Genomic DNA, 142589 nt, shown 5'->3' with positions numbered 1-142589 from the left:
CAGGCACTGGTTATTGGTGTTTATTTTTAACTTGCATGTGATTAAGATGAATCAGAGCTGTCTCTACCAGCTGCAGATGGTCCTAACTGGGGCACTAGAGTTTTGGGTCTCTATGTCCTCTTTGGGCATCTTCTGTGCTCCTGATCAGTTGAATTGACTGGCCACATTCTAGCATACTATCTTGTTCCCAGGACTGATTGTCCAGGCCACAAGAAATCCTTTGATCTGTCTGAACACCTGGTTCCCCTCTCTCCTGTTTTTCTGTACCTCTGGGAACATCTGTGCTGCTGAAAGCACTTTATTTATCTTCATAAAACAAGAGTTAAAAATAGAAATCAATAACCACCAGATTTTCAGGGGAGGATTAAATAATTTTTTGTAAATGCTAATGAGATCTGGAACCCTAGCCAATGGTTCAGGCACAGATCAGTGCTCTTCTGACTGCTTCTAGGAGAAGAGTTTAATAAGAGCTTTCTTGAGGGATGCCTGCTAGACTCAATTGTCCCTATGACCTCAGCTTCATGGGGCCTGTGCCCCCAGGATTCAGGTTGTTTCTGACCCCTGATGTACCCTATTGGCTCCTTGGCTTAAGGCAGTGCTGGCAGAGTGTGACAAAAATACCACTTTCCTGGGAGCAGAGAAAAGTCTCTTGGGTCAGGACCCAGGAGTCTTTCAGTTTGTGAGGTTGTTTTTGGGTTTGGCTGTCATGATGGGGCTCAAGGAAGCCTGCCAAAGGCTCTCCACCATGAGCACATGCTTGAGTCTACTTTAAGAACCTCTTCTGAACTTGGCTATCAAGAGATGATTGAGACACAGCTAGCTATCCTGGATGTTCTGAGATGTTGCAGTGACAGGGAGCTGTAGGGGCATGGTGGTGGTTGAGCTTTTCTCCCAAATCCTGCCACATTGTTTAGTTTGCATCCACAGAACCCTCCAGATCTTTCCCTCACAAAGGTGTCTTCCTCTGCCAGGCTGCTCTTCAGGAACCAGAGAAGCACAGTCTGTCTTCTTCAAGTCCTTGAATGTCTCCTCCATTTCTAAACCCAGGCTCTTCCCCACACTTCTGACTCCTTTTGCTCCTCTCTGCTTTTCCCCATTGCACTTATCACCTCTTACCATCCCATACCATTAGCTTATATGTTCATGGTGCTCTTGAACTATAGTCCCACAAAGGCAGGGAGTGCTGCCTGCTTTGTTCCACTGTGCATCTCCAGGCATAGAACAGTGGCAGGCACATGTTGGAGGCCCAGACAGTACTTACTGAGTGAAAGAAGATGAAAAGTCAGTGGGTCATTCCTTCTTTCTTTCTCAGTCCACTCTGTGAGAAAGGTACTAAGGGTTTATGAAGTGGACTAGAAGAGCAGGGGAGCACACTGTAGTCCCTCCATTCTGTGGAACACAACTAGACAGAAAGCATGGGCTGCTGGTGCAGGTAACAGCTCTGAGAATATCCAAACCCTTGTGCTGAGTAAGAAAGCCAGTCTCAAAGGCTACATACTGTATGCTTTTGAAGTGCTGGGAAAGACAAAATGATAGTAATGGAAGACAAATCAATGGTTGTGAGGGGTAGGGATGAGGGAATAGGTGAGGGTTGAAGGAGTTTTTTTGGGGGGTGACCAGCTTAGGTGTCCTGGTCATGGTAGTGGTCTCATGAATCTATACATATGTAAAAACTCACAGAATTATACACCAATGGAAAAGGGAGTCAATACTTTTTAAATAAATTAAAATATCTTTAAAAAGGGAAAGAATGGAACTTATCCAGAAGCACAAGTTCTAGGATAATCCACAATTGTAGTATGAACCCTGCATCAGGGACAAGTGTTTCTACTACAGAAATTGCTCTCTCACCCCACCTCAATCAGAACGCCTCAGGCCCTGCATTTATGAATGGGAGCTATGGATATGTTTCTCTATGTACACACAGCAGATACAATGCATGGGTGTCTGTGTGCAATTTTGAAAGGATAGCAGGTTTTTAATACAGAGCAATACCACTTTGGCAGACCATTTACTGTGATAAGAAGGAAATACACCGTGAATAGAATTTTCTTTGCAAATCCCTTTCTTGGCCTCAGACCCAGTTAAGGATTTCCTGCTGTTAATAGATTTGAGTTCTTTTGCTTTTCTCTTCTTGCCTGTTCTGCTGTGGTCACTGTACCTTCTGCCTCCTGACAGCTTTCATTTCACTACAGAGTCTGCTGCTCTCACTCACCACTGGACCCTAGTCTGAAAGCTAGGCAGAGCAGGAGCAAGTGGCAGATCCCACCAACTAGAAATGTTGTCTACAGTGATGCTCAGAATTCTGTCAGCAGTGGGCCCTTCCTGTGTGTTAAGTGCCCTTTTGTGAAACACAGCTGTTCCTAGGAGGGATTGCATAGAAGTTCCAAAAGTGCCAGGCAAGTTGACTGTTCCTTTTCACCACTCTGCCTTTATTCCTCTGCTCATTTGGTCCATAAACGTTACTGGGGCCTTCTATTACTGGTCACTGTGCTAGGGCTAGGGGATGACAGTGAATGAGACAGATCTAGCCCTGCCCTCATGGGGCTCATGTTTTAGCCCATTTTCTTCCAACCAAATCAGAAACCTGAGAGTGATCTTTGGGTGCTCTATGCCCCCATCTGCCCTATTTGGCTGTTCCCCAACCCTAGGTATTCCAACTGAAATCTTGCTTAGATATGCCTCTCTTCTCCATCCTCACAGGGGCTGGCAAATCTTCTTGCAGGACCACTGACCTGGACTGCCAGTCTCTTCCATGTTCTCCTTGATAACGTTTCCCCTCTACTGCACCCTCACTCCATGTTGCTGATACAGCTGAGGGTTCATAGGAGCATTTCCCTGTTTAGTAATATTTAATTTAAGGAATTGCCTTAAGGTCAATTTCTTTCATAATGGGACTACAGGCCCCTCCCCAGCCTCATTTGAGACCACTCTGGGAAGAGCACTGCCACTCACCCTTGACAAAGCTGCTATCTTTGCACACCCCAACTCAGTCTCCAAGGGTCACATGTCACCTCCTGGGAGGAATCTGCTCCTCCTGCACAAGCCCCTAGGCAGAATTAATTTTTTCCTCCTCTGTACTCTTATCAAACTTTATTCATAACAATGACACACCAGTTCTCATGCCACAACCTTGGGTAAGCTTCTAGAGGGCAGGAGGTGACTTTTGTTTCTCTTGGCATTCCCAGCACTGGTGGGGTACCTAGCATGGAGGAGAGAATTAATGGATACAGATTTGTTGAATAGAACTGATTTCAATTTCCTGGATACCACCTTTTCTGGGGGCTGTGTGTGTGAGTACATGTGCATATGCATGTGTGGGTGTGGGTGGGTGTCGGAGCTGGAGTGTAAGAGGGTGAGGGAGAGAAAAGGTTCAGGGGAGCCATACTATCTTTTCATGACCATTTGGCCTTAAGCCATCCTGACCTCTTTTCCTCTCCTGCCTCCCTCCAGGTCTCTGGCTTTAGGCTCAGTATTCTTACAGAAGATATTGGATGTCAGTTAACCTCTCCTCCAGCCTTTCCACCTTAAGTCCATAATGGCTCAATCATGGAGGCCACTGCCCATTACTGACTCCCTGTCCCTTGGGGAGTGGTCACTATGGCTTCAAATCTGTCTGGGGATGGCTTCCAGAAGGCTTCTTCTCAGCACCCAGGGCCTGACCCCAGGCTGGAGTCAGGTATAGCAGGTGCCATGTGGCTTTCTCTCCAGGGAGCTCTTGGTTCCTGTTTCTTAGGTTGTGTGAAAGGAGAGTTACCCCTTTGCCTTTTACAGTGCTCAGCCCACCAATCTATGTTGGATTTCTTGGGGAAGGAGAAGTCTACAGTTTGGTTTAGTTTACAGTTTAGTTTTTGTCAGGAAATTTGTGAATTCTTCTCAATCAGAAAGTTCTAAAATTGAGAAAGTTCTTGCTTCTCCTACCCTGGTTCCCCTTTCCTCACCCCAAATCTGCCTGAAGACCCCAGCTGGTAGTGGTCTTCAGGTGGGTGGGGAGCAGCTGTTCTTGTGGTTGTTTGATTTTCTGAGAAATTAATTTCTGATTTGTTATATTTTCCCTACCCCACTCCTTTCCAAGAAAGCAGCCAGGTCTTTTACATTCTGTTCCCTTGCTTAAACAGATTGTATTGCCAAAAGAGAACATGCTCACAAATTTCCTTCCCAGCTTTTGTCTCCTGAAAGTCTGGGCTCCTTGGAGGAATTCTGCTGGGAATGGAAGAGGTGGGAAGAGAACATCAGAGGGGTGGGGCTGGGACAGGGGTCCTTCTTGTGTCAGCAGTGAGTGAAACATGCCCAACCTTCCTGATAAGTGGGGCCTTTGCACTTGCTGTTTGCTCAGTCCAGAGGGTTCTTCTGCCTAGATACTCATATGACTTGTTTTTTCACGTCATTTAGGTCTCTGCCCAAGCGTTATATTCCCATGGTGACCTTCCCTAACCAGCCTTTCAGGAATGGCAACCTTCAGTGGTTTCTTTCACTATGCCCGATTTATATTCTTTCTTAACATCAGAACTACTTGGCATATATGTATGTGACTATTTGTTTATTTTCCCACCCCTGGAATGTAAAAGCTCCAGCAGGCCAAAGATTTTGTCTGTTTTGGTTTACTACTATAGCCTCATGCCTAGTTCAGTTAATGGCAGCTATGATGTTTAATTTTATGTGTCAGTTTGGCTAGGCCATGGTACCCAGATATTTGGTCAAATACAATCAGGAAGTTGCTATCAAGGTACTTTTTAGATGGGATCAACATTTAAATTGGTAGATTTTAAGTGAAGCAGATAACAGTCCATAAAGTGTGTGGGTCATCCAATCAGTTGAAGGCCTTCTCTTTTTAGGAGAAAAAAAATGAGGTCACCCCAGAAAGAGGGAATTCTGCCAGCAGACTACCTTTGGCTTGAGCTATAAAATCAGCTCTTCCCCAGGTCTCCAATTTGATAGACTGCCTTAGGGATTTTGGATTTTGGAGCTCCAATCATGTGAGCCAGTTCCTTTAAATCTATCTATCTATCTATCTATCTATCATCTATCTACTTACTTACCTATCATCTATCATTTATCTATGTAGCTATTATTTATCTTCTATTATCTATGTGTATCTATTTATCTATCATCTATATGTGTCTACCTATGTATCTATGTATCATCTATTATCTATCTATCTATCTATCCATCCATCCATCTACCTATCTGTATGTAACCCTATATGTGTATCTCTCTATATATTGTATTGATCTTTTTTGTCTGGTGACCCCTAATATAGTACCCAATAAATATTTGTTGAATGAATGACTAAATTAAGTGTAGGACTCCAGAAGAGACTGACTTTATTGTATTTCTAAGAGACTACATTCTGGACATTGAGACTTCCAGGAAAGTCCCTATAGTTATAGAGTAGTATGGCTTTAAGGAGCCAGGGTGTGTGGGCTTTGAAGGCATCAGAAGTGACTATTAATAGACTTGGGGAGTAGAGGCACTTTCCCCATATGGGGTCTTTTCTCAGATTCTTGAATGAATCTGAAGTAGGGGTAGAAAGGGATCTTGGGTAACAATAGTGGCTTTGAGTCAATTTACTTCGAGTTAAAGAAAATGAAGCACTAGGACATTACTTGAGCATGCACATTTATGGGTTAAGTTTTATTATCTTTCCAAGTTTTGAATATTTGTTCTCCTGGTTATGACCACTCCCCCTTTCCCACCAATGGTCACAATGTTTGACATGTAGTTCCTCTGCTAACAGGCTTCATTCATTCATTCATTCATTCAATTATCAAATATTTCCTGAGCACCTGCTGTGTCCTGGGAATTGTGCTAACACTAGGGGTATGTATTGGTTATTTCTGCTGCATAACATATCATCCCCAAACTTTAAAACAATCACACACATTTATTATCTCTCATAGTATCTGTGGATCAGGAATTCAGGAGTGGCTTGGCTAGGTGGTCCTAGCCTGGAGTCTCACATGAGATTATAATCAGGTGTCAGCCTGGGCTGTCATCATCTGAAACCTTGACTGGGGCTGGAGGACCCGTTTCCAAAGTGGCTTACTCACATGTTGCCAAGATGGCTCTGGTTCCTGGTGGGAGTGTTCATTTCCTCTCCATGGCAAGGACTTCCTCCAAGTGAGTAATTCAGGAGACAAAGGCAGAAGCCACAATACCTTTATGATCCAACACTGGAAGTTGCATAACATCACATCCATAGCGCTCTGTTGGAAACACTGGTCAGCCTTAAGGAAGGGAACTGTATAAAAACATGGATACAAGAAGTCCAAGAGCATTGACAGCCATCTTGTAGAGTGCTTACTTGAGGATACAAAGATGAGTAAGATGAACAAATTCCCTGTAGTGCACATGTCTTGTGAATAAATTGGTGTGGGTTGATATTTGCATATGCTTATATTATCTCCAGGTTACCAATTCTCCTGCCTAGGAAATCCTCTTATCTCTGGTATCATCACCACCACTAGCTTCCTTCTTTTCATTCTACCATCATTAATAGCCATTAAGCACAGGACGTTATACCCTATGTCTGGGTGTGTTCTGTGCCCTGGTCATATTGTGGGTGTGCATGTATAAATGGTCTTCATGATATACAAAGACTCCTGAAGAAAGGCACAGGCCTTCAAGGGAAAAGTATAAATCACAGGCATAGGCTTTGACCCCTTGGAGCAGATACTCTTATGACATCTTCATCAGGCTCATTTCAGTGGCACATTCCCTTGGTTCTTTGGTGCCTCATCAGTTGTAATATGTTCATTTGTACTTCTTTTTTACTAGATTATATATTCCTTGATGTCAGGGAGTTAGTCTTCTCCCTTCGGGGTATCTTTCTCTCCTTCTAAGTCAGTGTCCCAGTGAGGACCTGGACCACACCCTTAAATGACTGGTTTGACTGTCTTCAGTAAGTGGTAAAGAACAACAACCTTTCACTGTTGTATCTCTGAGTCCTGTCATGGAAACTATTTTAGAAATAAAGTTCCATGAGGGCAGGATCTCTTTCTTTGCCTCAAAAAAATACTTGTCAAATAAAGGCTGAACATATATTTACTAAATGAATGAATGAATGCTGGCACAAAGTAATGCTAAATCAGTACTTGGATGAGTTAACAAGGCTCAAATTGCCATAGCTCCAGTCTTTTTCTCCTTCTTCTGGACCCAGAAAGCCATCAAAACCATCTTTCATTTCTTCTGGACCTTATTTTGCCTTCAAGACCTTTCCCCAATTAAGGGTAAGAAAGAGGGCTAATTGGTAGTCCAGACTCGTGGGCTCCAAACTCCAGCTTTGGACACTGTTAGCTTGGCACATAGACAAACACACACAAAATTATCCTCCTCTGACTTTACCTGTAAGAAGGGGTGCTAAGCCCAAGGTTGATCCCTGAGGGTGGGATGGGGGTGCAGATTCAGGGAGAGCAGGTGTTGTGCCTTGGGTTTTAGGTAGGATCTAACTGACTGAGGAGAGAAGCAAGGTGAGTATGCATCATTATCCTATGATTAATATATATTAATATATAATAATATAGTAATCACCAAGCAGAGCTATGTTAATACAACATTAGGCTGGAAATAATACCCAAAGGAAACACCATTTGAAGCCTCCCACAGCATCAGTAATTTGGCTTCTCATCATGTTAGCTCAGGTGAGAGTAAGAGGACCCTGAAGACACTGGAGATACAGTCAGATTCCTAACAGGTTTAGGCAGGGAAGTGATGACTGACCTAGGGACTCAGCTTACCTGGGACACCAGGGGAAGCTTCAGGATTCCTCTACCCCATTATACCCTCCCTTATTTCATGTACAAGTGGAAAAAAAAGATTTATTTCCATGGGCCAAGGGAAAGGATGGTTTGGGGCCAAGGTGTTACAAGTATGGTCTCTTTTCCTTAGGACTGTGAAGCTTACGACTTTCTTCCTCTTCTACTGGTGAAGTGTCCTGACTTGTGGATTCCTGGCAGGGGCCTAAAGAAAAATGCTCTGTTTTCATTTTGTGCTTTGCTCTGGAGTCCTCTTTCTTCTCTGGTCAAGAGGGTGTAGACCTAGAGAGAAAAGGAAGAACACCTGCCTTCATTCTTGGCCAAAGGAGACCTCTATGTGTATAGACTGCTCCCCAGGGGTTGTTTTAGGGTTTGCAGCACAAACTTCAAGAGCATGCTTTGGCTTGGCTTTGCCCTCCACATAGGCATCTCTTTCTGCGGGAACACTACAGGGGTGGCATGAAGTTAACAGTGGCTGTGGCAGGGCAAGATGTAGGCAAGCCAGCTCTGGGTCCCTGGCCAAGCATAATCTTCTGTCTTAACATGACTTATACATAGCAATAGGAGAATACCTTACATTCTAGGAGGTGTAAATTTCTAGAGGTAGGGGGTTGAGTGGCTTGGCCTCTCTGTATGACCCCAGATTCACTAAGCCTTACCTTTCTAGTTTTCAGAAATTGCTTAAGAAAATGACTTAAGAAGGAACAGTCTTTGGAGTGGAGCCAATGCTGTGATTGCCACAGAGGAAGCAGCATTGCAGAGGTTGAAGAGGTAAGTGGGTGATGCTGAATGGGGGACATGAGGGATGTGAAAGGTAATAAGGGTAGATTTTAGTGTGAGAGACTGACCAGGGCCCACCATTTGATCCAGGCAGACTATACGCTTGTATGTGCTCTGCTCCCTGGTACTCCCTCCTTCCCACCCCAGGCCCATCATCACCATCTTTCTTAATTCCTTGGAGCCCAAGTCTCATCTTCTTGGCTTAAAGCTCCATTTCTAGAAGTTTATTGCCATATGAGGAATGATCCTATTGCAAAAATGACCCTTTCTCCAATGTTCTGGCTCAATGCTATAAATAAGAGTCAATCTGACTATGGCTCACACAATGCCAGGCTAGTGAGCAGGAAGTCACCAGTTGTCTTGTCTCTTTGGGAAAAGAGTGGGGGCACCCTGCCAGAGACCTGGGGCTGGCAGGGGCCAGGTCAGGTTTCACTGCTCTGGCATTCAACATCTCCAGACAGACATATTCTCTGGGACCTGTTGCTGTCACTTTCTCTTCTTGGCTAGAGGAGTTTCTCCCCTGGGCCAATTCTGTTCTGAGAAGAATCGCCACCTACTCCATTAGGGCAAGAAAAGGCAGAGATGAGAAGGCAGTAATGCTGAAGGTAGAGGAAGAAGATCAGATTAGAAAACACTCTGCAGAATTTCCCAGAGCACTTCTTTTCTTGGTTTGGTGAGTCTGGCTTCCCAAAGAAGTCTGTTGTAGGGGTTGTAGGACAAAAGATTTCTGGCTTAGAGGTGAGAAAAAATCTAATGAACTAAGATTAGAGTTTCACTTGAAGGTAGGTATTGTATGGTCCTTATGTAAGGCTCTGGGGCACAGAATCCTAGGCATCAGGTCATTGTGGCATTGTCCCTCCTTGCCAAAGTGCAAGGATACAGGTCACCCTACAGGCTGCTGGACTGTGTCTCTTCTCTGGGGGAAGGCCAGCTTTGGCCAGCACTGCTTTTTCTCTTTCTGGGCTAATGACTGGTTCAGGCAATACATTCTCTATTTGCTATGTGTGTCTTTACAAGGCTGCCACTGCATTCTGGACACAAAACTTTTCTTGTCCATTCCTGGCTTCTGGATAGAACAACACTGACTCCCAGCTGGGGAGGAAGGAGGCCTCCCTACGGGCTAGTCAAAAAAAGGATGGGCCAGACACTCCATTGTCTCCTGGGAAAAAACTGAGACAGTGTGGCTTTGGAAAGCATTTCAGGCAGAGTGTCATGCTCTCTGCCAAAGCACAGCTCCAGGTACCTTCCACCCACTGTGCCCTTTGGGGGCCCCCAGGTCTGACCACACAGTTTAGAATTCATTGTAACCAAAACAACAGCTCTGTTTGTGGTAAATAATAAAAAAAAACATCCTGCAGCTTTATGTTGCTTAATTAATAAGCTTGCTATTAATCCCTAAACATCTGCAAACATAGCCAATTCATTGTTATGACCATGTTGTTGTCTTGGTGGGAATCTGCTTTGCCCAAGCTCTGGCTCAGCTGATGGGAGGAGGAAGGCAACTTGATTAGGAACCTGCTATCTTTCCCTTGACCCCACCTGCCCAATTCTTATTCTTTAGGATACTGCAATGCATTTGCTATTTTATATCTCTTGCAGTTGGTGTTTTCCTAGATCCCTTTATCGGGATGGAATACCCACCCTAGTTGCTCCGTGAGTGTTGGGCATTATTGGTTTATAACTGTACCCTTCCCTGCAAGAAAATTCTTGGGAGGTTATGCCCCCAACCTGGGACAATGTAGTGTGACCAATACAGATTACAAAGGGCAATCCCTCTTTCCTCAAGGTGGGACAGCTCTGCGGTGCCCATGGAGTTCATGCTGCAGAACTCCAGAACTTTAGCTGAAACTCCACTCTTCCTTGGTTTCTTCTCCTACACATACTGCTTGCCTTGCTTCTCTTAGGTATATTCTGAGAGCCCTCCATAAATAAATCCCTTGCACAAGAATTGACATCTCAAGTCCTACACCTAGGAAACCCGACCTTAGACATAGTTTACTCCAGTGAGGTGTGTGTGTGTGTGAGAGAGAGAGAGAGAGAGAGAGACAGAGAGAGAATATGGAAAGAATGAATCAGATTAATTCAATCTACTGAACACTTTCCATGAACCACATGGAAAGGGTCAGGAGATAGGTTAGCATAGAACAGAGGCATTGAGGGAGGAGATCCAGGAAGACCTCAGGGAGAGGACATCTGTCCTGTATCTTGAAGAATGAATAACAAGCACAAAGCAGAGAAGGAATAGCAAGAGTAAAGCACAGAAACTGAAACTTAGACAGAGTAGGTAACTTGCCCAAGTTCATTCAGTGGTAACCTCCAGAACCAGGATCCAACCTCATCTGTCTGCCTCCAGAGGCTGCCTTTCTTCTTCATGCCTCTCTCCCTTCAGCTTGGCTGCCTGGGTGATACTAAAACTTCTGCTCTCCTATGCCCTTCCTATCCCACCATGTCAGGACCTTGCTTAACTGTGCCTTATGTGTCTCTATGGGTAGAGTGTCAAGATGGTTTGTGCTTATTAAATATTTGTTGAACTGAGCTCTACAACAAAACTGTTTTTAACCCTGCTTCACCTTGTCTGTCAAGATTAAGTGAATGAAAAATTTCCACTCTAGATATTTAAAGCAGAAAGGGGTTTAATACAGAAATGTAGGATCTTACACAATTGTTATAAAGGCAGAAGAAGCAGATACAGTATTGAGCTTATTAAAACGACTCCTACAGCAATGCAAAATTAGGGATGCTGCACCTCTGAGGTGTCACTGGGACTAAGCACATCAAGGTTGAAACTACCATTGGAACTACCATGCTCCAGAAGCCTCTGGAGATCTGGAGATGGGAGAATAGACAGTAGAATCCAGGGATTAAGCAGTCAGATAAAGAAGCTGTTGCTACTGTTTTTGAAACGTGGAAAATGAAGAATGAACACTGAAAACTCCTGTAATACTACTATGGCCTTGATAACCATCAGAAGCTCCACAAAGATCACCTCCATCTCTTGTTTGTCTTTCAAATCTTATGCAACTACATGTAGTGTGTGGGATCTAATTCACATGGTGGGTGATTCTGCATCAGATGACCCTCTACTGGCTTGCAAGTGACAGGTAAATGGCAAGAAATGCTCCTCAGTCCAAGCAGTTAGAGGTAGTGGGGGGGTGTGGAGGCAGCGGGGGCATAACTGATGGTCCTCAGGCCCTTATGGGAGGGGTTGGAAACACTCTCTGTGAGTGAGGAATGGCAATAGATTACACAGAGAATTTTTAAACCATGCACTTGGAGAACACAAATTCAGAGACTTCCTCATGTGGGAAGTTTCTGATTCTAGTGCTGGAGCCAAGGCTTTGGTGTCAATGTACAGGCACACAAAACACTGAAAATGTTCTCAGACCTTAGACACATCATCATCTGTTTTAATCCCATTAATTCATTTTATTTTGGGGAAGGCTGAGCCCAGAGGGTCCCAAGAAAGAATTTCCTTATTGTCACATAGGAAAATTAGTAGATAAAATTAGAAACAAAAGCTCAATTGGGCTTCTTCAATAGGTTGAAAACTATCTTAGGATTTTCAAGGTCTTCTTCTTACGTATGGGAGGTTAAGATCACCTGCACATCCTTCCAAGGGTCAGATAGCATCCGATGTCTGGGTTTTCAACATCTGCACAAAGTCTCATATTGAGGAATGTCAGTAGAAGTATAAGACAGTGTTCCTTCTTGTAAGCAGTTTCAGTAAGACAACCAAACATTTACAATTAATTTCCTTCTTCTTCATGCCAATTGGTGGACATTATGGGAAGGAAGATTGTGACTCTATGTTGAGAGAATTTTATAGTTGTTCAGCCAGAAAACAAGCTGCTTAATAAGAGTCCTCCATTCCCCAAGGTGTCCCAGTGAACATGTTCAGTACGATGGACAGTCACTTGTTGAGAAAGTCATTAAGGAAATTTAGGCATTGAGAGAATGAAGAGACAATGATCTAAAAATCTCTAAGGCCTTTTATACTTCTGATGTTCTGCATTTCTGTGATTTGACCCAGAGGTGGATGTGCCAGTGGCCTGAGTATATGTGTAAGGGAGAGTAGACAAGCTTGACCTCAAGGGCAGGGGGTAGTGTAGTCATGTGCTTGCACTATTTTGAATGTGTGGTACCATTCTGTATTCTCTCTACTCTGTATTTGACATTCTATTTGTGTCCCCATATCTATGGCTGATGGTATTAGGCTGGTGGCTGTCATTCTGCATTGGCTTCTGTAAGGCTTGGCACCTCATTTCCTGTTGTTTGGGGCCTCAGGTGCAGAGGTACTCCAGGCTCCTCTGAGGATGGAGGTGTAGAGAAAGTCCAGCTGAGTTATAATGGGCTCTGTCTGGTATAGAAGTGGCTGGGCATTTCTCCAACACCCCTGAAGAGATTAGCAGGCAGGGCACATCCCAGAGGAGTGGGAGCCAGAGTCCCACACAACTGGCAGAAGAGCTTCTGCTGGAGGTGTGTGTCATAAGCGTGTTGGGCTCATCATACCATGACTCACAGGCAGTGCGTGCTCCTGAGTGTGCAGCTCAGAGGGCAGGTGGAAAGGGGGCTGGCAAGGAGCCAGAATTCTGTTCAACACTTGGCCAAAGGATGCTTTCTGTGGTTCCAAAAGGGCCTTCTCCTAGTCAATGGCATGTGTATGTGCCCCCATGTATGAATATATGTGTGTGTTTGTGTACACATTTGTAGACATTTATGAGAATATCTAGGTATATATGTGTATAGATAAGAATATCTATTCGTGACCCAGTGCATTTCATGCACATACTCATTCATGTGCCTTCTGTGCATACATGTGTGTGTGGCCATGTGTGTGTGTGCATGTATGTGCCAAAGTTTGGGTAGGTAGATCTCTCTGCTGGGTTTTGCCTTGGGCCATTGGTTTCCTAGAGGGTGAGTTTGGATTCATCCTCCTTGTTCTGGGTCGATGGCATTGATCCAGGAGGAGTGAAGAATCAATTGTTATTTGGTTAGAAGGCCTGGAGCCAGAGTGTGTGAAAAGTAATTAGAGGGAAAGGAGCTGATGCCAAGGGCTGGGCCCACTGCCCTTGATGGGGCTGCTGGCCTAGGGGCAGACTGGTAGAGTATGGTGGAGAAGAGACTTATTTAAGTGGATCCAGGGCATTCTCCCTTGTACCTATTATGCCAACTCTACTTTCCTTTCTCTACCAGGCTCAGGACAGGTTCTGAAAGGATCACCCATGGAGTAATGGAGACTGGAGGGAACTTCTCCCTTTTCTGCCCTTGCTTATCTGCAGTGTGGGAACAGTATCTCTTGAAGAATACTATATCTTTCACTCCCATGCATCTCTTGCATAATAAAAACATATGTCTTTTATTTAAGACTTCTAGCTTTTCATCAACCTTTCACTCTTCTTTACTCATTTGAATCTTACAACGCAATTATGAGGTGAAAACCTAAGTATCATGCCCCCATTTTTGATAAGGAAACAGAGGCACATGTGCAGAGTGACTTGCCTAATCTCCCATAAGGATTTAGGTGTAGAGGTGGGATAATAGCTCAGAACCAGCTCTAGGCTGTAATAGGGGCTTTCCCATTTCAGTGATTCTCAAATAAGGCACAGATATGCATGTGTATGACTTTTACTCATCTGGGGTGAAGGTTAATGAGAAAAAAAGTAACCCGGAAGTTTTGGAGGATGGTTTCTACTCTATTAGGGCAGTAGTTCCTCAAATTGTAGTATGCCTGAGCCACAGGAAGCATTGCAGGCTGCAGGTTCTCAGGTCCTACCCCCAGAGGTTCTGATTCAGTGGGTCTGAGGTGGAGCTGAGATGGGGCCCAGAATCTTTTTAAATTATATGCTCTACGTGATCCTAGGGCAGGTAGTCCAGGAGCCATGTTTGGAGAAACACGACTTTAAGGAGTGGGAAGAGGAGGGAGGATGTTAGAAAACAGCTAGTTCCAGCTGAGGTCAAGGAACAGCTAAGAGGAAACATAAATGGTGGGGCATCTTGTCTGCCTGTGGCAGATGGAAGAAGGAAGGGAAGCTGCTGGAGAGAGTGGACTCTCTAAGCCATGAATAAAGAGGGAAGGGTGGAATGACAATTCTTTAAAACCCAGGCTCTTCTGAGGTTTACTGGGACTCCCTCACAGTGTTTCGACTGGACTTAGAGAAGGAGCTAGCATAGCCTTCATAGGCAGTGGTAGGGGGTGGTCCAGCTTTAGTTGTAGAGAAATTATGTTAGGAAATGGAAAGGAAACAAGAATCATATAGAGATCCAGGAGTGCTTGTGTGCCTTCACTGCACTGTTATTGGTGTCAGACTCACAGTCGTTCCTATTAAATGCCTGGGTTCACTTTGCCAGCTTGAGCGTCAAAAGAAAAGAACTCTGCTCTAATGGATTCATCAGCCAGGAGAAGAAGAGAGGAATAACTAGGCTGGAGGATATTCTGTAAAGAACAGGAGAATTGGGGAAAAAGTAAGAGGTGGCATAATGTAAGAGGTTTGAAGGACTCTCCCTCCCTGGTCAGTGACTATTCAGTCTTAAATGTAGCCAGCCAGGATGAGAGATGTGGAACCTCCAAAAAGATGGAGTTTTCCTCATGTACATGGAAGAGTTCTTTTTTGAGAACTAGAGAGTCTTCTCCAGAAAGCAGTAGGTCATATCAGGATGAGCCGGAGGAGGGGGGATCAGGGAGAGTGTCCAGAGGTCTCTCTTTCCTGAAATAAGTTGCTAACAAAGTTCCTGGTCTCCACATCCTCCTCTTTCAGATAGCAGAGAGACATGCTCTGATCCATAGGGGCCACTTGGCTTGACTGCACTTCCCTAGGATGCTCTTGCAATAACAGCAGTTCCCCATAACCACGATCCTCAAATATATCACAGAGTAGGTGACATGTTTTACACTAGGGACTGTGGTCGGGGAGTGGTAATGGAAGGTGTAGAGGGGGAAAGGAGCTGGTGAGACCATGGTTAAAATTAAGAGGAACATTTCAGGATGACTTGAAAATGACCTTCTTAATGTTTTATACTGTAGTTTGACCTCCAGGCTAGTAATGGGTTAAGAGTGAAAAGCCATGCAAAGATACTCATGGCTGCTTGCTCCTTTGGTCTATCCTCTACCCATTTCTCTCTTCTTCATGTGATGCGCCAGTCCCAGATGGCACCCATCCCCATCCTGTTTCCTGTATTCATCTTGCTTCTCACTCCTTGTGCAATTACTCATAGGCCGAGCCTGGCTGAGATGTATAACAGTATACCTTCAGATTTGTATAATGCTTTGCCATCTTCTAACTACTTTTATACCCGTGATGTCATTTGATGCACACCACTCACTGTGAAGGGGGTAATGCAGTGTCATGGTTAAGAACACAGATTCTGGAGGCAGACTATCTGGGTTCCAATCCCGTCTCTGTTTCTACTATTGGTATGATCTTAAGCAAGTGCTTTCATTTCTTCTTCTATAAAATGGGGACAATAACCAATTTTTAATGTCATGAGGATTTAATGATTTACTATTTTTTAAAGTTTATTTATTTTGAGATGGATAGAGAGTGTAGTGGTAGGGGAAGAGAGAGAGGGAGAGAGACAGAATCCCAAGCAGGCTCTGCACCATCTGTGTGGAGCCCGATGCAGGGCTCAATCTCATGAACTGAGAGATCACGACCTGAGCTGAAACCAAGAGTGAGACACTCAACCAATTGAGTCACACAGGTGCCCCATTGATTTAATCTTTGTGAGGTACTTATAACAGGGCCTGGGGTGTGGGGATCAAAATTCGCATTATTTTCATTATTGTTATTATTCCAGGCCAACCGAAGAAGAAACCATGACTTAGATGGGGTAAGCGATATGCCTAGGTTTCAGAGCTAAATTTTGAAAAGGTTGGAGTTGAACCCAAATCGACTGGCTTATGGCTCCACAACACAGCAATGCCATATTACCAAGCCCATCAATACTCTTTGCACAGACTGTTCACTGTCTGGTCTGGAATTCATGGGTATGGACCCTAGAGCAGGTATTATTTCTATAGTTTCCTCTGATGTGTGCCAGGAACAGTGCTGGGGAGTTCCAACTCTAGTCAAAGGAGTTGGAACTTGGATGTGTCTGACTTCAGTTGCCCTTCTGGATGCAGATAAGGGAGCTCCAGTGCCCTGAAGCTCTGAGAACTGCTCTGGGTTGACAGGTTCCTGCTAGCTGAGGCGCTGTCCACAGTGCTGAGGGATCTCTGCAGGACCTGTGGGCCAGGGAGTTACCACTGCTGCTCCTGACTCTGGTAGAGGGGTGTGTAGAGTGGTTGTTTCATGTGTTCCCACAATCCTCAGACAAAGAAGTTGTCAGATTTCATATTTTTCTCTTTAATCCCCATAGGAACAGAAATTAGGATGCTTTACAGACTAGAAGAGTTATCTACTGTCTATTAACCTCTCTCCCCTTTTCCTGTGAGTGGCGTGGAGCACTGAGAGTTTGGACATACAGCGCAGAATGTGCAAGTGTGCAAACATGTGCAAGTGCATGCAGGGTCAATGTGTGCCTCCCATCCTACCCCCAGGAATACACCCTTCTGTGTGCATCTTGGCCACATCTATATGTATCCCTGTGGTTCTGTACAGGGCCTGTATATATGTGTGAAAGTGTGTGGGTGGGCAGGTCTGTACGTGGCGGCATAGCACCTGTCTGTGTGGGTGGTGTAAGAGTGTGTGTGTGTCCCTGGAGTGTGTGTGTGTGGAAAGTGTGTGGGAGGGGGCTAACAACTGTGGTGTGTGTGGTGCTGATGGCACTGTAGTTGTGAGGAGTCTAGTCTGCTCAGCTTCATCTTTTTGTCTCCATGAGCCATACCACACACAGCAGCACCCACAGATGCATACACACACCTGCACTCTCAAGCCTATTCACACCTACTTCTTCTGTATCCACTGACACACAAGTAACCTATCAGCAATATAATACGGCACTCAAATGTGCATGAAAACACACATGTGCACACAAAACAGGAGCACACACATGTCCAAACCTCTGACAAATTGTACAGAAATGCTCTCAGTTCCCTCCTTCTTCCATTCTATCCCTAATCTTTAGCTTCCCATCTTCTCTTGAACTCAGCATCTTTTGCCCTTTCCCCTCTTCCTTGGGAGTGGCTTTCCTTGACCTGGTGCTCTTAGTATATCCATTCACTGGGCTCATCCCTGGACACAGTAAGGAGGGTTACACACTGGCATGACCACTTTTCCTCTCAGAAATGTGGATTTGTTCTCATTAATACAAATCCTGGTTACTTGAGGCTCCTGCTGGTGCCACCTGCTGGTAGCTGCTACCCAGCGTCATAACAAGTTGGGGGTGGGGAGCTGGGCACCCTAGAGACAGAATGTAGGGTGAAGCCTAGGGCAACCTGGACACTGGGCTCAGGATGAGTTTTAGGAAGGTGGGTTTCATGTGGACAAGTCTCCTTGGGACATGAATTGGCCAGTAGGAAGAGAACATTCTAGGGACATCTATGCTGGGAGTTCTGGTATGGGAAAGCAGGAGATCTCACATACATATAAACTATGGGTCAATGTGTGTCAGCCTTGTGATGCGTGAGGATATGGCATCCACTTGCCCTTATGAGCAGCTTAAGAGGATGTGGACTTTGGGGGCGTCTAGGTGGCTCAGTCAGTTGAGCGTCCGACTTCAGCTCAGGTCATGATCTCGCAGTCTGTGAATTTGAGCCCCGTGTTGGGCTCTGTGCTGACAGATCAAAGCCTGTAGCCTGCTTTGGATTCTGTGTCTCCCTCTCTCTCTGCCCCTCCCTCGCTCATGCTCTCTCTCTCTCTCTCTCTCTCTCTCTGTCAAAAATAAATAAACATCAAAAAAAGAGGATGTGGACTTTGTAAATATGTACAGATGTAGATATGACATATGTGTGGTTATATGAAGAGATTCTGCCTTGAATGTGTTCATAAGAGCATCCTGCATTTATGTGTGTGATTTTGCATATGTGTATGTGAGTCCTGACAGTAGGTATGTGTGCAATGGTGTGTGTGTGTGTGTGTGTGTGTGTAGAATGGAGGTTTTAGTTGTCTTAACTTACCATATGGTAAAGTTGAATGAGCCTGGGCATTCTTAAGTCAAATTCTTCAACCTAGACACAGGGCCCTGAGCTTGGGAAGGGTCAACATCTTCTCCTACAGTGTAAACTCCTGATCCCCCCCTTCTCTCTACAAGTACTCCTCAGTTTTCAGTTAATACTCAGTTTTCTCCCCTTCTCTCTCTTTCTGCCCTTCTCTAAATACCCATAGTTCATGGGGTACAGTTAGGATCTGGAATTCCTTATATAGAAGTTTCTCAGCTACCATCATCTCAGCTGACCTAGCTTCTGACCTCTTCTTGTCTTCTAGGTGTACATCATTTGCCTTGATGATGAATGGCAAATCATCCATTCTGCCCCTGCCCAGTGTGTTTTCTCAGGGCTCATGCCTCAAAAGAACAGCAGCCTAGGGCAGAGAAAGGCCCCTTTTCCCCACAGCAAATGCTCTTTTCAAACCAGCCTCCCTCTTGTTGGAATGTTGCAGAGGCTTCTTGGTGCCCCTCCATTAACCTTGGGAAGTTGCCAGGAAAGCAGCCGTCATGGCAGCCTGCCCCTTTATCCCCCTTCTGTCCACATTCCTCCTTCTATCAACTCATTGTCTGGGATTCCCTATGAGACTCTCTTTTCAGTGCCCCAACTGGCCTTCTTCCATAAGATACTCCTGTCATGGGTTTCCCTGGGATCTGTGACTACCCCCAAGTCCACAAGATTTTCCAAGTTGGTTTCCTAGAAAGGGATTGGGGAAGGAGCTTAGCTTTTAAACCCTCAGAAGTCAGGGTTCTGGATGAATTATTCTCCTTTCCCAAATAATTCCTATCACCATTTATATATTTCTCCCATCCTACCCCCAGGAATACACCCTTCTCAAGCACATCCACCAGAATCTCCCACATATCTGAACCTTCCTAGATTGGGCAATCTTGTCTCCTATGCAGATAAATCTTTAGTATCTCACATTGTTCCCTAGTTTCTAACCACCTAGAAACAGACACTGGGATGCAAGCAAGGTTAGAAGTTCAGCAGCATCTTCTAATTTTAAACCAGTGTTGTAGCAGCTGCTACATGTATGTAGCAGCTCATATCATGGGGGATATGAGGCCAGACTGCTCTCCTTACTGGGATTCTGAAATATTTTCTGTGCACAGTGCCTCTTGAATACCTACTATGGACTGGCCATTGTGTTAACCCTTTAGCTCACTCTAGTTTTCTGAACAACCCTACTAGTTATTAACTGTAAGTTATATGAAGGCAAGAACCATGTCTACATTGCTCGTCCTGTACCTAGCAGAGTGCTTGACTCATAACAGGTACTCAATACATACTTGTGAATGCCAGCTATTGATTAAATGGTTGGACATTTGTGGAATTCCCAATGAGGCTTAGGGAAGTTACACAAGTCGCTTCAGGATATGTTGTTGGTGAGGTAAGTCAGGGATGGAACTCGGGTCTTCTAACTCTGAGTCCAGTAATTGCTCCTTCATAGCATATTTACCTTGTGGCCAAGCACCATGGAAACTTGTTGCTGTGGTACCCTCTGCCATGGGTGTTTTTTTCCAAGAATAAATCCAGTTCTGTCTCCAGGCTCTCCACACCACTCTAAAGCCCAACAAAGGGAGGAATAGAGAGGAAAAGAAGGAGAGAGGATTGAGAAGTGAGGTCTTGTGATACAGGGGGCAGTGAAAGAAGGATGGGGACAGGGACAAAAGGGGAAGGGGTAAGGATAGGGTGTCACTGATGGGGAGTTAGAGAGGAGGCAGCAGAGAGTAAGGGGACTGGAGGCAGGGAGGATGGAGCTGACATTTCCAGCCGACCTCTGGCTCACATCTGGTCCCCAGCCCCTCTCTTCCTGTTTCCTGCACCTGGCAGAGCAATACTGGAGCCAAGGCTCTGGGGAAGGGGTGGAGGGGGAGGCAATGGAATAAAGATGCATTTGGCATCTCTTAGCTCTCCCACACAAGGCCCTTTTGTGTGGGGGTTGAGAACTAAATGTGGAGGGGTCCAAGAATGAGAGGTCTGGGGGTCGAATGTGTGCCAGAAATAGACCCCGTAAAGCCTTCCAGCTGTGGCTCCAGAATCTGTTCTCCTCCCCCATCCCCAGCCCATCCATCTGTGGGTCCAAAGCAGAAGCACAGACCCTTCCCACACTATTTATTGGACTACTTGTCACTCCCCATCCCCCCAACTCCTTCCCATTGGTTTTATTTGAGCCAAGAGAGATGCTTTCTCCTCAGCTTTTTCTTGGGCCCAGACTTGTTTCTCACCACCTCCCTCCTTACCTTTCTAATTAACCCTATACGCACTTGTGTTACTCCTATTTGCCTACTCCTCCTTCTCACCTTTCTTAGCTGACCTATTTTCTCATTCCCCCTTAACATAGTCTCTGCTCTAAACATGGAAGCTTCTGCCTTATGCCACAGACATGCCAGCCATGTCATTTTATTACCACTTCTGTACACTCATTTCCCACGAATCTCTATTGAACATCCACTACGTGCTGGTACTAGGATACTAGAGAGCAGTAAACTAGTAAACTCTTTGCCCTCAGGGGGTGACAGACCAGTAGTTACCCTTGACTGCAGTGCCTTGTTTCATCCATCATGTCTCTTGTTCTCCTTTTTCTGAGATTTGGCTCACATCTCACTTCCTCTACTTAGCTCTCACCTGTTTCTACCATCTCCACCTTCTTGAGGTTCTGCAGCAATTCAAGTCTGGGCCACCATCTCTCTCTAGGTTCCATGTTGACAGAGTTTATTAAGTGTTGCTCAGGTGGTCATGTTTATCTTTCCAACTAGATACTAAGCTCCTGAGTGACAGGGATCCTGGTCTGTCACTGTTGTGTTGTCCTCAATACTTAGCACAGTGCTGACTGTGAATTGCTCTTCAGCGGCTACTTGTTAATTGGAGAATTCCTTCTTCTGGTGTTTCTTGACCTAGGTCCTTGATCTCTCCCTTCTTGCATTCTAGCATGACCTGTTTCTTGGCTGATTCCCCACATCTTTCTGATATTCTGCTCATGTCAACATTTTGCCAATTTCAATGATGCCAGCTGCTCTAGTCCATGACTCCATTTACCTCTGTGGAAGCTTCTATACTGTACTAGAATCCCTGAGAATTCAAAAGTCTTGGGGTAAAGCTAGGTCCAAATTTCCTCCTATATAGTATAACAGGAGCGTGGAGTTGGGCTATGGCTTGAGACTGTTTGGGACTGAGACAGAGCAACAGCACATAAGAATCTTTAGATTCTTTTTCTGCAGACCTTCGGTCTACTGTCCTTTCTGCAAATTGGGAAACCATAACTCAGACAAAAGAATGACTCAGAACACCAACTTCCTAAGGCCAGAGCTGGGATGGTTTGGCAGAGTCCTGATTCCTAGCTGTCTTTTAGACTTCTGTGTAAGGGGGGTCACTGCAGTTTCAGCACCTCACGGCTGGGCCTTTAGCTTTGTGTAGGCAAGAGTATACTCAGGTGGGCCAGAGTTGCCTAGGAGTCCTGTAAATAACATTTTATATGATGCAGTCCTTGGCAAGGTGAGAGGTTGCTGAAGACTGATGGCAGCATATTCTTGTGGGGCACCTCATAAGGAGGGCTGTCATGGGGGCACCTGACTTCTGTGGACAAATTTGATATAAAACAGAGAACCTCCTTTCTGCATTCTTAGATTAAGCCAGAGAAACATGAAACATGCCTTCTTTGAGATTGTTCATAGCTGGTCTGGAAAACCAAGAAGAAAGAGGAGAGGAATTTGGTATGGCTGAGGGGGCTATGTATCTGGTTTTCAGATAAACTTATCTTAAGTAGTGGATCTACTTTCTTCCTTGGACAAGAACTTGTTCCTTTGTCAGTAAGACAAGAAATGAATACAGTATGGCTACAGTTCCAGGAACTGGCACCTGTGCACACATATATGATCAGGGCAGGTTGTGGGAGAATGTCATCTCCTTCCCATTCACTGGTGTGCTGTATCTAACATATGCACATGATTGATGACTAGTGTATAGTTAAGCAATGTCCTACTGCCCTTCTATAATAGATAGTTCCTCTTCCCATGCTTGGGGACTCATCTGGGTGAAATATCATAAAATGATCCTATGGTGATCAGAACAAGTGTCTTAAGCCATGAAGGACTGGATCTGTCCCTGGGCCAATCATTACCACCTAACCAAGATGTAGCCTTTAGGGAAAGTGGGAACAGACTAGGGAAAGTTTTGAACCTCTGAAAAGTTTGAATCATAATTCAGTTTGAATTTTATTAAGACATAGTCTTCAGGAATTTATTTTTGGAGAGGGCAAAGTGGATTGTTAGAAGAACTACTTGTGTCCAGAAAAACAATTTATGACCAGGGGCCACCTGCCCAAGAGGGATCTGGGAGAGAAGTAAGCCAAGCAAGGTGCCTACAAAGTTTTGCAAGCATTTTGAGCTGAGATGGAAAATTCTTATGATAAGAAGTTTTGAGAATCCTGTAAAGTTTAATCCACTTCTCCTATATCAGATTTTAAGATTAGATACTTATATTTTCGAAATCTAATTTCCTTTGTTTGTTTTCTTCTCTCCTTCCAAGTTCTTTTAAAACATGCTGACTGGTCCCTGGAGTATTAAGAGAAAACAAGGTGAAAAGATTTGCTTCAAACATGGGCTAGACTTTTATAAGGGTGAAGTTTACATTCCTGTGTGCCTGGGACTAGTGGCAGCAGCTTGAATTGAAGTGAGAAAATTCTAAGATCTAGATAGTGTTTGCAAACCCTTTCTTTGTAGGAATTTTCTCTAAAGTTCATTTTTGTCTTGCAATCCCTATCAAGATAACACGAGCATTCTTCTCAGAGCTAGAACAAGCAATTTTAAAATTTGTATGGAACCAGAAAAGACCCCGAATAGCCAAAGCAATCTTGAAAAAGAAAACCGAAGCTGGAGGCATCACACTCCCAGACTTCAAGACGTATTACAAAGCTGTAATCATCAAGACAGTATGATACTGGCACAAAAACAGACACTGAGATCAATGGAACACAACAGAGAACCCAGAAATAGATCCATAAACATATGGCCAACTAATCTTTGACAATGCAGGAAAGAATATCCAATGGAATAAAGACAGTCTCTTCAGCAAATGGTGCTGGGAAAACTGGACAGTGACATGCAGAAAAATGAACCTGGGTCACTTTCTTACACCATACACAAAAATAAACTTAAAATGGATGAAAATGGGGTGCCTGGGTGGCTCAGTCGGTTAAGCGTCTGACTTGAGCTCAGGTCATAATATCACAGTTTGTGGGTTCAGGCCCCACATTGGGCTCTGTGCTGACAGGTCAGAGCCTGGAGCCTGCTTTGGATCCTGTGGCTCCTTCTCTCTCTGCTCCTCCCCCACTTATGCTCTGTCTCTCTTCCTCTCTCTCAAAAATAAATAAACATTCAAAAAATTTAAAAAATGGATGAAATACCTAAATGTAAGACAGGAAGCCATCAAAATCCTAGAGGAGAAAGCAGGCAAAAACCTCTTGGACCTCTGCTGCAGCAACTTTTTACTCAACATGTCTCCAGAGGCAAGGGGAACAAAAGCAAAAGTGAACTATTGGGACCTTATCAAAATAAAAAGCTTCTGTACAGAGAAGAAAACAATCAGCAAAACTAAATGACAACAGATGGAATGGGAGAAGATATTTGCAAATGATACATCAGATAAAGGGTTAGTATCCAAAATCTATAAAGAACTTATCAAGCTCAACACCCAAAAAACAAATAATCCAGTGAAGAAATGGGCAAAAGACATGAATAGACACTTCTTCAAAGAATACATCCAGATGGTGAACACACACATGAAAAAATGCTCCACATCACTCATCATCAGGGAAATACAAGTCAAAACCACAATGAAATACCACCTACACCTGTCAGAATGGTTAACATTAACAGCTCACACAACAACAGATGTTGGCAAGAATGTGGAGAAAGAGGATCTCTTTTGCACTGTGGTGGGAATGCAAACTGGTGCAGCCACTCCGGCAAACAGTATGGAAAACATCTTCCATTTGATTTTGTTAGATTGGCAGCTCTTGGAACCCAACCTCCACGCTGTGAGGAAGTCCAAGCAGCCTGTAGAAAAGCCCTCATGGAGAAGAACTACAGCTTTGCCTATAGCTTTGGCTAACTAGCCAGCATCAACTTGGCAGCTATGAGAGTGAGCCACCTTGAAACACGGCCTCCATCCTCCAGTTGGTCAGATACCATACAAAGTAGGCAAGAGCTGCCCCCACCAAGCTCTGTCCAAATTGCAGATTTTTTTTTTTTTGTAAATAATCGACTCTTGTTGTTTTAAGTTACTACATTTTGGTATGGTTTTCTATACGACAAGATAACTGATACAGTTCCCTAATTATATAAACACTAAACATGCTTTTTGGTGCTTATTTTGGGTAAATTGCTTTGACTTAGAGCTGCCTCTCTTCCTCACAGGCAGCTGTCCTAACAACTGTTCTAACCTAGATTCTACAGAGATGTCTGCAACTGCTGAGGAAGCTAAGTGATGACAGGTGAGTGGACTATTGTTTTTGAGTCCCACTTGCTCAGTGGATATGAGGAAGGAGTACGGATGGTGTCCTCTTCTCCTAGATATGAAGCTTCTGTCAGCTTCAAGGGCCTATGGATATATATAGGTAGGCAGCTAGATGTATTTTTTCCCATAGAGTAACTGATAACACTAGCATTTTGTATTTCCAAAAAGAAGGGGTGCCATATACTCCTATACCTGATATACATACACTGCATTTATTACTGTCATTGATTGTTAATCATGTACCTAGAAGCTGCTCATGAGAGAGGCTCCATTCTTCCCTAACATCCCTCTTGGACAGCTGGGGTCCATGCTTATCTCAAATACTCTATTGGATGTGTCCATGCCAGAGAGGGTCTGCCATCCTTCCTGGGTCCAGAAATTAGCCATATGCCAAGAGGTGAAGGTTTACTGGGACCTATTCCTCACTGTGACTTGGAACAGTATATCTCTTTTGATCTGAGATGAAACCAAACTGAGACATATCTGATGATGATGATGATGATGATGATGATGATGATGATGATGTTGGTGGTGGTGGTGATGCTATTAACTTTTCCCTTTGTATCTCAATTTTATTTCCTTTGCTCTCTGTCTTCACTCCCTGTTCCACTCCATCTCCAATAGTCTTATTCAGAAGAAATTTAGCCTCTTTTTCAGATAGTTCTTTTGTACACATTCCAAACCCAACTCATGCTATCAAGCTCTTTATGGGTTTTTTTCCCCTCCTGCCAACCTGACAGTTTTAATTCCCTAGCAGAAACCACTACAGTGAGTAGGACAAAGAAGATTGCCAAGCAGATACAATCAAGATGGATGGTGAGAGTGGCTCCATATTTTTCCTTACCCTGCATGCCACTGGAAGAATGTTTACCTGAGCACAGATGCTTTTCACCCCTCTTTCTTCCTTATGGAGCTGGGGCTTGCCCTTGGGAATTCAGCATTTCTCTCTACCCCAGTTAGCTGCTTGGAGGTTTTGGAAAGGGAAGAATTCTCTTATCACTATTTCTGCAAATGGATCCCAGTAAGGCTTTACAGCCCGAGAACCCTGGGAAAGTGTGTGTGTGTGTGTGTGTGTGTGTGTGTGTGTGTGTGTGTGTGTGTATATGCTGAGAGTGAAGTTGTTATTCTTTGGCATACTGGCTGGAATTAGCCCATCAATGGGGGCTCAGAGCTTCCAATTCAATTCATATTCCCAAGAAAGGCATCTAGGCAGAGAAAGAGAAACTAAAGCAAAGGCCCAAGGAGAGATGGCCTCAGTGTTATGCACCTTGAGTGTGTTTACATGACCGGAGTGGGTGGGTAGTGGTAGGATGTTCTGGTTCTCCAGATTATATCCAGATGCTAAACCTTTACCATGGGTTTGGTACTCTGCGGTGGGGAGGGGGGATCCCAATTTTCCACCTCCTGGCTGACTGTGAGCTAAAAGGTCTCAGGTTTCAGAGAAAGCTGTTCCTCTAGCACTCAAGGCCAGTTTTGATGCATGTTGTGTGGATGTGTTTTCCCAGAAGCAAGTATCCTTCTTGCTCTTTTATGAGCTTCATGTCCTTTTAGGAGCTTCATGTCTCAGAGCCAGTGCTTTGTGTCCAATGAATGCTTTGAGAGGGTGAAATTCCTTAACTCCCCTTTGCTGCCCCTATGTCTTCCTTCCTTGGCCCACAGCCCATCCTAGGGAACTGTGCCACTCTCACATTGCTTTCACTCCTTGAAAGAACAAACATCTTCACTGCAGCCTCAGAACACTGGTGTGAGGTGATTGTTTATAGTAGATGTTTCCATGACACTCATTTATTTCTTCTGCAGATACAACTGTGTTGGGGGAGGGGATGAGAGGTTAGAGTAGAGAGACTGAGAAATATGGAGCCTTGCAATTGCCTCATCTGTCTTCCTCTGTAGGAGTAAGAAGTCCATCAGCCCCTTTCCCTGGGTCCCTCCATCCCAAACCCCTAAACTGCTCTACAAATCCATCCTGGCTTCATGATGCTGAGATGGGACTAAATTCTCAGATAGGTGAGCAGGGGAGGAATTTTATGCATGAAGAGGCAGCCTTTTTTAAGACAAGGAAAAAAAAAAAACACTTTTATTGCTCAAAGTAGAGATTTACTAATGATGAGCAACAATGACCTGCACTGGGGGTGGTAGTGTGTGTACGTGTGTGTGGGGGGGGGAGAAGATTCTCTGACACTCCCTCAGCTGAGCCAATGACTCATTCTAAATTGGAGTGACTTTTGGAGGTCATTTTAGTCATCCCCCTGCCTTCAGGCCGGATGGAGCTTAACTTAACAATATCATGTTTGGGTGGAAGGGGGTGCGTTGTTGAGGGAAGAATGTCCGTGTGTGGAAAGGAGTGGCGCGGGGGCGGGGGGTATTGTGTGACCTCTTTGAAAAGATCTCCAAGTGAAGGACGTTCCCTAGCTTTCCCAGGCTGCCCTGCCCGTTCCTGGGTTTCCCCATCATTGAATCAGCATGGTCCTCTAGGGAACTGCTTTTTGCTGGTTGGAAACCGGATGTTGGGTTCCCTGGGTGGGCGGGGGCGACGTCCCTTCGGACATTTCTGGGGTAATTGAGATTCCCAGGGTCCCGTTAGCAAGCCCGAGAAGCTACCATTCCCTTCACCAGGAACTTGCCATGCAGTGTGAGCAGAGAACAGAACAGAGCAGAGACGCTACAACGCCTTCTCCCTGGCAATGCGCATGATTCTGCGGCTCTGTGCTCGCCACACTTCAACGCACCTTGAAATGGGCTCGCCTCTTTCGCGCCACGACGGACAGACTTTCGAGCCAATCGGCCCCCAGGCTTGCGAGCAGTGTCCAATGGGAGGGCGGCGGGGGCGGTCCCGGAGGCCCGGCCCTGGTAGGCTTCACCGTGGAGCTGGCTGCGCTCTGCCTGGGCTAGTAGTGCAGGTGCCGCTGCGCCGGGGGCCGGGGAGGCTGCGCGCCGAGCCGAGCGTAGCCGGGGAGGGATGGAGAGCGGGCCGGCGGGGCTGCAGGAGCACCGGCGTGGGGCGTAGGCGGGCGCGAGCGGGCGTGAGCAGGCGCTCGGGCGCGAGAAGTGTGCGGGCGCAGGAGCACTTTGCGATAGGATGAGGCTCTTGGCTGGCGCGCGGTAGTACTATGATTTGGTATGTGGCCACTTTGATAGCAAGTGTGATCAGCACCCGAGGTCTTGCGGCTCAAGGTGAGTTGAAGTGCAGCGCCCCTCCTCTGGCCCTCCCCGGCGTCAGCCCTTTCTTCTTCGTTTCGGGCTCCCCGTCCCCGCTGAGCGTTGCGCCTTTCCGCGGGCGAGGCTCTGGTTCGGGTGAGGAGCGCTCCGGAGCACTGCGGGGAAGCGCTGTGGGCCGCGGACCGGAGGGGCCGGGTGGGAAGGGGCCCGAATCCAAGGGCTGCCTGGCACTCGGGAAAAGATCTTGGGATCCGGGTCGACTTTGTCCACCTTCGGCCTCAGGGTTTCATACCGGCGTGCCGACCCAGGTGCTCTTTGCCGGAGCAGCCGCCTTCTCTAGCGCTGGGGAGTCGGCGGCTTTCCTAACTCTGGCTGCCGGGTAGTTTGTGGGTGTTTGGGTAGGCTGCAGCACGCACGAGCCCCGCGCAGCGCCACCGCTCCACAGACCAGCCTTGGGACTCTCGGCACCCACGGCTAGCTAGCTAAAGGGACTGGTTTTTCGACCCTGCGGGCGCCCCAACTCCAACTCGCATCCCTTCTGATCACACATCCTGGCAGCTAGGGGTTGGATTCCCCTTGCGGGGCTGGGGGCGCAGGCAGCCCCGAAAAAGAAGAGCAGGTTAAACGAGGGAGTCTCTTGGCCGGCTCAGAGGAGTGTCCGCTTTTGCCTAGCCCTGCCAGGCGCCCGCGCCTGTCTTAGCCTCACCTGGGCCCTGGCCAGGCAAAAGTTCCCTAAGAGCGGGCCCCAGGCGTGCGGACTCCACGTCGCCCTCACCGGCTGTGAGGCAGAGCTGGCTGGGTGTGAGGGTGGCGGGGTAGGGGTCCCCACTGCCTCATCTCGGAGCGGAGGGAGGTTTCTCTTTTTCTGGTTTCTCTATCTGATCTGGGGAAGAGACAAGAGGGAAGCCAGCGACTTGGTTGATGCGTGCGTGAGCGCGCGCGCTTTTGCTTTGGAGACGGGCAAAGCGACCTACAAGCCTCTGGGTGGCACCCCAGGCTCTCGGCCCTTGTATGGAAGTAGGAGCGGAGCCCGGAGGGTGCGAGGACTCTGAGCTCACCGTTTTCACCACGCAGACACGACCCAGCTGCGGGCAAGTTCACACAGCTGGGAGGAGAGGAGAGCGGGGAGAAAGCCCGTCGGTGGGTGGAAGTCAGCAGGGAGGACCCGGCAAAGAGAGAACACGCTCCCAGCCGAGCTAGGGTAGAGGGGGTTCGCTGGAGGCGCCTTTTACAGACAGGGTCCTCTCTTGTCTGAGGGTGTGTAGGGGGAGAAAGGAATGATTTGAGAAAGTTTCTAGAATGGAATGTCTTCCATGCTATTGGAGGAGGGGAGTGAGTCTGAAAACCGAACCAGAGGAAGGTGAAGGGAGGGTAATTTTATTAAATGGTACGTTGCCTTGGATGGTTTAAAAACTCCATTTGTCAGGTGGGAAAACTGAGGCCAGGGGAATTCAGAAGCTTATGAAATGGGGGTAGGTGTGAGATCGGTCGAGTTGTGTGTGAGAAATTGTTCTTAGCTTCAGCCTCCTCCTTTCCCCTATTTCCTTGTAGTCTTCCAATGCCCTCCTCCTCCTCCCCTCCATTTTTTGGTACGTTCCTGCTATGGGACTGTCGCTGAAAGCACCAAAAGGAGCTGCTGGGATCGTTGAATAAAAAAGAGACACTGAAAGGAGGCTCTGAAATAGCTTCTAAACTGGAGAAGTCAGGGTGAGGGAAATGGACTTTGTGCAAGTTTAAGCACAGAATAAAGGCAAATGGCAGCAACACACAGAATGGCTAGACAGAAGGAAGGACTTCCAAACAACATTGAAGGTTATTGGGCATGAAGGTTATACCCTCTTTCTGGGTGTGGAGAGGTCCTTCTGTCTGGGATGGCTTGACATGCACCCTTGAGCCTGCCACCTCTGTTGGTCTTGGAGTCCTTTTAGCTTAAAAAGCCAATATATATGGTAGTTGAGGACCTAGGTATAGAGTCACATGATCTGGTTTCATATCTTGGCTCTGCCACTTGCTGGCCCTGTGACCTTGGATAAGTCGCTCAACCTTTTAAATGTCACTTGCCTCAATGGAAAAATTGGATTAACAGTATGAGCTTGCAGGGTTTTTTGGTGAACATTAATGCTGTAAAGAAATGAATGACTACCTGTTATATAGTAATTGCTCAATAAATGTGAATATTATTATTATTACATTCAGTATCTCTGGAGTTCCAGGCCCCTTCTCAGTTTCTTTCCCTTGGATCATTCAGGGCATTGGGAGCTGGAAGTGTGTTGAGGGAAGTTCAGAAGACTGCCTCTGTAGGAATCAAGTACCCTTTCACAGGCTGACCTTGCCTGGGCAGAACCCCTTTTTCCTCTGAATCCCAGGGAGGTATGCAGAGGGTGTGCAGACCTCAGGACTACTTGGACATTCTTTGAAAGATCTGCAAAACTCAGAGTTTGCCAGTGGCCAGAGAGGCTTGTGGGAAGGATGCAGGGAGCCCAGGAGCCAAGCAGGTCCTAGCATCACAGACTCTGGGGGGAGGGGGAGGGGATCTGTGTGGCAGGGTTTTGGCTCATATGGGAAATACCAGTCACTGTTCAAAAGCTGGCTCTGTGTGACAGCTCAGCTCTTCTCTGACTGGCAGAGGTGACTTCTGGGGAGATTTCTGACAGGGAGGGACTTTCAGATGCCACCTTTAGGGTTTGGCCGAAGTAGGGGCTGCTTTAGCAGAGGGGTAAAAGGGAATGGGCCCCTAAGCCAGTGTCGGGTTGGGACAGTTAGGGATGGGCTTCCCATCTGACTTTGATCATGTGTGTCTGGGAGGTGATTGAGGTCAGTGGAGAGGTTGGGGAGGGTAGGGAGAAGATAGGCATCTGGAATCTGGAAGATGGCGATTGAAGCCTCAACATCCTAGACTGAGGAAACTTGGGGCAGGACCTTGGGCCATGCCTAGATGACTCTGGACCTCCCATAGGGGAGAAGAAGTCTGGACCTTTATTCCCAAGGCTGTCTCCTCCTGTCAACCACAGATTCTGTGGTTGGACTATCCCTGACTACAGCGTCCCCAAATAAAGTGGGGTTCTGACTCAGAACCTGCTGGTAGAGTGCCTGGCCTTAACTCTCCCTTCTTCCCTTTGCTGATGAAGATGAGAGAGAGGAGATTTGGACCAGGAGGCTGCTAGCAAGACCCCATGGGCAGTCCATCAGCAAAGGACTCTGCTCAGCAAGTAGCCAAGTGGTGTGTGTGTGTGTGTGTGTGTGTGTGCGCGCGCGCCTGTGTGTGTGCATCCCCCGCACACTCGCCAGAGACAGGGGTGTGTCTGGCAGCACACACCCTGGGAGAAGCTGAGGAAGGGATGTGTTGGAAAGGGCATGGCAAAGGGGCAGTGGGAAGAATCAGCTTTCAGCTCTTGACCTGAGGCCCAACACGTGCCAGACTTGGAGTAGGCAGGTCCCAGAGCTCAGTGGTTTCATGTTTGTGGCTCTGAGACAGAAAGCTGGGATCTGGTTACCCAAGGAGCAGAGGCTGCCTAGCTGGGGAGATGCTGAAACTCAGCATCTCTCTGCTCCTCCCTCTTTCCTGGCTCCTGGCACTGCTCTTCTGATGCCTGCGTTTTCTCTCCCTTCTGCCCGCCCCAGCCAGGGTGCGGCTCTCAGAGCCTGGCCTGCTGCTCTCTCTTCTCCCTTGGCCCTGTCTTTCTCAGGCCTGCTGGCTGCTTTCTTCTCTCTCCCAGCCTTCCTGTGTGCTGGCAGGGGGAGGGAAGTGAAGGCCAGGAGATATGTCCTATACAGGGCTAGGCCTGAGATTTAATGCACTTTTCTTCCCCTTGAAAGTATCCTCTTTTCCTAGACACATCCTGTGACCTTCTCAGGCTGGGGCCCAGGGTTTCAGGGGGGCAGTTTTCTTCTGTCTGCTCCCTAGCATTGGTTAAGCAGCTTGTGTGAAGAGTGGATCTGAATTATGAAAATAGCTGTAATTGGTGTGAGCTGTCTGGAGATGTGTGCACATGCCTCTATGTGTGTGCATGTTTGCATGTGCGTGTATGTATGTATACATGCCTGTGCTTTTATGTGTGTGCATGTGTGTGCACACACCTGTGTGTGTGTGTGCACTTGAGTGTTTGCATGCACGTGTATAGAATGCAGGATGACAGGGGGACAGTTAGGCTCCAGGCACGAGGTGGGGAGTCACTCCCCTCCAAGTGCTATAGTTGGCAGCCAGACTGTATTCAGAGCAGATGCCTTACTTTCCTTATCCCCCTGCTCTGTACCTGAGTCTAGACAGCCCAGAAGTTTCCAAAGTTGGAGGCTTAGCCCAGGGACTGGATTGAAGGATGCCTGATGTCCCTGAGAGAAAGCCTAAATGGGGGACAAACCCAGACAGAGCTCTAGGGGACAAAAAATGGGCCTGTCTTACTACAGTGGGCTCTGGCATCAGTTGCCTGTTAACCCAGTGCACTCTAGATAGAGTAGAGAAGGGGCTGGGTCCCTGGGGATATGGGAGAGGGTGCTGGGACTGCAGAGGCAGCTTGTAGCCTGGCCCCCTCAGGGGCACTGCCCACGGGTGCCAGCGTGATCTGCCCGAGGCAGTTGACCTATTTTTCTTAGGAATCTTCCTGCTTTTCTGTTCTCTCTTGTGTGAATAAGCAGGAGACTGGTGAGCAGAGACAGGGCCTCTGTAAGGGTTTTGGAGAACAATTCCATGTGAGCCAAAGCTTTGAGGGAAGTGGCAACCAGCTTAACTGTCCTTCTGAGAAGAGAGGGGGCTGGGATAGTCCCCTCTGCCTGTCATTGTATCTCCAGCCCCCCCTCCCCTCCACATTTCCCCTTACCTCCCTCCTGGTCACAGGCACCCACCAGGAAGGTCTGTGGCAGATAGCTTGCACACAGGCCTGCCTTCACAAATTGTATAAGGTGAGCCATTGTCCTCATTTTCTGGCTTCAGAGTAGGGAATGCTGATACCTTACTGTAAGTAAATATGGAGCTTCAATTTCCCCCTTTCTTTCTTATCTTGTCTTCCTTGAGGAGAGGAGGGTGGCCTAGTGGCAGGCAGAGCTCGTGGTGCCCTCACCTGGCTGGGCTGGCCTGTCTGTTTGCTCTGGAACACATGTGTGCACATGGCCACATGTGAGTGTGCAGGGTGCAGGCCTCCGCCCAGGTGGCAGGGGTGGGGTGTGGCTTTACCTTTCTGCTGAGGAGCCATTAAAGGAGCAGAGTGGAGGTTGAATTACTGACTGCTTCCTGTCAGTGGCTCATGGGAAAAAGGCTCTTGGAAATACAATCTAGCTGAGAGCAAATTAAGGTTGCTGATAGCATCACTGCCTCATGGGCTTCGAGGGGAGCCCAGCCAAGAGGGTTAGGAAGGAGTCACCTACAGGAGGAAGGAGGCCTGCAGTTCCTGCCCCTCCCTCCTCCATGCCTTGCTGTTTGGAAGATGGGAGGGTTTGCTGGCTAGGGCTGGTCTGGGCTCACCTGACCTCTGACTTCCCACCCTGAGAGGTTTGATGCGGAGTGGGGGCCAGAAGGGCTGGGAGGACACTGATGGAGACCATGGAAGGTAGGGACATTTCTGAGAACCTGCTTAGGCTGGGTGCGGGGGCTCTTGATGGAGGCAGAATGATGGCCAGATGACTTCTAGCCCACCTGCCTTCTGGAAAGAACAAGGACATGGCCAGATGTTTTGGACACAGGCCTCTTGTCTATCTTATATTTGTAGAGTGTTCTTTGCTTTGGGCAATAGGGATTCTGTTCTCTGCTTTCTTCATGCCATCCCTCTGGGTGTGTACCTCTGTGGGAGGCTCCTTGGGAGCCTGAGTCCCCGGCTTCCTGGAATCTCCTGGAGCCTTCTGGCTTGTTGGGGAGGAGTGATTGGGGGACTATTGGGGGCTGTGCCTTTTTTGGACTAGCAGGGATTATTTTTAGGCTGGCAGATGGAGGTGGCGGTGGCTGTCGCTGGTATTATTAGACAACAGGCCTGTGGTTTGGGAGTCTGGTGCCCAGAGGATGAGGGGGCTGGGGACAAAGAGGCGGGGCGGGGGGGAGGAGGGGGCGGAGGAGCAGGAGGAAGAAGGGGAGGAGGAGAAGGAAGAGAAGGAGGAGGCAGCAGCAGCGGCTCCAGTAAGGATTTGTACTCATGAATGAAGGAGGCTGGTCCTCATCCGGTGGTCTTCCCTTATGGTAGCCACTACCGGACGTAGCCAGAGGTGCTGAGTAGTGCTGAGCCCAGAGCCAGCCAGAGAGCACCAGCTGCGTTCTGAAATAGACCCACCTTGTCATCCTTTTCTGGTCTTGGGCTGCATGGGTCTGGCTGTTGGAACCTAAGCAGAATGTGTAGTGGAGAAGGTCTGCCCTCTGACTCAGGGAGGAAAGTGTCTGGGATGTCTGGGATGCAATGTGGGAGAGGCTGTGGTACCTGGGCCTGTGGTTGGTCAGGATATTGTCAATGAGTGTGGGCAAAGAGGAGGAGGAGACACAGCAGCTGGAGCTTGACTCCCCTACTTGTACCTGAGTGACTTGGCTGAGCCAGGTAGCCTCCCAGTTTGCTCATTTGTGAAAATGAGCTGGTAGTATTTCTAATAGGTGGGCATTGTGAGCATTAAGTGAAATTTGTGTTACACGCCAGGCACAGAGCCTGGTATGTGGTAGGTATTTAGAGGAAGTTTGGTTGCTTGACAGCTGAAGCTCTCCCTGGCCTGGCTCCTAGAACTTCTTAGGCATTTAGTGTTTCTCATTCTCAGGTACCCTTCCTCCCCCAGCCCTGCTCTGGTGGAAGAGCCCCAGGCTGTAAGTGTGGGGCACAAGGGCTGTGCCAGAGCCTGGCTCCTCATGGTTCTATGTCCACAGGGGATCCAATGGCAACCTGGACTTGGCTGCCTGCTGGGCACCACCTGGCCTAGAGAGCAGGAGACCTGTACCCTATGGGCTTCCTGAAAGGTCAGCCAGACTGCAGGGGCTACCTCATCTTCCTTTGTTCTCCTGCTTTCTCTACCCTATCCTGGGAAAACAACTCCAACGTGGGCTGGGCAGAGCCCCAAGATGCAGATTTGCTCGGCTTAGGGTATTGCTGTTTCCTGCCTTCTCTAAAACAGGTATGTGGAATCCAGGGCACCTCATGGGCTCCTACCACCCTCACTCCTGCAGATGCCAGTTTCCCCTCTGAGATTGTTGCCACACCTCTTTGGGCTGCTGTAGGCTTCTTTGGTGGGGAAGGGGCCTGGGGGTGTCTCTTCCTCTTGCAGCCCCTCCTCACTTCAGGTCACTCTCTATCCTTTCCTTCTCCTCCTCTTGCCCCCTGCCCACTGGCAGTTGCTCCAGTCAATCTGCTGGGGAGAAGCCCACTTGCTTCTTGAACGAATAGCCTCTGCTCTGTCTTCCTGATTCTGGGCTCCTATGAAGGCCTATGTCTTTGGGTCCTCTGTGCCCCAGAGTTCTCTTTCTTGCTGTGGGCTGGGCTCTTCCTGTGTCAGGTTTGCACTGTGTCTGTCTCTGTGTCTCTCTCCTTCCTGGTTTCTTGAGTCTCTTTCAAAGTCTTCAATTTGGGTTTGGTGTCCTAGGTGAGAGTTTCTCCTCCATCAAGCACCCCTTCCCTATTTACTGCCACCCTGTTTACTTTTGTTTCTTGCTTTGAGCTTTTCTAGAGAAAGTGTCTTATTAGACATGCTTTGGCTCAGGAAGGATCAGGCTTAGGAAGAAGTGCTTGTAGGTGATGGAGTGAGAGTGCTGTGTGTGTGTGTGTGTGTGTGTATGTATGTGTGTTGAGGAGTTGAGGAAGGTGATAAATACTTCAGGGTTCAGAAAACCAAATGGGTTGAACCAAGTGCAGAGGCTGGGCCAGGAGCTCCCACGCCTCTGCTTTCTTCTTGGGAAACTCCATCTCTTTCTGCCTTGCTTATCATATTTGGGATGCTTATCTCACTGAGTCCTCTCTCCAGCTGCTTGTCCCTGGTTGAAAGGGTCCTTGTGCAGAGATGAGGGATGGGGCTGACTGGCTTGGGGGTGGACCTTGGGTTGGGTGCTCAGTCCTGAGCCCAGGGGCTGGCTGGGGGTGGAAGTGGAAACCTGGAGCCAGCCCCAGTGCTGGGGGAGGTGTGAATGAGGCTGCCTTATTGCCAGGAGGTGAGAATGAGGCAGCACTGAGCAGCAGGCACTGTGGGAACCCATTTTGGAGCCAACCTACCTCCTGGCATTGCTCTCCAGAGCCCTCAACCCCAGTAGCCATGGTGCTACAGAGCCGAGCTTCACTGCTAAAAGTGGGCAACCACCTGCTCAGCAGAGCTGGTCATTTCCTTTGCCTCTCTGCCTCTTGCCTTAGGCTCTAGGGGCCAAAGCCCTGGGAAGGGGTCCCCTTCTGTGGAGAGCCTCTGTCCTGCACACCAGGTAACTAGGCCCTGGAATACCTCCTTCCTCTTCTCCCAGGCTCCTGTATTTCCTCCTTTACCCTCCTGGAAAGTCTGTGCTATACACACACAGTCACAAACGTATACACACTCACACATGCAGCACCCCCCCCCCCCGACTCATCCTTGTCCGTTTGCTAAGAGCTCGTCATCTGCACACAGGCATGTATCCACATATACATCCTTTTGCCAAGAGCAGCCTCATATACACATTCACATATGCACACACACATTGCTCCCCCTGTTCACACATGGTGCCCACTGTTTGCCCATTCTTTCTGGGTCCAGGATCAGCCTTTGTGCTCCTGGAGGCTAGGAGGCAGGCTCTGTCCTTATCCAGGTGCCTCTGGGGCTGGGGGGGGAGGTGCCTGCTGCAGCTGGGCCTTCTTGGAGCTTTCCCTGAGGGGTTGGAATTCAAACCTAGCCTGAAGCAAGGTTGGGGGTGGGGGTATTGGGAAACCTGCTGGGGCCTCTGGCAGGTGAGTGCAACACTCCGCTCTGCTCCAAAAATACTCTGTGATCTTAGCTCTTTCTCTAGAAAACAGTGATGTCACCAGTAGCCAATCAGCTTCTAGAAGGGCTTGCCTCCTCCTCCTTCCGCAACTTAGGGAGGAGAGAGAGAGGGAGAGGGGGATGGGGAGGGAGAGAAGAAGAGACACAGATGAACAGCCAACATGCAGACAGACACAGAAAGACGCAAACACAGAAACATAAGCACATAGAGGTACCTCCACACAGAAAAGCAGGCAGAATCCCTTCTCAGTGCATAGGTGAAAAGAAATCCACATATTTTCCCCAATACACACACACACAGACAAACCAAGAAAGACAAGTAGAAGCATCCACATAGAGGGAGAGCTAAAGAGGAAGAGACAGAGACAGAGAGACTTGAAGATTTGAGATGGAACAGCACAGAGACACATGAAGAAGGAGTAGGAGAGAGACTTCTGTCTCAGAACCAGAAGACAGAGAGAGACAGACACATAGAAAGAGCCAAAGACACAGAGACATGAAGCAAAGAGAGAGATGAGAGAAGGAGACAGGCAGTAGCACACAGGGGTCAGAGATGCAGTAAGAGTCAGATACAGAAGCACCATGACAGATAGGCAGACAGACAGACAAACAGACATGCTGTTCTTCTGGGCATCCTTTCTGTGTTGGGAGGGTCCATCAGCTCTTGGCTTTGCACTGCTAGTAGAGCAGCTGCTGTCCTTGGTGCTGCCTGGAGCGGCCCAGCAGGGACTGGGAGGGGAGGTGAGTTTGGATGGGGAGAGCCAGGGAGGTCTCCTCTTTAATTGTGTTGGGTAGTGTGAGGGAAGCCAGGAAGAAGAGGCCTCTCCAGGCTGTCCCTTTCACTGGGAAGCAAGCTGGACAAGGTGACTTTGTGGGCACGGAAGCTTCATGCGGGAGGGAGCAGTTTCAGGCTGGAGGTGGGGGTGGCATGCCTCCTGTAGGGGCTCATGAACAGGCTGACCAGTGAGAGAAGCAGTGCCTGAGTTAGCCTGTCCTCTGTGTCCTCCAGCTTGTGGGTGGGGATGGGTCTCTCTCCACTTTGCCCTTCTGCTGCCAAGAGGATAGGTGCACCCTATCCAGCCATATGTTTTATCATCTACTAAAGGTGGGGTGATTTCTCCACAGCTGGCTGAATTTAGCAGCCCCAGGATCCCTGCTCTGCCCCCAGCATACTGCTATCCTAATGGTGATGTCTTGGGCTTGGAATTTGGAGGGCTGGAGGACCCTTCTGTTCCCCTCTTTGTAGCAGGTGTGGTGGGGCGTGGGAGGGAGGAGCCTGGAGAGGCTAGTCAGGCCTGTGGGGTTTTCCCTCTGGTGTTGCCATGAGCAGCCTCTGCTCAGCTTGTTAGGGATTCCCCTGCTCCTGTATGGAGTACTCTTGTTTTGTGCTGTGAACATCAGGCTGAGCTGGGGGTGGGGCGTAGGAGGAGGCTGGCTCTGCAGCTCCTACCAGGCTCTGGTGGGAAGCATCCTGCACAGGAAGAGATTCCATGTTTACCCTCCGCTACAGCAGGCTTCTGTAACCCAGGCTGCAGGTCTCCACAGAGAGGCTGAGGCCCCTTTACTTTCTCAGTAGCCAGACTCCTTAGGACTGTTGGGAGTTCAAAGGAGGAGGATATGGTCATGGATCTGCTCTTTGGGACTGGGGAGGGGAGGTTTGGCATGCAGGACTGGAAAGAACTGCTTCTCTCTCCTCTTCTCCCCTTCCTACCTGTCTCAGGTTCATGGATAGCTGGGGCCCCCAGAGCTGTGGGAGGTATGAGCAGAGAGGGGATTAAGGGGGTTAAAAATGTATTGGGGACCTTCTGGGAAGTGACTGGACTACTTTTCAGGAGGAGGGCTGGGGTGGGCCGCTGGCCTTGGGGAGGAAGTGGGAATGCAGAGGTCCCTAGACATGGGCAAGGGGCTGCCTCTTGGGCGGCTGGGGCAGGATCTCCTTGTCATTTCCCTTTGTGCATCCCAACTTTGCTGACCCATTAGCTGCCCACGGCCTTCGAGAGGAGCCTGAGTTTGTTACTGCGAGAGCCGGTGAGGGCGTGGTCCTGCGATGCGACGTGATTCACCCAGTGACGGGACAGCCCCCGCCCTATGTCGTGGAGTGGTTCAAGTTTGGGGTGCCCATCCCTATCTTCATCAAGTTTGGCTACTATCCCCCTCATGTGGACCCTGAGTATGCAGGTAAGTTCTGGGCTGCAGGGGGCTGCTTGTTTCCTCTCCTGGTTTTTGCTCTCAGTGGTTATGGTCATGGCACTCTTCCTCCTGCCTTTCTATTGCTTCTTATCTTTCTGACTGGTCTGTTATCTTTTCTCCATAGTCTCTGCCTCTTTCCTCCCATCATTTGCACTTTGGTAGGTTTTAATTAAGTGGTGGGGAGGAGAGGGAAGAGGAGGTGGCGCAGACACAAAGCATCACTGCACAGCTATGGATGTGTAGGGGCAGAGGCAGGAGTAAGGACAGGGAAGCCTAGAGAGCCCACCATGCAGGGGAGGAGAGCTTGGCAGAAGGGGAGCTCTGTGCAGAAAGAAGCTGAGTCAGAGCCCTGCTGCCCTTGGCCACGTGTGCTGGTGGCACTGTAGACTTTGTTCTGTCTGCCTTTGCCCACTCCCTCCCTCTAGCTCTGAAGTTGGGGCCTCATCCCATCCGTGAGCAGTGGAAGTAAATGTCTGAGGCTGGTCCGGGCAGTGCTGTGGCTGTGGCTTGCACCTGCTGTCTGCTTCCTCTGCTGCTCCAGCCTCTCTCCTCCTGGTCCCCTCGGTGTCTTGCTCTGTGGTTCCACCTGCCAGAAGGGGCCTCACTGTGAGTCACTGCCAGTGCCTGTCTGCCAGCCTGCCAGGGAGGAGAGCATGGGACATGCATGCGCGTAGGAGTGTGTGCACGCGCGTGTGCATATGTGTGCTGGAATTTTAATGAAAGACAGGAAGCTGGCAGGACTTTGAGGTCAGACTTCTGAGGTCTGATTTGCATCTCTCAGAAAGCTTCCATTTATCTCTCTCTCTCACTCTGTTTTTGGCCATTTGATGCTCTGGTTTTTAGGCAGATTGCCAGTGTTGAGACAGGATGAAAACTGAGAAGGTGGTGACATGGCATTGAGGGCTGGGCTGAGGTGGTGGGTGAGGGGAAGGTGGACCCTGAGGGCTGCTTTGTATCCTCATTTTAGACTCCCATTCTGCTTGCTCCTGCCTCAATTCTTACCATCTCATCACCATGAGTGAGACAAAGATGGCCTCCTAATGGGGAGGAGGATGGAGTTAAGGAGGGTAGCTGGGGGGCCTTTGCTCTGCTTGCCAGCCCTGTCCTCATTCTTGGGCTTATGGGCTCTGGCGTCTTAGCTCTTGGGGACACTGGGTTCTGGCTAGATGTGCAGTGCCTCAGGCATGGGCAGCAGCACCTGGAGGGGACCTTTCCACCCTGGTCCCTGGCCTGCCTTTCCTCTGCTTTACCATAGGGAAGACAGGCAGAGAGATGCTGGTGGTGGGGACCCAGGTGGGAGAAGGATGTCACTCAGCCTGAATTGAAGTTTAGGGCCTGCTCTAGAGTCCCATACCTCACCTTCTTCTATTTGCACCTTTGCTTCCCTCCCTCGCTCCCTCCCACTCTCTTTCTTCAGCTCTGCATCCCCCATGCCTTTCCTTTATCCCAAGAGATCTCCAAAAGAATAGGAGTATTCTGAGGGACTGAGGTTCTTCCCAGGGCCAAACCCAGAGTTACAGTTGCAGTGGGGCTGGGCCAGCCGAGACTGGGAGAGTGGCTCCACGGCAAGGCTTGCGTGCCTTTTCCTTTCAGCCTACTGCCTGGGATTGGTGCGAGGTGTTATTTTGGGGTCCTATCATGGGAAATGGCTTGAAGGTTACAATGGGTCCTCTGCCTTTGGCAGGTGTCACACTGCTAGCCTCACCCTGATGGCCTCCTGGGCTTTTGTCCACTTTCTTCCTGCAGGCCGGGCAAGTCTTCATGATAAAGCATCCCTGCGACTGGAGCAGGTTCGCTCTGAGGACCAGGGCTGGTACGAGTGCAAAGTGCTCATGCTGGACCAACAATATGACACCTTTCACAATGGTAGCTGGGTCCACCTTACCATCAATGGTGTGTATGGGCTTATTCCTGGGGCTGGGCGGGTGGGGGGTGACCCAGAAGACTGCTCTCTGAGGACCTGCTTTAGGCGAAGCCACTATTCCTGCCCCAAATCTCTGCCACAAAGAGGAGCCTCATCAGGGCCGGGCCCCATTGCATTAGTAGCTCTCACCTCCTACGCCCCTTCAGTTGTCTTCCTAGAGCCTTGGGTTAACAGAGGTGCATAGGAGGAGCAGCTCCCTGAGCACGAAGTGGGGTTTGCTGTGGGTGGTGGAGTCAGAGTTCCTCAGAGGGAGGTAGGTAGCTGGTTCTTGGAACCAGGAGGTTTAAGGCTTTGTTGAAGCCCAGTTTATAGCCTCTGGCACCATTTCCCAGCCTTGGGAAGACCCTGCTAGTCCAAATAATGGCTTCTTGCTCTAGTGGGATTTCTGGAGCCCCACCATAACCATTTTCCTTTTTAGGTTAATATCTTGGTTCCTTGTTAAATATGTTCATTTGAGTGATATGTAATGAGTGTCTGTTGTGTGCCTAGCCTTGCACTAGGGGAAGAGAAATGATGGTGAGCCAACCCAGACATGGTCCCTTCTTGTGCTGGGTTTACTGTCTAAGAAAATGTAAGAATCCTGTGAAGAGTAACCGTTTTAATGGCTATCAGTTATTATAGTTCAGTTAAGTTAACTGCTATGTGTTGATGCTTTTCAAGTGTTTGGGAAAAGGCAACAAAGCCCTTTGCAGAGGCCCAAGTGACTTAGTTGAGTTCCCAGTGCTGGTGCAGGCTGGGGGCCTGATTCTAAGGCTGTGACCACACCAGGGGTTGGGCCCTCTGCGTGCATTCCACAAGAGAGTCTCTCTTATGTCCCTGGGAGTCCTTACTTGGGAAGAGATACTCTAGAGGAGCCAGGAGAAGCTGGAACTGTGGAGAAAAATCTGGAGAAGTGGCATATATGCTTTGGATGTGCCACACAGAGCTTGGGTCCTTGTGGTTTTGATATCTGTGACTATAGATGCTGTGGTTGGGAGAGAGAAATTGATGTTGTTCCTGGCTTGGAAGTTTCTCATAGTATTGATCTGCTCTGAAGGATGGCTCTCTCTGCCCTACCTTGTGGGGTTGGGTCATTCCTCCCAAGGGGGCCAGACCTTGTTCCTTGGCTTGAGAACCTCTCCAGGGTCCTGAAAGAACAGAGTATTTTAGCCAGGGCACTGTTATCTGAGAAGAGCAGAGTTAACGATGGTGGTCCTAGAACAGTGTTGGTCTAGGCTGCCCAACCCATTAGATATAGTTGGCTCCCCTCAGTCAGTCCAAAGAGACTGATTGGAGGCTTACTTTAAGTCTTGGGTGGGCTGTCCCCACCACATAGCAAGCTTTTGAGTCACCTCCTTTTGATGCCAGCTGTTGTGTGTGCCGAGAATGAAAACTCATCTTAATATTAGCCCAAGCAAAACATAATTAGGAAGGTAAATCTGCTGCTAAAAGCTTCGCTGATTGAACACCGAGCCAAGAGTCCCCACATTGCTTTCTTTCTCTCTTATCCCCTTTCTAAACTGGGCTGTAATCTCCAAGAACCACCTTGTTTTCCCTTCATGTCCTTCTGGCAGTGCCCACTTCAGTGACCTGAGACATCAGGCACTCACGTGACAGGAAGGTAGAATTTAGTTGGAGATTGTGTGTTGTATTACATCTCTATATTAGTTTGCACGAGTGGGAATTGGTTCTGTGAGAATTCACAATGACTTAGAGTGGAATAAGCATGGGAGAAGGCCTTGAAAAGGTTTGGTTTATTTCATGCATTCAGTAGCTGTAAGATCCCAGGCAACTCTCTGGGCATCAACTCCCTCAGTTACCAAAACCAATGCCTGTTTGCAGAGCTGTTGTGAAGAAAGTGTCCTGCACAGTGTCTGTGACATTAATTACATGTGGGTCAGATGCTGGCCATTCTCTTTCTCAAGAGAGAAAAAAGATGAAATCAAATGAAATAGTAGTGGCAGGGAGGTAGTATACAGGAAGGTCCTCAGACTGGAAGATGCAGAGGACTGTAGTAGTTTGAAAGTTCTTGTAAACTCACCAATAATTATCCATTCATAACACATCTTGAGTCTTGGCTTTTAGTATTTACATGAGTAACCTGTATATCCTGGGCCTGGAGATCAGGCTGGAGTGCTTTTTGTAGATTTTGTAAATAAAGGGAAGTAACACACACACACACACACACACACACACACACACACACACACACATCTTGGATATTTGCTCTGTGGCAGGCTCTGGGGACACAGCAATGGGCCCAATCCAGACTCAGCTTTAAGGAAACTTCCAGAGGCAGTAAGTCCAGAGAAAATTGCAATATGGGCTTTGGGAGAACAAAGGAGGGAGAACTTCTTTGAGGGAAGGACTCCTGTGCAGAGACCCAACTAGGGAGGAGGAGTTAGCCGGGTGCAGGGGTATTCCATGCAGAGGGAACAGCATGCCCAGATGCCCAGATGGAGAGTCAGTGCATTCATAGAGGTTGTTTATAGAAAGTGTTGGCCAGAAAAGCTAAGAATGTTCCCTCATCTGCTCCAGGGTTTAAACTGGGGCTTTGCCCTTACCAAGGAGCCTGCCTCCCAAGTGGATAGATTAGAGCAGACACATTTGAAGGTGAGAGAGCTGTCTCCCTTTATTCCCTCCTGCTTTCACCCCCAGTTCTGAGGTTCCTTCCAGCATAAATATTTCCATTATGGAAGGAAAGAGTCTGGAGTGCCAGCATTCCATTGCTTCCAAACTAGAATGTTTAGTGTCAGGCATTTTCTGACAGAGATCACCTTTGGAAAATGAAAGGCCAGTGAAAAATTAGAATTACAAATGGTCTCAATCTCCTTCTGTGTTTTCTTAAAGACCAGTTGGGTGGAAACAGACCCAATTATTCCTTTATCACATAAAATACCCAAAAAGCCCAAGCCAAGTCTTGCTTTACATTGGTGAATTACTTGGAGGAGAGGCCAGTCTATTTCTAACCTGCACTATTAATTATAGAGCACTTGTAAAAAAGAATTAAGCCTAGAAATGCAGCTGGCAAGCTAACACCTAATTCTGTAAATAATTGAGAGTCAAACCATTGTTTTCCTGAAAACTCGAGATTGTTCAAAGCACTTTCCTGATTAGCACCTAAATAATAAAGTAATTATGTAATTAGTAATTAATTTGTCACTTCAGGACATAATTTAATTTATTATCTTTTCTTTTAAGCTTGACACCAGAGGTAATGAGGCTGTGGCTATATTTCCAGGGACAGGCTTGGCAAGAGGGGCTCTGTTGGAGATGAGCACACATTCCAGGGCAGCACGAGAGGCCTGGAAGCTAGGATTCCAGAATCCCTTTATAAGGATTTGGGATGGTTTTTGCCATCATTTTTATTATATTAGATGCTGGATGAGTATTGATGTGCTTGAAGGTGTCCATTGTGTGTGTTTTGTGTGTGATGAACTATGCTTCTTAATTCACTCAGTATTCACTCTCCAAGTGCCCTCTGTGTGCCCACACTGAGTTAAGGGCTTTGGAAATGATGGAAGAAAGTGGTGTTGCCATGGTCTTGTTACTAGGAAGTTTTATGTGTTTGAATTTGTGTTGGTCTGTAGGTGTGTGTATTTATGTACATTTAATTCATTCATCCATTCAGCAGACATTTGTTGAGTGCTCTGTTACAAGCTAGGAACTGTGCTAAAAGCCAGGCATGCAGTGTGATTTACTGAAAAGATCTTTGTTCTCAGGGAGAGTCAGTGATCAGTACTTTAAAGAAAATAAAATAGTCTAAGGGGGTAGAGAATGTTAGAAGTGCTATCTTAGATGGGCTGACCACTTAAGGCAGAGATAGCATTTTAGCGAAGATTTGCATGAACCAAAGGAGTGAGGTCTGGGTACAGAGAGGGCAGCAAATGCAAAGGCCCTGAGGTCGGACATTCTTAGCACATTTGAGAAAGACAAAGATGGCCAGGTTGGCTAGAGCACAGTGAAGGGGTATATGGTAGCAGACGAGGTTGGCAGAGCAGGGGGCAGACAGTACCAAACCTCAAAGCACTCTGACTGGTTTTCGGGGCAACGCTGTCTGGAGAGGTGACACCTATCTCAAAGCTTCTCTCTTTAAAATGTTTAAAAAAACATTTTAAAATGTTTAAAATGTTTATTTTAGTTTTGAGAGAGTGTGAGCCAGGGAGGAGCAGGGAGAGAGGGGGACAGAGGATCTGAAGCAGACTCCAGGCTGACAGCAGTGAGCCCAACGTAGGGCTTGAACTCACAAACTGTGAGATCATGACCTGAGCTGAAGTTGGACACTCAACTGTGTGAGCCACCCAGGCGCCCCTCAAAGCTTCTCACTGATGCCTCAGATGTTTCTGGGGAGATGACAATGATGATGGTCATGGCAAAATAACCAACATTTCACACGTATCTACATTCACAAGATCCCTTTCACAAACCGTATCTCACTTATTCCTCACCTCAATACTGGAGGGGGCCAGATTTGGGTAAAGCCCAGAGAGGCTGAGTAACTTGTCCAGGGTTACCCAACTAGTGGCAGGCTGCACTGTAACTTGGTCTTGACCTTTGGGTACCTTGAGATGAGCTAAAAATGTCCTGCCTCAGCCAGGCATCGTGAACCCTAGGACTCAAGGTTAAAAGTGGGGCCCCTTCTTGTCACTTCAAAAGCAATGAAAGTCCAAGAGGTTAAGATTGATCTGATTGCCTCTACAAGCAGCTCAGACTGATGAGACTGAGTCTCTGAACAGTTGATTATCCAAACAGGATGGATATTGGTCAAAACTACAACAATGCAGGTGGTAGTGTGGGGATAACCTGGCATAATCAGAAGAAAATTAAAAAAGGAGTAATCTGCAGAGTGGGCTGTCTTTCTGTCTGGATGCCAGAAAAGGAAGAAGGTGGAAAATTTTCTCTGCCTAATCTGGAAGAGTGAGATTCCTTGTCACCATGGCCTGTGGTCTGTAGTAGGCCTAGATGGAGCTCAGGTGGGAGACATCCTGGAAATATGGGGCCTGACTGGGCTGGGGTTAAGGAAGTTGGAGTATCAGGGATGATCTTTAGGTGAAAGACCGGAGTGGGGGGTGATGGAACAGTCTGGAGCTAGTAGCAAGTGTGTGCTCTGCAAGTCATGGGAGCTGTGCTGTTTATCGCTTTGTCCTTAGTGCTGAGCATGGTGGCCTCCTTGTAGGTGCTCAGCAAATATTTGTTTATTGGGAATTAGCCAAGAACAATGGGAGAATATTAGAATTTGCACCCAGTCAGACTGACTTTGAATTTCAGGTCTCCTCTTCTCCTGTAAAACTCAGGCACAGAGGATTTTACTTTGTCCCCCTTCCTTCCTTTATCCTAGCACCTCGCGGAAGGTTAAGTATGAACACAATGGCCATGGTGCCTAGCATGGGTGGGCACTGCATGCAGGGCGGTAGCCTGGCTAATCCCACCCTGCATCTCTCTGCAGCTCCTCCCACCTTTACGGAAACACCCCCCCAGTACATCGAGGCCAAGGAGGGCGGCAGTGTTACCATGACCTGCACAGCTTTTGGGAACCCCAAGCCCATTGTCACATGGCTGAAGGAGGGGACACTCCTAGGTGCTAGTGGGAAATACCAGGTAAGTGTGGTTCTCCATTGGGGCTGCTGCACTTCTCCTTGCTTGCCCTTCCTTTGCCTCCTCCCTCTCCACGGTGGTCCCCTGCTTCATGTGACCAGTAACATTGCACAGCAGGCAGCCTTGTTGGTGTCTGTGGTTGAAGGGAGATGAACGGAGTGCCTGGCTCCATATCCCCCTAGTGCATGAGCCCTGAGGCTATCTCTGCCTGAGGAGATAGCCCCTGGTGGGGCCCCAGTGTGGGTGCTGAGCTCCATCTCTCTTTGGCCCCAGGTGAGTGATGGCAGCCTGACAGTGACATCGGTCAGTAGGGAGGACAGAGGTGCCTACACCTGTCGCGCATACAGTATCCAGGGGGAGGCTGTTCATACCACCCACCTGCTTGTCCAAGGTAAGAGAGATTTCTCTGGCTTCTTCATGCCTCAGACCTTTTACAGGGACTTCCATCCCATCTGAGCTGCAGAGGGGTTTGCCCAGGGCACAACTGGCACAGCTGAGGTAGGTGGAGAGATGGGCAGCTCATGAGGAGTGGGGTTGGGCTCCCCCTGAGCATTGTGTAGTTCATAGCCCGAGTGCCCATGGTGGCCTGTTGTGGCCATCACACGAGATGACAGGAGGCACCATGTTGATGGTTACTGTCTGAGTAGTGTCCTGCTGTACCTCCATCTTCCCCAGGGGAGAAGACCTCCCTTAGGTTTCCACCCTGTTAGTGACGGCTTCAATAAATAAAGATAGGAATTCAATCCAAGCCTCAGACATTTAAAATAACACTGAGGGCATTTGGCAAAGCTGGGGTCTGCATGGTCAGCACTGGGAAATGCCAGTCTTCCCTGCCTGGGGCCCCAGTATGCCTCAGAAGGACTAGCGTCAGGATGGCAGAATCTCTTTGTACTGAGCCCATCCACCCTCTTTGCCTCCCACCTGCTGCCTGCTGAAGGAGCGGGTGAGAGCTAGTGGTGGCTGTCTGGGCTGCCAGGCCTGCTGAGATACATGTTCTTTCTGCCTCCTTCTGACTTGGAGTGTTGAGTGGCAGCATGGACCAGAGGTCCCTTTGTAGATTGGAGAAGAGTTGCCCACTCTCAGGAGAGAGCCAAGTGGCAGCTGTGGCCTATCTGGAAAGCTAGCACCAGGGAGTTCTGGGATTTCACTCTCTGTTTACTCTGCTATTCCCCTGCCTCCTCTCCCCAAATCTGCCCTCTTGACCTCTGGCTGATAAGCAGCACAAGCCTTTTAACTCCTTTAGAAGCAAGATTATTCCTTGCTCTGGATTGAAAAGAGTGGCCTTTGTCCCTCATACATGTCCCCTGCTCAGGTTCTGCTGGAGAGAAGGATGAGCAGGAAGGGGTATGTATGTCTATGTGTCTAGGGGTGAGATGGCTGGTTTGGGGAGCTTGTGCATGGAGGCAGGGTGCAGGTATACACCAACAAGAGTGTCCTGCAGCTGGCTCAGGGGGCTGGGGCTCACTGTGGTCACACCCCAGGACTTTTTGCATCTCTGGGACCTGTAAGGAGAGTAAGAACGTGAGTGCTAGCAGTAGCTGGAAGCATCTCTGTGGCGACTGCCCAGGGTTGTGCTGTTGCCTCTTGAACCAGCTCCTCCTTCAAGCTGGAGGGAGCCCTCCAGCTCCCTCCTGGAGTTTAGGCACTGCTTGCTGAGACCTCTCAGAGCTTCCTGGGAGGTCCCAGCACTGCTGTGCTCCCCTCCCATACCAGGTAAGGTTATGTTTATTTCCTATTCCCTAGGGCCTCCCTTCATCGTTTCCCCTCCTGAGAACATCACTGTCAACATATCCCAGGATGCTCTGCTCACCTGCCGGGCAGAGGCGTATCCCGGCAACCTTACCTACACCTGGTATTGGCAGGACGAGAACGTCTACTTCCAGAAGTGAGCATGCTGCCCTGCCCTCTCAGTGGGGTCCCCAGACACCAGGCCTCCCAGGGGCAAGGCCTCTAAGCAGGGCCTGCTGCAGGCTGCTCTTGGGCTCTAGGAGCTTGCAGAGGGGAGGTCTAATCTGTCCCTCATGCAAGGCCAGTGTCTGCACAGAGTGGCCTTGAGATGGGCCAGGAATATGAGGAGGCTCTGGCTCTCCTTGCCTCGTTCACAGAGAGGGGACTCCTCGCTGCCTTGCTCCACTGTCTCATGGAAGACCCTCTTCCCCCACCCCTCCTTGTCTCTTTGTGTGTTTGTAGTGACCTGAAGTTGAGAGTGCGGATCCTGATCGATGGGACCCTGATCATCTTCCGGGTGAAACCTGAGGATGCAGGGAAATACACCTGTGTTCCTAGCAACAGCCTGGGGCGCTCCCCTTCTGCCTCAGCATACTTAACTGTGCAGTGTGAGTAGGGATAGGGAGAGCAACACGTGGTGGGGGTTCCAGAAGATCCAAGCCACATTAGCCAGACTGGAGGCTGGAGGATAGTAAGAGACCAAGTGTCATTTGAGGGAATGTGGGCAGAGGAATGACAGGAAGCAGGGATAGCCCAACATGAGGCCAAGACTTGGGCTGGTCAATTGAGGTGAAACAGTGCTTGCTGGGTGTCCTCTATGGGCCAGGCATCACTACAAGTGTTAACTGATTCATTCCATCAGTCAACAAACTTAGGTTGGATTCAAGGATCGGTAGACCTTTTGAGCAGTTGTCTTTGTATTGAATGCTAGCCAACTCCTCTCTCTGGATGTTGAATGAGATGGTCTCTGGTCCTTTTTTTTCTCAGGTATATGAGGGAGTGTACGTGAAGCTGAAGTAGAGTTATATTTCCTGCCAGCTCTATGCCTTCCCCCACTGTGGACAGCTGTTTGGAGTGAAGGGAACAGAACCCTCTTCTGGGGTGACTTGATCTAGTTCTGCCAGCATCTGGCTCCCTCTTGGCTTTCTTCTAGCTCTTCTCTAGGGTGGTCAGAGATCCAAATGGATGAGCTGCTCCTCATGCCAGAACAATTGAGGGCTTTTGTGCAAGTGCAATAATTCAGTTTGCTAATCTTGAATCCGGCAGTGTAGTCGATGCTTTCCCACCCCCTGGCAAGCTGATCATTGTGAGAAAGAGACAGAAGGATGAGTAATGAGGATTAATTTCTTTCTTTTGATTTGTGGTTGGCCCTGTCACTCAGACAACAAAGGCCCTGCCTGGTTACCGTAGGTGACAGGCTTTTCATCACTTGAGGGCTAGTGTGGGAAGACTGCTCACCCGCAAGGGCATGCCGTGGCTGGGTGAGAAGTTCAATAGCCTAGAGATGCCCTGGTCAGCATGTGAGCTGAGAACAAGCAGAAGGACAGTTGATGACCCCAGGAAGTGGGGCTGGTCTCCAAAGCCACTCCACACAGCTGGGTGTTTGCACTTGTCTACTGCTGAGTGGGCGCTGTGGTGGTGGAGCCAAGCTGGACCTTTGAGCCCTGTCCAGCTTCTCACCTCACATGCTTATTGTTTCCTTCTCCATGCAGTGATTTTGCTTGTGGGGACAAAGGCATCATTTTTCCACTTCCATTGTCATCAACTTAAAAAGGGCTTTTAGCATGCTGTATGATGAGTCTAAGTTTTTAAGGGCTATAAGGCCCTAGGAAAGCTATGTGGTGTGACCCAGGACATCAAGCACATCCCACCCTGACCTGCAGTAGGAAAAAGGAAGTCAAGAAGCTATTTAAACATGACTTACCATGTGCCCCAAGCTGTGCTAGATGTGGAGGAGCTAAGGGCAGGGAAGAGTCCACTTGGAGTAGCATCTTGTCTAGCTATGTCACTTGGGCTAGAAGGTGGAGGGGGCAGAGAGAGAGAGAACCAGCAGGGGTAGTCTTCAGAAGGATGAGGAATGTAACCAAAAGTAAGGCCCCTATCCATGAAGCCATGGGCCATTCTGTGCTGAGAGGGGTGTGCGGTTTCTGCGTCTTTCCCCAGTGCCATCACCCACTGCAGCTTGTCCCTTTTTACCTCCTTTTTGCCTTCAGAGGGAATCCGGGGGGTGAGATTTTCAGGTGGGTGAGACAAGGATCTTTATTTCTGCTAAAAAGCAGCATTCAGAGTATTTCCCATTCATAAACCCTTTGAAAATCTTGGAGGCAAAAAAAAAAAAAAAAAAAAAAAACCAAAAAAAAAAAAAACTCTACATACAAAAGAAGGAAGCTATGTCTAAATATATAACTCGGCCTGATATTTATGTAATGCTGTTCTCTGAAGAGCTCCAAATGCTTAAAACATACCAGCTCATTCATCCTCACTGCCTCACTGGAAGTTCTGGATCTTTCTCCTGGTCGCCCTCAGGGGAAATTGGGGAGAATGGAAAGGTGATGAGTCACCCACATCACAGGATGTGCTCCTTTTGCTGCTCTCCTGGGAAACTTTCATCCATTCTGTGGCCAAAGCTGATTCCATATTCCAGCTGCACAGAGGGGAAACTGAGGCCAAGAGGGGCTGGACAGCTAGCAGAATGGAGAGGAGAGGAAAGAACGACTGGTGGTCATGTCTCTGAACACAGAATGTAGAACTGACGTTCCACTTTTGGTTTAGGATGTGGAGCGAGAGAGAGCTGCTTGGTGTCCAAGAGACACTTGGGATGAGGAATGGTCGGTGGAGGATAGGGTCAAATGTTGACTTTGAGTTTGGAGTCTAGGGGCTGGGGAACTGGACATCCAGGGTCCTTAGTCTGCAGTTCAGTCCATGTGTAAGGAGCATTTGAGGGGTGCTAGGGATTTAGGCAGGTGAAAACATGCCTTTGGGTGCCTCCAGACATTTGAAACAGAAGTTCTTAAGAATACAGTAGGCTGGGCAGATGAAAAGCCGCCAGCAGCCCACACTGCACTGGGGCAGCCTGATGTGGCCTCCGGGCTTTGTCCGTCTTGTTCCTCATGGTGGTCCAGGCACTGTTGTGAGCACTGAGGACATAGGCAGTGTTTACTGAATGGGTGGATGGGTATGAATGGCAGTTCCTTGGAGTAGGAGTGTCTGTATGAGACCCCGGGGGTTTATGTGGTGGCTTGGCCCCCTGCCCGGATCTCTCACTCCTTGACTGCCCTCCTGCCTTTCTTCTCTCCCACCCCATGCTACCCCTCTACAGATCCAGCCCGTGTCCTCAACATGCCCCCTGTCATCTACGTGCCCGTGGGAATTCACGGCTATATCCGATGCCCTGTGGATGCAGAGCCACCAGCCACCGTGGTCAAGTGGAACAAAGATGGCCGCCCCCTGCAGGTTGAGAAGGTGCTGAAAAGATGCATGTGGGGTCACAGTGAGACTCTCCTGATGCTGAGCTGCTGCCTCTGAGGGTCTGGTTCCCTGTAGGATTCCTCTAGTCCTACCAAAAAACTCTGAGAAAGCAACGAGCTGCTTCCTGTGGCAGGTCTACACTCTAGTAGAGCTTTTGCCATTCTCCCAGGGAACTTAGACAACCCCTTACCCCACACTAGCTGGTGCTGTGTCCAGGTCTGCGAAGTTAGGTCTGGCCTGGTGGGGGCTGGGACCGAGCTTCTGTCCCCTGACCATTGCTCCCTGTTTTGCTGTCTGTGCTCTGACAGAACCTGGGTTGGACCTTGATGGAGGATGGCTCTATTCGGATTGAGGAGGCCACAGAGGAGGCTCTTGGCACTTACACCTGTGTGCCTTACAACACCTTGGGGACCATGGGCCAGTCTGCTCCTGCACGGCTTGTCCTGAAGGTGAGGCCCAGGGCTGAGAGTGGCCTCCATGGGAGTGGGCAAGCTGAAATGATTGACTTCATGGCCTTGCTGTGCTCTCCCTAGGACCCCCCGTATTTTACGGTGCTACCAGGCTGGGAGTATAGGCAGGAGGCTGGCCGGGAGCTGCTTATCCCCTGTGCTGCTGCAGGGGACCCTTTCCCTGTCATCACTTGGAGAAAGGTACCTTCAGGTTCTGGAGCTCTTGGGAAGTGTGCTGGAGGGGCAAGACCTGGTAGTGCTCTGTTGTGACCGGGCCAGGTGCTGAGCAGTGGGGCTGACTTCTAGAGTGATGGGTGCTCTGGAGGAGGGGCAGTGGGGGTGCAGGTTGAATGTTTGGGTACCACTTGCTCCTCCTGTTCTTGAGCCTCTGATGTGTTGGTGGCTTCTCTTCTTCCCTGTTGACCCGGCTCCTCCCCTGCCGACCCGCTCCTGCCTTCCTCTTTGCCCCCTTGTTTGGCCAAGGTAGGGAAGCCCAGCAGAAGCAAGCACAATGCCCTGCCCAGCGGGAGTCTCCAGTTTCGAGCCCTGAGTAAGGAGGACCACGGGGAGTGGGAGTGCATCGCCACCAACGTGGTCACCAGCATCACTGCCAGTACCCACCTGACCGTCATCGGTACGGGGGCTGTGGGCAGGAGGGCTGTGGTCTGGGCACCGGACACTGTCTACCCTTTCTGGGCATCTTTCCTGAGTTGGCCCACCCCTGAATCAGGAGCCTGCCATGTGTAACCCTAGCCCTCTGTGGACTCTATACAAGGGAAGGTGACATGGGGTCTGTCCTGGGGAGATCTTTTTCTGGCAAAATGTACCCAGCAACACCCCCCATAGAAATGAGGCATGTGTGTGGGCAGTAGCGACTGTGTCTAGGCCTAGAAGGGGAGCTGGAAGAATGGAATGAGGGGGATCTGGGAGGGGACCAGTGTGCTGAGCTCCAGCAGCTGGGCCTGGCCTGGAGGTTACTGGCGTTCCCATTTCCTGGGTGCTAGGGGTTATGTTCCCACTTCTTTTGCCTGAGGTGTGTGTCCCTAAGACCTCAGCTTGTAGCCTGCCCCTCTGGGGACTGATAGCTAGTTGTAACAGTGGCCAACACTTCGAGCATTTACCACCAGTTTTAGGCTCTGTCCCAGTTGGTGCCCTATCATTTTTAACCTATGAGGTGAGAGCTGATATTTCCCCAGTGTACATCATTGAAACCAAGGCTGGCATGGATCACACACCTTGCCGAACATCACATCACTAATAACTGCTGGGTCCCGGACTCAAACACAAGTAGAAGTTCTTTTTTTAAAAAAAAATTTTTTTTTTAACGTTTATTTTTGAGACAGAGAGAGACAGAGCATGAACGGGGGAGGGGCAGAGAGAGAGGGAGACACAGAATCGGAAGCAGGCTCCAGGCTCTGAGCCATCGGCCCAGAGCCCGACGCGGGGCTCGAACTCACGGACTGTGAGATCATGACCTGAGCTGAAGTCGGATGCTTAACCGACTGAGCCACCCAGGCGCCCCGGCAAGTAGAAGTTCTTAATAGTTGTGTTGTGCTGCCTCTCACTTTGATGTTCGGGTGGAATATGGCTATCTTTCATGAGGCCAGAGAACTTTATAGGAGAGAGGCTTTTTAGCTTGGACTGTGACCTTGAGGGAGAGTGTTTCTGTATTTGCCAGGTGAGCACAGGATTTTGGCCTGGGATGACGAAGGTTCTGGTTTCCCTTTGGCCATGTTCCTGATGTTCGTGCCATATCTTGCTAGAAGGACTCTATGGCACAGTGGGATGGCTTTTCTTCTGCAGTCCTACTGCTCAGGGCATCAGCTCCTCAGCATCCCTCACCATTCCGCGCTCCACTTGAGGCACTGCATTTTGCTACTACGCAGTGCCACTGTGGGTGCCCAGCTCACTGGGCCCAGTTCATTTCAGTCTGAGAGCACTCCACTTGGTCTCCAGGCACCAGCCCCCATGCCCCGGGCAGTGTCCGGGTCCAGGTCTCCATGACAACTGCCAACGTGTCCTGGGAACCAGGCTATGATGGAGGATTCGAGCAGACATTCTCAGTTTGGTACGGACCTCTGTGAGTCACCCCCGCATGCTTTGCTCTCTGCTTCTCCCTCCCCCAACCCCTGACTTCAGTCAGTCCCTGGGGCGGGTGGACGTTATGAGAAGGATACAGTTCTTTGCCTGCTAGACCTCCAGTCAGTGAGGTGTGTTGACATAGTGACTAGGTCTTGTGGGGAATGGGCACGTCTGTGAGGGATTCGGGGCATTCTGCATTCCCAGCCTGAAAGGTTTGGATGCCAATTTAGGCTGTTGCCTGAATTGACCATCACCCTCTGCTGCTCTCTCTTCAGCTTATCTCACTACCCCTTTTTGTGTCCTTGGTTTATGCTTCTTTTAGGTTCCTCTGTCCTCTGGAGTCTGGAAGAGACTCCCAATCTTCAGTGGCATTGAGAAACAGCCCAGCTGGAAGCGTAGAATCTAATTTTTATTCTCTCGCTTTCCCAGTGGTTCCAGAAACTGATGTGAAGTGGTGCTTGCCTTCTGGCCTTGTCTTCAGCATCTTCATTTTCTCTAGGACCCTGTGTTTCTATTGTGTTTATATCTCTGCTATTAATTTGGCCAGATGTAGTGATTTGAGATCTTTGCTTAAACCTTGGGGTAGGTAAGGGATCTTAAAGATGCATACATAAATCAGGCTGAGGTCAGGAGGCACAGAAAAGGTGGAGAGAGGGGCTGTAGTGGACTTCCTTCCCATCATGCAAGGGTTTTTCTCCCCCACATTCCTATCCTGAGCCAAGAACTGGCCACCTGCAACATGGGACATCCTTGAGTGGGAAGGATGAGCCCTCTCACTTCCTCCTTTTCAGACCTGCCTCATCTGGCTATGTATTCCCAGCCAGGCTCGATCAGGGCCTAGGAAGGAGGAAATATTCCTGTAGAGGGCAACTCATGGAGATTCAGGGAGAGCCCTTGATACACTAGTCAACATCAAGGGGGGTTAAGAGGAAGCTGCCCTCTTTCCCATCATGATGTTTTGGTGGGTACATCCTGAATATTCTGGATGTTTTGAGTTCTGACTAGGCAAACAACCTAGATGATGAGTGTGGGGAACTCTCTGAGTTGCAACCAGAACATCCTCCACCCCTTAATCTCTGTTCCTCCCAAGGCAAGGTGGGGGGCTGGGCGGGGGAGGGCTCCTGACAACCCTGCCAGGTGACTGCTGCAAGAATCATGGTGCTGCTGGGCAGCTGTGTGTCCAGGGAAGGGCCTTTGGCAAGGCCAAGCCATCTTTGGGGATGTCCAAGTGGCAGGTCTGGGTGTAGATTGAGGTTTCCCTCACTGCTTGCGGTCCTGCTCCATGCTGCTGCTCATCTGCACCGCTTTATCACACTTTGCTCACTTGCTTTGGTGCCCGGGGCGGTGGGGTGGGGGCGGGTGGGAAGGGTAGTTGCAAAGTTTGGGGAGGTCTTCTTCCCTCCTGTTGTTCTGATTGCCTCTGACTCTCCACGTATTGACTCAGACATTTGGCACTGGCCTCTTTTTGCTGTGCTTTTTGCTGCCTCAGCTCAAACTCCTAAGCATTCATGGTAGTGAGCATTTAAACCTAGAGGGAACCCCATGAGCGGGCATCCACTAAGTTGTAGCTCAGGGCTGCAGGAAGAAAGCTGCCCAGGGTCTCAGTCCCATAGGATGATGTCTCCTCCCTGTGGTGATCCCAGGGCACTGCACCTGGAAATAGCAGGGATGGAGAGTTAGGTGGGAGGTGTAGAACAAACGCTAACCTTCACCCCTAGTTCCAGGGTCCTCCATGCACAGTGTGACCTTGCCCTTGATTATGAGTTCTAACTGTTAAAGCCTTAAGGATCCTGGTCCTCACTGTGGGGAAATCCCTGCTCATTTTTGTCTTATACCCTAGGCTTCTTCAGGTGACTTAAACCTTGTTGGACTGAGTGAGCCCTCTGGGTTACTTTACTCCCTACTTTTCACTGTCCTTGGGAGGGTGGGCAGCTGAGGTCACCTGGATTTCTTCCCTAGTCCTGCCATTGCTGAATTGCTCATCCTCACTTCCCCACGATGGTACCTGCCTTGTTCCTACTGTCCTTACTCTCCCAAGGCAGATGTACTCTTAGGGCTGTGACCAGGATAAAGATCCCCCGCCCCCCAGTGCAATTGGTAGTTTGACCAGTATCGTAAGCATCACTTATATCTAAGGGTTCCTTTTAGTAGAGGTGATGCCACTGGTGGCTGGCGACCGGCGTTAAAGACTGGCACAGCCAGAGTTGGGAAAGTCATCCCACCTTGGTCATTTCCTCTTTCTATCCTAAAGCCAGGGAAGGCCAGGTCTGCCCAGTGCCACCTCCTTGAGGACCTTGCATGCATTCTCGTGTCTCCAGTGTAACCCACCCCACCTCCTTGTCCCCGATCCTCTCTCTTTCTTTTGGCCAGGATGAAGCGGGCACAGTTTGGGCCCCATGACTGGCTATCTTTGCCAGTGCCACCGGGACCCAGCTGGTTGCTAGTGGATGCCCTGGAGCCTGAGACAGCATACCAGTTCAGCGTCCTGGCCCAGAACAAGCTGGGAACGAGCGCCTTCAGTGAGGTGGTCACTGTGAACACTTTAGGTGAGGACCCCGGGCTGGGATGTCTTGAGGATATTTCCTGGAGGATCTGGGTAAAGACGGTAATGGTGATGATCCTAGCAGATAACATTTACTTCTTACTATGTGCCAGGCACCTTGCTACATGCTTCTGGTAATCATGTCATTTGATCTCCCAAGAAGGACTTCTCATCCCATTCTTTGAGTTTTGCCTGGACCATAGTGCCTTGACCCACATCAGAGCACTTTGGGCCAGGTTCCTTTCAACATTTATCCTTCCTTGGTAATCCACATGTTTGCATCTTCCTGTGGCTTCACAGAGCAGGCTAGGAATCCTTCTTCCTCCTTCTGCACCCTTGCCTATTCTTTCCTCTGGCCCTTGGCCTCATTTGGTGGCTGGTGTGTGGCCAGTTCTCCCTGTCAAATCTTAGTCATGCTGACTCTTCCTTCCTGGACCCAGTGGCTTACTGCATTCCACCTGGAGAGTGGCCATGAACAGGTGGCACCCCTCCAGCCTGTTCCTGGATCCTTTACTGCCACTAGGGGGTGCAGCAGTGATGGGATGCTTACCGCTGCTCTGGAGCTTTCCTCCTTGGCCTTTTTATTCTCCACCTGTGCCAAGAAGGCAATTGAGAGTAGACAATGTGCTATGAGAAGACAATTCTAGCTCCTTGGAAGAGAACATAAAATACATTTTGTAGTATTTTTTTAAAGATACTATCTTATTTAAAAGATTACATTTAATTCTTCCATCTCCTAACTCTCTACACGACCCCCCCCCCCCCCCAACCCTGCCCTGGTGATTTCTGTTTTTTCTTTTCTTTTTTTTTTTTTTTCCATTTGAGACACTTCATTCCCTCATCTATGTTTTTAGAAGTGCTGAGAAAGTAGGTTCTTGTGGCTGTGGGCCACTTCCCTTGGGTGAGGAGGGCTCTTTTGTGTGACACTCTTGTCCCTGAAATGACTCCTGCATGGCAAAGTGACCATTGCCTTGGGGCCACAGTGCCCTAGAGACACATGCTGAGCCAGAAGGCACTTTAGAGAGGTGAGGGTACAATGATCTCGGCATCGCCACATACTTTCCCTCTCTCCCCTCTGTGCCACAGCATTCCCTATCACAACTCCAGAACCCCTGGTGCTGGTTACCCCACCGAGGTGCCTCACAGCCAATCGGACCCAGCAGGGTGTGCTCCTGTCTTGGTTACCCCCTGCCAATCACAGCTTTCCCATTGACCGCTACATCATGGAATTTCGTGTCGGGGAACACTGGGAGACGTTAGATGGTGCCATCCCGGGCACTGATGGAGACTTCTTTGCCAAGGATCTGTCACAGGTGAGGTGTCCAGCCTTTCCTTGCTGCTGTTCCCAAATTCTGGAAGGGTCATGACTCTCTGGAGTCACTGAACGCTTTGAGTGAGGTGTACAAGTCAGGTGTACAAGGTGTACAAGGTGTACAAGGCTGAGCCATGTGCTGCCCCACACCGTGATTCCTTTATTCTCAGATCTGCTACCGAGGTCTGGGATCCATAGATCATGGCAACTGGGGTCCTACAGACTCAGGACCAGTGTTTGGCAGTGGTGACTTTTATTGCCTTGAGGGCTTTTTCCACATACAGACATAAGCTGGAGCCAGGCAGAGCAGGTTAGGAGCCCAGATTGTGTAAATAGACAGTGACCTCAGCTCCCTGCTAGGGGTCTAACTTGGGCTGGGTGAAGGATTTCCCAGAAGGATTGTCTTCTAGCTTTGCCCAGGGAAGGACCCCTGCTTTAACAATTTAGAGTCCTTAGAGGAATATACATACATACATACAAATATATATATATATATATATATATATATATATATATATATATTCCAGCTGACCCCCTGCTTTAAACTTTGATGTCACTCTAGCTGGAGAGAGGAAACAGCTTATTATTACATGGATATAGATAGCCTCATCTATCTTTCTGTCTTCCTTCCCTGGACACTCATTTAATGATAGCATTGGGGCTCCTGAGAGCCTGTGTGAGCATCTCTTTCCAACTCTGCTTTCAGTGCCCTCACTTTTGTAGATTGAAATCTGCCATGGTAGGAGTATTTTTATCATGGAAATTGGCAAGTGCGTTTTTCAAATCAGGACTTTTTTCTTTTAACCTGAGAGCTGGTTGTTCAACACTTGCAGTATGCCACTGCTTTGGGTACCCCATTCCATGAAAGGTCATTGTAGGGTGGGTGTAGTGGTGGGTCAGTGGCTGTCTCAGATTTCTGGGCTGACAGGCTATTATCCCTGGGACTGTAGGACACCTGGTACGAGTTCCGGGTTCTGGCCGTCATGCAGGATCTGATCAGTGAGCCCAGCAACATTGCCGGTGTCTCCAGCACAGGTACTTGGGCTGGGGGGTTCTCTTACAACTGTGGGGGGTAAAAGCCACGTGGGAATCCCCCAGTGAGATAGCTAAAATGAGGAAAGAAGGCTGAATTGGAAATAACGGAGAGCTCTGGTTGAAGCTTGAGTTGTAGTGTTTCTTAAGGCCCTCCAACCCATTCTTCTGCATCCATGATGGACAGGATTTCTCCAACTAAAGAGCTGGATTTATGACACTTTCTAAAAGATAGCTGCAGAAAGAAATGTCGCTAATTTCATTATAGTTGTCAAAAATAACTTGACTTAAGTTCTTTTGCTATAAAATCCCTGTTTCCTCCAGTGTTGTCCTCTATAATGGGCTGGGGCAGTGAACTGGAGAGACAACAGGTCAGCACATATTTATTGAGTGCCTATTATAAGACTGCTTTATAATTATGGTGGTTTTATTTGGAAAATTACTGTTTGGTGTTGTTTCCCTCTACCCCTTCGTCTCCCTAGATTTTTTTCAGGCTAAATACAGCCAACTCCCTAGCATTTTCCCCATTTATCTTTCTTTGTCTTGGCCCTGGTCCCATTTATACACATCTTTCTCCGCTATAGTTCCTGCCTGAACACAGAAGAACCCCTCCCTTGCCCAGTGAAGTGGCTCCCTAGGTCTGGGAAGAGGCTTTTGCTTAGTGATCAAGCAATGGCACCATTTCCATGGGCACTGCTCACACAAAGACCTCTGGGACCAGTTGGCTCAGAGCTTGGCCAAGAAGCTCATGCAGTAGTACTCACCAGAGCTATAGAAGCACCAGAGCAGGCAGACTTGGGGGAGGAGAAGGAAAAGACTGAAGAGGCACCAGAGCCCTGGGGCAGTGGGGTGTGACTTCTGCATCATGCTAGGCACCATGGATCGATCTTTCTTCTTTCTTTCTTTCTTCTTTCTTTCTTTCTTCTTCCTTCCTCCTTCCTTCCTTCCTTCCTTCCTTCCTTCCTCCCTCCCTCCCCTCCCTCCCTCCCTCCCTCCCTCCCTCCCTCTTTCTTTCTTTCTTTTCTTCTTCTTTCTTTCTTTCTTTCTTTCTTTCTTTCTTTCTCTTTCTTCTTTCTTTCTTCTTTCTTTCTTCTTTCTTTCTTCTTTCTTTCTTCTTTCTTTCTTTTCTTTCTTTCTTTCTTTCTTTCTTTCTTTCTTTCTTTCTTTCTTTCTTTCTTTCTTTCTTTCTTTTCTTCTTTCGTACAAAAGTCCTGCTATGGACACATACCTCTGTCGTGGCTTCCCTCTAGAGAAGAGACTCAGAGGAACAGGGAACAGAGTTTGCAGGATAGAAGATGTGAAGGTTTTCATCAGTGAACTATTCTGTGTACAGGGAAGATTCCTCATGAGTGAATGAAGGTGCATCAACCTCAGCCCCCCTCCCCCCATCTTTAAGCCTCCCATTCCCAAAAGCTGTAGCATTCATTTGCCAACTCAACTCATCAGTGTGATTTGGGTTATTTTCATCCATCGTTATATCACCATAACAATGGGTTCCAGCCAAATATATCAGACTGCACAGAACCTAAAAAGTGGCACTTACTGTTATAACTGACTTTGAAGTAGGGTACAGTAGATGGGGTCTAGTCCTGGCTCCACTAACAAGCTGTGTGGATTTGGGCACAAAGTGAAACTCACTTCTTTACCTGTAAAATGAAGTGGGACCTGTGTTGAATGTCTGTGCTAGCTCCAGTATTCTGAACTTGAGATGATCAGTACGTGCTAACCTTCCCTGTAGAAGTTGCTTAGTTGTGCTATAATGACTTAGAAATAGACATATCTGAATTCTGTGGTCACAACTTCTCCCTGCTATAGCATTTTTCCCTCAAGGTACCTTCACATCTACACTCTCATTTTGTTAAGATGACATAGCAGAAGGCAGAAAATACCAACAGGAGGTCAGAGTAGCAGTGTTGTGGTTTGGGCACTGATCTGTAGTATCTATGTAAGCAACTTGCTCAAACTCTGCCATGACAGTTTCTTTACCTTAGAAAATGAGAGCAATAGCATGTGCTCTGTCTCATTTGAGGGTATCAGGTAATATGCATGAGAGCCCTTTGCAAACAGCAGTAGCCAACTATAGATTATTATTGAAATTATTACCCTTATGGGGTAAGGTATAGATGTGATTTCTTCTTTACAAGCTCTGTAGCTATCACTTGACTCCCATAAACTAGTCTTTTCTGTCTCTTCCCCATCTATACAAACCTCTTCAAGTGCTAGAGTTGAACATGGAGCCTGAGCTTTAACATTGTCTGTTCTACAGAGGTAGGGAAAAATACTTGGGAGGTAGTTGTCAGTGTAGGTGGGGGCTGTAATGGGAGGGAGGTAGGGAGTCATGTGTGTTCCTCGCCCCTCCCTGCAGACATCTTCCCACAGCCGGACCTGACCGATGACGGGCTAGCTCGGCCTGTGTTGGCTGGAATCGTAGCTACCATCTGCTTCTTGGCAGCTGCCATCCTGTTCAGCACCCTGGCCGCCTGCTTTGTCAACAAGCAGCGCAAGCGTAAGCTCAAGCGCAAAAAAGGTGGGTGTTTGCCCCCACCACCCTGCTCTACCTGGCTCAGTTTCAAATGCTCCCCATTGGGACAGAAGGTCCACTTTTAGCATGGTCTCCCTCGAAAAAAAGGGAAATTGGAGTCTTATGGGTAGAACTACCAGCAGGACTTGATCTGGAAGAGGGAGTAAGGAAGAAGGATGCTGGGGAGGGTGTGCTGGGGCCAGAATGAGAGAGAAGGCAGGTGTAGTGGTGGGCACAGGACTCTGGACTGGACCCAAAGATGCCTAACATTGGAAGGGCTTGCTGTCCTATGTGGCTTTGCTCCAGCGCCTGAGGACACCTGAGATAAATTTTGTATCCCTGGCCTCAGTAGGGTCTCTTCCCCTTCTTTTTCCTTCCAGATCCTCCACTCTCCATCACTCACTGCAGAAAGAGCTTGGAGTCTCCGTAAGTGCCCCTGCTGTTGTGACGTATGGGCAGAGGGTTGAGGGTGGAGACAGGCAGGTGGTTTGTCTCACTCAGCCCCAAGACAAGTGTTTCCAAATTGTTTGCTGTTAACTGATCTGCACGGTAATTTTAAGTTGTCCACATTAACAGAGGGAGCAGTAGAGTGGACAGTCCAAATTAGCAGATAATCTCCTTAGCTTTGGAACGTGTTTGTTATTTTTTTTCCATCCTAATAGATTTGCGTTCATAGTGTGTTTTGCTTAAGTTAATATTAAGATGGGCTTGCATTGCTTGAACACCCTGGAAATGAAGGTGACTAGACAGAGTGTGGCAGACACTAAGGGCAGGGCAGAATAAAAGTAGAAATGTGGGTGTTCATTCAAAAAATGGCCAGCACACATTTAGACAGTGGAGAGTTGGCCAAGGTATTTCATGCCAAAATATGCAGCCCATCTGCACCCCTTTTCCTTAGTATTATCTTAGGCGTTTGTGGTTGTTTGTTAAGAGAAGAAAAAGAAGTGCAGGAGCAGGTGTGCCCTGCCTCACACTCCGGCTCCTTCACTCACCCCCACAGCCTGTCATCTGGCAAGGTGAGCCCTGAGAGCATCCGCACTCTCCGGGCCCCATCGGAGTCCTCTGATGACCAAGGCCAGCCAGCAGCCAAGAGGATGCTGAGTCCCACCCGGGAGAAAGAGCTGTCATTGTACAAGAAGACCAAGAGGGCCATCAGCAGCAAGAAGTACAGCGTGGCCAAGGCTGAGGCTGAGGCTGAGGCCACGACACCCATTGAGCTCATCAGCAGAGGCCCTGATGGCCGCTTCGTGATGGATCCCTCTGAGATGGAGCCCTCGATGAAGAGCAGGCGCATCGAGGGCTTTCCCTTTGCCGAGGAGACGGACATGTACCCTGAGTTCCGCCAGTCAGATGAGGAGAACGAGGACCCACTGGTGCCCACATCTGTGGCTGCCTTGAAGTCCCAGCTGACCCCTCTGTCATCCAGCCAGGAGTCCTACCTGCCACCACCAGCATACAGCCCTCGGTTCCAGCCCCGTGGGCTGGAGGGCCCCGGCGGCCTGGAAGGTCGGCTCCAGGCCACAGGCCAAGCCAGACCTCCCGCTCCCCGGCCCTTCCACCATGGCCAGTATTATGGGTATCTCAGCAGCAGCAGCCCTGGGGAGGTGGAGCCACCGCCCTTCTACATGCCAGAAGTGGGCAGCCCCTTGAGCTCTGTCATGTCCTCCCCACCCCTGCATACTGAGGGGCCTTTTGGCCACCCCACCATTCCTGAGGAAAACGGAGAGAACGCTTCCAACAGCACGCTGCCCTTGACTCAGACACCCACAGGAGGGCGCTCCCCTGAGCCCTGGGGTCGGCCAGAATTCCCCTTTGGGGGACTGGAAACCCCGGCCATGATGTTTCCCCACCAGCTGCACCCCTGTGACGTAGCCGAGAGTCTGCAGCCCAAGGCTTGCCTCCCTCGAGGACTGCCCCCCACCTCCCTGCAGGTGCCCGCGGCCTACCCGGGCATCCTGTCTCTGGAGGCGCCCAAGGGCTGGGCAGGCAAGTCGCCGGGCAGAGGCCCCGTCCCAGCACCGGCCTCCGCTAAGTGGCAGGACAGACCTATGCAACCTCTGGTGAGCCAAGGGCAGCTAAGACATACCAGCCAAGGTATGGGCATACCCGTGTTGCCTTACCCCGAGCCGGCTGAGCCGGGGGGGCACAGCGGCCCCAGCACATTTGGCCTGGACACCCGGTGGTACGAGCCCCAGCCCCGGCCCCGGCCCAGCCCCCGGCAGGCCAGGCGCGCCGAGCCCAGTTTACATCAAGTGGTGCTACAGCCCTCCCGGCTCTCGCCTCTGACCCAAAGTCCCCTGAGCTCCCGCACCGGCTCCCCTGAGCTTGCCGCCCGGGCCCGGCCCCGCCCGGGCCTCCTGCAGCAGGCAGAAATGTCGGAGATCACCCTGCAGCCACCGGCCGCTGTCAGCTTCTCTCGCAAGTCCACGCCATCCACCGGCTCCCCTTCCCAGAGCAGCCGCAGCGGGAGCCCCAGCTACCGGCCTACCATGGGCTTCACCACTCTGGCCACAGGCTACCCCTCCCCTCCGCCAGGCCCTGCAGGGCCTGCGGACAACCTGGATGTGTTTGGACAGATGCCTTCCCCTCGAAAGATGGGGGAGGAGCTGCTCAGACCAGAGCCCCCCCCACCGCCATTACCTACTTCAGGGTGAGTGTGAGCTGGTTTCTCCTGCCCACCTCCACCTGGTCATCTTCCACCCCCCATTCCTTACCTGCCCTCCACCCCTTCCATCAACCCAAATGACAGGGCTTGTCTGGACATGGTGCAGCATCCCTTCGGGAGAGTTCTGGTCTTGGCATCGACAGGGTGTGGTCATGAGGTTGAAGGTGGGGCTTACCTGCCCAGGTACCCTGCCAGGAGCATGAGGGATCTCCTCTACCCAGCCCAGAGATCTCAGGAGGCCCCCAGGGTGATGCGGAATGGACACACGTGGGCAAGGAGAGGAGGGTGTGGTGTGTCCGAGTGAGGGGTCACCTCAGTTACTCTTAGAGTGGAGAGCTCTCCATATCCCCATGATCCTGGCTTTGGGGGTGGTTCCAGGGTTTACCCAGAGACCTTGTATCCAGCCTCCTTCCCTTCCCTGGGCTGTCCTCCCTGCTAAGCAGGACCCTGAAGCCTCATTTCCCTGGACCACCAGGCCTGGGGCTCCTCTTCCCAATCTCCTGCCCATAGCAGCCTAGAGAGCGCCGGGCCCCTCCCACAGACTCTCCAGGGGGCACATCCTGGAGGCTGGGAGCAAAATCTCAGGCCTGTGAACTGTGTGCCTGGAGCCACATACCCTACCCCAACCTGTGTGCCTCACAGGAAGCGGCAGACAGACAGACAAACAGACAAGCTCCTGCGACCAGCCTGCCTGAGAGGGCACACACTAAACTGTAGCAGCTGGTATTCCAGGTACCAGAGTCAGCCTGGATGCCCGTCTGTGCCTCTCTTTCTCTCATCTTTCTTCCCTGGCCCTCCTCTTCCTCCTCCTCCTCCCCCTCCCCCTTCCTTCCTCCTCAAGTCTGGTTTTCTGTCTGTCTTTCTTCCTTCTCCATCTTCTTTGGGTTGGCCCGACTTGCTCCAAAGGGCTTACCACATCTCTGTAGTGCCCCCGGTCCCTCCTGCCCTCCCTCCCTCTCTCTCTTTCTCTCTGGTTCCGTCCTTTGGTCTCTTTTCTTGATGTGGCCGCCTGTGCAGGGGAGCAGAGTGTTCCAGAGGAGGCTGGTCTGGTGGTAGGCAGGATGGGAGGCGGTTGGAGAGGAGGGAGCCCAGCGCCCTTCCCCTGCCCCATGCACTCCCACCCTCTCTGGTACCTGGAAGTACAGCCTCCCCTCCCACTCCCCCCTGCTCCTGGCAGGTGGAGAAGGTGGAGGAGAGCTCTAGCTAGGACGCCAGGCGTGGCGCGCCCACGGGACCCCGTGCCTCTGTCTGTGCAGGAGATGCTGTGCGCCGCAGCCCTGTCTGTGCTTTGTGCAGCGCCCATCTGCCTCGTCCATCGTGCCGTCTGGTTCTCTGTCTCTCTCCTCTCCTTCCCCTCACCCCATTCTCTGGCCTCGCTTGTGGTTCTCTGGCCCCTGTGCTCCTCCCCTCCTCCCCTCTGGGTGTGCGTGGGTGGTTCCCCCACGGCCCGTGTTGATAACTGCTTTGTTTCTGATTGATCTCAGCTATCTGGGCAGTGTTGTCGAGACAAGCCTCTCCTCAGCTCAATAGGTAAGGGAGCTCCGCGGCTGGGGTGGGGCGGGGGGGTGGACAGGCGGACGGGGCTTCGGCAGGGCCATCGCTTCCTTTACAGGGGAATCCAAACCATGTCCCCTCACCCCCTCTGTGGGCGGCAGCCTCTGCTGCTCTGTTCCCACGGCTTCTGGGTTCCCCACATCATGCTGCTCCAACAGCCTCACCAGGCCACGCTCGGGCACCGCCTAGCTGCAGCTTCTGATTCCCACCCCACATGCCAAGCCTGTCCCAGAGCCTCTCTGCAGTTTTCCTCACTCAGATCCCTGCTGCCAACACACCCAGGGCCTCCCACAGAAGCCCCCTGAGACCCTGCATGTACCCCAAGGGGCCTAGAATGCCTAAATCTGCTTTGCATCTCTGCACCTCTGGAAACGTCAGGGCCACACTCATATCCAGAAACAGACCCCCTTCTGCCCTCAGGCATAGCACCACCCCCTTCCTTCCTAGACCCCGCAGAGACTCAGATCTTCCCCTCGGGTTGCTGGTCCCTCACAGTCTTCTTGGGATCTTACTAATATTCTCAAGGAGCACAGGGTTGGGGTGTGGCCCAGTTCCTTCCCTCAATAGCTGGGTCTTCCTTAGGACCAGGTCACCTGTAGTCCTGTGAGGGCAAGGGCAGGGAAATGTCACCACTTCCCATGTTCCTTGCCCTCTATAGCCCATTCTTGGTTGTTACAGGACTGAGATGTAGACCTCGCCCTCAGGCTTACATAGCTTCCAAGGTCCCTGTAGTAGTCATTCCTGATCTCCCTGGGTCACAGCTCTAGGGTCTTGGGAGGATCTTCCCAGGGAGAGAGGACAGGCTTCCCCTGGGCAGGAAGAAATTGAGCAGTAAAGCACTGCGCTCTGCTCTCCACTGAGGTTGGTCCTCTTCTGGCATTCTCCCAGGTGGAAATCTAGGAACTTGGGCATTTTAGAGGGGTATTGAGTCCCTTACAGAGCCTTAGGGTCACCTGAGACTCACTGTCTCTCATGGTGACTAAGATACTTCTTTTTTCCATGGACGCCATTGGCTGTACTTCTGGGAACAAGCAGTGTGGAGTCAGGAGAGCCTCCTGGTTTCCCTAGGTGAGAAGCATCGGCATCCCTTGCCCACCTAGTGATGTCAAGGGAGGCTGATTATCCGAACTCAGAACTATAAATCTTCAGTCATAAGAGTGGCCTCCCATAAGGAGGACTGGGATGCTGTGCCATTTCTTTATGATCTGTAGCTATAAAATTGTAGCAGCCAAGAGGCCCTGGGATCGCGTCTGCTGCTGGTTGGGTGCCACAGTGCAGCCATTAGTACTGGAGAGAGCAGGGAGGGTGTCAGGAAGTAGTTATGAGCCTTCCTTCATGAGGAGCCTCCTGTGGCCTACTGGGTGGGTGCTCCAGGGGATGGTGACTGGACCATCCTCCACCTTCATTACTCTCTCTCCCTGAACCCTAGTTGTGACCCCTCTGTCACGCCCAGAGAGGTGATAGCACCAAGACCAGTTCTCACTCCTCTCTTGGAAAATGCCTGGACCTCATTCCCCATTGTTACTGCCACTCCCCTCACCCAGCTGTTGATCCCTGTCTCCACAATGTCCCCACTGCACCAGGTCTGAGAGCTGAGCTATCATACTCTCACTGCTGTGGCAAACCCAGAAACCAAGGGCAGCAATGAGGGAGATTTGGTTCCTTGGGGCCTGGCCAGTATCCCCAGCCTAGGAGAATAAAGTGCTCCCCGCAGCCTCGGAGTTAGACCTTGATGGTGCTGGGCAGCAAGAGCCACCGCTCACTCCTGCTTGCTGAGAGCTCCCTGGGTGCGGTAGCTGCTGGGGCCATTGGGAAGTGTCAGGCTCCTCTTCAGACGCTGTCTTCATGCTGCGCCTTTGCATGTGTCTCCACTCGGTCTTGCTTGGAGAAGATGTGACACGTCTTGTCTACGTTCGTTCTCGCTCTGTTCCTGTTTCCTTCAGTCTCTCTCCTGTTCCTTCTCCCCAAACCTGCAGTTGTCTTCCCGCCTCTCCTCCTCCCCTCTCTCTCCCCTTTTTCTCCTCTTCCCAACTCCCACCTCAGAGCGGGGAGTTGTATTGCGTGGACCTGCCCCTTCTGTGGCCGTCTGGGAGGCTGGTGCTTCTCTCGGCTCCCTCTCTCATACCAGTAGCAACCCTCTTCTCACACCACCCTTGAATCCCCTGTCCTGTTAGTGCCGACTTTGGCCTCTAATCAGGTGGGTCTGGGAGGATGGATGGGCCCCCTTTTCCTGGTGAACTGCAGGAAGGAGCTCCCATTTGGAAACAAATCTCTCCTGAGTTCTGAGGCTAAACACTGAGTTCTGACCCCACTAGAAAGTGGGGTGGATGCTGGGTGGACGCTGACCTTCACAATTCTGGCTTTCTGCTTTGCATATGGAGAATGAAGTGACCTTTTTCCTGGCTATGCCTCATATGTGAGTGGATTTCCTCAGCCTCTGCTCTAGTCTAAGGTCAGACAAGCAGAGTCTGCTGTCAGGCAATCATGAAGAGGATGAAAACGCTCCTTAAATCACTGCCTCTGCTGACTGGGACAGGCAGCTGCAAACTGTGTTGGAATGGTCAGCCCTCAGTGCAGTAAGAGTGGGAAATGTCCCATGGATTTTAACTTTTCTGTCCTGTGGCTTTGCCTGCTTTTTGAACCTTTTTGACTGTGTCTTTTCTTCACTATTCTGGGTAAGCACAGAGCTAAGCAGCCAAGGCCCCTGGGCTAAATGATTGTGATTTGGGTTTCTTATGGATTTTATGAAAAAAGAGAGAGAGAGAGAAAGTGAGAAAGTAAATTCCAGGCATTCTTTGGTGGTTCTGAACTGCAGAGAAACATCACTGGGACAGAGCACTGGAGATTAGGGGAAACCCCATATGACAAGGAAGATCCAGAAAATCCCTTAGGCTTTTAGGCCTCATATTTTTACTTCCTGGGAGGAGGAGAGCCCCAGAGTTTGCTGGATTTTAGAAGAATTGAGTTTGGGAAGAGAACTGTGACCTCCATTTCTTGGAGAGCCCAGGGTTGGATGCTGTTCTAATAGGGTAACCTACTGGTCAACCTCAAATTCACGTACCAACTTTATTCCAGGGATAGGATGAAGTTGCTTAACCCAAGCTTCCCACTGTCTTGAGAGACACCATCACCCAAATGTCATTATCTGATAGTTCCTGCTGTGAGCTTGACTGGGGATAAGGTCACCCTTCCTAGAAAAGAGAGGCAGTTTGATTCCAAAAGGCTTTACATGATGCAGGTAAAGTTTGTTGGACCACATTCCATGTGTCTTTTCTGTATAATTTGCTTAAAATAAAGATCCATTTTACACCCCACCCCTTCCAGACACACTTGCTTTTATTTTATTTTTTTCTCCTGCATCCATAGAGTGTCTTGGTACCTTGAGGAGCCTTCTGTCATGTTTCTGTGTTTGAGCCCTGAGCCCAAAGCAAAAACAGGTGGATAGCAGGTGTCCTGGAAGGGCTGGAGCTTGGCTGTTTCACAAGGGAAATTTGGCTTATCCTTCTCAATGGATCATTACCGTTTGGGAATTTTTGCTTGAAGATATAACATCAGTCAGCTTTTTCCAATCCCTGGTCTGTCTTACCCTGACTGTGCCACTGAAACAGAGATTGTCAATGACTATAACAGCAGGGCACACTGATTTCTCAGGTGAGGTATGGAAGCACTGTTTTTCTTCTAGATAGATTCTGTACCTGTTTTCTTTAGGAAGAAGTTAGAAGAGCAGTTTAGCCTAATGTTAAGAATCTTGGCTCTATCACATAATAACTGGATTATCAGACAAGCTGCTTAACCCTCCACATTCAGTTTCTCCCTATGGAAAAAATAGGATCAGTATAGAATTTACCTTTTAAGGTTGTTGCAAGGATTAAAGAGAACTATTGTAAAAAACATAGATCAGTACTTGCATGGTAAGTGGTAAATAAATGCTATATAAGGGAAATGATAAAAGTAATGATATGTTAATTTTCATATATCTCTGGATGTTTTACCTGGCTTGGAGAATCCCTAGGAATTTTTGGGGGCACCCTGAACCAGTTTCTCTTATGCCCTCATAGGTCACCCTGGATTATGTCATTTAAACACTGCTCTCTGGATCCACTTGCTTGTCATATGCCTCTTCAGACCATGCATCATTCACCTTGTGTGGTCTTTCTGAAAAGGCTGGCCAAGACCAGGGGAGAGGTAAACTGAATGGCGGATTCATACCTTTGATTTTCCTTTTAGGCAGCTGAAGAAGTTCTAGTCAAGGATGAGAAGGGGGTAAGGACATTCTACCAGCAGTGCAAAGTCATGCTCCCTCATACCCTGGCCATCTCTACCCTTTGCCTGCCTTCCAGATTCCCTGGCAGCAGCACCTGCTATATAGGATCTCTGTGGCTAGAGTTTAAAAGAGGAGGGGATGGGGAATTGGTGGGTTGGGGCTTTGGGGATGGAAGACTGACTTCTATTGGTGAGTTGGACTTCTCTACGAGATGAGACCATGTGTTGCCTGTGTGTGCATGTAGGTGGGGCCCCCTAGCCCTGTGCTATCAGGGGGAAATCTACAAGTTGTTTCTGACCTGAAATTTGGAGGAGAGTCTTGATACTTTATTTACTAAAAGACTGTGGACTGATGATATCCATCAAAGAAGATGGAGGTTTCTTCATTGCCAGTTAATTCAGGAAACCCCAGAGACCAGAGGCTTATCAACAATTAGTCTGTAAGTTTTTTCTTCCTTCATCCCCACAAATGTGGCCAATACTGGGGAGATGGGGCTGCAGACCTCCCATCCTGCTGTCATTTGTTGTTCGATCTCAAATTGCTTGTTGCTCACCACTGGGGACTTCTTTTCCCCTCACAGGGTTGGCTGTCCTACTCCCTTTAATCAGAATTTACTCAAAACCAGTTGTGACGGAGATGGAAAAAGGAGATGTGGGGATTGAGGAAGAGTGTGATTCACCTCAGTCCACCATGGTCTTAGAATGTCCCTACTTCCCTGATGGTGTGCTAAAGCCAGCACCGGCGGGAAAGAAAGAGCGACTCCTCTCTCTCTCCCTTTATTCCTCAGGCTCCGAGTTTGGCTTACTTTGAGAAGAAATGACATTTATAACATACAAGTCTTCTAGATTTGCTTTTATGACTTTTTTTTTTTTTCAACTTTTTTTTAATTTACTTTTGGGACAGAGAGAGACAGAGCATGAACGGGGGAGGGGCAGAGAGAGAGGGAGACACAGAATCGGAAACAGGCTCCAGGCTCCGAGCCATCAGCCCAGAGCCTGACGCGGGGCTCGAACTCACAGACCGCGAGATCGTGACCTGGCTGAAGTCGGACGCTTAACCGACTGCGCCACCCAGGCGCCCCTGCTTTTATGACTTTTGAAAAATTCTCTCCAGTATGCACAGATTGTCACAGAAAGTCCATCCTCCCAGCTACCTTTGGTTCCCTTTGTCACATGGGCTGCACAGGCTCCAGTCAAATTGTGGACTTTGTTCTAACCTCGTAATTGATCCATCAGGCAAATGACAGCATCCATTCTGCAGCTGGGGGAGAAGGAGAGACTGATATACATGGTGTCTCTCCCAACCCTGGTTTCTCTACTGAATCTTAAAATGTAGAGATTCACTAGACACTTGCTACTGATGGCAAGGAATTTGGACACTAACCATCATAATCTATTTTTACCTTCTTTTATTTGCTTACATGGCTGATGGCATCTGAGCCTAGATTGCAGAGGGTCAGGGAGACACTCCTGCTGAAATGTTGGTAGATGGCAAGTATCTGTTACTTTTAGCTGCTAGGGCTCCGCCTGCCTTTTATAGATGGAGAGGAAGAAGCCCAAAGAAGCTGGATTTTATGTACCTCCATCTCACTTGATATTGGGTTTCTCATTTAGCCCTGGCCTTTTCTTTTTGGAGGAGGACAATTAATTGGGGTGGGATTACTCACCTACTGCTTTAATCTGCCTTTTTACTTTTCACTTAAAGGTCTTGGTTGTGAGGATTTCTGAGAGCTTTGGACATTGAAGCTGCTTTCTTCTCTGACCTTCCTCCTCCATGTTTGAGTGATATGGGCTGGGGCTCACTATTAAAGTTTCTTTCTCCCTCTCTTAGGTCTTCTGGTTTCCATCTGAGGTAGTCCTCCCACTGCTGGAGCTTTCTACTGGGTTTTCTCCCTTCCAGGAGCAATCAAGAGGCTGATGGATGTCAAGAAAACATTGTGGATACCTGGGACTCCATAGAACTGTACTCTGTCCTCCTGTGGGTCGGCTATGTGGTTTTCTTCCAGCCCCTCTTCAAAAGCTTCCTCTTCTGGGAGCTGACCTGTGCCTCTTTAATTGTCCCTTCCAGAACACATCCACCTGCACCTGGGCATGCTGCTGCACCTGAGAGGCTGGAGGCTCTGAAATACCAACGGATAAAGAAGCCCAAAAAGTCATCCAAGGGCTCTTCGAAGTCAAAGAAACGATCCGGTAAACGGCGGATCCTCTCTTTCCAGTTCTCTCTGCCTTTATTATATGGGATTGTTTGGCTCAGGGTCCCAACCTTGGGTTTTCTCTAGAATTAAAATTTTTTTTTTCAATGTTTATTTTTGAGAGAGAGAGAAAGAGAGAATGACACAGAGTGCAAGCAGGGGAGGGGCAGAGGAGGGAGACACAGAATCCAAAGCAGGCTCCAGGCTCCAAGCTGTCAGCACAGAGCCCGATGTGGGGCTCAAACTCACGAACTATAGATCATGACCTAAATAGCATGTTTTTTTTTTTTTAGCATAAATACTATAAATAGCATATTTTCTTTTCTTTTTTCGTAATATGCCTTTTGGAAATATCCCTATCTCCTTATATATTTCTTCTCTATTATTTCAGACCTTTTAGTTGGACATGGGAATTATGGGATCCTACTCAGTGCTTAAGGGACATTGTGGCATGGACCCAGCCTCTGCTGGATGACCAAACTTTTCTCAGTGAGATAGAATGAAATCTCCTTACCTCATATAAAGGACATTTCCATTGAAATATGTCTGTTTATCCACCAGTGATAGATGGCTTCTAAGATTGTGCAAAAATAATTCAGCCCTTTTTTACACTTAGAAAACTATTTAATATTTATCATGTACTTTTTACCAATAGTTTTAGGAATCTTATGATAGGCTGTCAAAAAAAGACAGCTGCACAGTTTCCTTGCAGATCTTTAATAACCACTGGAGAGTAACTTTCTTTGGAGACTGGGAAAGTGTCCTGCAGAGGCCCCTGGACTCTCTGGAAGACAGTGAGCACTTGTCTCTCAGTTAGCCTTTGGGTGGTGCTATTATCCTATTAGTTTATAGATGGGAGTCCTGAGGCAGAAAAGAGGAAGAAGCTTTTTTTTAGGGTTTGGGTGAGAAATTGAGCCCAAAGCTGAATGTTCAACCTATTTAAGCTCATTGCAGTTGAAGACACATGTACCCACCTACGTACATATCTATTTTTTTTTTAACAAAAAGAGCCACATCAGTTTTTTTCCCTCTTGTTCTGTTACAGTGTCCTGTGCCCCATAATATGTTGATGGCTCCCAAATGTTTTTAGCCCCAGTCTCTTCCATAAGCACAAGTCTCATATTTCCAGTTGTCTGTTGAACGTGTGCTTAGATGTTTTATAAGCCTTTGAAATGTCCAAAATAAAGTTATTGATTATCCTCTCCAAATCTGCATCTCTTCACTTCTCCCCCAACCTCACAAATGGCACTGCTGCCTACCTCACTGCTTGGGCTCCTTCAGTCTTGCTTTTCTTGCTCTCACGTGTCCTGTGCAATCTACTTGGTAAGGTCTGTGGGCCCAACTTTTACAGTATATCCTAAATCCACCTCAACTGCTAAAACTAAATTCTGAGTTACTCTCATCCCCACCCTGATTATTGCAGTGACTGCCTCACTGGTTATCCTGCTCCATCCTCGCTCCTTCTATAATATATTCTACCCAGAAACTGAAGTGATCTTTAGAAAATGTAATAGCATCCTCTTTCAGCCATGGCAGTGTGCACACACACATGCACACACATGAACACATGAACACACACCTGATTAAAACCTTCCAGAAATTTCCTGCTGCAACCAGAGCAGATTTCAAACTGATTATGATACTTTTCTCTGTCTTTCCTGTCTCTGTCCTCTGTTCATTCTGCTTCATCTGCAATAGCCTTCTGTCTTTGAAATGTGGCACATTGGCTCTTAACCCAGGGGTTTCACATTTTCCCTTCCTTCTGTTGGTAACACTTCTCCCTCAGAGCTTCAGAAGGCTCCATTTAAGACTCAGGCATGACTCCTTCCAAGAGTAGAAGTGTGCATCAGTCATTGACTCTCACATGGCCCTGTTTTCAGCTTTCTTTGTGCTGCTATCAGTATCTGAAAATTTCATTTCTGTATTTTTTAAGTCTGTAATGTTTGTTTCTTCCTCCTCACCCCACATTTAAGTATAATCTTCTAGAAACCCAGCGCTTTACTGCCCTTTCCGCAGAAGGCCCATGAGGAACAGGAGTGGCCCTAGAAGTCTTGGAAGCGCCAGGCCTGGTTCTATTGCAGGGATTGAAATCTTGGGCAAAGTCCATCATTTCTGGGGGGGCCAGGGGAGGGGTGAAAAAATGAGTTCCAACCCATTCTTAGATACCTTGATCCCCAACACCTAGAATGATGCTTGGTACCCAAGTGGCACTAAAAAAGAAATACTGATATTACTGTAATAAAAAATAAAAGTATTTCTAGTAACTACTAGATAACAGATTTAAACAAATATACTAAATATTAAATAAAAGATTAAAAAATGCCAATTGACTAGACCTATGCTACTATCCTACTTTCTCAGCTCAGTACAAGCAGGGAGCAAGTGTATGTGGTTGGTTACCCATATAACCAACATGGGGATCTCTGCTGTAGTGGCCTCCAGGCCCTGCTACACCTAGCGATTCTCGCTGTCATACTAGAAAGCCAGGATAGATGTCCCAGCAGATGAAAAAGGTGAGTGTGTGAGGTGACAATCTTCCTTTTCACCCACTTTATTTTCTTCCCATTTGTTTGGTGCACCTGTTCCCTTCTCTCTAGACGGTTCTGCCTCCCAGGCTCAGCAGCTTCCAGACTCCCAGGTTCTGTGGCCCGATGAAGCCGTCTGCCTCCGAAAGAAGAAGAGACACTCTCGGCCTGACCCTTTTGCCCGCCTCTCAGACCTGTGCCACCGCCAGCTTCCGGAAGACCAGACGGCGATTCTCAACAGCGTGGATCATGATGACCCCGGCCATGCCACCCTGCTGTGACACGACACAACTCTAAGTGTTCCCTGAGTGGCAGTGCTGGGCTGAGGGGCAAGGGAGGATGAGGGTGTGCCAGCAGGCGGGCAGTTTCTGGGGCTGCTCTGACCTTTGTTCTGTTCATTCTGCCTCTGGCCAGAGTGGAACCTCTGAATCCTGGCCATCCGGTCTCACTTTCAGGACAGAAGGCCAGGGGCAGACCTGTAGGTAGAGATCAGAAAGTGAACCAGGGACAGGGAGAGATCTGCCTCCTTCCCACCTCTCCCCTCTTCCCTGGCTTGATTTTTCTCACCTCTTCAAATATCTTTGGAAGTGAAGAAGGGGAAAGCAATGGCTTTTACTGCTCTCTGCTTGTGTTTCAGTTTATCAAATCCTGGAAGAGGGCTGGACTTCCATCCCATCTTCCAAATCTACATATATATAGATATAGATACAAATGCATATGTATGTAGTTTGTGGGCTTCTCTATGTATATATATGTACATTGAAGCAAAGTGCTGTTTATTTCTGTGGTCAGTGAAGGAAGGAGGTAGAGGGCAGCAGACTGCTGGGGTTTGTGAGTAGGACTGGCTGAGAGCCAGCTGGGCATCTGATATCCGTCCTGGGTATTCTTCCTTCTGAAACAGGATTCATGGCTTCTCAGCTGAACTCTACCTTCTCCTGTCCAGAGCAGAAATGGGTCTTCCAATGCTTCCTAGCTGCCTGCTTTGGGGGTTCAGCAATGAGTACCACAGAACTAAACACAAGCCTTTATTTCTTGGTTCCTGGGTGAAGAAAGGGTAGCCAGCAAAGGGCCAGACTGGCATCTTTCTTCCTTCCACAGTTTGTCCCATGCTGCGGAAGTAGAAGCTGCTTAGCAGTGGGGCCAAGAAGCAGGTCCTGATGCACAAACTCGAGCTGATTCGTCAGTCCCCTTTGGTCCAGCCAGGGCCAGAAGCCCTGTGGCCAAAGGGCTTCCCGTTCCGGAGCCATCTGTTCTGAACACCAAGCTGCCGCGGCTCTATTTATATCCTGCCTCTGGCTCGGCACCCTCTGGAGCGCTGCTCCAAAGGCACTGATTGGATTCCTCCTTTCCTTTTGTGGGAGCTAATTCCCCAGATTGATTAATTGCCACTTGTGGGGAGCCTGCCTGCGTCTCCTTTCCATCTCTCCACGTGCTGCCTGCAGACTCTTCTTTGCCCTGGGCCCTCCTGCATTCCGTGGACCCAAGCTCCAACAGGATGGGATCACATGAAGCTAGGGTGCCTCAGATTTCCAGATTCTGGGGCAACTCTGGATCCCCTCTCTTTCCTCAGTTTTATTTCTGTGGAACTGGCTGAGGCAAAGGGATGAAGGTAGAAGGGTGATAGGTAGGGGCCTGGGCTCTGGTCCTTTTTCTGCCAAAATCTTGTCCTAGTTCAAACTATTAGCACCCAGAAGCTTCTGTGCAGTCATCTTACAGTGACTAAAGATGCATCTCCAGTAAGATAATGGTGCTGCCCAAGAGCAGGACAGAAGGTCCTGAAGATGGATAGGGGTGCATCTGCTCTTTCCCTTCTTCTTATGCAGGAGCCTGTGTTCTGACTACCTGGGAATAAAGGTGGCTGTCAGGTTCCTTGAAGTATTTCCTTCTTGGTGCTGTTGTCTTGGTGGGTTTGGGGACATCTACCTCTCCCCAGTTACCTGCTTGGATGTTGGCCAGGTCAAAGCTCTAGAGGCTTCTGCTGGTCCCACTGCAGTTGCTACTGGTTTAGCCCACATGACCTCAGCAAGGGGGGCTCTGAGCGCTAGGGAGCTTCTCCCTGCTGGGAACTTCCATCTTAGGGAATGGATTCTTCTCTGCCACACAAGCCCTGGTGCTTCCTTTCTCTTGCCTAGAGAGTGGGGACCGACTCCACTTTTGGGGTCTGGCTACATGCCACATAACCATGGTTCCTTTCTAAGGGCAGTGAGTCATGGTGACAGAGGTGGGAGAGGGCAGTCTCTGGCCCTCATCTTGTTGACTGCCCCACTGCTCTGGACTGGGCCTTGCACCCTTGGGGTGGAGCCTCGACCTTCTGGCCAATGCACTTCTCCTGGCATCCAAGACCACTTTACCACCAGGTGGCAGTTCCAGCAAAACAGAAAAGCGGAGGTCGGGTGACTGCTTTTCAGAGGCAGCACTACCTCTGCCACTGTGCCCGATAAGTGACTCACTGAGTACCTCTCCTAGGGCGTGCAGGGAATGGACATGGGTCTCATACCAAGTCAGTTTGAACCCTCTCTGGGCATGTTGTTTGCCAACCAGGGTGGATCGTGGCTGAAATGTGAATGTGGGATGCCAGGGCTGAAGGACTTCAGGGTGAATTGGGCCAATCTTTCTGAGCCCTGCGCTTGGAATTCTAGGTCCTGAGCTTACAGAAGAGGAGAAGATGGGGTGGAAGGCTTTGCCATTTTAGGGTGTCCTACAAGACTGAGAGCCTATCTCTGGGCTGAGGTGCTTCAGACTACAGCTGTGCTTTCCCAAGTGAGCCATCTCCAGGGACCCCCAGTGAGCCATATCCAGGGCTAACAAAGGTGCTGACTCCTGTCTTCTCTTCTTCCTCTGGCAGTGCACCTTACCTCAGCGCATCAGACCAAATGGTTGGAGCTGTGCTTTTTTGCTGGCCACTGAGTGGCAACTATGCTGGGACATCCCTAAGGCTAGGGAAAGGACACCTAGCCAACTTAACCTTTTGATGGCCTCACACTCATTTCTCCTCCCAAGAGGGCTTCCTTCTTGTGATGGTGTCCTTGAAGGCCAGCAGCCTCCCTGCAGCCCTGGGAGCTATTTCAGTCCTTCCTTTAAGGCTGTGGTGGAAATTGGCAGAATACAGTCCCCTTTGTCCCTCTGATGGAGGGTAAAGATGTCACAGGCACAGGCTTCCGTGCTGGGTGTGTGCGCATGCGTGTGAGGGCGTGGTTGTGAACATGTGCATGATGGGGGTATAGCCTTTTCTTGGGACCAAATGTCCTTTGTACTCTGCACTTGAACAATGGCGATGTGCACTTTTGAGCTTCCTAGGACTTTTGTGCTCCACTCTGTGGGTGATCAAACGTCCTCCAGACTTCCTCTTTTATGGTCTGGTAGCTTTGCAGAAGAAGCAACTCAGATAAAAACCTATTCTTGTGTCTCAGACTTTTGCCTATCCATTCATTCCACACCTTGAGTGGAAACTGATTGTTTCAGGGTTAGGTGATTCTCAGACCAGGGAAAGGATTAAATGATTCTCAGAGGAGCCTGAGGCTGAAAGCACTTAGGGGGATCTGAGACTACAATTGTTTGAAGGAGAATAAATGAGCAATAAGGAGAAGGTGAATCCTGTTTCTTGCTTGCTGGCTGACCACACTGAGTGGGTTTCATGGCTTGTGTGGGGCCATGTGTGTGTATCATTGTTTGTGGCCCAGCTCAGCACATGCTGGTGAGCCCTGCCGCCATATCTCCCTTGTGACTTTCCTTGAGAGATGGGGGGTATGAGAGGCCTTGGGAGATTCCACTTTCTCTATAGGCAGTCTGCTTCATCCCACAGGGCTGGTGAGGTCTGTGCCCCATTTAGAAGAGGGGCCTATGTCCCATGATCATGCTCTAGGGGGCATCTCAAGCAGGGGTAGACTGGGGTGAGTAATTATTAATATTTTTCAGTGCTCTCTGTCTTTATTTTGATTTGGGATCTAAAATATTTAGGATTAAACTGATTCCAGTTGTTTCCCTGTGTCCTTTTTATGCAGAAGACACTGGGTAGGGTTCAGATGTGGAGTTTCCTGATGAGTTTGGTTTTTGTTTTAGCTCATTTGAGTTTTTGCTGAGTTGACAAAACAGTAGCTTCAAGGGAGAAACAGACTTCACCAAGTCAGGGTGACTTTGCCACTCCCCAGGATTAGAATCCAGGGCTGAGGTGTGCGTGGCTGGAGCTGTTTCTTCCAGTTTTGTTAGAAAAGCCTTCTGTGGGGTTGGGGTGGGCTGGGGCGGGGGAGAATTGTACATAAAGTACATTTTATTACTGCATAGAAACATAAGGAAAGAGAAGCTAATGGTTAATCTTGAGCTTGCTTTGCTTGCATGTAAAGGAGCTTTGGGCACCATCACACGGATTTCTGGGGAGCAGCAGGAAAGAGTCAAAGGGTAGAGATGGGTGGGAGTGAGGGGCAGCTCCCCTGAGTGCATCCCTACTGCTTCCCTGGGGAAGAGTGCACATTTTCACCAGCCATTCTAGGCCAGCTCTGCCTTCTTACCTTCTCCAAAATAAAAAGGAGGCAGGCTCGAGCAGGCTATAGGCATGGAGCCCCATGGGGCTATGCTTATTGCTTTGGGGAGAGGGTCTAGATCTAAACTGAATGAGGGAATTGATCAGGTGGGGTGTTTTCAGGAAGGGGATTTAGAGAGTTGGAGCATAGAAAGGAGGTTGAATTCTTTAGCCAAGTGTCTATAAGGCTGGAAGGGGAATAGAGAGCTAGGTTGATCATGGAGTAGAAGGTGGGGATCCTGGGATAGGACAGTAAGGCCAGAGCCAGGGGACATCAAATCTTACCTTTCTCTGTGGAGCATGTGATAACTTAGTTACTCCTAAGGGTGCAGTATACAAGTCAGGGGTCATCCCAAGAAAAGAAAGAGGAGCAATTTCCTGGGATGGGGCAGGCTGGGGAGTGGTAGCTTTGAAGATCATTTGGGGAATAGGTGTGGAAGACTGTTATAGTCATTGAAAAAAGACTGTGGAGTAGGACCTTAGCGCATAGGCCCAGACTGGATCTTGGAAAAGATCTTCCTTCATGGCTGGACTTCCTTACTTCTTCTAGAATTAGCCTATAACACTAAGTGCCCAAACCAAACATGGACATATTCTCTGTGATGTATTTCAACTTCATCTGTTTGTTTTCAGGGGTTCCTCAGGCCCAAAGCTGGGAGACTTGTCTTGAGATCCCCATCATATTGCTAGCTCTGTGTCAGTAGAGAAAGAGGAAGACTCATTCCCATGAGCTTCATGTGTTTGTGTTCATAAGCAGCAGTGGCAGGTGGCCTTTTCCTTCTCTCCCATGATCTTAAATTGCTTATAAGACATTGTTGCTAGTGGTGGAGAGGAGGGATTAGGGTTGCTTTTGCATTTGTCATCTTTTCTTCTTGGGGCACAGAGACTGCCTTCAGACCATGAAGCCACCCAGTGGCTTCATACCTAGAGGTTTTGTCCTCCTCACTTTCTCGTCCTTTGACAAGGTGAGGCCACCAGTCTGATTGCCATAGAAGGATGAGAGAGTTTCATCCTGAAGTGAGACCAGCTATTCCTTTGTTCTCTTTGATGTCTTCCTCCTTTCAGATCAAGAGGCAGAATTAAAAATCTCTTCTTTAGAAGAAGTCAATAGGGACCAAAGCTCAGGTTGGACTTCAGCCCTCTTAGCACCTTGATGTTTGGTTAGGGAGGGGTATCCATTGCCATCCCTCCCTCAGACTAGTTGTGAAACTACACTGGTCCAATCCTTTATTTCTGGCTCCCCCCACCATCTGTACTTTCAAATAAGTCTTTCATGAACAAATATAACATCCCCACCAGATGTTCTGTGTTTGGGGGTGCTGAGAGGGTAGAAGTGTTTTCTAACCTCATTTTAAGCTGATCAAATAATTCCCAATAGATTAAGTCTGATCCAAAAAGACAGACCTAAACCTAAGGGTTTCTGGGTAAGATAAGGAAAAAATAAGCATTAGTGCACATATCATTAATGGCTCACCACACCTTATAGAAGGAAGAGTCAGAGTATCTTGATTAATAAATACTTGGGTCGGACCACAGCCAGCAGTTGAAATCATGTAGGTATTCCCTTCTGTGGTGGTTATGTAATAGCAGTTAGGGCTCCTGTATAGGGCTGATAGAATAATTGCCAGTTTTGGAGCACTGGCTGGGAGAGCTAGATTGGGGAGTTAGAGTGGTACAAATTCTCTGTTCCTATCCCTGGTCCCTTGGCTGTTTGCCTTTCCACTAGATGGGGACGTGAATGGCTGTCTGGGCCTAATGTTCTTTTTGGTCTTGAAGAAGTGTGCTCTGCCATTCCCACCTCTTCCTGGATTTCCTGGATTCATTTTAGGAACTAGGGCAAGCTTTCCACCTCCACCCCATATACATACCAGTTAGGTCTTTCCTTCCCCACTTCTTTATGGCTCCAGGGATCCTGACCTTGTGCATGGTTTATGATGGGGAGGTGGTTGGGTAGGGAAGGGAATCTGGGAGGGGAGACAGTTTGGGCTGGGAGGCGTGGTTACATTTTCAGCCTTAGAAATACTGAAAGCATGCTTTTGGGCGATGTGTGAGGTTTTCACGTAGTAGATGAAAGGGGCAAACGTTGACCCTCCTCAGGGGTGATGAGGGCTTAGGGGCTTTTTGCTTCCTTTGGTCCTAGGACACCTACAAAAACTTCATTTCTGATGGAAGGGAGTAAACCCCCTCATGGTTATCTACAATCCTTCGAAGGCAATTGTCAATCATTCTATCAATGAATATTTATATTGCCTACTATGAACAATGAGAGGTCTGTCATGAGTAGACAGTGTCCTGGCTGGGTCAGAGAAATGGGGCTGTCTCACCTGTCCCTCTGCAGTTGCCAGACCATCTCCTTGGTTGCCAGCCCCAGCCAGCTATCTAGTCTGTGTTCCTTTCCTGGGCTTAGGAAGTAAGGGTATGTGTGGGTGTGAGAGCGTGTGTGCTGTATGTGTGTGGGTGTGAATGGGTGTGGTGTGTTTTGGTGGTGTGTGGGTGTGTGGTGTGTATTTGTGATGCGATATGGATGTTTTTGTTAGGTGTGTTTGTGGTGTGTGTGTGTGTGTGTGTGTGTGTGTGGTATGTGGTGTGTGTGGTGTGGGATGTGTTGGTGGTTTGGGGTACATGTGTGTGGTGTGTGGTATGTGTGTGTGTATGTATAGGTTTGTAAGGACACACTAATTTGCCTGAGTAGCATCAGGCCTAGATGACCCTCTTTTTGGTTGACTCTTTGATAGGCAACTTCTGTTTAGGTAGGAGGGCGAAATTAGTAATATACCATCTTTAGTGTATTTTTTATGGAGATTGTATATAAAATTATATAAGTACATAAAATTTGTTCTATTTTAAGGAGAGGGAAACTTATGTAAGGGGAGGGTGGGTACAAGGATCAGATGTAATAGTTGAGTGTGGGAAGCTTCAGGCAAGTGGGGCATCTGGGGAGTGGGAAGTGGTAGGACAGGAGACTCAAGCTGGGCAGGAGGAGTGGGGCTCATGCCCTCGGCACACATATATAAATATACAGAAAACCTATATAAAGTCTATCGAGCTAGCTTATCTATATATCTATATATCTATATGAAGTCATAGTTTGCTTTATTTTTGTACCTGTGCTTAGAGATGTTTTGAGCAGGACCGCCTTCCCCAGGTGGTCTGGAATACTAGCTCATGCCTTGATGCCCCCACCTTCCCTATCCTTCCTCTATGCTTCTTTTCCTTTGAAACACTGTTCAGAGTAGCTTGGGTCTTTCTGATGGAAATGTGTGTATATGAAAATTTTTTAAAATAACAAAACAAATAATCCACTTGCAGAAAGGACAAGTGAACTGAAGGTTGTCAGGAAGCTGTTGGATCTGATAGCCCCAAAGAATCAGGACCCAGTGTCTCTTGTCACTGGGAAAGGACACTGAGGCTTGAACGCTTTGGCACAGGTGCTTAATGCAGTGAAGATGGGGAGCTGAAGACTGTGAATCTCTCCTCTTACTGCTGGGGTTGGTACTCAGTTCCTCTGAAGGAATCTGGCTCAGCAGCCTTAGAAAGGAGAAGGTTGTGATTACCTGCAGGCTTACAGCAGTACTTGTTCTGGTTGTAGCACCTTGATTCAAGCACTCCTGGAAGATGTGGCAGTGAGAGGGAGGCATCTTGAGAGAGCTTTGCCAGGCTGACTGTATGGGCTCAGTTGTGGAGAACAATACCCTGGTCATTCTTGCTGCAGATTCTTGGAACTAGTGTGAATGTGATATCTAGTATAAATACATCATATATGCTTTTTCAGTTATTATTTTAATTGGAAAATAAGGTGTCATTGAAAATGGAATGGTCCAATCCTGTGACACTGAGGGGAGGATAAGGTGTGAGAGAAGAACTCTGGGCATGATGGGGAGGATGGGGCTGGGTGGAACCTCCTCCACCTGGCCTGGGACTTACAGAGCTGAACAGTATATTAGAAGAATTTCGCTCACAATTGGAGATTTTGGAGAGTGGGAGCTCGCTTGCATTGGAGCAGGACACTTTGTGTGGCCTGAAGTATACCTCTTTGAGAATTCAAGACCTCACATATGCTGCAAGGGCTCTGCACCTTGCAGCCTCAACAATTGTCTCTTGGGTGCTAGCTTTTTCTTCTGACTTGCCAAGAGCTCAGAGTGTTGTGTTTGAAGCTGGTAAAGGGCCAGATGGTACAGGCAGCCAGGAGAGACTTGTGGCTGAAATCTCTCTGCTCTCATCCTGCTCATCAACTAAAAAAAGGCAATACTAACCCCTCCTCCCCAACCAAAGTGTCGTGTTATCTAAGAGCTTTTGTCATTAGAGGGACTCAGATGCCTCAGCCTCTGGAATGGCTCTCTTACATTTTTGGGGTATTGTGGGAAGAGTAGGTTGGGATGGAGTTTGAGTCTGACTCCTGGCCCTATAATGTGAACCTTATAGGGCTCTGCCATTCACTGAGGCACCATAGAATCCCTGGGATTACTTGTTCAAAACACTTCTCATGTTCCAAGGACACTGAAGGAAAATGGGCTCTGTCTGCGGAACTGGAAGTGCTCCAATACCGAGTCCAATTGGTAATGTGTCCACCCTTGACTAACTTTTTCTGCAGTCTTCCAGGGAGGCCAAGGATACAGCCGGATGTTTCTTAGTAAGATTTTTCAGGGAGGTTGAGCAAGAGACAAAGCAGCACATTCTCTGTCCTTTCCCACTCACACCCTCCACCTTCTAACCTACCCAAGCCTTCACACAGAGTGCTTTCCATTGTTGGCATTGTTGGTTTTTTCTTTCTTTCTTTTTTTCTTTTTTTCTTTTTCTTTCTTTCTTTTTTTTTTTTGGCTCTTAAATCAGTCATCCTTTCTTTCTACGTAGATCCTGTCTCATTTCTGGTACTCATGCAACCAGCAGAATATGTCACTTTAACATCCCAGGCCCTTCAGAGGGTTAGTACCATCGCTAGATCTGCAGTTACTCTAAAACTCTACTTCTTCTCACATTATACTCAAGTCTTGATCCTTAGAATCCTCAGCAGCATCAAAGTACACAAGGTCAAAAGTCACCTGCACATTCCCATTTCATTCTTTAACCTCCAGTTGGACTCTTCATTTATGGAAGGAAAAGTGACGACAAGGGACATAGCCCCTACCTTGAAATTTTAGAGCTTGGGAGAGGATGTAATGCTTACCTCTACCTTTTCCACAATCCTGGCCATAAGCCCTCAGAAAGATGGTGAAAAGGTAGGTAGACCTTAGAGGGGGAAAGGATAGATAGCCCAGTGTAGATCTCCAATTTCTCTGAAGAACGAGCCTTTCACAAAGGCACATGGAGCAAAATGGGTTGAGATCTGATTATATATGGAATAAAAATTTCCTGTCTTTGAACCTCTCAGTTCATGGGACAAGTTGGTGGGATGGGTGCTCTGATTAGGCCTGTGAAGCTTATAGCCCCTGCTGGGAACTTGAGCTGTTCCATATGCTTATGCCATTATCCTTGGTTCCCATATGGTGGAAGGGATATTGAATTTTGGCTTTTCCCTTTCGGTAGCTGGTGGCGGAACCTGTGGAGTTTTCTTCTGCTACCTCTGTCTGCTACATGGAACAAGAGCTTGGAGTAGACCAAGTCATTGAGAATTGCTCACCCACAGATTGGGGTGGGTCATATCCTTTCCCCCTTTATTATCAACCAGTAGCTTGGGGAAGAGGAATTTGTCTGTTGCTCTTTGGCTTTTTGTTAGGCCCTTCTTCTCCTCTTTGCTGTAGGTGACCATGCTGCGCCACTTCTTACAATATAAAAAGTGGGAGGCGGGGGAACAGGAGAACTACACAGTACTCTTCCTGTCCATAAGGTAAGGGATTATCCACAATGCCAGACTGTGGGGGTCTCTGCTATTGTTTAGTAAACCACAGTGCAGTGTCCAGGAACTGGAAGGGGACACTTCATAGAATGATCTTGATTGCTGGAACTTTAGATGAAATCATTGGTTTAGGGAAGAATAGCAGTTCAAAGCTCCATTTACCAAGTCGTATGCATCAATCGCAAAAGGTCTTAATGTCTCATTCATATTTAATTTCCACACTACCATCTGTGGGGCCAGAAACTGAGGGCACAGATGGCATGTGCTTTCCCCAGTTGCTCCTTTTCCACAGCCATTGACTTGAAGGAACCATCCTGCTTCCTGTCAGGGATGCTTGGTTCCCTTCACCTTCAACTTTTTCTCTTCCATCAGGAGAGATTCTGTCATCCTGGATATACTTCTTCCATCGCACACCTGGAGGCCATTTTGTATGAGTTTCTTTTCCCTGTTTCACCCAGTGGTCTGTGGACACACAGAGGGTGGGGGTGGCTAGGCAGTGGGAGGGGAGGGGTCCCAATGCAGGCCCCCCAAGACCTCTTAAAAACTCCATACCTCCAGATGCCCAGTAGCCTCTTGTATAGTTATTTTCTGATGAATCTGGATGTGACTATCAGTTTCGTCATGGGAGTTCTTGCTCTCATTTCAAACTCTTTTTTTTTTTCCTTCTTCAGCTTTCTTTGGGAGTTACTCCCCACCCATGCCAGGTCTTCTTGTGAAGACCATTCAAACCTCGTTTCCATTTCTTGAATGTCAAGTATTACAACATAACTGCGCTAGGGTGCTTTATGGTGCTGTTCTTGAAGAGGCCAGCTGGACTGAACCTCCTTCGTCCCACTGGTTCCTTAAATCTTGCTGTATTTTGTCTTCTATTTTATTTTTTTTCCCTAGGGGTTTGGGGTGGGAGACATGGGGTAGCTTTTGTGTTCTCTCCCTCTCTTTTCTTTATGTATGGACTGGTTAAAGTCAGTTATCATGGGCAGCTGACTTCATGGTATTGGTTGGCTGACTTTGGTTAATTATTAAAGACAAACCAACAAATTGTACAGCTGCACACAGAACACCTTTAAGTGTGAAATTGAATGGCAACTAGAGGCTTACTTTTTGAACTTCAGGTATGTAACTCAAAAGTAAATAAAAACACTATTTTTTCAGTAAGCTTTTTTTTTTCTTCTAAGAGACAACTTAGAAATCAGACTATAAGAACATTAAATCGGTGCTGTACCAAAGCCTTATATGAACATATTTACACTCTGTATATCCTGTCTCTGGTGAACTTCCTGCTCTCTCACCCTCTTCTCAAAAGCCTGGGAATGCCAGCGTGTGCCAAGCCTGGGGCTGGGTCTTGGGGACCTGTGAGCCAAGGGGACACCTTGGAGCAGAGGATAATGATGAAGATGGGACACCGTTCTGCTTCCTGAGTAGACTCTGAGGGGAAACCAGGCGTGTGTGTGTGTGTGTGTGTGTGTGTGTGTGTGCATGTGTGTGTGTATGTGTGTGTGTGTGTGTGTGCATGTGAGTTTGTATGTGTGTGTGGGAGTGCTTATGGGTGCACAATGCCAAAGTGAATGCACTAACTGGGGGTCTGAAAGGGAGACCCAGGTTGGCTCTGGGAGTGGGCTGGTTGTAATGAATGAGAGGGGGAGTGTGTCTTCTCCCTTATTTCCTGTCTCCTTCCCTTTCCTCTCTGTCAGGGAATGGAGGTGTATGGAAACAGCTACACTCTTAACCAGGTGCTTTTCCCTCAAAATCTCCAGACACTAAGCATCTATAAAAAGCCCATCCAAGGGGCAGGTACCTCTAACTACAAAATCACAGACTGCCAAGATGGGGAGGAGCTTTTCTTCTCTCTAGCTCTTGTTTGCTTTCTTGGGGAAGGGGGGTCCTCCTTGTCCTCCATTCCTAGACCTGGGCCTGTTCTAGCTGCCACCCTCCAGGTGGGCTCCAATTGGCTGTCCTACTCCTTCTTCCCAATCCATAAGGAAGACCTGCTTGAGAGGACCCCTAAGCCACGCCCACTCTGTGGCCCTAAGCAATAATGCCCACCCTGGCTACCAAGGACCCTTTGGCCTTAGACTCTTGCCAGTTAAAAAACCGAGTGACACCCCAAACTCGATTAGGGAGAAGGTCTGCAGCCTGTGTTGGCTCAGGCTGCCATGCCAGGCTCCACTCGCTGGTATTTTCAGGCTTGCTGGATACTAACCAACTCATCGCCAGTAACACTGCATGTTCATATAGTGAGTTAAAATCGAAACAAGCAAACACGTACATAAGCAAACAAAAAGAGGAAAAAGTGCACATCGAACGACAAGATGTGTAGCCAGTGAAGGTATCCTGGGAGTGTTGCAAGTTAAAGTAATTAAAAGAAGTTTAGTATTTAATTGCTCCTCATGTAACATTACTCTGCTTCAGAAATGTTTTGTATTTTGATATAAATAAACATTTGCTAAAAAAGTTTATTTTCTAATTTTTATTTATACTTAGGAAGTATTTTCTTATCTTTTCTAATCTCACCTCTGGCTTTAGATCTCCCTAATTAATCCTAAATTTTTAAACTCATGGCTCAACCTGATTTTGGAAGGATTTGAGGCTTGGAGATTAAGGACCAACTTCATTCATTGAGCAAATATGTACTGAGGGTATATTACATGTGAGTCCCTGTTCCATTCAATAGGAATCTGTTAGTGAGCAAAATAGATAAGGTTTCTATTCTTCTAGGGCTTTTATTCTAGTGGTGGGGAGACTGAGAATAAGCAATTATTGCAATAAGAATATTACATAGAATAGGGGCGTCTGGGTGGCTCAGTCAGTTAAGCATGTGACTTCAGCTCAGATCATAATATCACGGTTTGTGAGTTCAAGCCCCACGTCAGGCTCTGTGCTGACAGCTCAGAGCCTGGAGCCTGCTTCAGATTCTGTGTCTCCCTCTCTCTCTGCCCCTCTCCTGCTCACACTCTGTCTCTCTCAAAAATAAATAAACATCAAAAAAATTAAAAACATACTAAAGAATATTGTGCAGAATATAATAAGGTGATAAGTGCTTTGGAAAAAAAAAGGGCAGGATAAGGGGCAGGTGGCGTGCAGAGGGAGGCTGTTGGTTGCAGTTAAAATAGATCATCCCGAGAGGCCTTCTTGGAAAGATAACATTTGAGCAAAAACTAAAAGGGGTAGCTAGTTCAGGGTCTAATAACCTATAAAGTTCTTTAATTTGGTAGATTTTGTTTTTACAATGCCCAAGAGCTGTATAAACTAGGAGAAAATATGTGACTTTTCAGTTATGTGAAGATCATTTTTTTGTTTGTTTCATTCCATCTTTGTCTAACTGAGCCCTCTCTCTGATGGAGGCTGGCCCTGGGCAAAATGTCACATACAGGAGTCGGTGGTGCCATGACTCCTCTGTACTGGAATTATGTCTTTCCTTTCACTTGAAAGGATTAGCAGGCTTCCACATCTCATTTCATCATCCCTAGGGGTGATTTGGTGGATTTGACTGCCTAAATCAGCATGCTTTCCCTGCGTTGACCCACCATCTTTCCTGTTTCTTGGTATCCTTCCGTGTGTTCTATCTCTGCAGTACTCTCTTGTTATCTATCAACTCTTAGCATCTATAACTCTTAGGATGCATATTTTTAATTTCACTGGGTCTTTAGGTTGGAGGCAATACCATGATATCCCTATTTATGCTCAGAGTCCTAAGTGAAGAAAACAAACAACCCACCACCCAAGCAAAAACAAAAACAGGGCCATCTACAAATTTAAACACATTTGCCATGGTGTAAAAAGTCTCCATATAAGATTCCCTGAGCGTCATGAGATGGGACTGTGATGCTAGAGAATCTAGTATCTATGTAACTTGCTTTGGCCTCAGTTACTGGTCACAGTTTTGCATTCCTACCTAGTTTCCATTTGGTTTCCTCTGTCCTCCCTTTTTCTTAGCAGGCCATAATGAAAATCTTTTTGATACTTCTTACAGACTCTGGTCTTAATTTTCAAAAGCAATAGATGAGGGGCACCTTGGTGGCTCAGTCTGTTAAGTGTCTGACTTTGGCTCAGATCATGATCTCACGGTTTGTGAGTTCGAGCCCCATATTGGGCTCTCTGTCTGTGCCGCTCCCCTCTCCCCTCCCAAAATAAATAAATAAGATAAAGAAACTTAAAAAAAAAAGCAATAGATGGTCACTTTTCAGTCTCTTATTTACATGAGAGTGGCAACATTGCCCAAACCCACCCTGGCAAAGTCCAGCTGCTCAATTTCTCCAGGTTAGTCTATAAATCACAGCAGTCCCCTTAATCCTCTCCTAGCCCTATGAATGTGACAGGAGGAGCTTGCAAGCTGAAACAAACATTTCTGTTACATTTGTCAGCTCTGTGGCAAAGCTCAGTTTAAAAAAGAATTAAGTAGTGAGGAAATATTAAATAGCTTAGGTCAGGAGGCCCTTCTTTGTGTTATATTCTGTTATTTTAGGGACTTCAATGTGTTTTTAAAATTAGCCCTAACTTCATGTTGACCCAGTGCTCCATGCTTTAAACAAGTCTTTCACATTTGGTGCTCATGGTAACTTTATGGCTTAAGTAAAATAGGTGTTTCTCTCTATCTTTCAGAGACAGGAATGAGAGGGTGAGGACTAACAAATGAGCCAACCAATCAATGTCCCTTTTTTTCTCTTCCCCTTCCCCTCCATCCCTCCTTCCACCTCCCGAACCCTGCCACTTCCTCCCCTATTCCCTCATTTCCTCCCACCCTTCCATACCACTCCTCATTCCACAAAGACTTTAAGGCAGCAAGATATTGCTTAGAAAATAAGAGGCCTCAGACATTAGTCCTGGTCCCATACTTTTTCCCTTAAGCTCCTTTCAGATGGACATTTCCCAGTCCCTGGATACCTGTATTCTCCCTGTGAGGTTATATAGACCCGAGTCTGGTAGATGAGACTCTGGAACCCTACTGAGCAAAACCAATACATTTGTTAGTGGAGATTCAGCTAAATTACAGTGACAAAGAAAGGTGGGGAAAGACCATGTGGTAAGCAAACTATAAGCTTCATAAACCTGAAGAAACTACTGATTTCTTGGGTCAAGACCCTTTGTGTTTAGGTTTTAGGAAGAAACCAGGCTGTTCCTGGATGGTAAAGGAACCTCTGTCCTCATACTGACAGCATGGTGCATGGTGAGCCCAAGTTAGACTTGTTTTTTTATTAAATTTTTTTAACGTTTATTATTTTTTGAGAGACAGAGCATGAGCAGGGGAGGGGCAGACAGAGGGAGACACAGAATCCCAAGCAGGCTCCAGGCCCCGAGCTGTCAGCACAGAGCCTGATGCAGGGCTTGAACTCACGGACCATGAGATCATGACCTGAGCTGAAGTTGGATGCTTAGCTGACTGAGCCACCCAGGCGCCACCCAAGTTAGACTTGTAAACTAGTGGAAGTTTCCTTTGGTATCCCCAGTGTTCCCTTTTTGGGCCCTTTCCTTGATTTCCATTGAATCCTTTACCTCTACAGACAGGGGCCCTGCACCCTTCTATCTGTGAACATGGTGTTAAGGAAGGATCTCAGGATGCTTTAGTTTCTTCATCGGTCAAGGCAGGTGGGCAAGGTCTTTCCCTAGGACCCTGAAATCTCAGATTGTAGCTCACTCTGCTCTTGAGAAACTTTCCCCTTTATGTCCTCAGTCCCAGTCTATAAACTGTCCACATTTACAATGGTTTACTCCCCATCCCTCGTGGTCCCCCTGCCCCCTTGGAAGAAATCCTGTCTTGGTTCTGCCATTGAGTATCTGATGAATTTGAGAAAATCAGTTGACTTTGCTGAGGGAGCTACTCTTGTCAGCCTCCCTCCTTCAAGAAACACTGGGTGTGACATGTGCATTCTCTGTTGGCGCTTAGTCTCAAACACACTGGTCATTCTCTCCTGGGGAACTCCCTTAGCAACACCAGATTGAGCCACAAGGTTCTGCAGCTCATCCAGATGGCATTCCAAGGAGAGAGGACATTCTCTCCTTGCTGGCAATCCCAATCTCTATGACAGGTTATTTTAGAGCCCTTATTTCATTTGGCTTTGATTGGAAAGCACACCCTTTCTGCCCACATAGGGAGGAGATAGATAAGCCTCTTAGAATCTACAGATGCTCTCCATTAGGCAGTCACTCTGGGCTTGAGTCTTCCCCTTCTCCCCCCTCTCCATGCCTGTATCTCACCAGTGCAGAGGCATGGGTCGGGGGTTGGGGTGCTGCCACTTCCTTTTGGTAGGTTGTGGTGAAGTAACTGATCCTCTTGATGACTGCAACTACCTTGAGAAGGAAAGGTACTTTGCTCCCCTTTATCCTCAGTTTGGGGTCTTAGTTGCCCATTTGAAGACAGCAGGAGTATTGTCTGTTAAGTGCGCCTTAACACTCTGTTACACTAGCTCATTGTGTGTTTGCCTTTCTTATGTGTAAGCTCCTTGGGGATTGGGTCCTATCTGACCTGTTTACTGCTGGAGTCTGAGCGCCTGTCACAAAAGAGAGATTCAATAAATACTTATTGAAAGAATTAATGGCTGGTCAGAAAATGCCTATTTTGTTTGGCAGCATTGAATTTTCTGGTCATTGGTAACCTTGGTAAGAGTAACTTCAGTGTCCTGATGGGAACAGAAACCAGACTGGACGGTTGAGGCATGGGGGATAAGCATGAAAGACAAGTCTATGAGCCATACTTTCAAGAAGCCTAGTGTTTCAAAAAATAGAAAATCTGAGGTATAGTAAGGCCAACAGATCAGCAGACAATTGTCACTGAAAAGATAGTCTGTTAGTTATGCTATTAGGGGCCCCACAGGGATGCACCAGAGTTTGGTCAGGAGGCAGAAGGAGAGGGGAGCTGAGGCAAGAATCTTTACTGTAGTTTCCACAGGAAGGAATGAGCAAAACAGGGGAATCAGGTTTAGGATTGGCTAGTTTGAATAATTTCAGCAGGCTCCAGGGCACTGGGACTGTTCCTAATTGGTCCCTGGCCCTGGGGTCATTAGGGCACGGGGATAATGGCCTAGAGTGTGAGAGCCCGATAAAGGAGCTGGTTGAGGTGTACACACTGGATTGGTTGGTTTGTATTTGAAAACTGCACTTGTGGGTAAATTATCTATTATCTCTAGGTATTGGCTAGCTCTGGAAGGAGTAGTCCCTTCAGGCTTTACAAGGCCCCCAATGTCAATGCATCAGAGTACAGGAAACAAAGACAGAGTTACTACACCTCATAGCAAAGGGTAACAGCAAAATGGGATGATAGTGAGGGCATGATGTCACAAGGGAAAGTTTCATTTTTAAGTCAGGGGATGTTAAAGTGTGTTTTATGCTGCTGGAATGAGCCAGTGGAGGAGAGACTCATGATACCAGAGAGAATGGTGGTAACAAAAGTAACATGGTTCTTGATTAAATAACAGTAAAAGGGGATCCAGACTACACATGAATGAACAGGCCTTTTGAGAAAAGGTGGGATATGTTATCCCTTGGGATGGGAAGGAAGAAGATCCCAGGATGTGATAGGAATGGAAGAGAAAGCTCTTATTTGATGACTTGTGTTTTCTTATGAAGTGAAAAAACCAGGTTATCAGATGAAAGATCAGAGGGGTTGTGGTGGTGGTGGAAAAAATGTGAAGAATAAGTTAACTTCCTTGAAAAATGCCAAGAATTGCTGGGCTATTTTGTGTATGAATTTGAGGTTCATGACAATATATTGTGTTTTATCCAGACTTGTGGATTTTCTAGGAAAGAATGATATGGAGGGAGAGGGACAATATAGTTGAGGGAGATTATAATAGTTATAATAAATCATAGAATCCAAGGTCAATAAGTAAATAAGATAGAACAGGATTGATAAATATTAAGTGATGGGTCCAATGGTTTGGAGTCTTGATTGCTACTTGGTTTTTTGGGGGGAGGGCAGTGTTGAGCCACAGTGCTTGAAGAATAGGAGCTTGTGGTCTGGTCTTGGTAAGAGTGTATTCACAATTTAAAGGAGGAATAATTCTGGTGCTGATCAGGTCTATGGTGTCACTGTAGATGGATGGCTCAGGTAGAGTGAGAGAAAATTCACTAAAGGTGAGGAGCTCAAAGGGACAGGAAGTCAGGGTAATAGATGGCTCACCTGGACGAGTCATCACTGAGAATGATGGTGGAAGTTGGGAGGAGAGGAAAACTGGGGCAGGTACTGAAAGTTTCAGTGAATGGAAGGGTCTTCAGGATGAGAGATGTGAGCAACAACAAGAGGGAAGAAGTGGTAGATTTGCAAGGCACACATCTCAAATGATTAGGTTTAAAGGAGAGAAATGGTCTGGAACCAATAGATAGAGTCTCTGCTTTGCCACAACTTACATTCTGGGGTAGGGAGTCAGCCAATCAGCCAATCACTTAATCCATCAACGTTAAATTGTAGTGGGCATTATGCAAAGAGAATGACTCATTGGCTGCTTTAGATTGGGTGGTTAGGGAAGACCTCTCCAAGGTAACATTTGAGTCTTGTCTCATTGGTGATAAGAAGGGACCAGCCAGAAAAGAGCATTGTGGGTAGAAGATGCAGTTCATGCAAAGACCCTAAGGCAGGAATGAGTTTGGTATGTCTGTGGAACAAAGAGAAATGAGATGTGAGTGTGCAGGAAAGAGTGGCAGAGAGGCAGAAGATAAGGCTGGAGAGATATTCCATGGGTTTGCAAACCTGAATAAGGAATTAGATTTTGTCTTTTGGTGATGGAAACTCATTGGAGAGTTTTAGGCTGGGAAAAGGCATGCTCTGATTTGTGCCTTAAAAAGATCCCTCCACTGCTGGTGGAGAGTGGGTTGTAGAAGGGCAAGGGCAGAAGCAGGGAAAAGTCCACACATGTAGTCCAAAGTTGAGAAGACGGTGTTTTAGATTATGGCAGTCATAGTACAGATGGAAAGAAATAAGGCCAATTTGGGATATGTTTGTAGGGTGGGCTGACAGGCTTGTTGAAAGATCTAATGTGGAAGGTGAGGGAAATAGAAGAGTTGAGGATGACTCCTAATTTTTTTTTTTTTACCTGAGTGAGAATGAGAAGACAGAGGAGGAGGAGATATGAAGAGGAGGGAAATCAAGAGTTTGTAATATCTCATGATTATTAAACATTCAACTGGACATGTCAGTAAGCAACTGGATATATGAGTCTGGAATTCCAGAGGGAGACAAGGACCAGAGATCTGGATTGGGCGATCATTCTCAGACAGATGGTGTTTAAATCCTAGGAAGCAGGGAGATAGAAGAGGTATGTAAGAGATGTACTAAAAGCCACTGAGTGAAGAACAGTAAGGTAAATACAGAGAAGTGACTACAGGTTTGGGCAGCATAGAGACATGTAATTGATGGTGTTAACAAGGGCAGCCTCAGTGGAACGGTGGGGACAGCAGTCCAAGCTGAAGTGGGCTATTGACTAAAATAGGGCTAGGAGGCAGAGGGAAAGTTCTGATAACATGGGATAATTTGCTGACCACTAAGTGGAAGTTTCCCAGGACATTGTTTAAAGGTTCAGGAGCACAGTGGGTGCTATAATGTTCTACCTGGATCCTCTGTACTGGACAGGTGCATCCATCCTCCAGCTTCACTGGTGGTGGCAGCTAATGGCTCAAGTTCCCTGTTGCCAGAGAAGTGCTCTTGACTGACACAAGACTTATTGCCAAGAGGTTATATTCCCTTCCCTGTGAGGTGACTCACAGCCAATGACTAACAGTGACTGACACAGGGATACAGAAGACCACCCACTTTCCTTAAGAGGGGGGACCTCTTTGGTGATCTCCATGGATCGGTGCAAGACTAGAATTCAGCTGAGACTACATTCCTCTTTTGCCAAATCTGTCTAGCTTTTCTTACCCCCTTATGTGTGTGTTTTTTTCCCCTAAGAGTATTTATATCACATATCACATACACCCAATTGCTTGCCTTAGACTCTGAACATAGGGAACCCATTCTAAGACCTGCTGCCTGGAGAATCTAAGGATGACATTCTGGCGTTGGGTCACTTACCATCTTGCTGGCAATAGGACCCCATCATGGTGCTGGATACAGTGCTAAGAGCCCCCTCAACCCCAGGCATGTGCCAATAGTGTAAATTGCTAAGGTATCACCTGTGCTGAACAGAAGCAGGGTTCAGGTGAAGAGGATAAACTGGTTCATAGAATATCTTCTATTTGAGAGATACTGGGAAGCTAATACTTATAAGAATGTGAAATTGAGTGGCTGTTGCAGAATGCTATTGATGCCTTAAAGAGAGAAAATGCAGGATCAGGGCCACCAATCACCAGTTTAAAGCAAAGTGTGAGTCAAAGTGCTTCCTTTGCACCTAGAAAGAGACTTCATCTCCTGCAACAGAAGGGCAAACAAAACTGAAGACAAGACCCAGGACTTAATTGTGAGATGGGAAGAATTTTGGAGAAGGCTGAATTTCAGCTTGATGAGTCTCCTGTGCCAAAGTCACAGATTTGAGCCCCTGAGATCCAGAATGGGAATATATAGATGAATACAATGGAAAACCCTAAACCTCCACTTTCCTCTGAAACAGAAATGGCTATTTCCTCTTGCTAGAAGATAGAAGCCCTCCTTGCTTGAAGAATATGCAGATGTCTCAAATGAGGCAGATGTCTTACAAGTAGAAATTCTTGACTTCCTTAGTAGGTGCCTTATTCTTCCCTTCTTATCATTAGAAAAAGAATGAGAGTCAAACCTCCATGTGACCCCACTGGGCAACTGTTGCATCTGCTGAGAAGATAGGGATTTCACTGGGGCCTGGCTAATGTGCCCTGGGCAGGGGCTGGGAGAGTGTGCCTGCAAGTAGATCCTGTGGGCTAGAACATAAAACTCTTTGCAGGAGAATTTGTTGACATGGGATCACTCTCCTACGACATAGGACTTCACAATCCTGCAAGAGCCCTGAAAAGTGATTCTAGTAGCTTATGGAATAATCTTGAAAACTAGATGAATGTGATGGCCCCATGAAGTGAAATAGATATGTCAGAACTCCCTGTGGAAGAAGGGGTCAAAAGGTTTGGAGAAGTAGGCATGCTACTATGGACCACTGTATAGAACCAGGAAACCCACCAGCTGACTGTGAGGGTTGGAGGACTCTCCCTCCACTTACCTAGGAGAGAAGGATGTGTTGGTGAAAAGCAAAGCAGCATGGGTGAGAGGCTCACCAATGGCTGTCCTCTCCAGGCTGGGGCTGGTGATTGATCATGCATTTTGAGAACAGAATGTTTACCAAAAACCTGTAGAAGGTATTATTATCAATGGTGAAACATTAGAAGCATCCCTTTAAAGCCTAGAATAAGAAAAGAAATAACACATCCATTATATTATGAAATATTGTACTGGAAATCCAGTTATAGTTGAAAAAAGTAAAAAAAGAAGAGATTTAAAAATTAGAAAGTAAAACAGTATTTTCATTGTTTTCAAATAATGTGAATAGCTACATAAAAAAATCTGTGCACATCTATGGACAAACTATTAGAAATAGTAAGAGAACTAAGTGAGATTGCTGGATTTAAGATGAGTGCTGTTTCTTTATACTAGCAACAGAAAATGTAATTTTAAAGTTACTTTTATAAGAGTGATGACAACAACAAAATAATATACACAGGAATAAATCTAACCTTTATAGATGAAATGGTAAAATTTAATTGAAGACATGAGAGAAAGCTTAAATAAATGTGAACCACAGACCGAGACAGACAAGTATCTCTGTCTCCTGGTGTTGGTGGCTGTATTTTTCTGATTGTTCTTTTCACTGAGGATGTGGTCCTACAGGGGTTCTGGCTCTATGTGGTATGTCAGGACCAACACTTTGCCTTATGCAGAATTATGGCTCAGATCTTGCCCCCAGGTGTTAAAACCTCAGCTCTTTACTTACAGGATTGGGCCTTTCCCTCCACATCACCCCCACCCCACCCAGCCCCACTCAGGTCAACCGTAGAATCAGTTTAGGCTTAGGATTCTAGTTTCCAATTCCCTTTAGTTTTTGGCTACTGGCAATTACCAGTACTTTTTCTTATGAATGCAGCTCTGCTTTCAGAAGTATACGTTCTTTATTTCATCCAGCATTCTAGATTTTTTGAGGCAGGAAGCTTTCCAGGTCATCTAGTCAGCCTTTGTACCAACACTGACAGTCTCCAATTCTTCTTAGTTTTTGTTTAAACTATGCTGTTTCTTTTCTTCTAAAGAGCCTATTTATATATATTTTTATTTTCTTTTAATGTTTTTTAAAATTTGTTTTTGAGAAAGAGAGAGAACAAGCAGGTGCCTGTGCAAGCCTGGGAGGGACAGAGAGGGAAAGGGAGAATCCCAAGCAGGCTCCATGCTGTCAGTGCAGAGCCTGATGCATGTTAGAACCCACAAATCATGAGATTGTGACCTGAGCTGAAGTCAAGAGTCTGACATCCAGTAGAATGAGCCACCCAGGCATCCCTATAACTATGTTACTTAACTCAATCTAATGGTGTCTGTTTTTCCAAGGAACATTCAATTCATTCACATTGAATAACAACTGTTACACTTTTTATAGGATTCTATCTTATTTTGTATTTTTTATTAATTTTATTTTGTGGTCTGCTGGGTTTTCTTTTTCTTTTTCTTTATTTTTGCTTGTTTGCTATGTATTTTTCGGTTGCTATTTATTGTTATTTTGCCCTTTTATTAAATTTGGGAGTTTATTATTTTTTTCAGGCTTTTATTTAAATTCTAGTTAGTTAACATATAGTGTAATATTGGTTTCAGGAGTAGAATTTAGTGATTCATCACTTACATATAGCACCCAGTGCTCATCATAACAAGTGCCCTCCTTGATACCCATCAATCATCTAGCCCATCCCCCACCCACCTCCATACATCAACCCTCAGTTTGTTTTCTATCGTTAAGTGTCTCTTATAGTTTGCTTCCCTCTCTCTCTTTTTTCCTTCCCATATGTTCATCTGTTTTGTTTCTTAAATTCCACATATGAGTGAAATAATATGATATTTGTCTTTTGCTGACTGACTTATTTTCTTTAAATTTTTAAAAATGTTTATTTATTTTGAGAGAGAGAGAACATGGGGGAGGGGCAGAAAGAGGGGGAGAGAGAGAATCCCAAGCAGGCTCCATGCTCAGTGCAGAGACTGACATGGGGCTCGATTTCACAACCGTGAGATCATGACCTGAGCTGAAATCAAGAGTTGGATGCTTAACTGATTGAGCCACCAGGCACCCCCTGACTTATTTCACTTAGCATAATGCACTCTAGCTCCATCCACATGATTGCAAATGGCAAGATTTCATTCTTTTTGATGGCTGAGTAATATTCCAGTGTGTGTGTGTGTGTGTGTGTGTGTGTGTGTGTGTGCGCGCGCACGCGCATCACATCTTTTTCTATTAATGATTACGTTCCTTTCCCTAGTACTCAACCGGGTCTATCTTTCCTTCACCACTATTAAATGGTGGTAAATGCCAATTTCCCGCCCCCCCCCCACCAAGATTATTATCTGGCTGTTTCCTACTCCTGCTTAAGATGAGACTTCAGAACATTTTTGCTTCCCTACTTTCCTTTTCCCCAACCTGAAATGATAGCTTCAAATATTTTTACTTCTATTTTCCCATCCTGACACTTAGGTTTTGCTAAGAGAGTTTAATACATTTACTCTAAGCTATTATTAGACTTTATCCTGCAATAGGTCTCTTCTGTTTTAAGAATCCTTATTTCTTAGATTATATATTCTCAGATGCTCATTTTCAATGCACATTTGACTATATGTGCATATTTAGCCAAAATGATATCTTGGAATGCACACATGTACATATATAGGAATTAGTGTGTATTTATTACTCACTACATTATTCTACATTGAAGTCTTTGACTTAAAAAAATTTTTTTTTGACAGTAAAGACTTTCCTCAAGTGTTTTTCTTATATGGGCTCATAGGTGATATAGTGTCTAGACCATGCCTATCTGCAAATCCAATTTTTGACTCCTTTTGACAGCAACATAGCAGCAGGGAGTTTTCAACCCTCTTTCAAGACACCAAATGAAGCCTCTCAGGTCCCTGATCATCTCTTATTCTTCTGGGCTTGGGGAGAGAGAAGACTCAGCTCAATTGTTCAGCTCTTCCTCTGCTCCTTGCAGGACTGAGAGAACAGGCACAGACTCATGGGCTATTATCACTTCCCCTCCCTGGGGCTCAGGTATCTTTGTACACCAAGAGTCCTCCAGGGCCCACCAAGTTCCTCTCCTGCTCCTGGGATTTTCCCAACACTTGTACCTAAGTCAACATTTTGCAGAGGAAGAAATGGAGTCTAATGTTAAATCTTGAAAGTGGTCAAGATTGTTTGTGAGAACGTGGCAAAGGGGATGATCATGGGTCCAAGAATAGAATATTGGGAAACACCAACCTGTAAGGGAAGGCAGAGAAAAGCGGACCTAAAATGACAGATCATAAAGGGGAAGAGAACCAGGGAGTAGAGAGTCTCAAGGAGGAAATGGTCAATAGAGTCAAAATATAATATGTCTTCACAAGATGGGGTGAAATCACATTAACTTCCCACTGAAATCATCCATGTCTCATTTGCCAAATAAGCAGGAAGGAGGCAAACATGAGTGCTGTGGTCCATAGTCTAAAGAGAGCCACATATTGCATACATGGGTGCTAGTTCTTTCTGTTTTAGGAGTTTTTGTTTCCCATGAGGATGCCTAAATTCCTAAAATTTCAAAGTGTAGGGATCAGGGACTCTCCATTTTCTCCCTCTCTGCCTCAATATAAATTATTGGATGTGATTAGATGAGTAGAAGGAGCAGCCTCTTAGTCCTAAATGTAAAAGTATATACTGAGATGGAGAGGGAAGCAATGAATGATGCTACACTGTATCAATTAGAGTTCTAACAAGAAACAGATAATTAGAGGAAGGTTTACTTATACAGGGGTTGTTTTTTTTTTAATGTATGAAATTTATTGTCAAATTGGTTTCCATACAACACCCAGTGCTCATCCCAAAAGGTGCCCTCCTCAATACCCATCACCCACCCTCCCTTCCCTCCCACCCCCCATCAACCTTCAGTTTGTTCTCAGTTTTTAACAGTCTCTTATGCTTTGGCTCTCTCCCACTCTAACCTCTTTTTTTTTTTCCTTCCCCTCCCCCATGGGTTTCTGTTACGTTTCTCAGGATCCACATAAGAGTGAAACCATATGGTATCTGTCTTTCTCTGTAAGGCTTATTTCACTTAGCATCACACTCTCCAGTTCCATCCACGTTGCTACAAAGGGCCATATTTCATTCTTTCTCATTGCCACGTAGTACTCCATTGTGTATATAAACCACAATTTCTTTATCCATTCATCAGTTGATGGACATTTAGGCTCTTTCCATAATTTGGCTATCGTTGAGAGTGCTGCTATAAACATTGGGGTACAAGTGCCCCTATGCATCAGTACTCCTGTATCCCTTGGATAAATTCCTAGCAGTGCTATTGCTGGGTCATAGGGTAGGTCTATTTTTAATTTTCTGAGGAACCTCCACACTGCTTTCCAGAGCGGCTGCACCAATTTGCATTCCCACCAACAGTGCAAGAGGGTTCCCATTTCTCCACATCCTCTCCAGCATCTATAGTCTCCTGATTTGTTCATTTTGGCCACTCTGACTGGCGTGAGGTGATATCTGAGTGTGGTTTTGATTTGTATTTCTACAGGGGTTATTTTTATAAGTGTGGGAGGGATGTAGGAAGACCACAGTGAGGTAGTTCAGGCACAGGGGGCAATTAGTGGCTGACTGACACCATCCTATGCCTGAAGGCAAGAAGAGAAGGAGAGGTCACCATAATTGGGAAGAGAAGGTGTCATATGGAGCAGGCCACCTTGAGAGAGCAATGAAAAGGGAGACAGCAACCTCCAGATGTCCTCACAGGTATGGAACCAAGGGAATAAATACCATGATCTCATTTTCCTTTCTTCCTCCAATATCCTGACAAGGATTTCCACAGGCTGGAGCCAATTAGAAGTCACAGGATACAGGAATCCATATAGTAGAAGAGAGGAGTGAGGAGAGGGGTGAATAATGGATCTTGAGGGCAATCAGAAGATATCTGGTACTAACATGATCTGCCTACAAAATGTAGGACTTAGATTTATGCTCAACTAACAGATTCTGTTATGTAAGATAGGAACCAAAAAATGCACATTGATTTGACAATTTAGAGTCTATTGACAACCTTGTTGAAACAGGTCTAATGGAAAGATTGGAAGAAGAATCCAAATTGCAGTGGACTAGGTTAACTGGGAGATGAGGAAATGGAGAGACTCATAAAGACTTTCAAGAAGCCCAATATGATAAGAGGAGGTCTAGAATGAACTGAATCTAGGAGACTGCAGGATGTAGTAGATGTCCTCCATTCTTTATCCCTTCTTGTGTTCAGACCCTTTGCCATATAGTTTTCTAGTGCCGTCCTTCTTGAACTCTGGAACTGATTGGGTATCTTGCTTTGGCCAATGAGATGGATATCAGCAGATAATGCACAAAAACTCGAATGATCCTGCTTTAGGGCTTCTCTATTGTGTTTCTGCCATTGCCATGAGAACATGCCCTTGGTAGCCTTTATGAGATTATGAGACATAATTGCCCCATTGCTCTAATTGCTCTAGTTGAATCCAGCCGATGTTAGAAGCCAGAGCAGATCAACTCGTCCCCAGCTATTTGGGTGAGTCAGGAGAGGTATGTAGTTGACACCTAACCGATTGCAGATAGATAAGGAAAAAACACTTATTGTTTTATGCACTGACATTCTATGGTTGACTTTTAATGTATTTATTATAATGTATTTATTATTTGTAATGTATTTATAACTTATACACAGGGTAAACTGATAATAAACTCTTAAAAGATTGGAGGCCTAAATGTAAAAAATTTATCCTCACAAGTGCTAGGAAAAATATGGATAAATTCCTACATAATTTGGAGTGTAAGAAAAACTATTTTTACTATGACTCAAAATCCAGATGCACTTAAAAATTAATAAATTTGACTACATAAAAATTACAAAATTTTTACATGGCTAAAAGATCATGTAAAGCAAAATAAAAATGAAATAAAAAGTGCATAAGCAAGACCAAAATGAAAAATGATAAACTGGGAGGAAGTATTTTCCCTCATAGACAGAGAGCTAATATATGTAATGTACAAAGGACTCAAGAATCAAGTAAGAGAAAAAAAAAAGAATCAAGTAAGAGAATTAAACATTCAAAAGGTAAATGGGTAAGGCATGTGAACAGTTCACAAAAATATTAATAGCTCTTGACAAATGAATAGATGCTCTATTTTTCTCATAGTTACAGAAAGGAAAATTAAACTACACAGGGATACTGTTTCTCATTTATCTGATTGGCAAAAGTTCTAAAACTTGATAAAACACTCTGTTGGTAAGACCATGGGGAAATAGGCACGCATATATTCCCAGTGGGAGTAAAAATGGTACAACCTTATAGAGTGAAATCCAGTAACATCTAACAAAACTAGAATACATTACACATTGAAGCTGCAATCTTCTCTATGGATTTACCATGAAGCTATGCCTCTGACAACACAAACATGCACAATGTTATTAATTTTGGTATTATTTCTGATAGCAAAATATTGGGATTTGCACACTCATAAGAGATGGTTCAATAAACTACACAATATAGCACTGTAAGCTGTTAAAAATGAAGAAGATCTTGAAATCATATGGAATAATTTCTAGGATGTATCATTAAATTTTTTAAAAGTGCAAAGAATGTGTATACATACACTTAATATAATTTATCTATTGCCTCATAACAAATTATTCCTAAACTTAGTGGCTTGAAGCAACAATAAATATTTATTGTCTTGGCTCTTTTTTAAAAAAAATTAATGTTTATTAATTTTATGGGGGAGGGGCCGACAATGGGAGAGGGAGACATAGAATCTGAGGCAGGCTTCAGGCTCTGAGCTGTCAGCACAGAGCCCGATGCAGGGCTCAGACCCACGAGCTGTGAGGTCATGACCTGAGCCGAAGTCAAATGTTTAACCAATTGAGCCACCCAGGCACCCCGTCTTGGCTCTTTTTTTAAAACAACCTTATTGAGATATATATATAAAAAAAAACTGCTCGTACTTCATGTGTACAGTTGATGAGTCTGGACATAAGCATAGCCTTGTAACTCCATCACCTCCAAAAACTTCCTTGTGTCCCTTTGTTTCTTGTTTTTGTGGTAAAAACTTAATGTGAGATCTACCCTATTAACACAATTTGTAATGCACAATACAGTATTGTTGACAATAGGCCTTTTGTTGTACAGGAGATCCTATCCTACATAACTAAAACTCCATCCATTGGAACCACAGTTCCCCATTTTCCCCTTCCTCCAGCTCCTGGTAACTACTGTTCTATTCTCTGCTTTTATGTGAGTCAGAAATTTGGGAGAAGCTTAATTGGTTGGTTCTGGCTTAGGGTCTGTCATGGAGTTGCAGCCACAATGTTAACTGGTACTACACTCATGTAGTCTTTTCTGGGGCAGGAAGATCTGCTTTCAACATGGCTGGCAAGTTGATACTGGCTGTTGGTGGAATGCCTGTTACTGTTTATGTATACTTCTCTACAGGACTGCTTGGATGTTCTCCAACTTCCTCAAGATCAAGCAATCTGAAAGACCAAAGCAGAGGCTGTGATGTCTTTTATAAACTAGCATTGTTTTCATACAGTCCAGCCATAGTCAAAGCACAAAGAAACTGTACAAAAACATGAATATCAAGGAGCAGGGGTCTTGTGGGTGGAGGCATTTTTAAGGCTAATGTGTGTGCACGTGTGTGTGTACACTTTTTAAGTAAGAAAAAAGGGGAAATAAGAATAGATTTTTGAATCTACTTCTGGATTAGATGATAGCAGTCCAACTTTAAAAAGTCAGACACATTATAAAAGTGTATTTTAAAATACTTTGGAGATCATGTTAGCAATAAAGAATAAAATAATTTGGATTCCAGAGAGAATGGAGCCCTTCTGAGGAAAATTGGTCGCTGCCAGTGGTTTTCTACTCTGGAGGCATTTATTAATTCTAAGACCAGTCCTATGTTTAATCCTGGCCCCCTCAGATGGGCAATACTGGGAAACAGAAGTCAGGAAGCTTTAGGGATCACACAGAGCTGGTGTGACAGGTTGGAAACTCAAGGAGCCCCAAATAAATGATAAGTTCTTGCCATAGGGTATTTTTCTGAGTTTGGGGCTGTGCACATGAGGCTGGGAAGGTAGGCAGTTACTTGGAAAATATCAAGAGGCAGAGGGAAATACCCCATAATCTTTAAGGAGATTGGGGCCTCCTCAAATACACAACCTTCCTTTTCCTCAAGGCATTTGCCAGATTTTGAAACTATATGGGGCAAGGAGCCTGAAGAGCTAAACTTACAACCTTCAAAGAGCACTACATTTCTAGCAGAAAAATATATTGAAGAGCACACTGGACATGGCAGAAGACAGAGCTAGGGAACCAGAAGCCAGGATAATAAGAAATATCCAAAGCTGAAGTGCAGAATCAAAAAAGAAAGGGGAAAAGAAAGGAATGGAACAAAAGAGACATGTGGAACACAAACAAAAAGGTCTAACAGAACATATAATTGGAGCCCCAAACAGGGCAGAGGCAATGAATGGGCAGAAGCAATATTGGAAGAGATAATGTCAGAGAAATTTTCTAAACTGGTAGAAGATATCCCACAGATTCAAGATGCTCAATGAATTATAAGGAAGATAAATACAAAGGAAAACACACCAGGCACATCATAGTCAATCTGCTAAAAACGAAAGATAAAAAGAAAAATCTTAAAAGGTTCAGAAAAAAAACCCCATTATCTTTAAAGGAGCAACAATAAGATTAATGACAGCCTTTTCAACATAGACAATGGAATATCTTTAAAGTGCTGAAAGGAACAGCCAAACTATAACTCAGTAAACAATATAATAATTTAAAATATTTGGTTTAAAATAAAATAAGGAAAGGATAAAACTAGATGATACACATAAAAATATATTAATCTTAAAGCTATCTAAAATATATTGGTAAATACATTGACTTTAAATGGACTAAGAAATACAATTAGTAAGGCAAACATTGTCAAACTGGATTTAAAAACCACAACCATTGATATTTATAGGAGCATATTATATAAATAAATGGAAAGGTGGGTAGGAAACAATAAAATTTAAAAATATATATCATAGAAGTACTAACAAAAAGAGGGTTATTAAAGCCTTATTAAATCAGACAAAGCCAATTTTTTTTTCTAATAGGAATGAGTTTTATTGGCTTACTATCTAGATTAATCTTTTGCTTTTTTTCTCCCCCTGGAAATTTTCGTTGGCCTAAATCTAATGACTTTATCTTAAAATTTTTTATGAGGGCTTTTTAAATTTGGGGGTTTTCCTTTTGAGAATTTAATTTTACCATCTTCTGCATCATTCTGACTCCATTTAATCAAATAATGCCACAAGACCCCAATGGCCTTGTTTGTTCTAGTAGCACAGATGTAGATAAAGTCTATTTTATTTATTTTATTTTATTTTATTATTTTTTTCTTAAATTTTACTTAGTTAATATACAGTGCAATATTGATTTCAGGGGTAGAATTCAGTGATTCATCAGTTACATACGATTCCAGTGCTCATCACAAGTGCCCTACTTAATACCCATTACCCATGCAGCCCATCTCCCACCACCTCCCTCCATCAGACCTCTATTTGTTCTCTATCATGAAGAGTCTCTTGTGGTTTGTTTCCCTCTCTTCTCTTCCCCCACTCCCACCCATCATTGCGAATGGCAAGGTTTCATTCTTTTTGATGGCTGAGGAATATTCCACTCTGTGTGTGTGTGTGTGTGTGTGTGTGTGTGTGTGTGTATCACATCTTCTTTATCCATTCATCAGTCAATGGACATTTGGGCTTTCTCCATAGTTTGGCTATTGTTGATAATGCTGCTACAAACCTTGGAGTGTATGCACCCCTTTGAATGTGTATTTTTGTATCCTTTGGGTAAATAACTAATAGTGCAATTGTTGGATTGTAGGGTAGTTCTATTTTTAGTTTTTTGAGGAGCCTCCATGCTATTCTCCAGAGTGGCTGCACCAGTTTGCATTTCCAACAGTGCCAGAGGGTTCCCATTTCTTTGCATCCTCACCAACACCTGTTGTTTCTTGTATTGTTAATTTTGGCTATTCAGACAGGTGTGAGGTGATATCTCATTGTGGTTTTGATTTGTATTTCCATAATGATGAATGATGTTGAGCATCTTTTTCATGTGTCTGTTAGCCATTTGGATGTCTTCTTTGGAAAATTGTCTATTCGTGTCTTCTGCCCATTTCATAACTGGGTTCTTTGTTTATTGGGTGTTGAGTTTGATAAGTTTTTTTTATAGATTTTGAATACTAACCCTTTATCAGATATGTCATTTGCAAATATCTTGTCCCATTATGTAGGGTGCCTTTTAGCTCTGTTGAGTGTTTCTTTTGCTGGACAGAAGCTTTTTATGTTGATGAAGTCCCAGTAGTTCATGTTTGTTTTTGTTTCCATTGCCTTCACCAAATAAAGTAAGAATATTTTTGGTCATTAAGGCTGTTTTAATGGTAATAAAGTGGACAATTTAATAGGAAGACAAATAAATGTTAAATTTGTGTCTAATAGCATACTTTCAAAATGTATGAAGTCAAAATTGATGGAACTAAAAGAAACAATAGACAAACAAAATCATAGTTGGAGATTTTAATACATTTTTCTCATGGATTTATAGAACAAGGAAGGAAAAATTAGTAAAGATTTAGAAAATATAACAAATAATCAACTAACTTGAACTAATTGACAAATGTAGACCTCTACACTCAACAACTGTAGTGTACATATTCTTTTTAAGTGCTCTTGGATTAGTTACCAAAATAGACTATATACTGGGCCAGAACACTAATCAAAAGCCTGAAATCAGACTAGTGCTTTGGCTAGAGTGGAATTAAATTATAAATTAGTCATCATAATATTTCTGAAAGTTTCTCAGTTAAGGATCAATTCTAAGTAACCCAAAATTCAAATAAGAAATTACCATATAATATAAACCAGAAAACATTTTAGTTATATACTAATAAAAATGCTTGTGAGACACAACTAAAGCAATGTTCTGAGGGCAATTTTCAGTTCTAAATGCAGACATCAGAAAAGAAAAAAAATGAAAATCAATGATCTAAGTCACCATCCCTAGAAGCTGAAACAATAGCCATAAGCTAAACCTAAAGAATGCAGAAAAAATGAAGTAATAAAGGAGTGTGTTATTGAAATTTAACACAGATACACACATGAAAATTGACAAAGGATAGTTATTTGAAAAGATTAATAAGACTGCCAAACCTCTAGCAAAGATAAGCAAAGACAAACCTCTAGTGAAGATAAAAAGACAAAAATCATATATTAACATTATCAGAAATAAAAAAGAATTCACATCAAATTCTACAAATATTAGGAAGATGACAAAAGAATATTGTGAACATCTTTATGCCAATCATTCTGACAACTTAGATAAAATGGATACATTCCTTGAGAAATACAACATTAGAATTTACACAAGCAGTAAAACAAATCTGAATATTCTTGTATATATTAAAGAAGTTAATTCTATAATTAAAAACTATCCAATAAAGAAAACTCCAGGTCCAGATAGATGGATAACAGATAAATTCCTCCAAACACATACAGAAGAAATAAATCTCAAATGAATTCTTCTAGAGAATAGAAATAGTGAATGCTTTTAAATCCATTTTATGATTTCAGTTCAACGTTGATATCGATATCTGGCAAAGAAGACAAAAAAGAAAATACAGGGTAATATCTGTTTTTATCATAGATGGAAAAGTTCTAATAAAACTATATATTTATATTTAAGGTATATAGTGTATAAGGTTATAATATACATGTATGATATGTATGTGTATATATGTATATATATCCTGAACAAGTGGGATTTGTCATAGAATTTCAATATTGCTTTAACATCTGAAAATCGTGGTGCCTGGGTGGCTCAGTTAAGTGTTTGACTTTGGCTCAGGTCATGATCTCACGGTTTGTGAGTTCAAGCCCTGCATTGGGCTCTGTGCTGACAGCTCAGAGCCTGGAGCTTGCTTCAGATTCTGTGTCTCCCTCTCTCTCTCTGCTCCTCCCATGCTCACGCTGTGTCTTTCTTGGTCTCTCAATAATAAATAAACGTTAAAAAAATTAACATTTAAAAATCAGTCAATAGAATGTGCTATAATAGAATAAAAGAAAGCCCATATGATCATCTAAACAAACAGGAAAACAAATTGGTAAAATTCAACACACTTTCATGACAAAAACTCAGCAAACTAGGAGTAGGAGGAAAAATATTTAACTGGGTGAAGAGGATCTACCAAGGACCTAGCACCAGCGTTAATGATGAAATAGTGAACACTTTTCTTGTAAGATTATAAACAAGGCAAAGATTGTTTTTACCATTTTTATTCAACATTTTACTGAAGATACTAGCTAGAGAAAAAGGGCAAGCAAACAACAACAGTGCAGCAACAATGACAAACAACATGATTTCATATGCAGAAAATCCAAAAATATCTGTGTGTAACTATTATTAATAAGTGAATTTTACAAGTTTACTGGATACAGGGACAATAGAAAAATTTCTCTTTACAACCAAAAACTAGTTGAAATAGAAATGAAGTGAAAAAAGAAATACAAATGAAAGTAGCACTAAGATATCAAATATCTAGAGATAAATTTAATGAGAGATATGCAAATCCTCTATACTGAAAACTGTAAAACATGTTGATAAAATTAAAGACTTAAATAAATGGAAGAATATAGCATGTTTAAGGATGGAAATCTCACTTTATTTTTATTAAATTTTTTTTAATGTTTATTCTTGAGAGAGAAAGACAGAGCATGAGCGAGGGAGGGGCAGAGAGCGAGAAGGAGACACAGAATCTGAAGCTGGATCCAGACTCTGAGCTGTCAGCACAGAGACTGATGCAAGACTCAAACTCATGAACTGTGAGATCATGATCTGAGCCAAAGTCATACCCTTAGCCAACTGAGCCACCCAGGCACCCCTGGAAATCTCACTTTAGATAAAATGTCATTTCTTTCCATTTTGAGCTATAGATTTAATAAAATACTAATAAAAATTCCAGAAGTTTTTTGTGGTAATTGACAATTTGATTTTAAATATATATAGAAATGCAAAAGACCTAGAAAGACAACATAAACAAACATGAAGAAGAATGAAAAAGCAGGAGGACTTACACTACCAATGATAAAATTAAAATTAAGGAAGAGTGCTATTGATGATGATGATGAAGAAGAAGAAGAAGAAGGGGAGGAGGAGGAGGAGAAGGAGGGAGGGAGAATAGAAAAAAAGAACCTAGAAATAGCTCTACACATACACTGCCATCTGTTTATAATGAAGACACCACTCTTATTCAGCAGGTTAATGATTATTGGAAGGGAAAATATAAATGAATCTGGATGTATAACTCATCACCCAATACACAGAATTAATTTGACATGGATCATAGATCTAAGTATAAAAACTTCTAAAATGATAAATATTTCTAGAAAAAAACATAAGAGAATGTCTTCATGATTTGGTGGTAAGGCTATTTCCTGAAACATGAAACAAAAGCATAATATAAAGAAAAAATGATAAACTGATAAAAGGATCAGGGACATTAGTAATCCTGCCTGAATTAGGCCATTTTAGTTTTCCATTGACTTTAACCATAGGCCATGACAGTAATAAGATATATCCTAGTGGGTCTCCTATATTCCAGACATACTCTTCCTTACCTTCACTTACAGCTGCACATAATTTGCTGTAAGGTCCAATTTCCTCTTGGCAATCAAGATCAATCATCCCAGCCAATACAGTAACTACCTTCTGTGCTTCTTGATTCAAAGGCATGAGGAACCCAAAGTGGCCAGGTGGCAATACTAACTACCAGTTCATTGGAATCATTGTTGTGTCCTCTGGTGGAAGCATTCCTCCCTTTGGAACAGTAGAGCACAAGGTTATGGGGATAGAAAGCACTATTTTGCTAGTGGATAACTTGAAGTAACAGTGAGTAGTGCCACTGCCAATTCCATCCCTTGATTCCTGGACCTATGAATCCTGGTTATGAGAGAAATAGCACAATACATTGGACACTGATTTAGAACATGTACCACTTCCTGTAGAATAATGTTTCAGGCCCACAAGGTATTGCCATCTATCTGGCAATCTAAATGAGTCTTCAAAAGGCCATTCCACTGTTCTATCAAACCAGTTGCTACAGGATGGTAGGGAACATGGTAAGATGAGTGAATACCATGAAAATAGGCCTGTTGCTTCACCTAATTTGCTGTAAGTTCCCTTGATCAGAAGCAATGCTGTGTAGAATACCATGATTGTAGATAAGGCATTCTGTAAGTCCATGCATGGTAGTTTTGGCAGAAGCATTGTGTGCAGAGAAGGCAAATCCATATGCAGAGTAAATATCTATGCCAGTAAGAACAAAACATTGTCTCTTACATAATGGACATAGGCCAGTATAATCAACCTGCTGTCTGCTAGCTGGCTGATCACCTGAAGGAATGGCACCATATCTTGGTCTCAGTATTGGTTTCTGCTGCTGGCAGTTAGTTATTTGTGGCTGTAGCCAGGTCAGCCTTTGTGAGTGGAAGTCCATGTCGCTGAACCCATGCACAGCCTCTGTCCCTACCACCATTGGGTGATGACAAGGGTAGCTGGGGAAAGAGACTGACTAGTATCGACAGAATGGCTCATCTTATCCACTTATTAATAAAATGCTCCTCTGCTGAGATCACCTCTGGTGAACATTCATTTGGGACATAAATATCTTCATTTTTTTTCCCATCCAGAGAGGTCTAACCACATACCTCTTCCCCATACCTCTTTGTTACCAATTTTCCAATCATATTCCTTCTAAGTCCCTGACACTCCAGACAAACCATTTGGCCACAGCCCATGAATTAGTATATAATCACAAGTCTGGCCACTTCTTCCAAGCAAAATGAACAACCAGGTGCACTACTTGAAGTTCTGCCCTCTGGGAGGATTTCCTTTCACTACCGTCCTTTAGGGACATCCCAGAAAGTGGTCATAGTGCTATAGCAGTATACTTTCAGGTTTTGATGACTGATTATGCATAATCATTTGTAAATCAGACCTGGGTCTTTCCCTCTCTGTCAGCTGATCATAAAGAGCTCCCCATGAGGCCATAGGTATGTGCTGGCAGAAAGAAGGTAGTGTAGCCAGATGAGGGAACTTGGATATTTGGTCCACTTCCTCAAATAACTCTTTTTGCCTTCAGGAGTAGTTTGTGCCTGATTTCAACTATACCACTTCCATTTGATGATGGAGTGCTACTGTGCTTACACAACATTATGGCTTGATGGTTCAGACATCACCCAGTTCATGAAGGGCAGCTCAGGCTGCATGGTAACTTGGTGGCCCACGGTTAAACATTCATTCTCTACTAGGGCCCTGTAGCAAATGAAAAGCTGTATTTATCAAAAACAGAGTAGTTATTCATAGAGCATGGCAAAGCTTTGCTCCAAATCCTAATGGCTCCCACTGTGATTTACCAATAGATGTCTGCTAAAGGTTTCAAATAGCATCCCTATCTGCTACTGACACTTCAGGCACGATTGAATCTACTGGATCATATGGCCCAAGTGGCAGAACTACTTCTGGTGGCTCTTACTATCAGGTATTGAAAAAAAGCATTAGCTACGTAAGTTTCTATATACCATATATCATGTACAAGGGATTGTTTTAATTTTCTCAAGTAATGAAACCACATCTGGAACAGCAACTGTAGTTGGAATCACCACGTGGCTAAGTTTACAATAATTCACTGCCATTCCCCAATACCCTTCTGTCTTCTGCACAGACCAAATAGGCAAGTTGTGTCAAGATTTGGTGGAAATCACCATCCCTGCATCTTTTGGGTCTTTAATGGTGGCACAAATCTCTGTAATCCCTTAGGAATGTGGTATTGCTTTTGGTTTACTCTTCCCAGGTAAAGGAAGTTCTACTGGCTTCCACTTCACCATTCCTACCATAATAGTCTTCACTCCACAGGTTAGGGAAGCAGTGTGGTGATTCTCTCATTGCTGAGTATGTAGGTCAACCCAGTAAAAGGTTGTAAGTCCCTTTGAGAAGGCTGGAAGAAAGATTAACAGTATGTGCTTTTGGTAGTGTAGGAGGGTCCTTCCTCAAGGGGATCTGGACTCTCCTTCATTCAAGGATTTCTGGGTCTGTAACTGGCTCAATTCAGAATTGGTCAAAGGGCCATGATTGTTTTTATGATTCAAGTTAGACTTCTGTTCATTTGACCTAGAATTCTCCTACTTATATATATATCAGGCAAGTATTTAGTACACTAGTCATCTGTTTCACTTCTAAGGACACCATGAGCAACGAACCAACACTAAAGGTCTCTGGAAGTCAGACTCTTCTTACTACTGCTTTGACTCCACTGTCCATTATACTAACCATGCCATCTTGCTTTTGATAATTAAGTGTTGCCACATGGCCCCTGCTACCTGGAATCCAAATATCCCTATTGCATTTAGATTTTTCAAGTAAGTGGTAGCAGTTCCCACTTTAATTTCTGACCCACAGAGAAGAGTGACCCAAGAGCTATTCAAGGATGTTGGGGCTCCTCTCACAAATTTATTTCTCATAATCATAGTAAAAGTTGTGTTCTCTGGACCCTCCAGGGGTGGGTGAGCATGTCTTACATGATCAATACACTCTAGCATTCCAATCTCCCACAACCTTTAGATGCCTTCCTCTATAATATACCAAGGCAATTCTGGAATTTCAGATTCATTTTGTGTAGGTCATCTTTTGATCCATGTTTCATCCTAACAGTCAAGCAAACCATTAGAGCCCTTTCTAACTCCCTGAGCTCCAATATTAAATGCAGAATCTCTGAATAGCAGGCCCATATCGATAAATGTGGCCAGATCAAACTTTGTATTCCTTCCACCATTATCTTCTATTCTTCATATTTATCCACAAATATGTTCCCCAAATTTATGTCTGCATAAATTGGAAAAATCATGTTGTTCTTTTGGAGTGTAGTGCAACTCCTCATCAGTCATACTTTGTACCTCACCTGTTGCAGACTGCTGGGATTTGAGTGTAGTTATAAATCTAAGAGCAAAACAGGGTAATAAGGATGGGTCCTGAGTAGAATCAGCAATGTCTTTCAAGGCAAGTACCTCAAGCAAAGCAGGATCAATCTCTTCAGATGAGACAGAGGACTGCTTCCACTGGCAAAGAAGAGTAAAAACTATTTAAGAGTCAAATGTTTCCAGCCTTATTAGGATTTTTCCATATGTCTCCATACCAATTTTCAAGATTCCATTATTTTTCAATTAAGATCTTCACTTTGACAGCAGCAGACATGATCTTATATATAGAACATTCTGAGGAAACCACAAAAACTATTATAATAAATGAATTCACCAAAGTTGCAGGATACACATTAATATTAAAAAATCTAATTTATTTTTATACACTATAAATGAGAAATCCAAAAATAAAAATAAGAACATAATTTCATTTACAATATCATCAAAAAGAATAAACTACTTAGGAATAAACTTAACAAATGAGGTGCAAGACTTGCACATTAAAACCTGTAAAACTTTGTTGAAAGAAATTAAAGAAGATGTAAATAGGGACTTCTGGGTGGCTCAGTTGGTTGAGTGTCTGACTCTTGATTTCAGCTCAGGCTCATGATGTCATGGTTCATGAGATTGAGCCCCACATTAGGCTCTGCACTGACAGCATAGACCCTGCTTAGAATTCTCTCTTTCCACCCCTCCCCTCTTGCACTCTCTCTCTCAAAATAAATAAACAAACATTTAAAGAGGAGGAAATAAATGGAAAAACACCCCATGTTTATGGAACAGCAGATTTAATGTTGTAAAGATGACAATATTCTCCAAATAGATCAACATATTCAGTGCAATCCCTATCGCAGACTTTTAAATTATTTTTGTAGAAATTGACAAGCTGATCTTAAAATTCCAATGGAAATTTGCGAAGCTCACAGTAGCTAAAACAATCTTACAAAAAGAACAGTTGGAGAATCAAAATTCTCAATGTCAAAACATACTACAGAGCTACAGTAATCAAGAGAGTGGGGTAACAAGGTGGTAATATATGCCTCTCTAAAATAATTTCCATTGCAAATCAAGATGATAAAAGCTGCTACTTTCTAGAAAATGCTTTTTTTCCCTTTGCTGTCTTCTTCCTGTATGCCATCTCTGTGTTATACCTCAGCAAGGATGACCTATGTCAACTCTGCAGACCAGATTTGTCAGAAAGTAACCGGTCCTAGGAACTGATCCTGCTTGTGCAGAGAGGTAGTGAAGTGAAACTTTGCACAAACCATGCTTCAGTTCACCTCAGCAAATATCCACTGAGGGTTGAGGTTGACAAGGTCTGGGATATTTATGTGGAGGGCTGAGAGGGAAAGTCACCAGAAAATAAGTCCTTGTCATATGTCCTTGGACGTTTAGAGAACATCAGGCTTAGTGTCACACCCACTTGAGACAACTATCTTTCAGGTCTGGTTTGAGTGGGCAGGAGAGAGAGCAATGGTTGCGTTGGGAGCAAGCTACACACCCACCAATGACAGGACAATACAGGTAATCCTGGAGGATCAGATAAAATTGTAAAATGGGACTCCTCCAAAAGGCCTACCTGGACTCAATAGTGAGGTGTACAACCAAAGTCCAGGAGACTGAGTGGGGAGCCAGAAGCAGCCAGATAATGCAGAAGCATGGATGATTAAATGAATCTCTAGTGAAAGATCCTGTGGGGAATCTGTGAGGGCAATGCATGACTACCAGTGAGAGCAAGAGCCAAGTCTGCAAGTCTGCCATGCCCAGATGCCACCAAATCCTGATACAACTGTCTGTATAAGAAAGACCTTTCTTGTCCCCTTACCTCTCTTTCCTGCCCAAGGATAGGTATATATATCAATGGAAAGGAACTTACAGTCCAGAAATAAATTCTTACATTTATGGCTAATTGAGTTTTGACAAGGGAGCTAACACAGTTTAATAGAGAAATAAATTGCTTTCAACAAATGGGGCTGCGACAATTCAATTAGAAATGTAAAAAGAGGTTGGATTCCCTACCTCACACCATATCCAAAAATTAACTAAAAATTGATCATAGACACAAATGTAAAAGCAACAATTGTTAAAATTTTAGAAAAACACAGGAATAAATCTTCATGACAAGGTAATGGGCATGTTTTAGAAATGGCACCAAAAGCACAATCAACAAAAGTAAAAATAGGTAAATTACACTTCACTAGAAAGTCCAATTCACCATTTTGTGTGATGAATGTTAAGTTAATTCATCATTTTTTTTTCTTCAAATGATACCATCTAGAAAGTGAAAAGGCAACTCACAGAATAGGAGTAAATATTTGCTAATCATTTACCTGAGAATACACTTGTACACAGAATATATAAAGAACTTAAAACTCAACAAAAAACCCCCAAATAATTCAATTATAAAGTTGAAAGGATCTAATTAGATATTTCACCAAAGAAAATATACAAATGGCCAATAAGCACATGAAAAGATGCTCAGCATCATTTATGATTAGGGAGATACAAATCAAAACCACAATGGGATGTCACTCCACACCACACTTCTAGAATGGCTAAAATTAGAATGACAGACAACACTGCTGGCAAGGATGCGGAGAAATTGGAACTCTTACACATTTGTGGTGGAAATGTAAAATGGTGCTGCCTTTTAGAAAGCATTTTGAAAGTTCCTCAAAAATAGAGTTACCATGTAACTCAGATGTTTACCACCATTAATTAATTAACTAATTAATTAATTACAAATTAAACTATTCTTGGTTACCAATATATCTCCATTCATCTGGCTAAACTATAAAAATAACTTAAGTAAACTTAATAAAAAAAAAGAAAAAGAAAAAGGTAGAATCAGGGAGGCTTACACAAGGGATTTCAAGAGTAACAATAATGTTCTCTTTCTTAAATGTGTTTTCTTGTATTGTTATTCTTTAAACTGTACGTAAAGTATACTATAAATATTCTTTCATACGGATTAAATATTCAATAAAGAATGACATACTGAGTATTGGCAAGAACATGAAGCAAATGTTACTTTCATATATTGCTTATGGACAAAAGTTGGTACAACCACTTTGCAATACTCTTTGGTATATACTAATACCAAACATAAGTAAAGCCTATAACCTAGCAATTCCACTTTCTGGTATGTATATACTCAAGAGATTTAGTGCCTATTTCAACCAAAAGATAGGTATAAGAGTGTTCATAGCAGCATTAGTCTAAAAAAGCATCAAAATAGATATAGCACAATGTCCATCAATAGCAAATCTGATAAATAATTTGTGTTCTGCTAATACAAAGGAATACTATGCAAAACTTAACCTGTGCTGATAGAGGTCAAAATCCTGGTCACTTTGTGGGAGAGTGTTACTTGAGCCTCCTGGGGTACTGGAAGTTGTTTAGGGCACACAAGTGTGTGTGTGTGTGTGTGTGTGTGTGTGTGTCTAATTTTTCTGAACTGTGCATGTATTTGTATGTTCTACTGTGAGCATTTTATAACATAGTAATAAAAAAGTGAGAATAGATTTATGTGTCTGTTTTATTTTGGAAACATAAACACAGGATGTATATCTTAAAAAACTTATGAAAATCTTACTTCTGAAGTAAGAACAAGGTTGAACAGATAGGAGAGGAGATGGAACCCACTGAGTATATCTTTTCATGTAGTTTTAACTTTTGAATCACATTAATGTTTTTATATTAAAAAAAATTACATCAATCAGAGTAGAAACATAACTTTTAGGGGACAGTGGCAGAAACAGAGATGTTGTCAAGTAATTTCATCTTCTATTTTACAATTTCCAGTCTTCCTGGGAGTTAGGTTGGGGTCATATGAGTAGTACTGGCCAAAAAGCTTTAAGAACAAGCCTTTGGGCTGAACCAGAAGAGCTGATTTTATTCCTCCATGTGTTCTCTCACCTTGTTTCTGTGACTGTGAAGGATACATGATGAGACCTTGGAGCCACAGGATGGAATTCTTCCCAGAAATCTAAATCACCACATGACCCCTGAAGAGTTGTTCAACTTCTATTAAAGTTTTTGAGAGTGAGAAGTAAACTTTTTTTTGTGTGTGAAAGTTTTTATTTTAATTCCAGTTAACATACAGTGTGATATTAGTTTCAGGTGCACAATATAGTGATTCAACAGTTTCCTACATCATCCTGTATAAGAAGTAAACCTCTTTAAAGTTATTTATTTATTTATTTATTTATTTATTGACAGAGTGTGAGCAGGGGAGGTGTAGAGAGAGAGGGAGAGAGAGAGAATCTCAAGCAGGCTCTGCACTGTCAGCATTAGAGCCCGACATGGGGCTTGAACTCATGAACTGCCAGATCATGACCTGAGCTGAAATGAAGAGTTGGATACTTAACTGACTGAGCCAGCCAGGTGCCCTGAGAAGTAAACCTTTCTAATTTCGGAACTAGCCTGTTAGCTCAACATAGCCTAGAGTATTCTGATTAATAGAGAAGATGTAAAATTGAGATGATTTGTGGAGAAGGAGGAGACACAGTGGCTATATGAGGGGAATTGAGGAGAGTGAAATATTCTTTATATTCTTTTTTTTTTTTTTATGACTTTTTTTTAATTAATTAATTAATTTTTTAATATATGAAATTTACTGTCAAATTGGTTTCCATACAACACCCAGTGCTCATCCCAAAAGGTGCCCTCCTCAATACCCATCACCCACCCTGCCCTCCCTCCCACCCCCCATCAACCCTCAGTTTGTTCTCAGTTTTTAACAGTCTCTTATGCTTTGGCTCTCTCCCACTCTAACCTCTTTTTTTTTTTTTTTTTCCCTTCCCCTCCCCCATGGGTTTCTGTTACGTTTCTCAGGATCCACATAAGAGTGAAACCATATGGTATCTGTCTTTCTCTGTATGGCTTATTTCACTTAGCATCACACTCTCCAGTTCCATCCACGTTGCTACAAAAGGCCATATTTCATTCTTTCTCATTGCCACGTAGTATTCCATTGTGTATATAAACCACAATTTCTTTATCCATTCATCAGTTGATGGACATTTAGGCTCTTTCCATAATTTGGCGATTGTTGAGAGTGCTGCTATAAACATTGGGGTACAAGTGCCCCTATGCATCAGTACTCCTGTATCCCTTGGATAAATTCCTAGCAGTGCTATTGCTGGGTCATAGGGTAGGTCTATTTTTAATTTTCTGAGGAACCTCCACACTGCTTTCCAGAGCGGCTGCACCAATTTGCATTCCCACCAACAGTGCAAGAGGGTTCCCGTCTCTCCACATCCTCTCCAGCATCTATAGTCTCCTGATTTCTTCATTTTGGCCACTCTGACTGGCGTGAGGTGGTATCTGAGTGTGGTTTTGATTTGTATTTCCCTGATGAGGAGCGACGTTGAACATCTTTTCATGTGCCTGTTGGCCATCCGGATGTCTTCTTTAGAGAAGTGTCTATTCATGTTTTCTGCCCATTTCTTCACTGGGTTATTTGTTTTTCGGGTGTGGAGTTTGATGAGCTCTTTATAGATTTTGGATACTAGCCCTTTGTCCGATGTGTCATTTGCAAATATCTTTTCCCATTCCGTTGGTTGCCTTTTAGTTTTGTTGGTTGTTTCCTTTGCTGTGCAGAAGCTTTTTATCTTCATAAGGTCCCAGTAATTCACTTTTGCTTTTAATTCCCTTGCCTTTGGGGATGTGCCGAGTAAGAGATTGCTACGGCTGAGGTCAGAGAGGTCTTTTCCTGCTTTCTCCTCTAAGGTTTTGATGGTTTCCTGTCTCACATTCAGGTCCTTTATCCATTTAGAGTTTATTTTTGTGAATGGTGTGAGAAAGTGGTCTAGTTTCAACCTTCTGCATGTTGCTGTCCAGTTCTCCCAGCACCATTTGTTAAAGAGACTGTCTTTTTTCCATTGGATGTTCTTTCCTGCTTTGTCAAAAATGAGTTGGCCATACGTTTGTGGGTCTAGTTCTGGGGTTTCTATTCGATTCTATTGGTCTATGTGTCTGTTTTTATGCCAATACCAGGCTGTCTTGATGATGACAGCTTTGTAGTAGAGGCTAAAGTCTGGGATTGTGATGCCTCCTGCTTTGGTCTTCTTCTTCAAAATTACTTTGGCTATTCGGGGCCTTTTGTGGTTCCATATGAATTTTAGGATGGCTTGTTCTAGTTTCGAGAAGAATGCTGGTGCAATTTTGATTGGGATTGCATTGAATGTGTAGATAGCTTTGGGTAGTATTGACATTTTGACAATATTTATTCTTCCAATCCATGAGCAGGGAATGTCTTTCCATTTCTTTATATCTTCTTCAATTACCTGCATAAGCTTTCTATAGTTTTCAGCATACAGATCTTTTACATCTTTGGTTAGATTTATTCCTAGGTATTTTATGCTTCTTGGTGCAATTGTGAATGGGATCAGTTTCTTTATTTGTCTTTCTGTTGCTTCATTGTTAGTGTATAAGAATGCAACTGATTTCTGTACATTGATTTTGTATCCGGCAACTTTGCTGAATTCATGTATCAGTTCTAGCAGACTTTTGGTGGAGTCTATCGGATTTTCCATGTATAATATCATGTCATCTGCAAAAAGCGAAAGCTTGACTTCCTCTTTGCCAATTTGGATGCCTTTGATTTCCTTTTGTTGTCTGATTGCTGATGCTAGAACTTCCAGCACTATATTAAACAACAGCGGTGAGAGTGGGCATCCCTGTCGTGTTCCTGATCTCAGGGAAAAAGCTCTCAGTTTTTCCCCATTGAGGATGATGTTAGCTGTGGGCTTTTCATAAATGGCTTTTATGATCTTTAAGTATGTTCCTTCTATCCCGACTTTCTCAAGGGTTTTTATTAAGAAAGGGTGCTGGATTTTGTCAAAGGCCTTTTCTGCATCGATTGACAGGGTCATATGGTTCTTCTCTTTTTTTTTGTTAATGTGATGTATCACGTTGATCGATTTGCGAATGTTGAACCAGCCCTGCATCCCAGGAATGAATCCCACTTGATCATGGTGAATAATTCTTTTTATATGCTGTTGAATTCGATTTGCTAGTATCTTATTGAGAATTTTTGCATCCATATTCATCAGGGATATTGGCCTGTAGTTCTCTTTTTTTACTGGGTCTCTGTCTGGTTTAGGAATCAAAGTAATACTGGCTTCATAGAATGAGTCTGGAAGTTTTCCTTCCCTTTCTATTTCTTAGAATAGCTTGAGAAGGATAGGTATTATCTCTGCTTTAAACATCTGGTAGAACTCCCCTGGGAAGCCATCTGGTCCTGGACTCTTATTTGTTGGGAGATTTTTGATAACCGATTCAATTTCTTTGCTGGTTATGGGTCTGTTCAAGCTTTCTATTTCCTCCTGATTGAGTTTTGGAAGAGTGTGGGTGTTTAGGAATTTGTCCATTTCTTCCAGGTTGTCCAATTTGTTGGCATATAATTTTTCATAGTATTCCCTGATAATTGTTTGTATCTCTGAGGGATTGGTTGTAATAATTCCATTTTCATTCATGATTTTATCTATTTGGGTCATCTCCCTTTTCTTTTTGAGAAGCCTGGCTAGAGGTTTGTCAATTTTGTTTATTTTTTCAAAAAACCAACTCTTGGTTTCGTTGATCTGCTCTACCGTTTTTTTAGATTCTATATTGTTTATTTCTGCTCTGATCTTTATGATTTCTCTTCTTCTGCTGGGTTTAGGCTGCCTTTGCTGTTCTGCTTCTATTTCCTTTAGGTGTGCTGTTAGATTTTGTATTTGGGATGTTTCTTGTTTCTTGAGATAGGCCTGGATTGCAATGTATTTTCCTCTCAGGACTGCCTTCGCTGCGTCCCAAAGCTTTTGGATTGTTGTATTTTCATTTTCGTTTGTTTCCATATATTTTTTAATTTCTTCTCTAATTGCCTGGTTGACCCACTCATTCGTTAGTAGGGTGTTCTTTAACCTCCATGCTTTTGGAGGTTTTCCAGACTTTTTCCTGTGGTTGATTTCAAGCTTCATAGCATTGTGGTCTGAAAGTATGCATGGTATAATTTCAATTCTTGGAAACTTATGAAGGGCTGTTTTGTGACCCAGTATATGATCTATCTTGGAGAATGTTCCATGTGCACTCGAGAAGAAAGTATATTCTGTTGCTTTGGGATGCAGAGTTCTAAATATATCTGTCAAGTCCATCTGATCCAATGTATCATTCAGGGCCCTTGTTTCTTTATTGACTGTGTGTCTAGATGATCTATCCATTTCTGTAAGTGGTGTGTTAAAGTCCCCTGCAATGACCACATTCTTATCAATAAGGTTGCTTATGTTTATGAGTAACTGTTTTATATATCTGGGGGCTCCTGTATTTGGCGCATAGACATTTATAATTGTTAGCTCTTCCTGATGGATAGACCCTGTAATTATTATATAATGCCCTTCTTCATCTCTTGTTACAGCCTTTAATTTAAAGTCTAGTTTGTCTGATATAAGTATGGCTACTCCAGCTTTCTTTTGGCTTCCAGTAGCATGATAAATAGTTCTCCATCCCCTCACTCTCAATCTAAAGGTGTCCTCAGATCTAAAATGAGTCTCTTGTAGACAGCAAATAGATGGGTCTTGTTTTTTTTATCCATTCTGATACCCTATGTCTTTTGGTTGGCGCATTTAATCCATTTACATTCAGTGTTATTATAGAAAGATACGGGTTTAGAGTCATTGTGATGTCTGTATGTTTTATGCTTGTAGTGATGTCTCTGGTACTTTGTCTCACAGGATCCCCCTTAGGATCTCTTGTAGGGCTGGTTTCGTGGTGACAAATTCCTTCAGTTTTTGTTTGTTTGGGAAGACCTTTATCTCTCCTTCTATTCTAAATGACAGACTTGCTGGATAAAGGATTCTCGGCTGCATATTTTTTCTGTTTAGCACACTGAAGATATCGTGCCAAGCCTTTCTGGCCTGCCAAGTTTCAAAGGAGAGATCAGTCACGAGTCTTATAGGTCTCCCTTTATATGTGAGGGCACGTTTATCCCTTGCTGCTTTCAGAATTTTCTCTTTATCCTTGTATTTTGCCAGTTTCACTATGATATGTCGTGCAGAAGATCGATTCAAGTTACGTCTGAAGGGAGTTCTCTGTGCCTCTTGGATTTCAATGCCTTTTTCCTTCCCCAGTTCAGGGAAGTTCTCAGCTATAATTTCTTCAAGTACCCCTTCAGCACCTTTCCCTCTCTCTTCCTCCTCTGGGATACCAATTATGCGTATATTATTTCTTTTTAGTGTATCACTTAGTTCTCTAATTTTCCCCTCATACTCCTGGATTTTTTTATCTCTCTTTCTTTCAGCTTCCTCTTTCTCCATAACTTTATCTTCTAGTTCACCTATTCTCTCCTCTGCCTCTTCAATCCGAGCCGTCGTGGTTTCCATTTTGTTTTGCATTTCGTTTAAAGCGTTTTTCAGCTCCTCGTGACTATTCCTTAGTCCCTTGATCTCTGTAGCAAGAGATTCTCTGCTGTCCTGTATACTGTTTTCAAGCCCAGCGATTAATTTTATGACTATTATTCTAAATTCACTTTCTGTTATATTATTTAAATCCTTTTTGATCAGTTCATTAGCTGTTGTTATTTCCTGGAGATTCTTCTGAGGGGAATTCTTCCATTTGGTCATTTTGGACAGTCCCTGGAGTGGTGAGGACCCGCAGGGCACTTCCCCCGTGCTGTGGTGTATAACTGGAGTTGGTGGGCGGGGCCGCAGTCCGACCTGATGTCTGCCCCCAGCCCACCGCTGGGGCCACAGTCAGACTGGTGTGTGCCTTCTCTTCCCCTCTCCTAGGGGCGGGATTCACTGTGGGGTGGTGTGGCCCGTCTGGTCTACTTGCACACTGCCAGGCTTGTGGTGCTGGGGAGCTGGCGTATTAGCTGGGGTGGGTAGGCAAGGTGCACGGGGGCGGGAGGGGCAGGCTTAGCTCGCTTCTCCTTAGGTGATCCACTTCAGGAGGGGCCCTGTGGCAGCGGGAGGGAGTCAGATCCGCTGCCGGAGGTTTGGCTCCGCAGAAGCCCAGAGTTGGGTGTTTGCGCGGAGCAAGCAAGTTCCCTGGCAGGAACTGGTTCTCTTTGGGATTTTGGCTGGGGGATGGGCGGGGGAGATGGTGCTGGCGAGCGCCTTTGTTCCCCGCCAAGCTGAGCTCTGCCGTCCGGGGGCTCAGCAGCTCTCCCTCCCTTTGTCCTCCAGCCTTCCCGCTTTCTGAGCAGAGCTGTTAACTTCTGACCTCCCAGACGCTAAGTCGCGCTTGCTGTCGGAACACAGTCCGTCTGGCCCCTCCGCTTTTGCCAGCCCGACTCGGGGGCTCCGCTTGGCCGGCGAGCCGCCCCTCCGCCCCGGCTCCCTCCCGCCAGTCCGTGGAGTGCGCACCGCCTCGCCGCCCTTCCTACCCTCTTCCGTGGGCCTCTCGTCTGCGCTTGGCTCCGGAGACTCCGTTCTGCTAATCCTCTGGCGGTTTTCTGGGTTCTTTAGGCAGGTGTAGGTGGAATCTAAGTGATCAGCAGGACGCGCGGTGAGCCCAGCATCCTCCTACGCCGCCATCTTCCTCTTTATATTCTTCAAAAAATAAGAATGAAAACCTTTATAGAATATTAGAGCTAGAAGAAAACTACAGACTTTATTCAGTTCTTTTCATTTTGAAGACAAAAAAAAATTTAACCCGAGAGACAATCTTGAGTCAAGATCACACAACAAGTTAATGGTAAAGACAGGATTACAACCCTGGTTTTTAGGATCTTGAGAATAGTCTCAGGGTTAGGCTACAATTACTTTTGAGAGCAGCTGAACATTTGCTCAGGATCCTTTGGGTATACTGAACTTCCAATTTCTTGGTGAAGGTTCTAGATGGGAGTAGCAGCCACCTGAGCCTCTATCAGGCTTCAGACTTCAGCCCCAACTCTGAAGTCATAGCACAATCTCCTTTTCATTTCTATTTTACTGTCCTTCCCTACCCAGTCCACTTGAAATCATCAGGAAATATATATATATATATATATATATATATATATATATATATATATTTTTTTTTTTTTTTTTTTTTTTTTTTAATAAGAAATGGCGCTTTCACTCTTATCGTTTGGGTTATTTTTTTATGATTTGAATCACTGGTGTAAACAAAGTAAAAAAAAAACAAGAAAATATCCTTGTTGAGAATTTTGTTCCTCCATCTTTGATTTTTTTGGGGTGGACAGATTCTTTCCTTACATGTAAGAATAAGAAGTACCTGTGGTATTGTTTGCATAAATGTCTAGAGGGCTCAGATCATTTTGTTACAAATTTATTCTTTTGATTTATAAAAATCTCTTTATGCTTCAGCATTGCTTAAAACAGGGTGACCAGACATAACCCCCCTGCCCCAATCAAATCTCTATGATTTTGATAATTTTGATATTTTGATAATGATCTTCTTCAGGTTTATATTGGTTATATCTTGTTTTTCTTTCCATCCCCCCATCTCTCCATTTCTGAGCCATCACTAAGGCAGATACTTACTGACCTCTTTTTTCCATCTCCACTTTGACTCAGGAGATTAAAGGAGGCCATTGTCACATCATCATTGGTTAGCCAATCAGGTGAGCACCTCCCGTCAATGACCTCCTTGTTCCAGAGGAGTTCTTCAGCAGTTTCAATGGAAGGAGGGAACCAAGAAGGAGGCCTGGCATAAGTCCAAAGATGATAATTACAACATGGATTGTGTACATTCTTGCCCGGAAAGGTGCAGGGTTCCCCTTCCCACCAAAAATCAGTTCGGTAGGTGGAGCTTGGGATAGCTACCTGGAATTGTTTCTCATCCATCTCCTCCCTTCTGAGCCCCCTACTGCACTTCCAAAGAGATCTTATAACATAACTTTGAATAAGAATGGAGGAGGAGGGCTGGTTCTCTAGGTATTCTGAGGGCATTAACTTACCAATTTGTTACAGGACGTTGAAGTTGTAGAAAGTGAGGCTGTATCTGTAGTACAGCACTGGCTGAAAAAAGTGAGTAAGATTTCTCTATGACTCAGGGTACCCCAAATTCTAGACCGCTGGCCTCAGCGGGTGCAGGAATCTGGACTCCTTTCCTCCTAAACCTGGGAAACTCAAATTCATTGCCAAACACCTTACCTAGAACTGTGTCTAATTCACCAAATTTCCTAGAAGATGCTGGGGCTTGTGTCTTCATCAGAGATGTGTTGGAATCATCACTATCCCCACTCTGCTTCTCAAGGATACTGGATGAGAAGTTTCAGATGTGTCACCTCCAGCTACTGGGCATCTCAGCAGTATCTTGGGATAGGGCCAAGGATTTAATGAGTCCCCTAGAATTCTACAGATAAGCTTGCTATGGAACTTTGAGAGATAGAGTGTGTACGAGAAGACACACAGCATGTGTAGGGAAAACAGGGAGAAGGAAGAAGAGATACAGAGCAACACTTTCAGGGGAAATTACTCACCTTTCAGACTGAAGAAGAGGCTTCCCAGGACATAAAGGAGAAGATGTTGACCAACTGCCCTCCCACGCATGGCCAAGATGTACATGTGACCAGAGATGTGGTAATTGAGAGTTTGAGGCAATCATCCTAGGGGAGTGGGCAGATAGGTGGACATGCACAATGTCCAATTGAAAAGGGTCTTGGGCAAGTGGGTGGAGCTTGTCCAGGCTGGGTTCCACCCCTCCCAGGGAGTCCTTGCTGGACAGTAGTCACATGCACCCTACCTGGGTTTCCTAGGTGAAGCACCATCTCTCAAAGTCTGATTTGTTGGCAAACCAGAGTCAAGAGGTCCTGGAGGAAAGAACGAGAATCCAGTTCATAAGATGGAGGTAAAACATCTCATTTGCCCTGAGCCGTGTTGTGGGGAGGGAGGCACAAGAGCCCCACCTTCAGTATTCCTGGCCAACACAAATTCACAACTATTCTTCTCCAGAGATGTTGACTTTTTGGCTGAGAAATTTTTCAGTCTTTGGGGTCTTAAGGGAATATTTTTGCTATCTTGAAAGCCCAGCTCATTCCTAAGTTTTAGCATGACTTGAGGGGTTGCAAAACTGGGCTTGCTCACCGTTTCTTAAATGCTTCTGAATAAATTTTAGACTTCTGTTACTTTTGCACTTGATTTGTTCAGAAGTGGCTGTACTTTAAAGAGCAAAAAGAAAATAAGCTCTTAAAATGCAAAAGCCTGAGCCCTCATCTGCAGCTGAGGTGAGAGGAGGTTTCTCAGTGCCCAAGGCTAGAATTCTGTGCTTCACATTATGGTGGCTTTGCCAGCCTCCCGCTGTGCCTGCTGGAGCACAGACCACCTGCATCTGCCTCTCTTGGCTCTGAAGGGCTGAGACCTGAGGTGGAGGGAGATGGGCCTGGAAGCCAGCTCATTCTCTCTGGCATGAGCATCCCTATTTCCTTCAGGACTAGGGTTCACTCGGGGTCTCTTTTCCCAGCCAAAGAAATGTGGGATTAAACAGGTACTCCTGGAAACTGTGGAACAGCTCCCCTCTCATTTCTGTACTCTTTTCTTCCTTCCCCTGCCTCCATCACCAGCTTTGTTCACTTCTACTAAGGGGGACATATTTCTCAAGAAATGTATTTTTGCTGAGGGATATCCAGTTTTCTCTGTTTACCCCTTTACAGTGCCATTAGCATTTTAAAACAGGATTCAAATGCTCAGTAATTATGTAATAGGGAAGGGTAGCAAATAATGGAATTTGAGACCTCCTTGGGAAAGACTTTTTGGATGGGAAACGTATTCTAAAATCATAAATGTTGGGGACTGTATACAACCACTGCTGTGCATGTGGGAGACTGTCCCTGCCTGACATAGCTGCACTATATGGAATTGTAAATGTTGCAATTTCTTGGTCTGGATAATATGAACATCATCTTCAGATATTTTTTAAACATTAGCTGTATGGCATAACTAGATTAAAGCTTTGGAGACAACCTACAGTCAATTATCCATGTATAATTTTTCCACTCTGGACTTTCTGTGGATTTTTTTTAATCCATAAACTGTGACTGGTTCCCCTACAATCCACTAGTTTTGGTATTATTTTATTAGGTTCAGTAAATATGTAGTCAGGGAATACATATCCCTTCATTAAGCATCAGTGGATACTCATTTATTTGGTAGATGACCACCAGATGTTTGCTAGGACCTCTAAAGAGAGAGAAAATAAGATGGAGTTCCCCGTTTCCAAGGGATAAAAGTGAACTAGGTGGATAAGGTATGCGAATGTTAGAGAAAATGTCAGAAAAGCCATGAAGAGGATCTATAAGAGCATAGCATGGGAGACCCAGCTTGCACAAGCTCTAGGCATTGCTGCCTGGAGTAGCCAGAAGAGGTTTCTAGCAGGACATTTGCTTGGACAGACCCATAAGCTGGGCAGGGACAGGAAAAACAGGAGCAGGAATGAGGGGTGTGTCAAGAGATCACGAAAGCCTTGGCAACTTAGCCAATTCCATCTGGCCTCCAGTGCCCAGTGCTGTGGCCCCTTCTCTGAGGTTTCCTGCTTTCTGCCTTGGGCTGGGAGTAATCTCTTCCTTCTCTGGAATTCTTTTATCCTCTCTTGCCTCTCTTTGGACACTGACCCAGCTCTACCTTGTGTGAGTGGTAAATGAGCACATTTATCTCTCCCAGACTTCAAGTCTTCCCATTGAAAGCCCCAGAGCACCTAGAACAAGGCAATTTTAATAGACGCAAAAATGGAGGATATAGTGGACACACTGGTTTTGCTGGAGTGAAGGACTTGTGGGGGGAGAATTAGAGTTGAGGGGGGCATGAATTGCACCACAGAGAGGAAGGCAAGTCAGCATGGTGAAATAAAACAACAGCAGCAATGAAGGGTCTGCAGCTTCTTTGTGACAGAATTTTCTACAATTATCTCTAAACCATAGTGAATATGGCACAATGTAGGTCATAAAGAGCTGATAAGAAAGTTGGAGAGGAATTCAGAAGGAGTGAATTCCATGTCTTACAAGGTTACTCACCTGCTGTGCAACTCTACTAAAGGCACTTAAACTTTCTGTTTCTTCGACTTTCCCTAGGACCATTTGCTACCTACCCAGGATTATTGAGTGGCTCAGGGGTACTTGATAGTAAAACAAAACAAAACAACCCTTGTGTGCCTCATGAAAGAGGAGTGAAGGACAAGATCAAAATTTCATGGCGACAGAATATTGTTTATATGATTCCAACTCATTCACTATGCTTAGTGATAAAGAAACTCAGGAACTCCAAATGTTTGAATGGTGTTTTTCAGCCATACCCGTATCTTCCAAGTGCCAAGTGAGGTGAGGGAGGATGTTATGCGAGACCGAATAGAGCAGGTGAGACGAAGGTAAGCCATTTGGGACAAGTTGATTTGTACTCCTAACTGGGGGCAAGTGGCGATGGGGGTGGCTGTTAGCCTCTCCTCTGTGGGTCTCCCTGGCTCCAGACCACACCTGGGTTCCATGGCCATGCCTGAAGCCCTTCTTGGCTGAGTGTCTCTTTGTGGGACTTTGCTCCAGGACCCGAATGGGGCAATGGCTGACGCATGGGCTGTGTGGGCATCTCAGCTCCACGCCATGATCTGGATGTGCACTCTGGGTAAGCTTTGCCATCTGGCAGCCTCCCCTTTGCCATGTTCTTCATCTGCAGCCTATGCAATCTTACGGATGAATCATCTCAGGAGATTCACAACAGAACTTCCTATGCAGACTGCTGAGAGCTACAGGTGAGAGGGCCAACAGGTGAGGAAAAGATGCTGTCCTGGGTGTGAGACAGGGTCCTGGGTGGAAGTTTGATTATAAAGTTTAGCTTTTCATTTTGGTGAGGAGGCCTACACTTGGGGCCAGTGGGAGTGGTGGTGAAGTTACCTTAGGCTTCTGCAATGCCTTTCTAAAGTTTCTGAAAGGACTTGAAGTCAAGTTCAGATTTGACCTCTCTCACACTTTTAGCTGTGGTGTCACAGTGAGTGCTTCTAAGCCTGGAACAGGTAAGGGACCACCTGGGGATCTTGTGTTAGTAGGTTGTCAGAGGGCCTGCTGCTCTGCATTTTTAACACCCCAAGGCATTGCTGCTGTTGGTCTACTGACCCTACTTGAACCACAAGGTCACAGAGCACTGGGGTCAGGAGTGAGGGCATATATGTTTTGACCCTTCCACCAGTTGGGACTTGGCTTTGGGTACCATGGCTTCTTGGCCTGCATTTGGTACCTGTGGTCATAATAGTGGCCATTTACATGGCTCTGGTAGGTGGAAGGCCAATGACAGTCGATGCACTACAGAGGCCATCCATTCAGGAAAAGGTTACTGCACCCCTGTCAGGTGTGAAGACTGAACTGGATGTCATAGGGGACTGAAGGAGTGATTTAAACACAGTAGAACCCCAACATACTTTCAAGGAAGGCTATGGAGATATAGCACTGGCATTTATGGAATTCTTATTGTATACCAGCTTCAGCACAAGGCATTGTCAAGATTTCTCATCTGATCCAAAAGAACCTTAAGAGGAGGGCATTGTTCAAACCCACTATACAGATGGCACAGGATACTGACTTTTAGTCCAACACCATGTGCCTCAATTTTTTCAGACTTTAGAACATTGCCTTGAGGACAATGGCTTCCAGCATTTAGTAAATGACATGATGTGCCATGTCAATTGTTTACTCATATTAAAGAGATGAGGAATCTGGGGTGCTTGCAGGGTCTTCTGAAGTTTGAAGAAGCAGATTTCAATTTGTATTTTCAAAATAGGTCAATTCAAATGGAAAGTTTAAAGTTTGAAGAAAGCCAAGTTTCAACCCCAGCTTTGTGTGATACACTATTGTCCTTTCCCTCCATGGGTTTTTCTGCTCTAGGTGCACCTCAATGAATGTTGGGGTTGTGGGCTTTGGAGGCATGATCATCAAGCCCTGTAGCCATCCTGCATATCTGTGATGCACCCCTGCATTTCTCTGATGCAATCCTCTGCTTCCCAGGTTCATGTCCTTATTACCCCTTGACCTGAGGAGCGACTACACCTGGGCAGAATCTGGTGGGAGAGCCTTTCCTTGTGACAGTGCAGCACTGGAATCTTCCCACTGAACTGCTAATAAAGAGACATGGTATTTAATCACTGTCCTGGTCTCTGGTGTGAGTGCTTTGCCATCCATTCATTCATCAGGCTCTGAGCACCTCATGGGCTTGGCTCTGGGGACTCACAGCTTGCAGCTTTTTGTGGAGGCAGATGACAGGCCAGAACAGAGCTGTGTCAGCAGGCCATGTGGGGTGCTCCTGGAACACTAGAAGGGTGCTGGGCTAGGCCAGGACAGGAGGACTTCTGGGGGAAGTGTGCCTTGTTTGTTTCACTCAAGTATTTATTTTATCTTTATTTCTTCTCTAGCTCTCTTCCCGTCTTTATGTAGATCCAAGTTTCTGACTTATTCCTTTCCCTTTCTGAAGAACTTTTAATAGTTCTTGTAAGGCAGGTCTACTGGAGACAATTTGCCTTGAGTTTTGTTTGAGAAGGTATTTCTACCTCACTCATGAAGGACAATTTTGAGGGACATAAAATTCTAGGGTTTTTTTTTTTTTTGTCTTTAACACTTTAAATACATGCCCCACTCTCTTCTTGCTTGCATGGCTTAAGAATGGATGTTACATGGAATTTTTATCTTTGCTCCTCTTTAGGTAAGGATTTTTTCCTACCCAGGCTTCAAGAATTTTTTTTCCGTGTCTTTGATTTTCTGCAGTCTGAATATACTATGCTGAGGTGTAGAGTAGGTGTAGGTGTAGAGTAGGTGTAGGTGTAGAGTTTTGAATGTTTACCCTGCTTGGTTTTCTGAGCTTCCTGGATCTGTTGTATGGGGTCCACCATTGCAAAATTTTCAACTACTATTACTTTGACCATTTTTTTCTGTTCTCTTCAGTTTTCTCCTCCTGGTATTCTCATTATGCATACATTGTACCTTCTATAATTGCCCCAGTTTTTTTCCCATTCTGTTCCCCCATTTTTTCCCCATTCCTTTTGTTATCTTTACTTTTTAGTCACAGAACTTTTTGTTGGCATTTCTATGAACTCGATGTTTATTTCCTTGGTTCTGTCTAGTCTACAGATGAGTCCATCAAAGACATTCTTGATTTCTATTACAGGATTTATTATTCCTGGCATCCCCTTGTGATTTTTCTTAGGGTTTTCTTTGTCTCTGCCTACATTGCCCATCTATTCTTGTGTATTGTCCACTTTTTCTATCAGATTCTTTAGCATGTTTATCATAGCTTTAAATTCCCAGTCTGACAATTCCAACATCTCTGCCTTATTCGAGTCTGGTTCTGATGCTTGCCTTGTCTCTTCAGGCTGTATGTTTTTTTTATTATTTATTATTTATTTTTTTTTTACCTTTTATCATATAGCATAATTTTTTGTTGAAAGCCAGATATGCTGCATGAGATAAAGAAGCCCAGACAGATAGTGTGAGGTTTTATGTTTATCTGGTTAGGAGTTAGGCTGCATTTCCTCTCTCCAGCAGCTGTAGTTTCAGAGACTAGCATTTCTTTTTGTCCCCTTGCTTTTGTCTTCCTTGTTGTTAGGTTTCCCCAGAGGTTCTTTCTTAAAAAGGGTCTGAGACTTATAATTCTTTCAGCTGAACCTCCCCCCTGCCCCACCCCCCCACTGCCCATTGTTCTATAGGTGACTAGTGATGTGGTGGTGAGGTCTGAGAGGAGAGGGGGAAGGTCCTAGGGTCCTCTGATCAGGTGTCAGTCTCTTAGGGAGCCTGTGCCCCTGGCTGTGTCCGTCTCACCTTTCCCCTCCCCCCACCTCCACGTTAGGAGAGGCAGGAAGGCCAGAGAGGGCCACAGTTGGATGTTTTCCTTCCCTTAGGGTAGGCTCTGGAAAAAAACAGTCTACCTTGAGAACAGGCCTTTGTTAAGGAGAACAGAATGCTCTGGACGTGTTTCAAAATGGCTATTTTCTTCTCCCTTTGCTGAGGTGGGCAAGAAGGAGGGGTTCTAATCTTTACTGTGAGAACCTGGTTGGGCTTCTGGAGGGAAAACTCAGAAGTGGAGGGCCTCTTAAGATTGGGCCCCTGGACTTATTAAATCTCAAGCTTGTCCACATTGAGCCACCAGCAATTCATCAATTACATTTAAGTTTCCCTACTCTGATGCTGTTTCCTAGAGGTTACTGTGTCTAAGATGTAATTCTCCATAATAACCTGTCTCTCTCTCCAATTCTCTGGTCAGCATTTTGCCCTTTGACCTAAATTCTCTGATGGATCTAGGAACTATTGTTGGTTTTTGGTTTGTTCGGCTTTTTTTTTCTAACTGTAAGATTGGGAGTGACAATTGCAAGCTCTTTACATATTAGACTGGAAATTGCAAGTCTTATTCAGGTCTTTATTGAGTGTCTGCTAACATGGACTGAGCACCTACTGTGTGCCATGTACTATCCAAGCAGCCCTCTGATATAGATGCTATTACCACATGAAAGGAGACAACACAAGACCGAGTATATTGAGTTACTTTGGTGACATCAGAGTGTGAGAACATGGCCTGGCTTCTGGCTCCCAAAACTTCTCTCTCAGCCACACTGTTGTACTTACTATGTGTGGGCCTGGGCTAGGTCTGGGGAATGAAACAATAAGTGGGACCCACCCTCTCTCTGCTCTCTTCAACTTCATTTTGATAGGTTTTGATAAGTTTTAAACAGTCACAATTTTCACAGTTACTATAAAGGAGAAGTACTATATATAATGGGGACTTGCCCTAATCAGAGAATAAAACAGATTTATTTTTGATTATTTGAAAATCATCATCCCCATCACACAGACGAAGAATTGGAAGTTCAGAGAGGTTAAGTAGCTCTCCTGATGTCACACAGCCATCCAGTGCCCTTAACCACTCCATTGTGCAGCTAAGCTGGGGGAAGGGTCATTTTGGTTGATTGTGGTAGTGAGCCTTGGCCAGTAAGACACTGTAGAAGGGAGAGAGGTGGAGGTAGGACACGTCCTTATCCACCATGCCCCACTACTCCCAGAGGTCAGGAATGCCTGCACTCTCCCTCTCCATCACCTTTCCCTTCCAGCCTGCTTGCCTGCTTGCCCCAGTGGGGAGGCAGAGGGCAAAGGACAAAGTAGGAGTTGACCAGCCAGGGGACAGAGGAGCAGAGCTAGGCAGTGGTAGGTGAGAGGGCTCTGGGATGAGGAGAAGAGTATGATGTGACAGAGAAAATGCCAAAAGGCCACTCTGGCTGGATGGGAGCAGGAGGAAGAAAGGCCACAGAGGAAGCTGTTGAGAGAGGGTCAGGGCCAGGCCATGTGGTCTGGGGGCCTTGTCTTAGCAAAGATGAAAAATGCAGGAATGTTGGAGGAAGAAGGGGATGACATATGTAGAGGCGGGCTGAGCTACAGGGTGGGAGCAGGGACCTCAGGAGAGGTCTCTTTAGGGAGGTGAGGGGATGTAGAGGAACAAAAGGATTTGAACAGGACAGACATGACTTGGTGATGTGTGGCACCAGAAGAATTGGGGAGAAGAAAAGTCCTGGGGGTGCAGCTGCCTGTGGAACTGCCACTTACTCAGATAGGGGAGTCTTGGTTGGGGGAGATAAGTTAAGTTTGGGTAATGATTTAGGCCCCTGTAGAATATCTCAGTGGTGATGTCAAGCAGGTGGATGATGGATAGACAGAACTGGGCTTGCAGTGGGGAGTCGACAGCTGCAGGAGGATAGAGGTAGGCAAGAAGTAAGCAGGCCTTTTTCAGCAGTCCTGGATGTGACCTTGCCTTCTCAACCCCTCACTCATCATCTTGGGAAGGCAAGGAGTGGTGATTACCTTGCCAGGGCTGCATTTTGTGAAGGGACAAAGCCCTCTTCACTACCCACCTACGAGGCTGTTTTGCCAGAAACCACCAGATGGCGCCATTTCCACACAAAATCATTTTCTGAAGGTGAACTGGTCTTTCCTTTGAGTCAGACCGTGGGTGCGTGGCAGGATTTCAATTTTAGCATGATTTGGGAAGTCCAAACAGATGAAGGCCTTTGAGTATCTTAGTTTAATGATGGGTATAGTTCACATCCACATACATGAACTATATAGGGGCTATTCATTCAAATAAAAATTATTGAGTGTTTACACCCAGCATTGTGCTAGATAGAGTATGGAAATACCCAGATGAATACTCTGTCATATATCCTCAGGGAGCTCAGAGTGGTGGAGGGGCTGACATGCAAACAAATTTTCAATGTTGTGTGTAAATGAACCAAAAGGGTATATATGGTAAAGCAGAAGAGGGAGTGATTTTCTCTGCTTGAGAGAAAAGGTGCAGACTTCCCAGCACCTTCCCAGACTTCCCAGAAGTGACATTTAAGTAGAGGATTTGCCAGGCTGTTGTAGTGAAGGAGGGTTCTTTTAGGCAAAGAGAATACTCAAATGGGAAGGCATTCAGAATGTTTGGGGCATTGGACCTGGGCCTGAATGTTTGGAATGCAGGATATGGTGGGGAGAATAGTGGACAGGGAGGTTGAGTAGTGCATAGGTGGGGATCCCGCAGGTGGGTGCAAAATAAGCCCATGAAACCTGCTGCAAGACGCCAAGGAAAAGATGAGCCAAACCTGCAATGCTGGTCAGGCAAGGCTTCTCTGGAGAGAGGAGAGGTACATAGGGTTCCAGCTTTAGGCACTTGGAAAAGAGGGGAGCCCACTGCACTCAGAAAGGAAAGGAGACCTACAGTTTTGGGCTCTGACTTGGGAGGTAATGGTTAAGGAGCTCACAAGCCCCTACAGCTCTCTCACATACAAACATCTGGAGTTTGGGGAAAGAGGGACCTACATTAGTATTATAGCCAGAGCTCCTTCAAACCTAGGGTGGAAATGAAATCATTAAGTGGCTCAAATGGAGTTTTGTTCTGTGCATGATTAACCCCAGGAGGGGAGTTTGGGAACAAATATGCCTCCTCTACCTGTATTACAGGGGGACTGAGCCATGGTAAATTAAAAGAAAATCACTGGCAAATTTGGGATCAGTCAGCTGTGACCAAGCCATTTGTGTAGTTAAATGGAGCTGAAAGAGCTAATAAAGGCTTTGTGGGTCATGGATCTTTCTGTGAGGGGAGGGCATGGGAGATAGGGGTGGGTGGGTGGGTGGGGGGGTTGGTCTAGGCTGATGCTTGTAGAATTTATACCTGGGACTTCTTGGTGGTGGTGGTGGTGGTGGCGGGGGGTGGGGGGAAGTTGGCCTGTTCTCAGCATCCAGGAGTGTGTCATGTCCTAACGGGGAACTTGTTAATTCTAGACAGAGATAGTGACACAGACCCAGCCTTGGGCCTCTGGTGTCTCATAGAGGACAGACTTGGTCTTTGCAAAGCAGAGGCTTGGGACACCAAAGGAGAGAGGAGCCAGTACCTCCTGAGTCTGTCAATGCAGAATGCGGTCCATATAGGGGGTTTAGGATCCACATGCTGTAATGAACAGTACCAAATGTGGGGAAATGCAGGATGAAGACCCAGCCAGTGTCCGAGGGTGTCCACTGAGAGGTGGGGTGGGGCTCTGGTCCATCCCCAGAGGAGAATGTAAGCCACCCAGTAGACAATGCCAGGCAGATGGGCTGCCCAGGAGCAGATGGGGAGGGGCTGGGGAGGAGAAGTGGAGACAGCAGGGAGGTGTTAAAAAACAATTCAACCCAGTCAACTAGAAGATCAAATTGTCTTTATTAAACCATTGGGTAGCCTACCATCTAGCTAGTAGAGAGGAGCTTCCCAGGAGCTGTGCAAAATGGAAGGTTTTTATAGGAAAGGGAGTGGGGCGATAAAATTATTAGGGAAAGAAAAGGATTGTTTCCTAGTCAGGTTGAGCCCGGTTAGGGGGAGAGCAGGGAGGGGGTTCTATCTTGCAGGCTGCCTCATCATCTTTCGGGGGGGGGGGGGCGGTTGGAGAGGGTCCAGGTGGCAGATTACTTCAAAGGCACTGATAAGAAAATTCCTGACTGACTGGTTAAGACAGAATTTCGGAGGGAGGTTGAACTGCAATTAGATAGGTTCAAATCTCGGTTTAGGGACTGTAAGTGACTTCTGTAGTTTTCCATTTAACAGAGGAACCCAGGCTCCAGCTCCTGCAGGCACCTTCCTCAGACTCTGGGACTAAACACCACGATGTGGCTGCAGGTGTGGAGTAGGGAGGGTGCACAGTCCAGAAGACAAAACAGGGACCTGGCATGGCCCAGGCCCCTTCTGGGTGACTTAGCTGAGGATGCTAACGTGTGGCCCCCCGCACCACAGGGACTGGTTCTGCTTATGTTTACCTTCCCTTCCCAGGTGCTCGGCCACCTGTGCCCATCCCCCCCGCCCGCCCGCCTCCGCCACGTCCTGGAAGGGTGGGGGCCGACCAGGAGACCTTCGCAGAGCCACCAGACGCAGTGTTCGACATGCTTTCCAATTACTTGGCAGGCTCGGCAGCGATGCTCGAAATTCATTTCGCATCCTGAGAGGGGAAAACAAAGGCAGGGGAGAGCAGCAGCTGCTCTGGGTGAGCTTGGGAAACTTTGCTCCCAGCCAGGCGGAACTGAGCCAGCGGGGCGGCCGCAGGCGGCAGGGGGCGCTGCCGGTCCTCTCTCCAGCCTCACCCCTAGCCCCTGCCTCACGTTCGGCAAGCCTTGGCCCTTCCACCTGTCTCCCCCGCCCCCACTCCCGCCTTGACTTGTGCCCTGTCTCCCCTCTCCCCCTGCTTCAACGTCTGCCCCCAGTCTCTCCCTCTCTCCCTTGCTCCCCCTTCACCTCTCCCCCTCCCTTGCCCCCTTCCTCTGCCTTGCTGTCTTCCCCACTGCCTCATTCCCCTTTAACCTTACTTTGCTCCCTTCCCCTTGCCTCATACCCCTTCCCTTTGCCGCCCTTCTGCCCCTCTCCCCACCCCTCCCTGCTTCCCTCCTTCTCCCTCCTCTGTCTCCCCGCTTCTCCTGCCGCATCCCACTTTACCCTGCCTCTCTCCTTCCCGCTCAATCCCTTCAACCCCTTTCCACCTCGACCTCTCCCCCCTCCACTGCCTCCCGTCTACTTCGCTTGCCTCACTCCTGTTCAACTCCTATCCCTACTCCTCCTCCAGTGTTCTGTTCGTGGGACCTGGGGATCCTGCAGTACGGCAGGAGGAAGTGCACTTGGGTTTTCTCAAGGAGTGTGGAGACCAAGGCTTGCAGCCAGAAGTCCCCATGAGTGGGTTTTGTTGGAGTGAGGGAGGCGGTGGTGGGACTTTGAGGGGATGATAGCAAAGGCAGGAGCTGGTTAGTGGAGAAGGTCCAAACCAGCAGCTTGTGAACAACTCTTTGGGCATAACCATTGACTGTGGTTACTGACCAATTTGTTTCCTTACTGATGGGCTCCTTTACAGTGTGCACCTGCAGGGGATGGTGTGTGCCTCTACCCCCTACTGAGTGTCTGATATAGGTGCTCAGTGAATACTGATGGAAGGAATATGTGGCTGCGTGGGTCTCTGGTGCCCAGTCTGGGCCTCCAAGATTTGTGTTAATATTTTCTTAGTGTGCACCTTGGTTCAGGGGCCTCCACCACCATTGCTGGGGGCCCTCATTTGCGGTGCCCTTCCTAAGACACCTTTCTGTGGGTGGGCCTGGAAGTCCTGCAGATGAAGGAATGGGTCCCTGAGAAGTGGTTTGGTCGGTGAGAGGCCATTACAAGGAGACCAGCAGCTATAGTAGTGCCTGCCTTATAAGTGGGATGCATGGAAGGCCTGGTGAGAAACTACATGTGGCATATTTTGATAAAGAGGATGCATTTACTAAATGTGTGTGCACATGTTTTTTGTTTGTTTGTTTGTTTTTTGTTTTTTTTGTAGGCAATATAGCATAACTGCTGAGAACAAGTGCTAAGATTGCTTGCACTGGAATCCAGGCTCTACTGTTTAGAGGCTGTGTGCCCTTGAGCAAGTTTCTTAACCTCTCTGTGACAGTTTCCTTGAATTTTTGGGAAGATCAAGTGAGATCACCCCTGTCAAGTGTGCGGCGTGTGCCTGGCACTTGGGAAACTGTCAACTGTCAAAACGTGGTGGCCATGATGGTGATTATCTCCAGGAAGAGCCATCCATCCTGGTTCAACCTCTTTCTGACGGTGATGGATGGTTGGCTATTATTCTTTACATTCATAAAATACTCTCCTCAGCACTTTGCAGTGAGAGGTGGTGATCTAGTCACTCTGTGAAAGAATACTCAGTCCCTGGTCTGTAGGAGCTGATATTGGAAGTTGAAAGATTCTGGGTGCATCTAAAGATGCTGGGGGAATACAGACAAACAGTGAAAATAAAACTCACAGCCTAGTGCGTGAGGCTGTATGTTGGAGATCTACACTCAGTCAGGTCAGGGATTGCACCTCTTCAAGAGAGGCAAAGTTTGCCTAGAACAACCAAGACCCAGCTCTGCAGACTCTCAGGACATGGTCCCTTGGGGACGGGCTGGACTCCGTGACTCCCCTCACACTCTGGGAAGTGTCTCTGGATCTTGTGCCAACTGAGAAAAGGCACTGCTTCCTCTGACCCCAGGCTACCCTAAGTTTTGAGGAGAGCAGCCCCTCCGTGGCCTGGATCAGGAGGGGGGAGGGTGTGGCATGTGGTGGCCAGCAGGTGATGCTGTTGATCCAGTGTTGCCAGCTGCTGGTCCCTAGATGGTGCCTCCCCCTCCCATTCAACCCCAAGCTGCGGATTTCTCAGCTGTGTGCCCCCTGTGCACCACAAACCCTGCCACCGGTGCTCCGTTGCACCGGTGCACCTGCACTTGGCTCCTGTGTGTGTCCTCCTGGTGGGGCAAGCTCCTCTGCCCACTCAGGGCTGCCTGGTTTGGGAGCAAGCAGAGGGCTGTAGCCTTAGTTTTCAGGGTAGAAAGAGCCTTGCTCCCCAACTGCAGGCAGAGGCCTGGGGAATGCAGTCACTTGGCCACTCTACAGAGCGGCAGCCCCTTGCTGCATACCGCTTGGGACTTCTGGGATGCCCTTCGAGGAGGAGTAGAATGAGGGGGAGAGTATGCAGCATATGTGTGGACAAAGGAAGGAGAATCACTGTGAATCAGTCCTAGGGATTCAGAATCCCTTTTTGGGACCAAGTCCACTTTCTGAAGAGCTGGAAGTAAAGCACTGCTTCTCCAGGTTTGGTGGGCAGCCGAGTCTCACCAAAGCATGGTGGCACTTGTTAAAGATGGAGATTTCTGAGCGCCACCTGATTTATTTTAAAGGGTAGGCTTTGAACAGAACCTAGGAACTTGCATTTTTATCAGATCCACGCAGGTGATTCTGAGACAGCTGTCCTCAGGCCATGTGTTGAGATGCACAGGGATAAAAACCACTGCCATTTCTTAATAGAGGAGAGCTTGGGAACTCCAGGGTCAGCACCAGCAGAACATTCTACTCACTTCAGCTGCTTACTTCACCTGGTCTTTGGGGGCTCCTTTTACCAATTACCCCTGTGTCATCTCAGGGCTTCTTCTTCTGCTTTGTCCAAGAGAATTAACAAAAGGGAAATAAGCAGAGAGAGAAACAAGTCCCAGAAAATTGGGTATGTCAGTAATCTTATTCAGCTTGAGCCCATGAAATACTCCTCCCCTTCCCTTGATCCCTTCTCTTTAATCTTTCTCACCTAGGATCTCTTGGTTTCTAGCTTGTTCTGAGTCCTTCCTGAAGGGTGTGTGGGTGTGTGTGTGTGCATTTTGTTTCCCTGCTCTCGTATTGTCAGCATCAAATAATGCCTTGTGAAGCAAAAGGAGTAAAAAGGATACTTTTCTTTGTGTTTGCACTGTTTTCGCTCCATTTTCTCAGGACCCTTGGTCGACTGTCTGCGAAGCTATGGGGAAGGGGCAAGAGAAGAGGATGGAGGCAGCAGCCCTGTGTCCATTGCTGGGCACCAGCTGTGTCAGCATGGTTGAGCCATCTCACTTCTCTAGACTTGGGTTTTTGCCAGCTGTAAGAGTATCCTCTCAGTGCTGGTGTGACACTAGATGTGTGTCGTGGGACAATGTGTGTGAAGTCTCCTGAGCATTGCCCGGCAGAGCTGGTGTTCAGTGGTATCACCTACCCCGACCTCTCCCTGTACTCCTTTTCTCCAGAGTTCAGAAGGGCAAGTGTTCAGGCAAATCATTCAGTGTATCTAGGCCCAAGCTTACCTCTCTGGAAAATGGGACTGTTGAAGCACCTGCACCCAGAATTGGTCCTGGCCAAATCAGTGGAGTATGGATGGATGTTGTGACGTGGCTGATCCCTTCTCTCCCTCCTGCTTTAAGGGCCTGGCAAGACTTTGATGTCTGCCTGTTCTTTGCTCTGTCCAGTCCTCTGAGACCTGCCTGCTCTCTTCTCCCATGCTGGGTTTGGGTAGCAGATCCCAGGGGCTTGGCCTTGAGAACCACATAGAATTGTGGTTCGATAAATTGTGTTGAGGGAATCAAACCTTGGATTGACTGTGTGGCCCTGGGCTCATGGGTAAAATGGGAATAATAACATCTACATGGCAGGAACAGAGCAAGTGTATGTACACCTTTGAACAGCACCCTGCACCCTTACAAAGTGGCCCCATAAATGTGACTATAACAGTATGACTCTGAAGCGATGGCCTTTTCCCGCCTCCACCTCTCTGGGGACTTTTTTAAATCAGAAAAGCTGTGTTTCTATCTAGGCACCACTCACCCTGTGCTTTGAAAGGGTGGAGAAAAGGCTCAGAGGGAATGTTGTCAAGTTCCTGATGGGTGAAAAAACATCGTTTTCATTTCCGCAATAGGAGAGGATAAAGCCAGGTTGAGGCTGCCTCTCTACCAAATCCCCAAATCTGAGACTCCTTCTGGTTTCTACCCCAGGAACCCTGAGGGTTTGCACCAGGAAGTTCAGTTTGGACAACTAATTTATTTGCTTCCTCCAAAAGCAGTTATGGGCATGTGTGTAATTCTCTTCATGATGTTTGTGCATCTCTGGACTTCCAAGAGTGATTTTACATTTATTTATTTTTTGAGAGACATAGAGACAGAGCACAAGTTGGGGAGGGGCAGAGAGAGAAGGAGACACAGAATCTGAAGCAGGCTCCAGGCTCCAAGCTGTCAACACAGAGCCTGATGCAGGGCTTGAACTCACAAACTGTGAGATCATGACCTGAACCGAACGAAGTTGGATGCTTAACCGAGCCACCCAGGCACCCCTCCAAGAGTGATTTTAGATGATGAGGCTCGATCTTCAGAGCTCACTTGATCTGTGCCTCTGCACCCAGCAGGACAGATTGATGACCCATCCCAGACAGGTGCAGACCCTGCTTCTCCAACACATCTATGGGCCTCACTGCTAGCCTATTCCTCTCTCCTACAACTCTGTGGATCTTCTATGCTTCAGGCTGAAATACCCTTCCTACCTCCATTTTCTGTTCTGAACTCTGCACTTGCCCTTTAAGACCAGCTCAAATGTTTCCTCTTGTTTACTTGCTCCCAGCTTGTCAACAAAGATCAAGTTTATTTCTACATCTTGCTGTGTATATCTGTATTTAGCACATTTTTTACATTATGTATATTTTTAAATTTTCTTAATGTTTGTTTATTTTTGAGAGAGACAGAGCACAAGCAGGGGAGGGGCAGAGAGAGAGGGAGACACAGAATCTGAAGCAAGCTCCAGGCTCCAAGCTGTCAGCATAGAGCTTGATGTGGGGCTCAAAACAACCAACCGTGAGATCATGACCTGAGCCAAAGTCGGATGCTCAACCAACTGAGCCACCCAGGCACCCCATATCATATTTTTAAATAGTTCCTTTTTTTTTTTTTTTTTGGTAATGGGTCTGCCAGACTTGCTAGATTGTAAGATTCCTTAGGGCAATATCTAGGTTTTGTTCACTTTGTTCACTTTAGTAGGTGCTCGGTAGAGCTTGATTTGATTCAGTGTAGTGTAAATCACCCCACTGGAATGCAAGCCTATTTGTT

The 142589-nt window shown here is 46.1% G+C and overlaps 2 protein-coding genes across 6 annotated transcripts; both read left to right on the top strand.

Annotated features, from left to right (window-relative positions):
- The first annotated feature begins 28015 nt into the window (after window positions 1-28015).
- Window positions 28016-88009, top strand: IGSF9B (immunoglobulin superfamily member 9B). Of its 3 annotated transcripts, none has more exons than XM_058687362.1 (20): window positions 28016-28308; window positions 39166-39363; window positions 41122-41268; window positions 46725-46876; window positions 47147-47264; window positions 48617-48758; window positions 49064-49209; window positions 51921-52063; window positions 52378-52518; window positions 52603-52719; window positions 53002-53152; window positions 54475-54586; window positions 56971-57146; window positions 58229-58455; window positions 59405-59489; window positions 61852-62013; window positions 62388-62433; window positions 63008-64657; window positions 72558-72679; window positions 75279-88009. In XM_058687362.1, exons 1-20 carry the CDS (start codon window positions 28245-28247, stop codon window positions 75485-75487), a joined length of 4308 nt encoding a protein of 1435 aa, XP_058543345.1. In that variant the 5' UTR covers window positions 28016-28244; the 3' UTR covers window positions 75488-88009. The 3 variants fall into 3 exon arrangements, with proteins under 3 accessions (XP_058543345.1, XP_058543344.1, XP_058543346.1); XM_058687361.1 differs by having other exon boundaries at window positions 54475-54598; XM_058687363.1 differs by lacking the exon at window positions 75279-88009 and adding an exon at window positions 66157-66202 and having other exon boundaries at window positions 54475-54598; window positions 72558-72663.
- A 37312-nt stretch (window positions 88010-125321) lies between these two features.
- SPATA19 (spermatogenesis associated 19) lies at window positions 125322-129452 on the top strand. 3 transcript variants are annotated; one of them, XM_058690419.1, is made up of 6 exons: window positions 125322-125478; window positions 125650-125706; window positions 126169-126261; window positions 126438-126529; window positions 128960-129037; window positions 129310-129426. In XM_058690419.1, exons 1-6 carry the CDS (start codon window positions 125401-125403, stop codon window positions 129404-129406), a joined length of 495 nt encoding a protein of 164 aa, XP_058546402.1. In that variant the 5' UTR covers window positions 125322-125400; the 3' UTR covers window positions 129407-129426. The 3 variants fall into 3 exon arrangements, with proteins under 3 accessions (XP_058546402.1, XP_058546404.1, XP_058546403.1); XM_058690421.1 differs by lacking the exon at window positions 129310-129426 and adding an exon at window positions 129210-129303 and having other exon boundaries at window positions 125323-125478; XM_058690420.1 differs by having other exon boundaries at window positions 125325-125478; window positions 129340-129452.
- Window positions 129453-142589: the final 13137 nt, after the last annotated feature.

Source organism: Neofelis nebulosa, chromosome 10, assembly GCF_028018385.1.
Source record: "Neofelis nebulosa isolate mNeoNeb1 chromosome 10, mNeoNeb1.pri, whole genome shotgun sequence".
Classification (NCBI taxonomy): Eukaryota; Metazoa; Chordata; class Mammalia; order Carnivora; family Felidae; genus Neofelis; species Neofelis nebulosa.
The sequence above is the reverse complement of the archived record's forward strand: the minus strand, read 5'-3'. Positions and strand labels throughout refer to the sequence as shown.

Bases quoted from the DNA above. Each gene is read 5' to 3' on its own strand.
- IGSF9B (XM_058687361.1), top strand. From the start codon at position 28,245: ATGATTTGGTATGTGGCCACTTTGATAGCAAGTGTGATCAGCACCCGA. The intron at 46,877-47,146 runs GTAAGTGTGGTT...CTTTGGCCCCAG, and splicing joins GTGCTAGTGGGAAATACCAG to GTGAGTGATGGCAGCCTGAC. The intron at 62,014-62,387 runs GTGGGTGTTTGC...TTTTCCTTCCAG, and splicing joins TAAGCTCAAGCGCAAAAAAG to ATCCTCCACTCTCCATCACT.
- SPATA19 (XM_058690419.1), top strand. From the start codon at position 125,401: ATGATAATTACAACATGGATTGTGTACATTCTTGCCCGGAAAGGTGCA. The intron at 125,707-126,168 runs GTGAGTAAGATT...CTCACCTTTCAG, and splicing joins TACAGCACTGGCTGAAAAAA to ACTGAAGAAGAGGCTTCCCA. The intron at 126,530-128,959 runs GTAAAACATCTC...GGTGTTTTTCAG, and splicing joins ATCCAGTTCATAAGATGGAG to CCATACCCGTATCTTCCAAG.